The 141,541-nt window shown below is 43.5% G+C and overlaps 8 protein-coding genes, 2 long non-coding RNA genes and 1 other non-coding gene across 16 annotated transcripts; 7 read left to right on the top strand and 4 right to left on the bottom strand.

Moving 5' to 3' along the window:
- Positions 1-328: 328 nt before the first annotated feature.
- LOC109892942 (differentially expressed in FDCP 6 homolog) lies at positions 329-18,916 on the bottom strand. Of its 3 annotated transcripts, none has more exons than XM_020485878.2 (12): positions 18,757-18,916; positions 12,728-12,868; positions 12,464-12,646; positions 12,068-12,295; positions 11,782-11,928; positions 11,415-11,523; positions 11,076-11,263; positions 10,726-10,833; positions 8,980-9,146; positions 1,884-2,082; positions 1,279-1,370; positions 329-1,118 (listed from the first exon to the last, which is right to left on the bottom strand). In XM_020485878.2, the coding sequence occupies exons 1-11, from the start codon at positions 18,850-18,852 to the stop codon at positions 1,290-1,292; spliced, it is 1,647 nt and encodes a 548-aa protein (XP_020341467.2). In that variant the 5' UTR covers positions 18,853-18,916; the 3' UTR covers positions 329-1,118; positions 1,279-1,289. The 3 variants fall into 3 exon arrangements, with proteins under 3 accessions (XP_020341467.2, XP_020341450.2, XP_020341459.2); XM_020485861.2 differs by having other exon boundaries at positions 1,314-1,370; XM_020485870.2 differs by having other exon boundaries at positions 1,283-1,370; positions 18,757-18,915.
- Positions 18,917-30,962: 12,046 nt separating this feature from the next.
- Positions 30,963-35,641, top strand: LOC109899886 (achaete-scute homolog 5). Its single transcript, XM_031834701.1, has 2 exons — positions 30,963-31,450; positions 34,703-35,641. The coding sequence occupies exon 2, from the start codon at positions 34,787-34,789 to the stop codon at positions 35,543-35,545; it is 759 nt and encodes a 252-aa protein (XP_031690561.1). The 5' UTR covers positions 30,963-31,450; positions 34,703-34,786; the 3' UTR covers positions 35,546-35,641.
- A 2,398-nt stretch (positions 35,642-38,039) lies between these two features.
- LOC109899957 (dihydropyridine-sensitive L-type skeletal muscle calcium channel subunit alpha-1-like) lies at positions 38,040-69,650 on the top strand. The gene is made up of 42 exons (XM_031834047.1): positions 38,040-38,518; positions 41,110-41,215; positions 48,953-49,092; positions 49,803-49,945; positions 50,747-50,899; positions 51,008-51,213; positions 52,523-52,626; positions 52,707-52,852; positions 53,244-53,325; positions 53,461-53,621; positions 53,771-53,996; positions 54,237-54,444; positions 54,660-54,780; positions 54,992-55,206; positions 57,120-57,189; positions 57,302-57,434; positions 57,732-57,861; positions 58,149-58,208; positions 58,524-58,630; positions 58,792-58,879; positions 59,106-59,213; positions 61,539-61,591; positions 61,814-61,960; positions 62,165-62,366; positions 62,469-62,627; positions 62,920-63,030; positions 63,338-63,421; positions 64,543-64,590; positions 64,847-64,999; positions 65,151-65,216; positions 65,341-65,432; positions 65,887-66,046; positions 66,209-66,336; positions 66,492-66,588; positions 66,698-66,800; positions 66,912-67,013; positions 67,217-67,347; positions 67,514-67,639; positions 67,840-67,917; positions 68,069-68,214; positions 68,336-68,522; positions 68,660-69,650. The coding sequence occupies exons 1-42, from the start codon at positions 38,328-38,330 to the stop codon at positions 68,885-68,887; spliced, it is 5,499 nt and encodes a 1,832-aa protein (XP_031689907.1). The 5' UTR covers positions 38,040-38,327; the 3' UTR covers positions 68,888-69,650.
- A 7,855-nt stretch (positions 69,651-77,505) lies between these two features.
- Positions 77,506-84,178, top strand: kctd20 (potassium channel tetramerization domain containing 20). Its single transcript, XM_020495784.2, has 7 exons — positions 77,506-77,965; positions 79,603-79,771; positions 80,798-80,894; positions 81,041-81,161; positions 81,415-81,612; positions 81,847-81,957; positions 82,963-84,178. Exons 2-7 carry the CDS (start codon positions 79,611-79,613, stop codon positions 83,259-83,261), a joined length of 987 nt encoding a protein of 328 aa, XP_020351373.1. The 5' UTR covers positions 77,506-77,965; positions 79,603-79,610; the 3' UTR covers positions 83,262-84,178.
- A 209-nt stretch (positions 84,179-84,387) lies between these two features.
- Positions 84,388-101,925, bottom strand: LOC109892975 (serine/threonine-protein kinase 38-like). Of its 3 annotated transcripts, none has more exons than XM_020485917.2 (14): positions 101,764-101,925; positions 99,741-99,877; positions 98,690-98,741; positions 98,495-98,617; positions 97,294-97,377; positions 94,773-94,896; positions 94,541-94,695; positions 91,100-91,202; positions 90,892-90,953; positions 90,144-90,261; positions 89,921-90,044; positions 87,376-87,471; positions 87,181-87,275; positions 84,388-86,831 (listed from the first exon to the last, which is right to left on the bottom strand). In XM_020485917.2, the coding sequence occupies exons 2-14, from the start codon at positions 99,869-99,871 to the stop codon at positions 86,674-86,676; spliced, it is 1,425 nt and encodes a 474-aa protein (XP_020341506.1). In that variant the 5' UTR covers positions 99,872-99,877; positions 101,764-101,925; the 3' UTR covers positions 84,388-86,673. The 3 variants fall into 3 exon arrangements, with proteins under 3 accessions (XP_020341506.1, XP_020341515.1, XP_031681531.1); XM_020485926.2 differs by having other exon boundaries at positions 99,741-99,882; positions 101,764-101,873; XM_031825671.1 differs by having other exon boundaries at positions 98,495-98,741; positions 101,764-101,909.
- On the top strand, positions 91,275-94,450 carry LOC116374237 (uncharacterized). The gene is made up of 2 exons (XR_004210109.1): positions 91,275-91,376; positions 93,879-94,450. It is a non-coding gene; the product is annotated as an uncharacterized LOC116374237 (long non-coding RNA).
- Positions 101,926-104,564: 2,639 nt separating the features above from the next.
- On the top strand, positions 104,565-122,950 carry LOC109892986 (choline/ethanolaminephosphotransferase 1). Of its 2 annotated transcripts, XM_020485940.2 has the most exons (10): positions 104,565-104,892; positions 109,003-109,271; positions 112,265-112,439; positions 115,180-115,327; positions 115,411-115,552; positions 118,741-118,825; positions 119,137-119,268; positions 120,154-120,312; positions 120,471-120,596; positions 120,991-122,950. In XM_020485940.2, the coding sequence occupies exons 2-10, from the start codon at positions 109,078-109,080 to the stop codon at positions 121,105-121,107; spliced, it is 1,278 nt and encodes a 425-aa protein (XP_020341529.1). In that variant the 5' UTR covers positions 104,565-104,892; positions 109,003-109,077; the 3' UTR covers positions 121,108-122,950. The 2 variants fall into 2 exon arrangements, with proteins under 2 accessions (XP_020341529.1, XP_031681525.1); XM_031825665.1 differs by having other exon boundaries at positions 104,770-109,271; positions 120,991-122,942.
- trnaa-ugc (transfer RNA alanine (anticodon UGC)) lies at positions 114,208-114,280 on the top strand. The gene has a single exon. It is a non-coding gene; the product is annotated as a tRNA-Ala (tRNA).
- A 659-nt stretch (positions 122,951-123,609) lies between the features above and the next one.
- LOC109900121 (synaptonemal complex protein 3-like) lies at positions 123,610-126,705 on the bottom strand. Its single transcript, XM_020495871.2, has 8 exons — positions 126,329-126,705; positions 126,153-126,225; positions 125,986-126,020; positions 125,132-125,249; positions 124,832-124,931; positions 124,609-124,707; positions 124,415-124,519; positions 123,610-124,174 (listed from the first exon to the last, which is right to left on the bottom strand). Exons 1-8 carry the CDS (start codon positions 126,432-126,434, stop codon positions 124,121-124,123), a joined length of 690 nt encoding a protein of 229 aa, XP_020351460.1. The 5' UTR covers positions 126,435-126,705; the 3' UTR covers positions 123,610-124,120.
- Positions 126,706-127,540: 835 nt separating this feature from the next.
- On the top strand, positions 127,541-133,568 carry dram2b (DNA-damage regulated autophagy modulator 2b). The gene is made up of 8 exons (XM_020485961.2): positions 127,541-127,884; positions 128,599-128,805; positions 128,967-129,034; positions 129,155-129,297; positions 129,405-129,582; positions 129,834-129,916; positions 129,983-130,075; positions 132,005-133,568. Exons 2-8 carry the CDS (start codon positions 128,675-128,677, stop codon positions 132,125-132,127), a joined length of 819 nt encoding a protein of 272 aa, XP_020341550.1. The 5' UTR covers positions 127,541-127,884; positions 128,599-128,674; the 3' UTR covers positions 132,128-133,568.
- LOC116374234 (uncharacterized) lies at positions 129,317-134,765 on the bottom strand. The gene is made up of 2 exons (XR_004210103.1): positions 134,492-134,765; positions 129,317-129,598 (listed from the first exon to the last, which is right to left on the bottom strand). It is a non-coding gene; the product is annotated as an uncharacterized LOC116374234 (long non-coding RNA).
- Positions 134,766-141,541: the final 6,776 nt, after the last annotated feature.

Below are 141,541 nucleotides of genomic sequence, written 5' to 3'. Positions count from 1 at the left end.
ATCTATTCATCACCTGATATTTGTTATCTGATGTGATGGCTGTTTGTCTGTCTGTATGCCTGTAGCTTATTGAAAGACACATTTCCCTATGAGATATTCAAGTATTCTATTCTATTATACTGGTACTCTGTTCACCACCTTTCCATTTGGCTTTATTGCCAGTATTGTCAACCATATTGCCACTAGGTGTCTATCTTAACCATGTTTTCTGCAGAGGTTGAGGACAGATTTTGCAAAGTTTTACATGTCAGCAGCATAGTTTGGTGTAGGATGTGTATAAAAGCAGACTGCTTCAAGAGAAGTCGAAGGAAGTCGCAACCACAGGATGTAACAATCGTAAAGCGTTTATTTCCATTTCAAACTCTTCCGCCAGTTCAGGAGAAGATATAAAATAGCTTCGTCAATTATAAACATAAAACTTATCAATTGATTGACAACTGCTAAGTTTTGTCCAGTTGCAGAATTTTTGTTTATAATTACAATTAAAACAGAATAAACATATTGATGGTTTAAATTTGAAAACTCTCCTCCCATGAAGGCACCAAGCATTATTAGCATTATTTTGCTAATATTCCTACCATCATAATAATTCTCTAAGGTCAGGGAAAGAGAGAAAAGAAAGGGGGAAACACTCACAGAACATAAAGATATCCGTCACGCAAAAAAATACATCCTTTAAGTAAACAGAAAGTGAAATCAAATGATCTGATTGTACATTTTGATTTTAATCATATAGCTGACACTCTTATGCAGAGTATCTTACTCAAGGGCACATCAGCAGATTTCTTACCTAGTCAGTCTGGGGATTTGTACCAGCAACCTTTCGGTTTCTGGCCCAACGCTTTTAACTGCTAGGCTACCTGCCTCCCTAGTACAACCCCAGCGGTATGTATTTACATTAACATTCTTAGCTTGGGGGATCTTAGGCCTCAGGCACAGTCCATGTCCTCATTGGAGGCTTGATACAGACACATCTCCTCTCTTCCACTGATGTTCACTCTCTCCTCACTTCTCCTTCTCTCTTTCGTTCCTCTGATGGTACAGGCGTAGGCCATGGTCTCGTAAGGAGGGCACAGACACAACTGGGACCCCTGAGCTTCCAAGAGAGGGTCTTCTCTCTGGGAGAGGGAGGGGGAGGAAATAATTTGAGAGAGTAGAGAAAGAGAAAGAAAGAAAGAGAAACAAAATGCATGGAGGACAAGGACAAGGAGGTTCACACAGGCACCTGTTCAAACGTAGCTTTACGCACTAGAACACTTCTCTCACCACTAATCTCACCTACCGGTCCATTAAGGATGTGTCAGTCTGTTCACCTGGATGTTCCAGTGTTTGACGCTGGTGCTGGCATGTCGCAGCTTCCTTTGAGCAGCCTGAGTGAGACCATGGAGAGGGACGGGGTGAGAGATGGAGGGGAAGCGAATGAGAAAGGGAGTGAAGGAGAAGAGAATGAGAGAGGGCAGTTAGATAATACATTTCTGTAGTTTATACAGGATCCAGAGGCCACTGTGCTTCCTTTTGAGATGTTTATTACTCTCAGATAAGAAGGAGCATGATATAAAACACAGGGTCTACACTGACACACATACAGCAATTACTAAATAGACTTCATGGGACATGAGTGGGGGAAAGTACAGCATAACTATCTACACTGACCTCTAAGACCATGAACCTTGTCTTTCCGTCCTGTGGCTTGTTTCGGTACATTCAACACCCACACATATGCACGTTCACACAGATATGTGTGTGCAGCAGAGGTGGTTAAGCGGACTATGATTGCTTGATGAGTAGCTGTCGAGTAGCTGTAGTTGTCTGGACAGTGGTTCCCTGATATACTATACATTTAGCAGAAGATCTGGGTTCGATACTGATTTTGTTGCACTCACTGCAATGTCCTGGTCCATTCTGTGCCGGCTGGCCCGAACTTTCTCCAGTTGGTGTTGGGCCTCCTCCAAAGCCTGGGACTTGGTTACCATCTCTTGCCTGAGCTCCTGCTTCTCTCTCTGGGTCTTCAGGATGTACTGCTCCTGTTCCTCCTGGAGGGCCAGCAGTGCCTTCATCTTCTCCTCCTCCTCTACCAGCAGCCTTGGGATGAAGAGAGAGAAGGAGAGCCACCACCATGCAGGGTTCTAAGTCACAATAGCACACTGACCCTTGTTGGAGCTCTAAAAATAATCGGCTGGACCTATGGCAATAATGTTACAGTTACAGAATAGGAATGCCCTAACTTATTGGATATTTTAAAGCTTCTTTTTGTGACAGTTGTGACAATGTCATAATGAAGGGACAAATCAAAGAGCACACTTATGACAATGTCATAATGGAAGGCCCAATCAGAGAGCAGGGTTATGGAAAAAGTAAACATGATAAGACATTACGCCCTAAGATGTTCAGTTCCTGAGTAAGTAGACAAACCACAAGTACCACACAGAGATGACAGGAAATCGTTGGTGTCTCTCTGAGAGTAAACACGTCTACTAACAAAAAACGTTGTGATCTGTGGAGGACAACAGCATCATATGTATGTGTGTGTGTGTGTGTGTGTGTGTGTGTGTGTACTCGCTTGACTGAGGGTGCCATGCATTTGGCTAAACAGAAGTACAGCCAAATCACTTCAGGTTAATATAAGCTTTAATATTGCAGATAGGGATATGTCACGTTCACTGGAATATATATCGGACCAAGGCGCAGCAGATGTTGAGTTCCACATAATTTAATGAATAAATTGAAACTTAGCAAAGACAAAAACAAATTAACAATAAACTAACAATGAACGGTGACTACAGAGATGCTACGTGCACTAACTCAAAACAATATCCCATAAGCACAGGTGGAAAAATGCTACTTAAATATGATCCCCAATTAGAGACAACGATTACCAGCTGCCTCTAATTGGGAATCATACACGATCACCATCATAGAAAAACAAACCTACAACCCCACATAGAAATAGTAAACTAGACTAACCCCCCAGTCACGCCCTGACCTACTCTACCATAGAAAATAAGGACTCTCTATGGTCAGGACGTGACAGGTTAAGATTTAATAGTGCGGATAGGTTTTGGGTTCTATAAAATTCATTGTTTGCATAATTTCTACTCCCCCTTATTTATTTATTTTATTTGTATTGGTATTCCCCAGGACAGCTGTTTAGGCCCATATTTTTTCAATCTTTACTAATGATATGTAAGTGTGTCTATGTTTGTGGATGACTCAACACTTTACACGTCAGCTACTACATGGACTGAAACGAGTGCAACGCTTAACAAAGAGCACAGTCAGTTTAAGAATGGGTAACAAGGAATAAGTTAGTCCTAAATATAAAAACATATAAAAGCATTGTATTTGGGACAAATCATTCACTAAACCCTAAACCTCAACTACATCTTGGAAGGAATCATGTGGAAATTGAGCAAGTTGAGGTGATTAAACTGCTTGGAGCAACTCTGGATTGTAAAACTGTCATGGTCAAAACTTATTGATACAACAGTAGCTAAGATGGGGAGAAGTCTCTCCATAATAAAGGCAGGTTCTACAGGCCCTAGTTTTATCACACCTGGACTACCGTTCAGTAGTGTGGTCAGGTGCCGCAAAGAGGGACTTTGAAAATTACAAAAGGCTCAGAACAGGGCAGTATGGCTGGCCCTTAAAAGTACAGGGAGGAGCTAACATGAATGATGTCAATATCTATGTCAATCTCTCATGGCTCAAAGTGGAAGAGAGATTGATTTAATCAAAACTTGTTTTTGTAAAAAAAATTGACAAGCTGAATGTACCCAGCTGTTTGTTTAAACTACTGGCACACAGCTCAAACACCCATGCATACCCCACAAGACATGTCACCAGAGGTCTCTTCACAATTTTCAAGTGAAGAACAGACTATGGGAGGCGCACAGTACTATATAGAACCATGACTATATGGAACTCTATTCCACATCAGGTAATTGATGCAAGCAGTAGAATAAAAAATAAAAAAATGGTAAAAAAATACACCTTATGGAACAACAGGGACTGTGAAGAGACACACGCATACGCTCACAAGCGCTAGCATAAGCACTCTACACACAAGTACATTGTCATATTGTTGTATGATGGTGTTATAAATGTTGTATTGTTGATACACTGCCTTCGGAAAGCATTCAGACCACTTGGACTTTTTCCACATTTTGTTATCTTAGTCTTATTCTAAAGTTGATTAAATTGTTTTTCCACCCTCATAAATCTACACACAATACGCCATAATGACAAAGCAAAAACAGATTTTATAAAAAGGTAAATATCATATTTACGTAAGTATTCAAACCCTTTACTCAGTACTTTGTTGAAGCACCTTTGGCAGCGATTACAGCATCGAGTCTTCTTGGGTAGGACGCTACAAGCTTGGCACACCTGTATTTGGGGAGTCTCCCATTCTTCCCTGCAGATCTTCTCAAGCTCTGTCAGGTTGGATGGGGAGGGTTGCTGCACAGCTATTTTCAGGTCTCTCCAGAGATGTTTTATCGAGTTCAAGTTCAGGCTCTTGCTGGGCCACTCAAGGACATTCAGAGACTTGTCCCAAAGCCATTCCTGCATTGTCTTGGCTGTGTGCTTAGTCTGAGGGCCTGAGCGCTATGGAACAGGTTTTCATCAAGGATCTCTCTGTACTTTGTTCCGTTCATCTTTCCCTCAATCCTGACTAGTCTCCCAGTCCCTGCCACTGAAAAACATCCCCACAGCATGATGCTGCCACCACCATACTTCATCGTAGGGATGGTGCCAGGTTTCCTCCAGACGTAATGCTTGGCATTCAGGCCAATGAGTTCAATCTTGGTTTAATCAGACCAGAGAATCGTGTTTCTTATGGTCTGAGAGTCTTAAGGTGCCATTTGGCAAACTCCAAGCAACTGTCATGTACCTTTAACTGAGAAGTGGCTTCTGTCTGGCCAATCTACCATAAAGACCTGATTGGTGGAGCGCTACAGAGATGGTTGTCCTTCTCAAAGTTTCTCCCATCTCCACAGAGGAACTCTAGAGCTCTGTTAGAGTGACCATCAGGATCTTGGTCACCTCCCTGACCAAGGCCCTTCTCCCCTGATTGCTCAGTTTGGCCTGGCGGCCAGGTCTAGGAAGAGTCCTGGTGCTTCAAAATGTATTCCATTTAAGAATGATGGAGGCCACTATGTTCTTGGGGACCTTCAATGCTGCAGAATTTTTTCGGATGCCTTCCCCAGATCTGTCCCTCGACACAATCCTGTCTCAGAACTCTACGGACAATTTCTTCAACCTTATGGTTTTTAATCTGACATGCACTATCAACTGTGGGAACTTATATAGACGGGTGTGTGCCTTTCCAAATCATGTCCAATAAATTGAAATTACCACAGGTGGACTCCAATCAAGTTGTAGAAACATCTCAAGGGTGATCAATGGAAACAGGATGCACCTGAGCTCAATTTCGAGTCTCATAGCAAAGGGTCTGAATACTTATGTAAATAAGGTATTTCTGTTTTTTATTTTTTACATTTGCTAAAATTTCGAAAAAACTGTTTTCGCTTTGTGATTATGGTGTATAAGGTGTCGATTGCTGAGGATAATTTTTAAATTTTTTAGAATAAGGCTATAATGTAACAAAATGTGGAAAATGTCAAGGGGTCTGAATACTTTCTGAAGGCACAGTATGTAGTGGTGTAATAATGTTATATGATGTTCTGTTTTATCTTTTGTTTGATATGTAATGTAAGTGCCTTAATGTGTTTGGATCCCAGGAATAGTAGCTGCTACCTTGGCAGCAGCTAATGGGGATCGCTAATAAATACAAATATATACAGTATATTCCTAATTTCCTCGCTGCAAGAGCTGGATTTTCATCCAAAGCGGCCAATCCACCATTAATTCGGATTTGAACTCCAACCCTCCGATGTCAACAGATTAACCCATATTTCCCAGTATAAGGCCTTTTTGCTATTTCCTTTTGCAATACAGCCCTCCATTTTACTTCAATGTCTTGAGGTTCTTGAACCTCCCTGTTTGAAAGATTTCTACCGATATCGCCATAAAAATAAATATTTCACCCAAGAGTATTTTGACATTTCCCATTGACTGTTCGTGGTTTTTCAGATCTCCTAATAGTAGGGTCCAGCTGAACCCTGAATTTATGACATGACAACCATTCCTAGACCTGACTCCAAAAGCAAGCCACTGGTGGACAGTACCAGAAACTATGCTCTATTGATTGTTTCCTTGTGACAGAGACTGCACAGGGATGAGGGTTCACATTTTGTATTCAAGACATACATTCTTTTTCAATTTTACTTTAGTCCTTATTGCAAGGCATGGTGAAATAGTTTTATTAATTTCCCCAAATTTCTAAATATATAATTCCAGACATTATGTGGTATTGTGTGTTGGCCAGTGTCAAAAATGCTCAGTTTATTCCTTTTCAAATTCAGGCTGTAAAATAATCAAACGCTGAAAAAGTCAAGGGGTGTGAATACTTTGAAGGCACTGTATCCAGTTTGTACATTTTAGTTTGAATGATTCGGTATGAGTTGTTTGATATGATGAACGAATCAATGAGATTTGGATCATTGCAGGAATGTGACAAATGAAAGAAAAGTATTTACGTTTAAAACTGACATTTAGCATTGAAATGAAAACAAAAAATCATACAATTACGTGAATTCACAATTCAGATATGACCGCTAAGGGGCAATGCAGTCCATTCTACCGCAGTCATGACAGCGTGTTCATAGACGTCCAATAATATGTTCTTACCCCACATACTGTTGTTTGACAGCTCAAGCTTTGTGCTTGCAGGGAAATCATTGTACAATATCTCCATCCAGGCAGTCAAGGTTTTTCGACATGGCATCTTGTTTCTAGACGTTCCTTATGTTTAGGGGCCCATTGAAGTCGACATCCTCTACCATTGACGATGGCTGCATATCAACTTCAGTAATTTCTTTAATCGGTATTGGGATTTTCTCACTCTGTCCCTTGCAACTTGTTATGTGACTTTTTACTCCTGAACTTATTTATGCTTACAATAACAAAGGGGTTGACTTCTTTTTAACTCAAGACATTTCAGCTTTTCATTTTGAATTAATTTGTAAAAGTTTATAAAAACATAATTCCACTTTGACATTATGGGGTATTTTGTGTAAGCCAGTGACACAAAATTTAAATTTTAAATTCAGGCTGTAGCACAACAAAATATAGAAAAAGTAAATGGGTGTGAATACTTTCTGAAGGCACTGTATATACGTGTGTGAGTGAGTGTGTGTGTGTGTGTGTGTGTGTGTGTGTGTGTGTGTGTGTGTGTGTGTGTGTGTGTGTGTGTGTGTGTGTGTGTGTGTATATGCTGTATATACAGTGCGGCAAAAAAGTATTTAGTCAGCCACCAATTGTGCAAGTTCTCCCACTTAAAAAGATGAGAGAGGCCTGTAATTTTCATCATAGGTACACTTCAACCATGACAGACAAATGAGGGGAAAAAATCCAGAAAATCACATTGTAGGATTTTTAATGAATTTATTTGCAAATTATGGTGGAAAATAAGTATTTGGTCAATAACAAAAGTTTATCTCAATACTTTGTTATATACCCTTTGTTGGCAATGACAGAGGTCAAACGTTTTCTGTTAGTCTTCACAAGTTTTTCACACACTGTTGCTGGTATTTTGGCCCATTCCTCCATGCAGATCTCCTCTAGAGCAGAGATGTTTTGGGGCTGTTGCTGGGCAACACAGACATTCAACTCCCTCCAAAGATTTTCTATGGGGTTGAGATCTGGAGACTGGCTAGGCCACTCCAGGACCTTGAAATGCTTCTTACGAAGCCACTCCTTCATTGCCCGGGCGGTGTGTTTGGGATCATTGTCATGCTGAAAGACCCAGCCACGTTTCATCTTCAATGCCCTTGCTGATGGAAGGAGGTTTTCACTCAAAATCTCATGATACATGGCCCCATTCATTCTTTCCTTTACACGGATCAGTCGTCCTGGTCCCTTTGCAGAAAAACAGCCCCAAAGCATGATGTTTCCACCCCCATGCTTCACAGTAGGTATGGTGTTCTTTGGATGCAACTCAGCATTCTTTGTCCTCCAAACACGACGAGTTGAGTTTTTACCAAAAAGTTATATTTTGGTTTCATCTGACCATATGACATTCTTCCAATCTTCTTCTGGATCATCCAAATAGTCTCTAGCAAACTTCAGATGGGCCTGGACATGTACTGGCTTAAGCAGGGGGACACGTCTGACACTGCAGGGTTTGAGTCCCTGGCGGCATAGTGTGTTACTGATGGTAGGCTTTGTTAATTTGGTCCCAGCTTTCTGCAGGTCATTCACTAGGTCCCCCTGTGTGGTTCTGGGATTTTTGCTCACCGTTCTTGTGATCATTTTGACCCCACGGGGTGAGATCTTGCGTGGAGCCCCAGATCGAGGGAGATTATCAGTGGTCTTGTATGTCTTCCATTTCCTAATAATTGCTCCCACAGTTGATTTCTTCAAACCAAGCTGCTTACCTATTGCAGATTCAGTCTTCCCAGCCTGGTGCAGGTCTACAATTTTGTTTCTGTTGTCCTATGACAGCTCTTTGGTCTTGGACATAGTGGAGTTTGGAGTGTGACTGTTTGAGGTTGTGGACAGGTGTCTTTTATACTGATAACAAGTTCAAACAGGTGCTATTAATACAGGTAATGAGTGGAGGACAGAGGAGCCTGTTAAAGAAGAAGTTACAGGTCTGTGAGAGCCAGAAATCTTGCTTGTTTGTCGGTGACCAAATACTTATTTCCCACCATAATTTGCAAATAAATTCATAAAAAATCCTACAATGTGATTTTCTGGATTTTTTTCTCTCATTTTGTCTGTCATAGTTGAAGTGTACCTATGATGAAAATTACAGGCCTCTCTCATCTTTTTAAGTGGGAGAACTTGTACAATTGGTGGCTGACTAAATACTTTTTTGCCCCACTGTATATGTATGTGTGTGTGTTTGTGTGTTACCTGGCCTGTGCGAGGAAGTAGACCTCCTCGTCTTGTCTAGCTCTCATCTCCTGATGCAGTGCCTCCTCCTGGCGGAGCTGCATCACCTCCAGCTCCCTTATTCTCCTCCTCTGACGCTCCGTCTCTACATCCTTGAGGGCCATTTCTGCCTGAATGCTGGCCCGCGCCTGACCCACAACAAACACACCAGGACAAAGCCACAATTAGACCCGTAAAGATCTATAGAGTCTCCTCATTGTCTCACCCCTCACACTTTCCTCCTTCTCAACTTTCCTTCTTGCTATCCTTCTCCCCGCCCCCTCTCCTCTAGTGGGTGCCGTGCTGTTAGACTTTAGTGCTGCTTTTGATATAATTGATCATAAAATGTTGCTAGGTAAAGTTATGTTATGTTTTTTTTTCTGACGCTTTATCCTGGATGGAAAGCTACCTTTCCAGGGGAAGGCAAAAAGTTTTCTTTAACGGGAGCTTTTTGGACTGTAAAGATTTACACTGTGGTGTTCCTCAAGGCAGATGCCTAGGCCCACTACTCTACTCTATCTTGACTAATGATTTACCATCAGTAATGAATAAAGCAAGAGTGGTTATGTATGCTGATGACTCTACAATGTATAGCACTGCATCAGCATATAATGAACTAACAGATGTATTGAGCAAATAACTAAGAACGGTGTCTTAGGGGGTTAACAATCAGAAATTGCTGTTGAATATTTCTAAAAGAACATTTATTGTATTTGGTATTGGTGACCCTCAATTAAACTTGTCAATGGATGGGTTGTCTGTTGACCAAGTTAAAAAAGTGTCACATTGGACACAGCTCTGTCGTGGTCTGAACATATAGACAAGATTGTAATTAAAATGGGTAAAGGCATTGCTATAAAAATAAATGTTCTATGGTGCTGTCAGACCTATAGTACTGTCTAGTCATACTGTCATCTGCAGCAAAAAATATCTTAAAACTCTCCAACTCGCTCAAAAAAAGGCTGCAAGATTAGCTCTTCATTGATCTACCCGTATGAATGTCAACCGATTGCGCCATCATCTCTCATGGCTTCCCATTGAACACAAATTATTATCCAGTCTTTTGATTTTCTTTAGGAATGTGATATTTCTAAACAAACCAACGTTTATTTCTGACCAATTAGTGTATACTAGGAACAAACATAACCACCAAACCAGACAGGCTAGTTCAGGACAACTGATAACCCCCAGACCAAGGATAAATATCCTCAAATCTACAGTAATACTAGATGGAGATTCCACTACATGGAATTCGTTACCAAATCACATTTCTCAGGTAAAAACTAAATCCACCTTCAAGAAAACAATAAAATAACTAAGTTTGGTGAAGAATGACAGCACCAACAGCACAAACTGTCATTCTGTTACGAAACTATGCACATGCATTGTTCTTCAAGTACATGTATTTTTGTAAGATTTTCTGTGGACATTGATAAATATAGTCCTTGTGCATAGCGTTTTAGGGTTTGTTTAACTTAGCAATCATTGTTTTTTGTTTGGCACACATTTTAAAGGGAAAAATCTGAGTCTCAGCATCACTCTGTTACCGTGGAATTGTCTTTCTGTGTTGGACCCCAGGAAGATTAGCTGACATTATAGCATCATCTAATGGGGATCCTAGTACAAATTATAATTCTCCTTCCTCTTACATCCACCTTCTTTCCCTACCCTGATCAGCTCACCTCCTCCTCAACTCCCCGCTAAACTCTTCCTCTCTATCCCTCTCACCTCCTCAGCCTGCTGTAGCTGCTCCTGCAGGGTTCTCTGCAGCTCCACATGTTGTATCCTCTTCTGTTCCTCCTGCAGCAGAGCTGTCTGGGCCTGCTTCTGCGCATCCTGCACACAGATTATACAAATATAACAACAGTGATTGTGAGGCTATTATCACATTGCTATTCAAAGTTCAGTTTTCGTTGTAGTCATCTCTCTCTCTCCGCCTCTCTGTCTCTGTCTCTGTCTCTGTCTCTGTCTCTGTCTCTGTCTCTGTCTCTGTCGCTCTCTCTCTCTCTCTCTCTCTCTCTCTCTCTCTCTCTCTCTCTCTCTCTGTCTCTCTGTCTTTCTCTCTCAGCCACACACACCTGTAGTAGCTCCAGCTCAGCCAACTTGCTCTCCCTCTCCCACTGGAGAAGGCGCAGACTTTGGAGCTCCTCCTCCTTGGCGGTGTGTCTCCTCTCCCTCTCCTCCCTTTGCTCCCTGCGTCGCAGCTTCAGGTCCTTATGCAGGGACTTCTTCCCCTCCACACACAGACGGATGGCTGTCTGGATCGCTGCAGTGACAACATACAGTAAGTAGCCTGAAGCATCATCATAAATCAAGCCAGAGGACGCATTGTGGCTTTTGCCTTCATCAGGTTGTGAAATAGCTATTTTCTCCAGTCTTTAAAAGCCCAGTGTGTACTGTACTGTATGATCACTGACCTGTGGTCCACTCCTGTCTCTGCTTGGTGTCGGGGGCGCTCATCTCGTAGGTCTTAGTGAGCGTCTTCACACAGAACATACACCTCTTCCCCTCCTTCTCTGGCAGCACCTGTCAACGCAACCACAGTGGTGAGAACATAACCACCATAACAAACAGCATCATCCACACACAACATTTTGTATTGATAAAGAATAATGGGGTGGTTCATATTCATTCAAGTATGTTACCCTATCGAAGTCTTCTCTGAACAAATCCCTCATCCCAGCTCTGCCCACATTGGCATCCTATGCCAGAGGATTTAGTGTAGGCCTTCCCCCGGTACTACCTTCCTCCATTCTACATAACCCCTAACCCAGTGTTGTGTACCTCCACACAGCAGTTGTGGCTCAGCTCGATGCAGCCTTTACACTCCTTGCGGTCCTCACTGACATAGTAATGCAGAGTGCTGGGCTGGAGAGAGAACCAGCGCTCATTCCAGTTCCTCCGCAAGTGGCCCTTCTTCCACAAATACCCCTATAAGGACAGATACGTACGGCCACACAAAGTTACACATGCCTAATTATATAAATGCCATATTACACGTGGATTACATTTATATTACATGCATATTAACACAAACATGTCTATATATTCTCTTTATGTTTAAATGCACCTGTTTTATGATATTGCCCGCTATCTCCTGGTAGACCTCGTCTATCGCCATCGTAACGGAGTCCTTCACCATCCCTCTGGCCAGCCTCCAGGTGTTGACAAAGTCCAGGAAGGCCCACACTGTGATGCCGCTCTGCTGCACAGCCTCCTGGGAGATGAAGTCTTCCATGTCCACACAGCTCAACTCCACACTCATGGCTATGCAGATCTTCTTCAGGAGATATTCCACCTGCGAGTTACCATAGGGAATGAATAGAGCACATCATGGGACAAATCCTAACTTGAGACAGAAGTTTCACCCAAATCTCCCGTTGACATTATTGCAAGACATTTTCATGAAAAGAGGGAAGAAAGGAGGCAAATTATTTTGGAGTACCGTCCAGGGCTGAGAACTCACCTCCTCTGGGACCAGGACCAGTGGATAATTGTCTTCAGACAGGAAGTTGAAGAGGCACCAAAGATGGAAGGCATCTTTATCAGGCAGAACGTCCACGCCATTTTTAGGCCGGTAGTTCTTTTTGGCACAGAGAGTCCAGCAGAACTCATCTACGTTCTCCTTAGCAAACGTGCCCTCAACCACCTGGGGTCAGAAAGAGAGGATGCCAAGTGTGTGTGTGTGTGTGTGTGTGTGTGTGTGTGTGTCAGCATGTGTATACAGTACCTTGTCCAGTATGAATTTGTTGAGGTAGGGCATGTACCCCTGGTTGGACACCGGCCCATCATCATCATCGCTGAAGTGGTCCTCTAGAGCCACAGGGTCGTGTGGGATGTTCAGCGCAGTGTATAGGTTATGAGACAACACCTACAACTCATCAACACAGTGTATAGGTTCAGAGACAGCACCTACAACTCTTCAACACAGTGTATAGGTTATGACACAACACCTACAACTCATCAACACAGTGAATAGGTTATGAGACAACACATACAACTCATCAACACAGTGTATAGGTTATGAGACAACACCTACAACTCATCAACACAGTGTATAGGTTATGAGACAACACCTACAACTCATCAACACAGTGTATAGGTTAGGAGACAACAACCACAACTCCCGAACACAGTGTATATGTTATGAGACAACACTTACAACTCCAACACAGTGTATAGGTTACGCGACAACACCTGCAACTAATCAACACAGTGTATAGGTTAGGAGACAACACTTACAACTCATCAACACAGTGTATAGATTAGGAGACAACACCTACAACTCATCAACATAGTGTATAGGTTATGAGTGTCACGCCTTGGTCTTATTATTTTGTGTTTTCTTTATTTATTTGGTCAGGCCAGGGTGCGACATGGGTTTATTTTGTGGTGTGTTTTTGTATTGGGGTTTTAGTAGGTATTGGGATTGTAGCTGAGTAGGGTTGTCTAGGAAAGTCTATGGCTGCCTGAGGCGGTTCTCAATCAGAGTCAGGTGATTATCTTTGACTCTTCCAGATCTGCCAGTCAGCCAGACTCTTCCAGATCCGCCAGTCAGCCAGACTCTTCCAGATCCGCCAGTCAACCAGACTCTTCCAGATCCGCCAGTCAACCAGACTCTTCCAGATCCGCCAGTCAACCAGACTCTTCAGGATCCGCCAGCCAGCCAGGATCTGCCAGAGCCTACTACCTGCCTGAGCTTCCTCTCAGTACTGGGCTTCTTCTCAGTACTGGGCTTCCTCTCAGTACTGGGCTTCCTCTCAGTACTGGGCTTCCTCTCAGTACTGGGCTTCCCCTCAGTGCTGAGCTTCCCCTCAGTGCTGAGCTTCCCCTCAGTGCTGAGCTTCCCCTCAGTCCCGAGCTACCCCTCAGTCCCGAGCTACCCCTCAGTCCCGAGCTACCCCTCAGTCCCGAGCTTCCCCTCAGTCCCTAGCTTCCACCTCAGTCCCGAGCTGCCCCTCAGTCCAGTGGGGTCCTTGGTGAGGGTTGTTGGGCCAGGGTCGGCGGCGAGGGTCGCCAATCAAAGGACACGTTACAGGGGGACTAAGACTTGGTTGGAGTGGGGTCCACGTCCCGAGTCGGAGCCGCCACCGTGGACAGACGCCCACCCGGACCCTCCCCTATGGGTTTAGGTGTGCGGCCGGGAGTCCGCACCTTGTGGGGGGGGGGGGGGGGGTTCTGTCACGCCTTGGTCTTAGTATTTTGTGTTTTCTTTATTTATTTGGTCAGGCCAGGGTGTGACATGGGTTTATTTTGTGGTGTGTTTTTGTATTGGGGTTTTAGTAGGTATTGGGATTGTAGCTGAGTAGGGTTGTCTAGGAAAGTCTATGGCTGCCTGAGGCGGTTCTCAATCAGAGTCAGGTGATTATCGTTGTCTCTGATTGGGAACCATATTTAGGTAGCCCGGGTTTCACTGTGTGTTTGTGGGTGATTGTTCCTGTCTCTGTGTTTGTTGTCACAAGATAGGCTGTATAGGTTTTTATGTTCCGTTTGTTGTTTTGTATTATTCGTTTGTTCTATTTCATTAAAGAACATGAGTAACCACCACGCTGCATTTTGGTCCGCTTCTCCTTCTACAACACCTACAACTCATCAACACAGTGTATAGGTTATGAGACAACACCTACAACTCATTAACACAGTGTATAGGTTATGAGACAACATGTACAGCTCATTAACACATGTATAGGTTATGAGACAACACGTACAACTCATTAACACAGTGTATAGGTTATGAGACAACACGTACAACTCATTAACACAGTGTATAGGTTATGAGACAACACGTACAACTCATTAACACAGTGTATAGGTTAGGAGACAACATGTACAACTCATCAACACAGTGTATAGATTACGCAACAAGACCCACTAAGAATGGACCGACGATGACTTATTTTGGATGTCTTTTTTGGTGTTGTCCGGACCGGATATATTTTTTTGGTATTTGTTTTTGGTGCCTTCCATACCAGTCTTGATTTCAACGTCAACTGACTTCGATATTTGATCTGGATCAGTCCAAATCTGAACCAATCATAGATGTCTATGTTTGGTTCAGATTTGGTACAGTCTGGACTGGTCTGGATTTCAACGTCCAAGGCACATTAGCAATATGGTGTAACTGCAGACTGCAATTCGGAGCGTTTCTTGATGTGGGCGTTTGCTGATATCAGGAACCGCCCATTGGTGCCTGCCATTGGTCAGTCCATTGATGGTGTCTCGACACAGATGATTTGTTTACATAGCAGGTTAGGAAAACTAATGTGGCAGGTTAGGATAATTAACATGGCAGGTTAGGTGAATGAGGTTAAGGTTAGGAAAAGGTGTAGGGTTAGGTTTACCTACAATGACACAATTGTCAACAACTGTTGTCCCGGACGCGAAAGAAATGGCCATGGACCAATGGCGAGCATCAATGGGTGTAACTTGACATCAAGAAATGCCAATATCAGAAAACGCCACTAATTGCGGTCTGCAATTACGCTCTTCTCTATACTAGGCCTAAACATAGACGTCTTTAATTGGTTCAGATTTGGTTCAGTCCGGACCGGCTTTGATTACTGATAAAACGTGACTGTACCATACTGTACTCTACTCTACTGAATTAAAATGTACTGTACTGTACCGCAAGGCGTGAGAGAATGGCGCTGAAGTGCGAATTCAGGGTGTAGGCTATGTAAATTTGGACTGCTACAATTTTATTCATTGGCATTTCATTTTTTTCCTTCACCAAATGCCGGCAATTACCAACTAAGGGAGACCCTGGAGCATTTTCCCGTCAGAGTTGTGTTGTCCATTGCATACTGATAGTTTTGTCACAAAAATTGATGCGTAGGTATAGTGAATGTGCCCGCTCTGGTATTGTATTGGCAGGTGCGCTCTGGTATTGTATTGGCAGGTGCGCTCTGGTATTGTATTGGCAGGTGCGCTCTGGTATTGTATTGGCAGGTGCGCTCTGGTATTGTATTGGCAGGTGCGCTCTGGTATTGTATTGGCAGGTGCGCTCTGGTATTGTATTGGCAGGTGCGCTCTGGTATTGTATTGGCATGTGCGCTCTGGTATTGTATTGGCAGGTGCCCTCTGGTATTGTATTGGCAGGTGACTCTGGTATTGTATTGGCAGGTGCCCTCTGGTATTGTATTGGCAGGTGACTCTGGTATTGTATTGGCAGGTGCACTCTGGTATTGTATTGGCAGGTGACTCTGGTATTGTATTGGCAGGTGCCCTCTGGTATTGTATTGGCAGGTGACTCTGGTATTGTATTGGCAGGTGCGCTCTGGCCAACAGCTTGCAGATACAGTGCAGGTATAGCCTGCTACATAATGAGATAATTATGTACAAAAGTGCAAGATAATTTTTATTTGTCAAATGGCAGCCAAGCATTGATCATCATGTCACCAGAATAAGACCTTAGATATTTATTGAAAGGAGCATCAAGCTCATCATGTGCACTTTCACCACCCTGTATAAACTGCATGCTTTCCCATGATGTGGTGATTTTTCTTTGTATCAAACATGTAGGCTACTTTGCCGCATATAAAAGGCAAATCGTTTAAAAAGTTCAACAATAAATATTTATGCCTCATTGAAGCGGTATGTTCTAGGTGTGCGAGGTATAGTCGTTTAGATTGGAGAAGAGGCAGAGCTTGTGTTTGGCTTTCCTGAATAACTGGGCCTGCCGGGAGAGTATGTGGCCACATTATTATAATGGATGTCTTTGGAGAATGTTCTGCAATCAGTATCAGAAATGCAGCCAGACTGGCCAGCTACTGTGCCTTTCTAGACCTTCTAAACAGTAGAGAGTAGACCCACAACTGATCCAAATGGAATGAAACATTCAAATTACAGGGCTTTTGAGCTGTTATTTAAATGACGTTTTCACTGCAGACTAAACCAGGCTGGAATGTTGTACTCACTTGAAAACAGTAATGCAATTATTCATTGCAATGTGGTGTTGTAAACTAGTCTAGGTAGGATCATTTTATTGTCCCTAAACAAGATCGATAGGGGAGATTTTTGAGTTGTGTGTCTCATGTCTTCGCTGCTCTTTCTTAATGTATACAAATTTGAATGCATTTATGTGCGGTATGATCGCTAGTTAGCCTATTGCAGATCTGGACAAACGATCCACCTACAACTATTGTCACTACAAATGGTGCATTATGGGCAGGATAGACCGTTAGACTGGTAGACTATACTGACCTGTGGTATAGTATAAGTTAGCATACGGAAAAGTGTAGTGCATAAGGGAAGTACCAAAACCCCATGATATAGAGGAAGTGCATGCCAGAAGATGAGGAAATGTGGCTAGGATGGAAGAAATTATATAGTAAAACCTGCAAAAAATGTAATCTAAACCAAGGAAAACATTCACTATCCTCCCCTGTTCCCCCCCAAAATCACACAACCCTCCCCAAAGCAAAATGTTTGACAACCATGAACTATTTAAATTCTTATTTTCAATGACAGCTTAGGAAGAGTGGGTTAACTGCAGAACAACGGATTTGTACGCTGTCAGCTCAGGGGTTTGAACTTGCAACCTTCTGGTTACTAGTCCAACGCTCTAACCACTAGGCTACCCTGCCACCCCAATAGACATTGAATTGACGTCTGTGCCCAGTGGGGATACAGAAAGAGACAGGGAGACAGTAAGATAAGCGAGAGAGAGATAGACAGACAGAGGAAGAGACTGGACAGCAGAAAGATGGAAGTAGGCAGACACAGGTCCTCTTTGACAACATCGTCATAGCAACAGCTGGGATTTAGAGTCCGAGCTCCTCAGTGTGACTGGGATTAAACATGTCACAATGGCTGATCTCACACACAACGCAACACAACACAGCATCACTGACCCATAACACACGACAATTCAACAGCCACCAATACACCCAAACACCAGAGCTATAACATACCACCAGCCACCCAGATGCATGATGGGGCTCAGAGAGGGTCTGCCTCTGAACATAGAGATAGGCCTATCACCATAGCAGATTACTGATTACTGCCTCTCCATTCCAGCGGTAGTCTGGCCCATACATAATCCCAGGAATTAGCCCAGTTAGAGTCATGTTTTTGTTATTCTAGATTTGGGGAGGGAGGACAAAGGTAAAAAAAAGGGAATCAAATGTCAACACAAGGGGTTTGATCAAGCAATAACATTGTGTAAGAAATACATCAGTGCTGTGAAGCTCATGCTACAGGAAAGATCACACACAAACACACCAACCCACTGGGCACAAGTGTCAGTTCAACATCTAGTTTTAATTTACATTTGGTTTAGTTGTCAACTAACATGAATTCAATGTGAAATCAACCAAACATTCCACCATGTCATTGGATTTAGATTTTTCTTTTAAATAAATAAATACAAAATGACGTAAAAAGGTTGACTCCACATCATCACATTTAATGTTTCGGTTGAAATGAAGTTGGTTGATTCAACCAGTTTTTTCTCAGTGGGAAGTGAAAGAAAACATTTAGCTAACAGGAAAGAGATTAGACCTTGAAAATAGTGTCTCATCTAATTCGGTTGACCTAACTAGATCAATAAATAAAACATTTTTTTTGTGTTGATATCAGTGATATAAAAAACACAATTTTCCTCAAACAAGGAAAAGATAACAAACAAAAATAATTAAGGGTAAAAATGTCAATAACACACAAACCAACACATTGGAAAGGCAGCGAGACACAATCCTTGCAATCCTCCCAGCTCTTTGACCCCTATGCTGACCCCTTACTTGACCCCTCACCTCTCACCTTTAGCTGGGACTTGGACACCTTCCCGCTCTTCTCCACATCCAGAGAAGTGAAAGCATACCAGATGGACTTTAGCAGTTCAGCTCGCAACTCCATGACTGCCTCCGCTCAGCTCTGCTTATTTTACTGCATTTCTGTGTGTGTGTTTGTGTGTGTGTGTGTGTGTGTGTGTGTGTGTGTGTGTGTGTGTGTGTGGCACACAGACCTGTGTGTGTCTCAGTAAACCCCCACATCCTGCTCTTTGCTAAATGGCTGCCCTGAAGCTCACTGATACCACCTATCTGTAGCAAATGGGAAAACCTTAAGGGTCACCAATTGCCACAGTGTGGGGAATATTTGGAATTATAAATCAAGGAGTTTTGGTCATGGATTGCCTCATGGTTGTACGACGTTACTCCCTGGATGCTGATTGATTGAATTGATTGAACAGAATTTCAGCCGTGTATATATCAGACAATATACCACAGGTATGATGCAAAAACACTTGTTTACTATTCTACATTATACATATATAAAGTGTGTGGACACCCCTTCAAATGAGTGGATTCGGCTATTTCAGCTACCCCCGTTGCTGACAGTTGTATCAAATCAAGCACACAGCCATGCAATCTCCATAGACAAACATTGGCAGTAGAATGGCCATACTGAAGAGCTCAGTGACTCTCACTGTGGCACCATCATAGGATGCCAGCTTTCCGACAAGTCAGTTCGTCAAATTTATGCCCTGCTAGAGCTTCCCTGGTCAACTGTAAGTGCTGTTATTGTGAATGGAAACGTATAACAGCCAAAACGGCTCAGCCGCAAAGTGGTAGGTCACACAAGCTCACAGAATGGGACCACCGAGTGCTGAAGCATGTAAAAATCGTTGCAACACTCACTACCGAGTTCCAAAGTGCCTCTGGAAGCAACGTCAGCACAATAACTGTTTGTCGGGAGCTTCATGAAATGGGTTTCTACGTCAGCTGGAGTGGTGTAAACCTCGCCGCCATTGGACTCAGGAGCAGTGGAAACGCTTCACCATCTGGAAGTCCGACGGATTCATCTGGGTTTGGCGGATACCAGGTGAACACTACCTGCTCCAATACATAGTGCCAACTGTAAAGTTTGGTGGAAGAGGAATAATGGTCTGGGGCTGTTTTTCATGGTTCATGATAGGCCCCTTAGTTCCAGTGAAGGGAGATCTTAACGCCACAGCATCCAATGACATTCCAGACGATTCTGTGCTTCCAATTTTGTGGCAACAGTTTGGAGAAGGCCCTTTCCTGTTTTAGTATGACAATGCCCCCATGCACAAAGCGAGTTCCATACAGAGATGGTTTGTCGAGATCAGTGTGGAAGAACTTGACTGGCCTGCACAGAGCCCTGACCTCAACCCCATCGAATACCTTTGGGATGATTTGGAACGCCGACTACGAGCCAGGCCTAATTGCCCAACATCAGTGCCCGACCTCACTAATGCTCTTGTGGCTGAATGAAGCAAGTCCCCGCAGCAATGTTCTAATATCTAGTGGAAAGCCTTTCCAGAAGAGTGGAGGATGTTATAGTAGCAAAGGGAGGACCAACTCCATATTAATGCCCATGATTCTGGAATGAGATGTTCAACGAGTAGGTGTCCACATACTTTTTGTAATGTAGTGTATTTATGTTGGTAACCAGTTGGTAACCCCTGTTGCTACTGTAATAGCAACAGGGGTTTGGGGTTTGTGGTATATGGCTGTATCCAGGCACACCGCATTGCTTAATCGACCACCAGAGGACTGATGTACACCACACTGAGAGACTTAACTGCGTGAGTGTGGATTATTGGCCATTATGTGCACCTGTCCCAATACAATTAATTTGGATCTGGGTTTGAGTTACAGTTCAAAACTGTTTGTTTGCATATATAACACTCCTGGATGCAAATAATCAGATATTCTGCCTGTTAGAACCTGACCACCATCAATAAACTCACCGACGATGAAATAACTCCAGATTAACAGAATACCACAATGGATTGAGACCACTACCATCGCCTTCATTCTCTTCCTTCATGTCAACAGTTGGCTTGATTATCTCATGTTGTTACTGCAGGACTTTTCTACTATTTTGATTGTCCCCTGGTTTCTGATTCCAAGAACACAGGATGAGATGTTACTATCCTTTGTGCAAGCACTTCCAAGAGTTAATGAACAGTGAGCCTGGTGAAATTTGGGGAGCGCATCATCAGTAGTGTACCTTTGGTTCCTAGGGTGTTTCGGCCTTTCACACTATACACCCTCCCCAAAGGCGGCCAGCGACAGGGTGATCAATCCTACGCTTGCGTCCCATTCCCAATTAGTCATAGGAGTTGCCTTGTTGATGATAGCCAACATCCCATGGGACTATGCATGGCAGGGGCGTCCTCCTCCCTGAGTCAAGCATTGTTGACCGCATACCTCCTGGCCCTCTCACTTCGGGGCCCAGCTGGGGTCTTTCCTCTTCATCCAGAGCCACTGACTGCTGCCTTCTGCCGCCTCCGATACAGCTTTGATTGCCGAACGCTGGCTCTGGCCCTTAATTCCAAGGTCTCTAAGCAGTCTGGTTGTAGATGTTGCCACAAAACCTCTGCAGCCCACCTCCACTGGTCGGACTTCTGTGTTCCAGCCATGATGCCGTGCTTCGGCAGCTAGATCGGCATAGCGCAGATGTTTTCGCTCATAAGCCTCATCTACTGAGTCCTCCCAGGGTACTGTGAGCTCAATGATGAAGACCTTCTTGAGCGAACGGGACCAGAGCACCATGTCAGGTCTTAGGGTGGTGGTTGCAATCTCCGGAGGAAACACAAGTTGCCGGCCAATGTCAGCTAGCATTTTCCAGTCGCGGGCCAAGCGCAGCTGGTCTCGTTCTAATGGTGTCGAGCCGCGCTTCGGTGGTTTAGCCCCTTCGCGGACAAAGTTTGTCCGTAAGGGGTGTGATGCTGCTGGGGGTGGTAGGGAGTTGGTGGCAGCTCGCTTGTCCTCCAGGGCGGACGCAAGGTTTTTAAGGACTTGGTTGTGACGCCAAGTGTAGCGTCCTTGGGTGAGGCTTGTTTTACACCCCGTGAGAATGTGCCTGAGGTTGGCTGGCATGGAACAGAGGGCACAGTCCGGATCTTCACCATACCATTGGTGAAGATTAACTGGAGTTGGAAGGACGTCATATGTTGCTCTGATGGAAAAGCTCAACTGCCTCGCTTCCATGGCCCACAGATCCTTCCAGCTGATCTTCCTCTTCTCCACACTGTCCCATCGAGTCCACTGTCCCTGTTTGGAAAGAGAGACTGCCTTGGCCCACCTTGCAGCCTCCTCCTGATGGCGTACTTCCTGCACTACCATCTTCCGCCGCTCTGGTGCAGTGGCCTTACTCCAAGCAGCACGGCTAGTTAGCCCAAGGCCTCCTCTCCCTTGCTGAACATGACCCACAATGTCAGCATGTCTGAGGGCTGCTGTTGCCTCCTGGACTGCTTTTCCTGGCCTCCATTTGCGCCCAGTTGCCAAGGTCGGCGCGTTGTTGCTCACCACTGGGTCTCGAGATTCATTCAGTGTCATCTGGAGCCTGGTTTTTGAACACTTGAATTCCTCTGTTAGACTGGTGAGGGGAAAGCTTGAGGACACCATCTCCATAGAGGCCGATGGTGGTAAGGCATCGTGGAACTCCGAGCCACTTCTTTAAGTAGCCTGTGACTCCTCTTTCCATCTTCTCCACTGTTGAGATTGGAACCTCATACACTGCTAAGGGCCACAACACCCGGGGTAGGAGACCAAACTGCAGACACCAGGCCTTTAACTTTCCAGGTAGCTGGGTGTTGTCGATGGACTGTAGGCTACTACTGATGTCTTTACGCAGCTGTTGCACCTGGTCTTTGTCCTTCAGGCTTGCATCATACCACCTTCCAAGGCTTTTTACCGGCTGCTCAGACACTGTTGGGATTTGGTCATCTCCGATGAAGAATTTCAGGTCAGAGAGTACTCCCTTCACAATCGAGATGCTGCGTGACTTGGATGGTTTAATCTTCATACGGGCCCAGCTGATGTTCTCCTCAAGTTTTCTGAGCAGTCTCCTGGTGCATGGGACAGTGGTAGTCAATGTTGTAATGTCGTCCATGTAGGCTCTGAGTGGAGGGAGGCGGAAACCAGAGTCGACTCGCTGTCCACCAGCAACCCATTTTGAGGATCTGATGATAACCTCCATTGCCATTATGAATGCCAACGGAGAAATGGTACATCCTGCCATTATACCTACATTCAGGCACTGCCATGAGGTGGTGAACTCTGAGGTGGTGAAGCAGAACTGCAGATCCTGGAAGTACGACTTCACCAGGGTTGTGATGGTGTCCGGTATGTGGAAAAATCTGAAGGCAGACCACAGGAGTTCATGGGGCACAGAGCCAAATGCATTGGCGAGGTCGAGAAAGACTACATGGAGGTCCCTTTTCTCCACCTTGGCCATTTGGATCTGGTGCCAGATCATGCTGGAATGTTCCAAGCAGCCAGAGAACCCTGATATTCCTGCCTTCTGTACAGATGTATCGACGTACGCATTCCTTTGCAGGTACTCGGCCATCCTCTGGGCAATGACCCTAAAGAAGATTTTACCCTCGACATTCAGTAAGGAGATTGGGCGGAATTGGCTGATGTTCACTGCATCCTTCTCCTTAGGGATCAGGACCCCGCCTGCCCTACGCCACACTTTGGGTATTATCTTATTTTTCCAAGCTGTTCTCATAAGCCTCCAGAGGAACCTCAGGACGTCTGGTGGGTTCTTATACACTTTGTACGGGACTCCATTTGGCCCCGGGGCTGATGCTGTTCTTGCCCGTCGAACTGTGTTTTCCACCTCTTTCCATGTCGGAGGGCTGGTCTCAATATGATGTTCCGGGGGTTCAATGGGTGGGATATCTGATGGGATGGCCAGATGTTCATGTCGCTTTGAGTCAAAGTTTGTTGTTCTCAGGTGCTCCTCTAGGTCTTTCTTTGTTGTTTTTAGAGCTCCACTTTTTTCCTTTGTGAAGAGACTTTTAAGGAACTTGAAGGGATCTTTATAGAATCGAGTTCTAGTTTGTTCTTTCTTCCTTCTGCGTTTCCGTAGGTTCTCTGCTCTACGGAGGGATGCCAACCGGGTTTTGATATCAGCCTGAAGTGCCTCTATGCCCTCCTTCTCCACTTCCGAGGCCTTCTTCCACTGTTTCTTAAGCTGTCGCCTTTCTTGAACGAGGCGCTTGATTTCTTGTTGCCTCCTGGAAACTGGTGGGGTTGGAACCTTTCTCCCGCCTTTTGCCTCTTCCACTCCAAATCTTTCTGTCCCGTACTCATAGATAATGTCCCCCATCCTCTCCAACTTCTTCTCCACTGTGCCTCGAAGTGTCTCGAGGGTCAAGGTAAGGTCAGTATTCACTGTTTCCCACAACTTCTTGTCACTGGCGCCGGGCCACTTCACATATGGTCTGTGCCCTGGTAGTCTCCTCTCGACTGCAGGTCTGGGAGGCTTGGTGAGTTCCACTACTGTTGTTGGTTCCACCTCAGTTGTTACTTCGGTGCTTGAGTTTACGTCCTCCATGACAGTGGTACTGATGCACTGCAAACTATGGTTTGCGTCCAGTTGCTGTGCTTCATTCGACTGATTTGATCGCTTTCGCAGAAAGTAATCAATGCGAGGCCTCTGTCTCTCTTTACCCAAACACCCCTTCTTCCCCTGGTGGATGCTCAACCCATGGTGTGATGTAACTTTCCTCCAACCACAGACACATACCTGCATCTGTTTGTGGCCCGCTGTTGCAGCAGAACTTGTGACAGTTGCTGTGGTGTTCTCTTGTGCTGTGCTCTCATTACTCGTAGTCGTTTCCGGTCCAGTCGTTACCATGTTGTCAGCCGATGAGTCACTACTGTACGCTACTGTAATAGCAACAGGGGTTTGGGGTTTGTGGTATATGGCTGTATCCAGGCACACCGCATTGCTTAATCGACCACCAGAGGACTGATGTACACCACACTGAGAGACTGTCCCCTGGTTTCTGAAAAGAAGCAGAAGTCAGAACTTCTGTGTGTGTGTGTGTGTGTCTGTCGAGTCAGTGGATTAGAAAGGATTTATGAGGGGATTTCATTAATCAAAGGCATAGCCGACGTTGAGGAGCAACACCCAAATCTCTCCCCAACCAGGGATGGGTGAGGGGGAAGGTTTGGGTGAGTGAGAAGAGGAAGACAATCGAAATCCCTCATACTACCTGCCACCTCTAACGGACTAGGAAACCCATAACATTCATCTCGAGGGAAATAAAATAATCTGTTAATAGCTGAAAACAGATCTCTGAATAACAAAGGCCTCAATCATGTATGATAAAAACGCCAGTATAGCAACCTTACCCCTGTCTAACCAGGAACGGAATGACCACGCTTAAACAGCAATTATTATTAATGAATAAATATCATTATTGAATGTGCTTCTCATAATAAAAATAAAAACGTTTCCTGGTTATTTAATAAGGCAGGTCAGACTATAAGGCACCAAATGACACCAACTCCATTTGGATCAATCACGATTTTGCAGGGGTGCGCCTACACTTGAGGCGTGTTCAGTACGATAGAACAGTGTGCAATTCAATGGAAACTGTACTGTACTAAACGACCAGGAATGCATTCAGTATGATAGAACGGTGTTCAACATTAAATTCAATGGACACGGTTCTGTACCAAACTACCAATTGAACACTGACTGGTTGCCCAGAGGGTGAGTTTTGCGATGTAAAATGGTCACACCTCACCACACCCACCAAACAGGAGCAAATGTACCACAAAGGCTGGTGAAGAATGGTGTGTAGCGTTTTAGGGAAACATGTTGTTCAGTACAAACTGTCAGGAAACATAGCAAACGTTGAACCGAACTGAACACACCCCTGGCTGGCATCTTTTGAAATTCAGAAGGCCCATAGACTTGGCAGAGGCTTTCAGAGGGGGGGAATCTGCCCTAGTTCCTCAACGAGCTAGGCCAAATAACTTCTCCCACCCGAAACAAAATTGTTCACGCGAGATTCTGTTCTGGGTTGCCGAGATGAATATTTAGCTCAGCCTATAAAAGTATGTCAGTACAGTTGATTGTTTTTCCTTGAAATAAGACAAGCGGCCTGTGTTGACCTTTCTCTATATGGACTACCTTTTCACCGGAGGAGGGAACAGCCTCTAGTCATTTCCTCTGTCATCTGTGTGACTGAATGTAATTTCCTTGTGGTGACTTCTGCTGTTCTGAAGTATGTTGGTTCTGTCTCCACAGGGAGCCGTAGGCATTGTTATTGATGGAAGGTGAGGACAGACAGCTTTGAGGGGGTGGTGGTGGTGTGTGTGTGTGTGTGTGTGTGTGTGTGTGCATCTGTGTGTGTGCGTCTGTGTGTGTGTATGGTTATTGGAGAGTGGGGGTTGCAGTTTGGGAGGCCAGTCTGAGTGCTTCTGCTTGTCCACAGCATGTCAGATTGACAGTACTGGGATCGAACCCCCCCCCCCCCCCCCAAACACACGTGTGTGTGTGTGTGTGTGTGTGTGTATTGTGTGTGTGTGTATAGGTATGACCTTGAAAGAGTAACTCATCACTTCCATTCTAACACACACCTGGTCCATACCTCCAGCCAGAGTGAGACACCTGCACAGAAACAGCAGTTACAGGCAGGTTGGATCAAACAGGTCTCCAACCTCGAAACTGTCGTCCTTTCAACTGGTAGTGTGGAATATAGACTTAGATAATCTTGAACAGAAACAATAGCTTGTTGGAGGTTATTAAAGACTTTGCGTGTGTGCTTGCGTGTGTTCGTATGTGTCACTGTGGAGCTGTCAGTGGTACGTCTCCACACTGTTCAACGTAAGGTGATGACTTATCACCAAAACATCCTCTGATTTCACTGGACTGGGCACTTCTCCAGACAGATAGAAAAAGAGAGAAAAGAGATGGGGGACGTGTGTGTGTGTGCATGTGTGCATGTGTGCATGTGTGTGTGTGTGAGAGAGTGTGCATGTGCGTGTGCGTGTGTGTGCGTGTGTATGTGGCTGTGTGTTAGGCCTGTGGCGGCTGGTTGGTGTTGTATTTTGTTTAGTTTTGTTCCTCTGAGCAGATCCTTGTTTTCACATCCGTCCGATGGTGAGCGACACTCTTCATCTCCGTCACCCTTCAAAGTATTTATCCAAAACAGATGAGGTGTGCATGTTGTGGTTGGTCTGACACACACTTAGAGAGTGTGACATAGTTCTGTCCTTCTCTTAAAGGAAATTATCTGTCACATATCATCTGTCACATTCTGTACATTTCCTGTACTTGTTGACTTCCCATCTTCGCCAAGTCGCCCTTAGATTACTATGGTAAGTGCACAACATTTCCTGACATAAGTGGACACAATATCATACAGCCTATAAATGATTGCATTGGGGTTACATTGAGTCACTGAACACAGTAACCTAGGTGGCATCAGCCAGTCTTCAATTTCACACATAACCAGGAATGTGATGCACCCCAAAAACCTGAGGAGGCACAAGAGCATGGCTGGGTGTGGTCCAAAGGGGGGCTAGGCTCCCGACCACAAGTTGCAGAATTTTGCAATTTCAAGCACCTGAAGTAGCTTTTTCCTGTAATCTAGAATCATAATCTTTTTTTATGAACCTTTATTTAACTAGGCAAGAAAGTTAAGAACAAGTTCTTATTCACAATGACGGCCTACCCCGGCCAAACCCTAACCAGGACGATTTTGTGCTGCCCTATGGGACTCCCTATCGCAACCAGTTGTGATACAGCCTGGAATCGAACCAAGGTCTGTAGTGACACCTAGTAAACAAATAGCACTGAGATGCAGTGCCTTAGACCGCTGCGCCACTCGGGAGCCACATTTAATTCTATGTCAAAAAGATGTATATTTTTCATAAAGAAACTAAACGCTTCTCTGGGTAAAAGATTGAAAGGAATGTGAGTCTTATTCGGTACATTTAGTTAATCCTTGATTTTCTAAAGTCTACCAACCTTGCCAGTAGACATGCCAGCTAAGATCTCAATCAAGTTAGAGCTAGCTTCTCTAACTTGATTGATAGCCTGACATGTCTTCTTGGTAGCTGGTTACGAGGTTGGGAGATCGGGAACCTGTCTGGGCTAGCTAAAGCCAACTCCATAAAATTGCTACGTGACTAATAGCATTACAGAGAAACAACAACAGCAACAACAACAAACAACAACAAAATGTAATACGAAAATATTATATACACTGCTCAAAAAAATAAAGGGAACACTAAAATAACACATCCTAGATCTGAATGAATGAAATATTCTTATTAAATATTTTTTTCTTTACATAGTTGAATGTGCTGACAACAAAATCACACAAAAATTATCAATGGAAATCAAATTTATCAACCCATGGAGGTCTGGATTTGGAGTCACACTCAAAATTAAAGTGGAAAACCACACTACAGGCTGACCCAACTTTGATGTAATGTCCTTAAAACAAGTCAAAATGAGGCTCAGTAGTGTGTGTGGCCTTCACGTGCCTGTATGACCTCCCTACAACGCCTGGGCATGCTCCTGATGAGGTGGCGGATGGTCTCCTGAGGGATCTCCTCCCAGACCTGGACTAAAGCATCCGCCAACTCCTGGACAGTCTGTGGTGCAACGTGGCGTTGGTGGATGGAGCGAGACATGATGTCCCAGATGTGCTCAATTGGATTCAGGTCTGGGGAACGGGCGGGCCAGTCCATAGCATCAATGCCTTCCTCTTGCAGGAACTGCTGACACACTCCAGCCACATGAGGTCTAGCATGGTCTTGCATTAGGAGGAACCCAGGGCCAACCGCACCAGCATATGGTCTCACAAGGGGTCTGAGGATCTCATCTCGGTACTTAATGGCAGTCAGGCTACTTCTGGCGAGCACATGGAGGGCTGTGCGGCCCCCCAAAGAAATGCCACCCCACACCATGACTGACCCACCGCCAAACCGGTCATGCTGGAGGATGTTGCAGGCAGCAGAACGTTCTCCACGGCGTCTCCATACTCTGTCACGTCTGTCACATGTGCTCAGTGTGAACCTGCTTTCATCTGTGAAGAGCACAGGGCGCCAGTGGCGAATTTGCCAATCTTGGTGTTCTCTGGCAAATGCCAAACGTCCTGCACGGTGTTGGGCTGTAAGCACAACCCTCACCTGTGGACATCGGGCCCTCATACCACCCTCATGGAGTCTATTTCTGACCGTTTGAGCAGACACATGCACATTTGTGGCCTGCTGGAGGTCATTTTGCAGGGTTCTGGCAGTGCTCCTCCTGCTCCTCCTCGCACAAAGGTGGAGGTAGCGGTCCTGCTGCTGGGTTGTTGCCCTCCTACGGCCTCCTCCACGTCTCCTGATGTACTGGCCTGTCTCCTGGTAGCGCCTCTATGCTCTGGACACTACGCTGACAGACACAGAGTGAAAGCTAGAGTGAAAGCACCACCAGCATTCAAAAGTGACCAAAACATCAGCCAGGAAGCATAGGAACTGAGAAGTGGTATGTGGTCACCACCTGCAGAACCACTCCTTTATTGGGGGTGTCTTGCTAATTGCCTATAATTTCCACCTGTTGTCTATTGCATTTTCACAACAGCATGTGAAATTTATTCAATCAGTGTTGCTTCCTAAGTGGACAGTTTGATTTCACAGAAGTGTGATTGACTTGGAGTTACATTGTGTTGTTTAAGTGTTCCCTTTATTTTTTTGAGCAGTGTACATATATTTTTTTCAACAGGACAAATCTGAGGGGGCACATGCTCCTGTGCCCCCCACGGGCATGACGCCTCTGGACATATCTCACGATGATCTTCATCTTTTTTTTATTAACTTTTTTGTTTTGTTTACTAAGATTCATTGATAATCATAAACACGGGATGATATATGATAATCAACAATTGATGACAATAATTATTGTAAGTGAATTAAGTTGTAGAAGTTCAGTGGTAGTTATGACGATAGTGCATGAGTGGTGGTAGTGTGGAGTAGTTGTAGTGGTATAGTGGGAGTATTTCAGTGATTGTATTTTACTTTAGATTGTTAAAGAGCTCATTCCTGCTCTTCTATATTTGAAGGAGGAACACTTGAAGCGGCGACTTAAAGAGGGCATATGGATGCTGTTTTGAGGGGCTGGCCATTCAAGATCACACCAGTAGTCATGTGGCGATGATTGTTGTTTGGGGTCTTTAAAGTGTGTCGTCTGCGTTTGATGTGAGTGTGTGTGGACGTGTGTGTGTGTGTGTGTGTGTGCGCGTGCGCGTGTGTGTTTGGCATACGTGTGTGATGTGTGTAAGAGACAGACGTGGCTGCAACCCAATCCCCCTCTCTCTGACTGTCTGCAGCTCAATCCCGGGTCTCTCATGTGTAAACCCTTCGACAACGGGAGACACACTCTTCTCTAATCACAGAGAACACAGGCCCAGACCTGCCCTGGGCAGCCCTGCAAATCACATGGCGTATAGATATTTTGTCATTTTAGTCATTTCTAATCCTTTAAACTGGTAAGAAAGAAGGAAGAAAGAGTCAAGAACCTGTCCTAATTTTCAATAATAGCATGGCAGGAATGAAGCTACCTGTTCAGTGTACCACTCTCAAACAGAAACAGCTCAGTAGAATCTGTGTATTAGTCATCCCGATAATATTGTACAGTGTTGATTCAGAGAATGGTTGATAGCAGGCACAGGTAGCAGGTACGGTGCATTTACTGTAAATAATTATTAGTCCAAGATTTAGGAGAAGAGGGGAAAAGTGTGCTTCCTAGAAGGTGGTTCCACCCTTTAAATACCCTTTATTTAGTGGCCTATATCTTCATTCATTTCTATGATTCTGATGTAGACTGTTTAATCATGGTTGGAAGTGGGGGATTAGGGATAGGAAACAGCAAACAATCATTTCCAGGATGCAGCGCTTTGATTCAGCTCTGAAACAGTAACAATTGCTATTACTGCAACTGACGTTTAGAGGCAGTTTGAACAGTCCCTTCCTTTGAGTGAATGAACAACAGGTTTTTTAGACAATGCTCACTGCATTAATAATAGAAGAATGCTGTGAGGTACTTTTTAACCCAGCTTTTCCCAAACTCTGTCCACCCCTCCTTCATGTTTTTTTGTTTGTTGCCCTAGCACTACACAGCTGATTAAAATCATCAATTAATGACCAAGCTTTGATTATTTGAGTCAGCTGTCTGGGGTTAGGGCAAAAACCAAAACATGCACCCATTGGCGTCCCCAGGACTGAGTTTAGGAAACGCTGGATTAAGCTGTCTAAGAGATCAGTGAAGTCTGACTTGACACAACTTAACGCAGTAAGGTCGGGCTTCTCATTGATGTTAAACTATCATTAAACAATCTAATCGCCACTGGGAGTGGGTGTATTTATAAAATACCACACCTGCGATACTTCTTTAAGCCAAAAACAATATCTTCATCTCAGTTGATCTCCCACCCATCTCTTTGTGGGTGGGGCGTCCAGGGGTGAGAGTAGGTAATACCTGGGATCCACCTCCCACCTGACACACTGCTACAGAAGACACCATTACCAACCACACTATCACGGAACACCTGAGAGGAACCACGCCGAGGTCCTCACCCCAGACAGAGAACCCCAGGCTGGGTAGGGTCCTGCCTGTCTCCGCCCTGAACACCTGGAGGCCTGGTGCTAAATGTGGAGGACCCTGAGTATCACCTGTTCATCTGAAGGTAAGATGGAGAGAGTAGAATGAAGACATCCGCAATGGAGAAAACACATTTGACTTTCTGCAGTACGTACGATTCCATGCAAATAATGCAGGGTGAAGACGTATTTTGTGTGGCCAGTCCACACAGTAAATATCTACAGTAAATATAAATGATTTGTTCAATATTTTCTGTCATTAGGTTATACCCAATATAAAAACCTATGTAAAATTCAATGGACATCGTCTGCATTGTACATGATGCTTTAATATTTAATATGATCTCTTGTGTCTTTGATAATGTGTAGAGTATAGAGTATAGATCATAGAATATAGATAGTATAGATAGATCATCTCAAGTCCTATAGATGATATTCGTGCCATTGTACTTATGAATAGTAAGTCATTATAACTATGCATGTATTACTGTGTATATATTCTAGCTAAGTCTGAACACTTTGAATGCAAGGACAAGCTCATCATACATGATTCCTCATCTTTACTTCACTCTGGGGTAGTTTTTCCCCAAGCACTACAAGGACACAGCGTGCCGATGGTGGTGTCTGTGTCTGTGTTTGTGTCTATGGCTCTGGGTGTGTTCATTTTCACTTCAAAAGACATATACAACTGTCAAAGTTATATACAATAACTCTCGCCTTCAAATGCTTAAGTGGTTTTGGCAGACGTTCCAAACTGTCTTTGGGAAATCCAACACTGGCTTAAAGAGAGGGGAATTCCTTCTCTCTCTCTCTCTTTTCTCTCTCTTCTCTCTTCTCTCTTTCGTCTCTCTATTTCTGCCTCTCTCTTCTTCTGTGCAGCAGCCAGGGATGCAAGTCTCTGTAGAGAGAGCGAAGGAGAAGACGAAAAGGAGGGAGGAGGAGAGAGGGATTAGAAGATATTTCAAGATTATTGAGGAAAACTACAGTTCTGCCCACAACGTTAACGCTTTCGTGTTCATTGTTGCTTCTCAGATCAATTGACTTTTGATTAAAAAATAGAAGTAGAAGTAGGGGAGAGTGGGGTATTTTGAGCCATTTCTTACATTCAGCATCACTACATCAAGCTAAATATAGTATTCCTCCTAACAACGAATATCTACATATATTTCAGGATGTTGTGTATCCCTGGAAATAATCAGAATTCATGTAAACGTAACATTTTTGAAATAGCTTGTCCAAGAAAAGTGATCTCTTGGCACGACTTAGTTAGGGACAGGGTAAATTGAGCCGCCTTGGGGTAAGTGGGCTATGGTGTTCTGTGACAGTGGGGTGATGATGCTAGTAGGTCAAAGGTTAATTCATGGTATTGGGGTGTGGTATACTGTATATTTTAAATGTATGCCTACATTCAGATATAGATCTCTCTGTTCAATATCTCTTCCATTTCTTGACCAGTAATCTGGGACAGGGATGGTGTTTACATGTGCCAATTCGTAGGCAAATCCTCTGCATTTGAGGCTACTAAGCCCATGAAATTGGTCTGCGAGATTCTTGATATGATTAGCGAGCTCAGACTCCATATCTTCAGCTAAACTCTTGTGTGTCTCTGTTACTCTATCATAGCTTCTCTTTCGCACAGATACATGTTTGTTTTCTTTTTTGTCAATGTGCCTCTTCAGTTTCACTATCTAAGGTTCCATCCAATTGGCGACAGATTTTCATGCAACTATTTAAAAAATATGCATTAAAACAATATTAACATTTTCACACCAGATTGATACAGTGCCTTGTGAAAGTATTCGGCCCCCTTGAACTTTGCGAACTTTTGCCACATTTCAGGCTTCAAACATAAAGATATAAAACTGTATTTTTTTGTGAAGAATCAACAACAAGTGGGACACATTCATGAAGTGGAACGACATTTATTGGATATTTCAAACTTTTTTAACAAATCAAAAACTGAAAAATTGGGCGTGCAAAATTATTCAGCCCCCTTAAGTTAATACTTTGTGAAGAATCAACAACAAGTGGGACACATTCATGAAGTTGAACGACATTTATTGGATATTTCAAACTTTTTTAACAAATCAAAAACTGAAAGATTGGGCGTGCAAAATTATTCAGCCCCCTTAAGTTAATACTTTGTGAAGAATCAACAACAAGTGGGACACATTCATGAAGTTGAACGACATTTATTGGATATTTCAAACTTTTTTAACAAATCAAAAACTGAAAGATTGGGCGTGCAAAATTATTCAGCCCCCTTAAGTTAATACTTTGTAGCGCCACCTTTTGCTGCGATTACAGCTGTAAGTCGCTTGGGATAAAATCCCACCTTGTCTAGCGTATATTGTTTTGTCGACATTTGTAAAGTTTCCCGACAATTTTGCTGCGTCCATCAAGCCAGTCGTGGAATGTTTTATCCAACATGTACTTTACTCACATAAAAAGGTTGGATGGAAACCTGGTTATTCAGTCCATTTTCTTCACCCCTTGCTGCTGCTCAAATGGACGTCCTTTTCTCCCTTCCTTGACTGCTCTCTCAAGAATCTCGAGCAAGGCTAGACCCCGGCTTGTTTTACGTTTCTATACACGGGGCATGATGATGTTTGCTCTGTAAATGCACTCTTGAGTTCATATGCATGACACATTGCAGGCATGCTATACATATTATTATGCATAAAACGGACAAAATCAAATCATAATTTATATGGGGTATGGTGGCCATTGGCTCACCTTATCCTAAGGCAAACATTTTAACTATATTAGCCCACACAGCTACAACGATGCACTTCATGCTTGGTTTAGGACCTCATATTGTAGCTTATAGAGAACCCAGCTGATATATAAAGCAATCTACTTTGGTTTAGATGCAATCATCATGAACCCTATAACACAATGAATCATTTAAGTTAAAAAAAACTTTTAACCTAACTTTCCATTTTTGTTTTGTTCTTCCTTTACAGAATCCATGAAATGGTGACCTCACCCTAAATATTTGGTCACATGATACATTTTGTGTATGGTTTCCTCGAAACAAGGGGTGGCTCAACTTACCCCCACTCTCCCCTACAACAAAGCTAGATACTAGTCTTGGATTTGCATACTTTCAGTGTGATTGTAAATGTTCTGATTTTCAGGTAACGGTAAAGATCTTCCTTTGGTTTCTTAGCACAAAGCGCAGCTATCTAATCCCTTACTTCTGAAGTGTGTATAGCCTCATTGCTTCTTTAAATACATGCAACAGTCATTATTATCTTCAAAACCTCCTGTGTTTGACTGGGCGGCTCGTTGAACTCAGTTCTAACCTCTCATCCGGTCTTAATTCACTTCCACAGATCTACAAGAGGAGAGTGTTTGATCATGAAGCTCCACCTTGTTTCTCCTTCTACTTGAGGCGAACAAGTTCACCAGAAAACTGGATGCCACAAGTGGAGGAAACTCACAACTCGCTGCTCCGATTCCTTATTCATCCATTTGTCTTAAGAGTCTCTCTCTCTGTTCACACCATCACCATGAGTGCTGTCTTCTCCCACCCCTTCGTAGACCAGCGGCCCACCTACCTAAACCGAGGCAGCAGCCTGCCGTATGGTCTGTCTCCCTCTAGTGGCTACTCTGAAAACCGCCCAAACACCCACTCCAACCGCCTCCACTCTGGCTCTGACCCTCTGGCCCACACAGTGCCCTTCCTCCTCTACCCCACCACAATGGACCCTGGAGGCCTCTATGAAGCCTCGTTCCGGGGCCCCGGAGGCCCCAATCTCCTCCCCTACCTGTCCCCATTCCACCACGGGCACTTTGGAGTGTACGAGTGCCCCTTCGAGCCAGCGTTCATCCAGAAGCGTAACGAGCGGGAGCGTCAGAGGGTGAAGTGTGTGAACCAGGGCTATGCCAAGCTGAGGGACCACCTGCCCGGGGGTGTCAGTGAGAAGAGGCTCAGTAAAGTGGAGACACTGAGGGCAGCAATTAATTATATTAAATACCTGCAGGGGCTGGTGGAGGGGCAGGGGAAGGGCAGAGATGGGTATGAGGGGGGACAGGTGTGCCACAGCCCCAGTTCTGCCCACTGTAGGATGGAGGACTCGGACCACAGCAATGGGGGGTCACCTCACTCTCTCTCAGACTCCTCCTCTTCCTCTGCGGGGATAGACTGTGACGAGTCAGCGGGCTCTGGGACCTAGATGATTGTGGTTAGTATAGTTTGTGAGCGAGACTGTGGATAGACATTTGTGGATTGAGGTAGGACTTCCCTCTCTCCAAGGACTGCTCACGAAAACATCAAACCCTGAGCACGAAGACATATAATTTAAGACTTTTCCAGTAGATACTATGTAATGTATTGGCAATGTGTCTTGTTTTTTTGCCACTAAAATGTTTTACCAAACCACTTTCAGATGCTGATTATGTTAAAGAAGATGTCATGAACACTTTAGATTTGAAGATAAACATCTGAAACTCAGAAAGCAATCCCAGCTAGCACATAACATTCTGAGAACAGCTCTAAGTTTCTAGAGCTTGGTGAGACCGTGGATGTCCTATGGTTATTTTGCACACAGTCTTCCATCAACTCTTTGGGAATGGTGCATAGTTGTTTGGCTTTGGAATAGTCTCCACTCATTTAAGGAACCTGATTAAAACAAAATCTTACTATTTCATTACATTAAAAGAACGTTTCCGAAATGGTCAAACAGGGTTACATTTCATTTAAATGTTGGTAATTATCTTGGAATGTTCTCTAACTGGTTCGACGTTGGGAATGTTCTCTAACTGGTTCGACGTTGGGAATGTTCTCTAACTGGTTCGACGTTGGGAATGTTCTCTAACTGGTTCGGAGAATGATAAGAAACAATGTTCTACTGTGGGAATTTCAGTACTTTAGCATAATGTTTCTTACAGGTTCCCTCATGGTTCTATTTAAAGTCACGTTCTCAAATTGTTCCAAGAACGTGAAGAAAACTTTCCATAAAAAAACACACCAACATTTTTTGGGATCCTGAGAACATACACATTCCATTCTCAGCCTCAACAAAACTCTCTCTATCCACTATCCTGTTAAGTGTGTTCAGGTGTGTTGGCTGTGCCCACTAATTGGCCACACCTGATCTTATTGAGTGCTTTTTTCCTTTGAAATGGGGTCTGTTTGAACAGACTAAAATAAACAGCCTTGTATGCATAAAAAAACTAAGCATGCTAGCTCCATCCTGGTGGCGCAGTAGACTAATTCAATGAATAGAGAAGAGAAGAGTATAGGCTTGAATCTCACTAAATAAAAAAATCTATAATAAATATGTTTGCATGATTAATGCCTAAGGAAAGGAATTTCCATGTGTCCTAATTGTGCTTGGATTTCAAGAAGTAAACCCCAAATAAGCTAGCAATGTCATTAAAAGACTTTCAGTGAAAGTTTTAAGGAAGTTATTCAAAAACGTCAAAATAACCTCTAATTTCAGTTCTCAGAGCGTTAATAAAACCTCCCAGGAAAACGTTGAAGGAACCAGAGTAAAATGTTCTCAGAACCTCTCTGCAACCTAAAAATAACAGTCCCAGAACAGTCAAAATGTTCACTTCTGTTCTCAGAACGTTTAAAAAACATTCAGTTCCTACAACCAATGTGAAACTAAAAACATACGTTTCCACAACATCCAAGGATCCAAATGTGTTAATTGGGACGAATTCAAGTATGCAATGTTTATTGTGTTTCAAAATGAAAAACTGACCATTGTAGCAACACGTTACTGTTATCAAAAGAAACTGTATTTCCCAAAACAAACTGTAGTTCATTTTATTACAGCGCATGACATCTTTTGGAAATTTCAGGTGATATTAAGTCACAAAACTGGTAATAAAGTAATGTGATTCCTCTTTTCACGAATAGAGTTTTTGGAAAAGAAACAGATTCTACAATGGGACAACTGATACTTGGATTCAATTTTTTGGGGGGGGTTAGACATTATTCATAATGGTGTTAATCTAATTACTCTAATTTGTTGTAGTACTGTAGTTCACCATAATTGTGCTCATTCCTCAGACCTGGGGCCTGTCATTAATGTTTGGTTGCTGTGTTTGCGTTCTATATATACAAAGCCTTTCACAAACCCTGTTCTATAATAAAAAGCATTGGGCATGATCGAGCACAAATTGATACCATAAATAATATTTGTTTCATCATAAGAGTCATCAACTGTTGACACAGATCTCACTGGCAATAATTCACAGACACGTTTCCCACCATCGAGTCCATTCTATGATGTTAACTCTACTTCCAAAACATACATGTCAGAGGTCATGAAGGGTTAGTTCAACCAATGAGGGAACACCCCAACTCCGTTGGGCATTGTAGTAGCCATCATGTCTGTGAAGGCCAATAAAAAAAAAAAAGTCAAAGTCAAATAGCACAAACAATGTCGGGGGACTCAGTGTTACAACCAATGACAGGACATCACTCCAACCCTGTTAGCCAATGACACGATACTACTATAGGGCCGACAACAACATAGTATATGCCTTACGCTGCCTTAACCTTCACTCTTGGTAAATGTGCCCCCCCCCTTCCGACACCCCCTCCCCAGAATGACACTCATTGTCTATATTTATTCTCTCCGCTGACCAACTGTTCCTCCAACCAATACACAGGCACAGGTCTGTCATCTCAGAAAGGGAGAGAGAGAGGGGGAATGACCGAGAAAGAGTACAGGGAGATATAGACAACAGAGAGGAGAGAGGAGTGTTGTGGAAGAAACGAGTGCCTACCCAGCAGGTTATGAAGAGGACCAGTAGGACCTGGACTAGCTGAGCAGGTGAATCGCTAGCTGACCTGGTGGAATACAGCACTGAAAGCAACCATCTTCACTTGGGCTAGGATCTGGACGACCAGGTCAAGTTGGGGGTACAGTAGCTGGCTGGCTGAAGAGGCCATTTTAGCGACCATCTTCCCTTCCTCCAAATTCCCCAGGTAGAGCCAAGATGGCGGAGAGTGGCGGCGAGCCTAACCTGCAGTCCTACATTATGGACGAGGAAACTCTGAAGAGGAAGCAGAAGGAGAAGCTGAAGAAGCTCCTGGCCACGGGGGGAAACCCTCGGCCCGCACGCTCCCTCTTCTTCCTCACATTGAAGAACCCCTTCCGCAAGGCTGCCATCAACATTGTGGAATGGAAGTATCCTTTAGGGGTCAGTGGTCAAGGGTCAGGGGTTAGAGGTCAGGAGGTTGTGGGAACAGGAAACGGTTGTCACTAGATAACCATGCTCAGAGTTGTGTGTAGAAATGATGTAGCCTGGTCCCAGATCTGTTAGTGTTGCCTTGTCAACACAGCACAAACAGGCTAGATAAGAAAGGTTATTAAACCATGAAGCATGGTCAAGCTGTTAGAAATAATGGCACAGTGCGTTCACACCATAAATGTCTAACATGGCCAGATAGTGAAGCATGTCTGTGGATTGTCGGTATAGCAAATTATTGTTTATGACATGGATACATTTGGTCTTGTATTGATGGTCAATGCAACCCAGCAGTGTTTCCCACATCGTGCCCCAAGCCCAGTTTCTATTGAGGTCATGGATAGCAACTGGGTTGTTAGAGAGTTAAGGCTTTGTGTATTTGCTGGATGACAGAGAAGTATTTGAACAGCTAATCAAATGGCTACCTAGACTATTTTCATTGCCCCCCCCCCTTTTTTTTTACGCTGCTGCTGCTCTCTGTTTATTATCTATGCATAGTTACTTTAACTCAACCTACATGTACATATTACCTCAATTACCTCGACTAACTGGTGCCCCCGCACATTGACTCTGTACCGGTACCACCTGTATATAGCCTCGCTAATGTTATTTTACTGCTACTCTTTAATTCATTGTTTCTTAAATGTTTTATTTTTTACTGATCTATATTTTACTTAACACTTATTTTTCTTCAAACTGCATTGTTGGTTAAGGGCTCGTAAGCAAGCATTTCATTGTAAGGTCTACCTACAGCTGTTGTATTCAGCAAATGCAATTGGATTTGATTTGATTTGTTTTGAATGGGTGGTAGCAGCCGTGCGTCTGGGAACAACTGCTTCAGGGGTCTTAGGCATGGCTGCCATCGTGACGAGTCAACACTTTATAAAGAACCCCCCCGTTGAGTCTCGTCTTGTAGTGAATAAGGTGACAGACGGCTGGACCATATCTCTGTATAGCCGTAGAGTTAGAGCCACTCTGATACACTCACACATGAAAGGACAACACACACGTTATAACCACGGGACACAGCCCTTACATTTTCTGGTGGTCCAGTCCAGTATGCAGACATGCTGAACTATAGAGTGGCTTGAGCACCAGAGCAACAGGTTGATGACTACGGGTTTCAGAACAACATGCAGTAGCATCAGGGTAGAGCGGAGACGACCCATATTGGGTGGTGACAGGAACACAACAAAGAGTACATTTCTGTTAGAATCATCTTGTAAATGCAAATTGTCTCGAGGACAAATCCACCACAGCTCAGAATCACAATTGAACCGTGGGCGTACCATAGACTCCCACATCCAAGGTTACAGTTCTGTTTTGGCAGTGAGTAATGACTGTGGCTGCAGTAACGGTCCACTGAGATGTTATAATCCAGTGAAGCTGTTGATGGATTATTTTTTGACATGTATAATATGAGTTTGTTATAGCGACAGTGTGATGATATTCCTGGGGACAGACGGACAGCTGTCCTCCCACGTCACAGCCTAAAAACAGACGCGCTAAGCTAAGAGAATGCTGCCTCAGACACGGACTCGTGGTGGAATTGGGTACTGCAGTCAGAAAGGGGAACACCAGCATGATGACTAGAATATTTGCTTTATTTAACTAGGCAAGTCAGTTAAGAACAAATTCTTATTTACAATGACGGCCCAGGAACAGTGGGTTAACTGCTTTGTTCAGGGGCAGATCGACAGATTTGTACCTTTTCAGCTCGGGGATTCAATCTAGCATCCTTTAGGTTACTGGCCCAACACTCTAACCACTAGGCTACCTGCCACCCCCAAGTTGCAGTTGATTATCCACGGTATTACCCTTATTAAAGCTTTGCACTATTACACACCCAGGAGTGCAACATTGCACAGCATTGACCGTTTTGAATGTGCTGTACTGAAGGGACCCAGATATTTGAACTCGCCACCATCTTTACCACAGGTGCCGACATAAATAGATCCGATTATCTTCTAACTGACCCATTGTTGGCCTCAAATGTCTCCCGGTGTGTTTTCAATACCCTTGGCTATATGGGGAAGTCCCTATTGAGGGGTTGCACACACTGTACATCAGTTCAACTGAAACAGACTCACCTTATTGATATGTTTGACATTTTATGATTCAGATGCATGGCCAATATTGCTAGTTATGGTTACTCTGTCAATAGTTATCCTGTAACTAATACAAAACTAGCACGAGCACTAGTTTCCTGTAACATGAAGTCTACTGTGGCATGTTAAACCGTGCACCTTATGGTTATTTAGATTGTGAACGTCGTCTAATAGGTGGGTAAGGTTGAAAGATCTCACTGAGATGCATGTGTACTTCCTGTAGGCATTGAATGGTGGAATAGCTATCCATATCCATCCATATCGCTTGGTTAGGTAACGTCAGTTTGGATACGAAAGGAAAATATCCAGCAAAGTATCTAATGGTATATTTTTAAAGGACATTATTTCCTACACCCTGCAGTTCTGTGATCTGCTGGATGTGTATAATGTTGCTTGAACCTTTCCTGAGCGTTCCCCATCAGACCGTTTGAGATCATCATCCTGCTGACCATCTTTGCCAACTGTGTGGCCCTGGCTGTGTTCCTGCCCATGCCTGAGGAGGACAGCAATAACACCAACAGCAACCTGGTGAGTCTGGACCCAATACACACCATCCCATATGGATTGAAAGTGATGGAGATCGTAATACTGCTAGTTGGGGTTTAATTAATTTAGGTTGGGAAGCAGGGTTCTATTTCAAATACTTGTTTTGATGTCTCACTATGGGATTTGCTGTCGGAGATAGACAGGTCGAGTGGCAAATGAGGTGAGCCCCTCCCTCTTTATAAGGTGCCACTCACCCCACCCTCTGGTCATTCTCACTTTCTTCCTTGTGAAGATCCCTACACTCTCTGAAGCTCTCTTCAGCACGACTTGACCCCTGTCTCCTTGCTTAACTGTTCACAGGCGAACCGCGAGGTTATGCTGCCAGACCTCAGCTCTCGCCCTTTGTGTTGAGTACTGACCGAAAGGAACATTTTTGCTTAGAATATAATTCTAATTCTCTGGTTGTAGCTAGCGTCACACGGCTAGCTACTGATACTTGGCTAACGCAAGCCACAAGGCCTAGCTAATCCAGCTAGCTCGCTGCAAGGCCAGCTAAGCACCACTAGCTTTTCTACCTGCAAGGGTAAACATGGCTAGCTCTCCTCTCTCGTTTAGCTCAACCTGTGTTCACTCGTTTTGTGTTGACTAAACGGACCAATCCAGCCTCACAAGCGTGGCGGTCAAGAGACTGCCACGCTTGTGGTCACCGACAGACTATGCTGCAACACGCTCTTCTTCATGTTAGGTGAACGCTAGCTAGCTACAACTAGCTTCGCAGCTATACACGGCTAGCACTCTCTTAACCCGAGTTTACAAATGTTTTGTTTTCTTCTCTGAGTTATGTAACCTGCTACCTGAGCAGGGCCGCTGCCAAAGCACCGCATACCTGTGTCCATGCGGGGCCATGATTGCAGTCAAGGATACACACTTGGCCTCACGGGTGGCGCAGTGGTTAAGGGCGCTGTACTGCAGCGCCAGCTGTGCCATCAGAGTCCCTGGGTTTGCGCCCAGGCTCTGTCGTAACCGGCCGCGACCGGGAGGTCCGTGGGGCGATGCACAATTGGCCTAGCGTCGTCCGGGTTAGGGAGGGCTTGGTCGGTAGGGATGTCCTTGTCTCATCGCGCACCAGCGACTCCTGTGGCGGGCCGGGCGCAGTGAGCGCTAACCAAGGTTGCCAGGTGCACGGTGTACCCTCCGACACATTGGTGCGGCTGGCTTCCGGGTTGGATGCGCGCTGTGTTAAGAAGCAGTACGGCTGGTTGGGTTGTGTATTGGAGGACGCATGACTTTCAACCTTCGTCTCTCACGAGCCCGTACGGGAGTTGTAGCGATGAGACAAGATAGTAGCTACTACAACAATTGGATACCACGAAATTGGGGAGACTCCTTGTGTATCACCTGCTTGGTGGTTGAGCATGCCAAAGCAGCACTCACTAACCCTGAGTCCTGTGTGCATTGTAGGAAGATGCCTAAGACCTGCCTCAAACGGACTGTTCTCCCTTACAGCCTAGGTGCAATAAGCCTAACTCTCAACCCCAACCCTCCTTGGCTGAGGTTATGGATGGTTTTGAAGACCTAGCAGCTGGGAAGTGGGGAGGGGACATCTCGAGGCCCTCTAGCACCCTAAGCAATGCATCTTTTTCCAGACAAAAAATGTCTTGCTCACCTGCAGGCGGGCAGCAACCAGGCTCAATATTGAGTGGCCTGTGCCCATAGGGCGCGAAAGGGACTGGCTCAATGTGAGGAGGCTCCTTTCTGACACTGTCCCAGGGAAACAACTCCTCCCAGTAGGCCAATCCACAGGTGGAGGAGAGAGTCCTATTGTTAAAATTGTCCAGGTTGTTGGACAAGTAGAAAACAGATTTCCCCAACGCTCTGATTGAGCCTAAGGAATGGTTTTGGCCGGCTGTCACTGCCATGTGGAAACATTGAAAGAAGGAAGGCGAAACCTTCAACTTCTGCCTGCCCTGCAGATCCAGTTACCGTGGCTACCCGGTCTACCCTTCCACAAGCCATGGCTTCATGGCAAGGAGAGGGCAGCACACTGGCTCCAGCGGTAGAGAGGGGCAGCCAACAGTTCACAACATTTCCTGGTCTGTTCCCTCTCAGGTGGAGCACAGACTTTCCCCCACATCACTATGGGGAGAAGCACATCTGTGCTCCTAAAACCCTATCCCCCGTGCAGCGGATCATTCCTATGCGTCCACTCACAGGGAAGACGAAGGGAGCGCACTCAACCCCCAAGTGCCCTCCTTGCCACAGCTCTCCCCTCAATCGGTCTTGCCAAGGGCACAGAGCAAAAATACAACAAAAGGGCGCCTCGCCATGAAGCCACCAGAGGGCGCTTTGTCAACACTGGTGAGCAAGAGTCATCTAATTTGTAGGCAACTTGCTGCAAGAGCAGGGAACTGCAAAATGCACAGTCCAGCCCAGGGTCTTGTCCGCAGTTAAAAGGGTTACAGACTGCAGTTCGCTATGAAGCCACCCTTTTTCAATTGAATTCTAAATTCAGTAGCAAGTGATGACTCAGTTCGCTCAACATTCTGCCTCGCTCTAATCCTCAATGCAACTGGTTCACTTCAGTCGACCTAGTCGCTTATTTTCACACAAGTCAGCAGACAGAAGGTTTTCTCAGGTTTGCCTTTCAGTGCTTGATAACACTTTATTTGGGTAGTCCATTTGTAGATACTCTACAGACTATCTGCTACTCTTTAATTAATTAATCCTAACCTTAAACTTGACCCTTACCCTAACCCGTATTCTAAACCTAACCCTAACCCTAACCTTAAACCTTATCCTAAAGCTAAACTTAACCCTTACCCTAACCCATTTTCTAAACCTGACCCTAACCCTAACCTTAAACCTTATCCTAAACCTAAATGTAACCCTTACCCTAATCCTAAACCTAAACTTAACCCTTACCCTAACCCATTTTCTAAACCTGACCCTAACCCTAACTGTAACCTTAGTTAGCAGTTGCTTACCAACAGGTAGTTTGTTGATAGTTTGACCATCTGTACAGCATCTACATTATAGACTATCCGGACTATCCAAATAAAGTGTGACCAAGGGTAAAGCCAACAAATACCTCGTTGGCCAAATACCTCATTGGCCTTTAAAAGTAAAGATACCTTAATTTAATAGAAAATGACTCAAGTAAAAATGAAAGTCTAAAAGTATTTGATTTTAAATATACTTAAGTTTCAAAAGTAAATGGAATTGCTCAAAAGTATTTACGTATCAAAAGTAACATTTGAAACCATACAAATTCCTTATATTAAGCTAATCAGATGGCACAATTTTCATATTGTTTTATTGAAGGATAACCAGGGGCACACTCCAACACTCAGGCATAATTTACAAACGAAGCATTTGTGTTTAGTGAGTCCGCCAGATCAGAGGCAGTAGGAATGACCAGTGACGTTCTCTTGAAAAGTGTGTGAATTGGACCATTTTCCTGTCAAAATGTAACGAGTACTTTTGGGTGTCAATGAAAATGTATGGAGTAATAAGTACAATATTTTCTATAGGAATGTAGTGAAGTAAAAATTTTATTTGACAAAATATAAAAGAATAAAGTAAAACGACTTAAGTAGTACTTTAAAGTATTTTTACTTAACACCACTGGTTTTCACAAGGTGACTTTGTTAACTAACCCCACCTTTATGCCTAAAGTGAGCAATACTTATAATTGCCATAGAATAGAATCAAGTATTTGAACGTGAACTCAAAGTTAATTGCGTAACCCCGGTTCTCTGAGAATACGAGTGCGACATCTCACCTCATGTCCCTGCTCGCAAGAGTGCAAGGAAGAGAGACATGCTTGAGATTGGCCAGAGGGTGGGGAGAGTGGCACCTTATAAAGAGGGAGGGGCTCACCTCATTCGCTACTCGACCTGTCTGCCTCCGACAGACGTTGTGTGATTGGTTCTTCGATAGTGATGCGACTATCCAGCGAATCCCATAGCGAGACATCTCCCTCATATTCACAGAAAACCGGGTTACTCTAGTAACCTTGAGTTGTCCTCATGAAGCCTCCCCGTCTGTCATGAATACACAGAACATGTGTAGTACATATGTGTCTGAATGTGTAGTGAGCACTGTATTCATACCTCGATCATGGCGGTGAATGACCTGATTTATATCATGGTCCTGCTGATAACTGCTCACTGTTCTGTTGTAGGAGCACAGTTCATAAAACAAGCAGACTGGGATCTGGCGCCTAGTGTAGTCACCTTGACTTTTGATGGGCACAATGGCCTGGATGTTTGGTGTAATCCAGTTTGACATCTGATCCAGCAGCAAGTGCTAGAAAGTTGACCTGGTTTGTTTTTGTGGGCCAGATGCCAGACTGGCCACATGGAACTAACTGCTGTCCAACTCTGATAGTTCTGCTCATTTTGAGTTTTGTAACACTCTCTGGAAAGGAGCATGAAATCAACCACAAAATGCCCATATTACAAATGGGTAGACAGATATTTCTGTATCTGAGTGACCCCAATCCGGAGATAAAGATAGAGGGGTCGTTCCACCGATTCGGGGCCTTATGAGAAGTGTGTATAACATGGTAATAAAAAGGTTTGATTTCACCTAATTTTAACATTCTGTCATAAAGAGCACATGTCCAACTTAATAGAAATCACGTTTTCCCATCTCAACAGGTTAAAATAAGAAAGTACCTGTAAAGTGCCAAATAAAGTAACAGGGTTGACTGTAACAGGGTTGACTGTAACAGGGTTGAAGATTTCATCTCAAATCAGCCTTGTGACAGGGGGAATAGAAGCATGTTTTGTGCAACAGGGAGTGGCAATTGAATGCCACTCCCAAGCTTCACAAAAAAAGAAAGAAATTGCTAAAACATTTCTAGCCTGTCTATCTAGGTTTTCCACCACAAAACACCAGAAATAGCCAAAAAGAGCAGAAGCACCTCACCTGCTTTTACACTATGATTTGGCTATGTTCAATGTTCACTTTCAAAAAAACATTTAATTTCTTATGGCTGGGGGGCAGTATTGAGTAGCTTAGATGAATAAGGTGCCCAGAGGTGCCCAGAGTAAACTGCCTGCTCCTCAGTCCCAGTTGCTAATATATGCATATTATTAGTATATTTGGATAGAAAACACTCTGAAATGTCTAAAACTGTTTGAATGATGTCTGTGAGTATAACAGAACTCATATGGCAGGCAAACACCTGAGAAAAAAATCCAAACAGGAAGTGGGAAATCTGAGGTTGGTCGATTTCAACTCAGCCCCTATTGAAGTTACAGCGGGATATTGGTCATCTTGCACTTCCTAAGGCTTCCACTAGATGTCAACCGTGGTTAGAAACTTGTTTGATGCTTCTACTGTGAGGTGGGGCTGAATGAGAGTGGATTGAGTCAGAGGTCTGGCAGCAGTCACGCGCTGGTCACGCACATTTCACATGAGAGGTAACTCCCGTTCCTTTGCTTTTCTGAAGACAAAGGAATTCTCCGGTTGGAATATTTATTGAAGATTTATGTTAAAAACATCCTAAAGATTGATTCCATGCATCGTTTGACAAGCTTCTATGATCTGTAACATAACTTTTGGACATTTCGTCTGCAACTAGTGAACGCGCTTCGTGATGCAACAGCGGTTGCATTAAGGAGAAGTATATCTTTAATTCCATGTATAACACTTGTATTTCCATTAACATTTATGATGTGGCTCTCTGCATATTCACCAGATGTTTTTGGAACTACTGAACATAACGCGCCCAATGTGTACTTGTTATCAGTATAAAAAACACCTGTCCACAACCTCAAACAGTCACACTCCAAACTCCACTATGGCCAAGACCAAAGAGCTGTCAAAGGAAACCAGAAACAAAATTGTAGACCTGCACCAGACTGGGAAGACTGAATCTGCAATAGGTAAGCAGCTTGGTTTGAAGATTAATTATTAGGAAATGGAAGTCTTTTATACTGATAACAAGTTCAAACAGGTGCCATTAATACAGGTAACGAGTGGAGGACAGAGGAGCCTTTTAAAGAAGAAGTTACAGGTCTGTGAGAGCCAGAAATCTTGCTTGTTTGTAGGTGACCAAATACTTACTTTCCAGCATAATTTGCAAATAAATTCATTGAAAATCATACAATGTGATTTTCTGGATTTTCTTTCTCATTTTGTCTGTCATAGTTGAAGTGTACCTATGATAAAAATTACAGGCCTCTCTCATCTTTTTAAGTGGGAGAACTTGCACAATTGGTGGCTGACTAAACTTTTTTGCCCCACTGTACCTGTATGCTTGAGGAATTTTAATTATGAGATGTCTGTTGTTTTGAATTTGGCGCCCTGCACTTTCACTGGCTGTTCCCATTAACGGGATTTCAGCCCTAAGAAGTTCTTAAGAAGGAATAATTACCACATATTAAAATGAGAGTTTAGTTTCGCACAGCAGGTTTGACTTTAAAATGGGGGACAGACGTAAATGAATCATGAACCACATTAAATAAATAATAATCTTCAGAAATAACTTTGTCAAAGCAACAAGAAAACTAGGGCTTGACAATGATGGAGAATTGGTGTGTGTGTGTGTGTTGGAAACCTAAAGATACATACTATAAATTGCGCTATAGGAATGTCCATGACATGCCAGAATCTAACCCAATATCATTTAGGTTCACTGTGCTACAAGCAGTACAGTACAGCACTTTGAAACTTTATTAACAGCACTGTTATTGACGCTATAAAACTCCCTGCACATGCCCTTTCCCCGGGGATCTGAATAGTCCTACCCTATTAAGTAATCAAGCATCAAATATAACATATGTAACAGCTCTCCTCTTTGTCTGATGATGAGGAATAGGAGTCATCGGACCAACACGCAGCGTGGTAAGTGTTCATAGTAAATGTAATTAAATAAACTGAACACTGAATGACAAAAAACAGCAAAGCGCGTGAACGACACGAAACAGTCCTGTAATGTGAAGAAAACAGGAAACAACTACCCACAAACACAGGTGGGAACAGGCTACCTAAGTATGGTTCTCAATCAGAGACAACGACTGACAGCTGCCTCTGATTGGGAACCATACCAGACCAAACACATAGAAATACAACACACAGAACAAAACAGAATGCCCACCCCAACTCACGACCCTGACCAAACCAAAATAGAGACATAAAAAAGGAACTAAGGTCAGGATGTGACAACATAGCATTTCATGTTACCCATGGCCACTTGTTACATTATCTATCCATCATCACCGACTTATGCCTATTTGTTTTCCTATTTATCGCTTGTCCGTGCTCAAAATCAAGTTAATTTGCATTGTGGAGTACAACAGTATACAAACAGTATATTTCTTACAAGTTAAAAGACAGGGCGATTAGTGAGTGAGTGGGTGCCATCTTAGGGACCTCAGCACTGAGGTTCCCAGTTGTTAATCAGTGGGGCCATTCTCTGGATGCCTGGCCTGTAATGAGAGAGGAGGAGAGACACAAATACACAGAACACCAGGGAGCTACTGAGTTGATGGATTTACCAAGCAGGATCAACTTATTCAGTTTAACTCTTGTAAATACTCTAAATGACTCAATATTTCAAGTTCAGTTTAAAATTAATATTCTTAAAATGATTGTTGTGCCATTGACTCCTAAACTCTTATAACTAGCCATAACTTGTTTGGAAACTTTGTCACCAAGCAGAATCAATGAATTATACTCCATTGCACATATTCATTATGGGTACTGTTTTATGGGTACTGTAGTTAGTACCTCATGATACCCTAACAAGCCTTTATCGTTGTTTCACAGGAAAGTCTGGAGTACATCTTCCTCATCGTCTTCTCCATAGAGTGCTTTCTAAAAATAATAGCCTATGGATTTCTATTTCACGAGAATGCGTATCTGCGGAACTGTTGGAACATACTGGATTTTGTCTGTGTATCTGTGGGGTAAGTAGGGAAGAGATGAAAATGTTCTGTCATGCTCTGTCGTGTTCTGTCACGCTCTGTCACGCTCTGTCACGTTCTGTCACGTTCTGTCACGCTCTGTCACGCTCTGTCACATTTTGTCACGCTCTGTCACGATCTGTCACGCTCTGTCACGCTTTGTCACACTCTGTCACGTTCTATCACGCTCTGTCACGCTTTGTCACGCTCTGTCATGTTCTGTCACGCTCTGTCACGCTCTGTCACATTTTGTCACGCTCTGTCACGTTCTGTTACGCTCTGTCACGTTCTGTCACGCTCTGTCACGTTCTGTCACGCTCTGTCATGCTCTGTCACGCTCCGTCACGTTCTGTCACGTTCTGTCACGCTCTGTCACGCTCTGTCACGTTCTGTGATGCTCTGTCACGCTCTGTCATGATCTGTCATGTTCTGTCATGCTCTGTCATGCTATAACTCTTCTGTGACTGTATGATCTTGTTAATCTCTCTCTGTACTCCCTTTTGTCCTCCTCTATCTTTCAACCTCTCCCTCTCCCTCTCCCTCTCCCTCTCCCTCTCCCTCTCCCTCTCCCTCTCCTCTCTTTTCCCTCATCCCTCTCTCACTCTCTCCCTCTCCCTCTCCCTCTCCCTCTCCCTCTCCCTCTCTTTTCCCTCATCCCTCTCTCACTCTCTCCCTCTCCTCTCTCTTCCCTCTCTCCCTCTCTCCCTCTCCAGACTGTTTGCAGTCATCGGGGACTTCATCACCTATATCAGTGGTGTGGAGGCTCAACCAGGGGACAAGGGAGGAGGCTTCGACATGAAGGCCCTCAGGGCATTCAGGGTGCTCCGGCCCCTCAGGCTGGTCTCTGGAGTCCCCAGTAAGGACCACTGTACAATAGGAACCCTGTAGCAGTCATAAGGCCAGGAAATCAGCAGAAGGCAATTCAGGTTAAAGTGTAGAATGACAAAATAAATTGCCTCTGAATCAGGCTTAACATGTCCTATTTATATTAAATAAACCAAAACATATTTCTCACAAGTGTAGCATAGTTCGTATAAGCTCTACAAACAATATGTCTGTTCCCGAGGAATTTGAACAGTAAATTAATGTGATCATATATTTCATGAATGAACAGAAATGACCAATATAACCAAACGCTAACGTTTTAGATTACTGGGAAATCATTACTGGTGATATATCTATATGGGAATTGCTAAGCATTTAAAAAACAAAGGGAAAAACAGTGAATGCGCTCAAATTGGCGGGAAGCAGATAGCTCATTTGTGATAAGAGGAGCCTAGCACTCACTTCACCACAACCATATTCTGAGAACACTTACCTTAAGCAACAATGCTAGTGTCAAATACAATATCATTTGGTTCATTGCGGTTAGTCTGCAGTTTGATCTAGTTATATTGGTCAACTACTACAGTGGTTCCCCACCAGGGGTACTAGGACCCCTGGGGGAAATTGTCCTATCTACAATGGGTACTTGAGAAGACTCATGAGACCATAGACCTACTTGTAAAATGCAAGAGGGGCTACTTCAGGGGTACTCAAGGAAGGGGAAAATTCAGGAAGGGGAAGAATCAGCTGGTGGTACAGTAACTGAAAATGGTTGTCAACTACCGGACTACTAGGTCCACTGATGTTTACAATGTGTCTGCTCGTCCCCCAGGCCTGCAGGTGGTGATGAACTCCATCCTGAAATCCATGCTACCTCTGTTTCACATCTCCCTGCTGGTCTTCTTCATGGTCACCATCTACGCCATCGTGGGACTGGAGCTGTTCAAGTGCAAGATGCATAAAACCTGCTACTACACAGGCACAAGTAGGAAACACGCACACACACACGCACGCACGCACACACGCGCGTGCACACACACACGCACACACACACACACACCCTGCCTATATCTTCTCCCCCATTGTCCTGCAGATATCATAGCCACAGTGGAGAATGAGAAGGCATCTCCATGTGCCCAGGCCGGTAATGGTCGGCGCTGCACCATCAACGGGACAGTGTGTAGGGCGGGATGGGCCGGACCCAACAACGGCATCACACACTTTGACAACCTGGGCTTCGCTATGCTCACTGTCTACCAGTGCATCACTACCCAGGGCTGGACCGACGTGCTCTACTGGGTACTGTGTTACATCACCCCTATACCTTAATGTTACTGTACTGCTTCATCCTGTTGCATTATGTACTTCACCCCAGTTAATGTAGCCCGTACTCACTCTCTCAATTCAATTTAAATTCCATTTCAGGGGCTTTATTGGCATGGGAAACATATGTTTACATTGCCACAGCAAGTGAAATAGATAATAAACAAAAGTTAAATAAGCAGTAAAAAGATGAACAGTAAACATTACTGTTTACTGTAGACATTTTTCAAATGTCATATTATGTCTATAGACAGTGTTGTAATAATGTGCAAATAGTTAACGAACAAAAGGGAAAATAAATATAAATATGGGATGTATTTACAATGGTGTTTGTTCTTCACATGTTGATATTTTCTTGTGGTAACAGGTCACACATCTTGCTGCTGTGATTGCACACTGTTGTATTTCACCCAATAGATATGGAAGTTTATCAACAACATTTTAAAAAATGTTAAATTATTTGTGAGTCTGTGTAATCTGGGAGAAATATGTGTCTCTATTATGGTCATACATTTGGCAGGAGGTTAGGAAGTGCAGCTCAGTTTCCACCTCATTTTGTGGGCAGTGTGCAAATACTGTAGCCTGTCTTCTCATGAGAGCCAGGTCTGCCTACGGCGTCCTTTCTCAATAGCAAGGCTATGCTTACTGAGTCTGTACATAGTCAAAGCTTTCCTTCAATTTGGGTCAGTCACAGTGGTCAGGTATTCTGCCACTGTGTACTCTCTGTTTAAGGCCAAATAGCGATGTAGTTTGCTCAGTTGTTTTTGTTCATTCTTTCCAATGTGTCAAGTAAATCTTTTTTTGTTTTCTCATGATTTCGTTAAGTCTAATTGTGTTGCTGTCCTGGGGCTGGGTTTGTGTTTGTGAACAGAGCCCCAGGACCAGCTTGCTTAGGGGACTCTGCTCCAGGTTCATCTCTCTGTAGGTGGTGGTTTTGTTGTGGAAAGTTGGTGAATCGCTTCCTTTTAGGTGGTTGTAGAATTGATCTGTTCATTCTGGATTTTGATCATTAGTGGGTATCGGCCTATTTCTGCTCTGCATTCATTATTTGGTGTTTTACATTGTACACAGAGGATATTTTTGCAGAATTCTGCATGCAGTCTCAATTTGGTCTCTCTCTTTCTTTCTCTCTCTCGCTCTCGTTCTTCCTCTCTCTCTTTCTTTCTCCCCCTCACTTTGTCCCTGTCTCTCTCTATATCCCCCCTCTCTCGCTCTCTCTCTCTCTCTCCTCTCCTTCCACTCCTTCTCTTTCTCCCTCTCTCCCTCTCCCTCTCTCTCTCTTCAGGTGAATGATGCCATCGGTATGGAGTGGCCGTGGATGTACTTTCTGACACTCATCTTGGTTGGCTCCTTCTTCGTACTCAACCTGGTTCTGGGCGTGCTCAGTGGGTAAGAGGACAGACGCGCACACACACACACTCATCTCTCTCACTTTCATCTTTTCTCCATCTCTCTTTCCCCTCCGTCAGTGAATTCACTAAGGAGCGAGAGAAGGGTAAGGCGCGTGGAGAGTACACAGAGATGAGGGAGACCCAGCAGCTGGATGAGGATCTGAAGGGCTACATGGAGTGGATCACACAGGCCGAAGTCATGGACGCCGACGGGGAAGGACAGGGTACTTATGGCTTCCTAACCCTATCACCAACACACAATAGAATAGAGGGAGGAGTACAATAGGAGTCAGCCGTTGCAGACGTCCTCCAGGTTGGCATTTTATGTCATGAATCCTGTTCTGGTGGCAGCTCTGCAGAGCGGTCACTAGCTGGCACAGCCACAAAGTCATACATTTGTATAAAAACCTGACCCTAACCTCGCCCCTAACCTTAACCACACTGTTAACCCTAATGCCTCACCCTAACCTTAAATATTTTTATTTTAATGAATTTTTACAATATAGACAATTTTGACATTGCAGCTGAATTATCTAAGGGGAAATCTCTCAGTTCTGCTTCCAGTTCAAGATTAATGAAAGTCAACCTGCTGACACCAGGGTCTCTTGTCCCCAGGCCTGCTAATGCTGGAGGATGGAGAATCTGAGGCAGGGAGCCTAAAGGACATGGACACCATGCAAAAAATCATGTACTACTAGTAAGTACACACCTACACCGGCCTCTGACCGGGACAACACTCGGGTGTTTTGATAAAACAAAAGTCTGACAGACCTCCTCCTAACATCCCACCTCTTCCTCCTCCTCTCCCTCATCTCTCACTTGCTCTGTTCAGCAAGCTGGCTCGTAAATGGAACATTTTCTTCCGGCGTAAGTGTCTTGTGTATGTGAAGTCCCGTATGTTCTACTGGTGGGTGATCCTTCTGGTGTTCCTGAACACGCTGGCCATCGCTACTGAACACCACAAGCAGTCCCAGCAACTCACCGAGTGGCAAGGTCAGGGTCTACATATCATGTCCATAGCTTCAACCCATATACACACAATCCCAGCATCTAACAAGGCTCTTGTCTACGCCATGGCTAACACACCTCTCTCTCGCTCTACCCCATACCCCCCCCCCACACTTCTCCCTTCCCCCTCCCAGACACTGCCAACAAGGTGCTGCTGTCTCTGTTCGCCATTGAGATGTTTATGAAGATGTACGCCCTGGGTCTCCAGCAATACTTCATGTCTCTGTTCAACCGCTTTGACTGCTTCGTGGTCTCCACCGGCATTCTGGAACTCGTCCTGGTCGGCATGGACGTCATGACCGTCATGGGGATCTCTGTGCTGCGCTGCATTCGACTACTCAGGCTGCTCAAAGTAACCAAGTAAGACTTTACATTAGGCTGCATTAGGCTTTTGGGTGTGTTAGTGGTGGACTCCATTAAAAGCCTGCACACACCACAGTTCTCCAGGTCCAGGATTTGGTGTTGGTCCAATTAATTGATGGGTTTATTGATTCATTAATTGATTGTATCTTACATCCCCAACCCCTTGTAGCTTCATAGGAAGTGCATAGCACTTACCCTGTGTGTGTGTGTGTGTGTGTGTGTGTGTGTGTGCTTCAGGTACTGGACGTCTCTCAGTAATCTGGTGGTGTCCCTGCTGAACTCAACCCCCTCGATCGCCTGCCTGCTCCTCCTCCTCTTCCTCTTCATCGTCATCTTCTCTCTGCTGGGCATGCAGGTGTTCGGGGGGAAGTTCAACTTCCCCAATGCGCCCAAACCCCGCAGCACCTTTGACAGCTTCCCCCAAGCTCTCATCAGTGTCTTCCAGGTGGGCAAGGAAATACCGTTTTTCTTTCATTATTTTTAACAGATTTATCACACTAACAAGATGAAGGACGATATGGACATCTGAAGGAGAATATGTACACGTATGACAGGAAAATGTTGGACATCAGCCCTTGCTTTTTGTTTCATTCGCTGTGGAAAAGCAGGCCGATCACAGCCGATGACTGTGTTCCTTCCCTGCCTCTCGCTCTCTGTCAGATCCTGACGGGGGAGGATTGGAACTCTGTGATGTATGATGGCATCATGGCGCATGGCGGTCCCACCATGCCCGGGATCCTCGTCAGCATCTACTTCATCATCCTCTTCGTCTGCGGAAACTGTATCCTCTGTGTGTTTGTGTGTGTGTGTGTGCGTGTGTGCGTGTATGTGCGTGTATGTGCGTGCGTGTGTGTGTGTGTGCGTGCGTGTGTGTGTGTGTGTGCTGCCCAACTACTCTCCCAGACAGAAATTAGACTTAAATTCTGTCCTTGGGTACATTAATGTCTCTCTTCCATTTCCTACCGTAATTAACTTTGACCCCTAGCACTTAGACATCCTGCTGAATGTGTTCCTGGCCATCGCTGTGGACAACCTGGCGGAGGCTGAGAGTCTGACCATGGCCCAGAAGGAGAAGTCTGAGGAGAAGAAACGCAAAAAGCTGCTCAGGGCTAACATGCCTGACAAGGCCACAGAGGAGAAAGCCCTCCTGGCCAAGAAGCTTGCAGCGGAGAGAGCCAAAATAGAGGGGATCCCTACCACAGCCAAGGTCAGATATTTCCAGTAGCGGTGCAGGGGTAAAATTATAGAAGAAGCCAAGCCAGTGAAAAAAGTTATATTGTGATAATTGCGTTGTTTGCTCTATAACCCACTCGTTCATATGCCACCGTGGTATACAATAACACCATGACAACAGTCACACAGTGGCGGAATAAATTAGACTACACATACGTTTGTTTCATCACAACACTGGAGAGCAACATCTGTCCAGTGAAGTCCACAAAGCAACTATTGCATGAAACAAACAGCTATATCACCTGCAGCATGATCAAGCAAGGTAATGTTTTCAACAGTTTACTACAGTTTACTAAACAACGACTGGTTTAGAACCAATTTTTAGGGCCTTCCTCTGACACCGCCTGGTGTAGAGGTCCTGGATGGCAGGCAGCTTAGCCCCAGTGATGTACTGGGCCGTACGCACTACCCTCTGTAGTGCCTTGCGGTCAGAGGCCGAGCAATTGCCGTACCAGGCAGTGATGCAACTAGTCAGGATGCTCTCGATGTTGCAGCTGTAGAACCTTTTGAGGATCTTAGGACCCATGCCAAATCTTTTTAGTTTCCTGAGGGGGAATAGGCTTTGTCGTGCCCACGACTGTCTTGGTGTGCTTGAACCATTCTAGTTTGTTGATGTGGACACCGAGGAACTTGAAGCTCTCAACTTGCTCCACTACAGCCTCATCGATGAGAATGGGGGCATGCTCGCTCCTCCTTTTCCTGTAGTCCATAATCATCTCCTTAGTCTTGGTTACGTTGAGGGATAGGTTGTTATTCTGGCACCACACAGCCAGGTCTCTGACTTCCTCCCTGTAGGCTGCCTCGCCGTTGTCTGTGATCGGGCCTACCACTGTTGTGTTGTATGCAAACTTAATGATGGTGTTGGAGTCATGCCTGGCCATGCAGTCGTGGGTGAACAAGGAGTACAGGAGGGGACTGAGCACGCACCCCTGGGGAGCTCCAGTGTTGAGGATCAGCGTGGCAGATGTGTTGCTACCTACCCTCACCACCTGGGGGCGGCCCGTCAGGAAGTCCAGGATCCAGTTACAGAAGGAGGTGTTTAGTCCCAGGGTCCTTAGCTTAGTGATGAGCTTTGCGGGTACTAAATCAAATCAAATCAAATCAAAATTTATTTGTCACATACACATGGTTAGCAGATGTTAATGCGAGTGTAGCGAAATGCTTGTGCTTCTAGTTCCGACAATGCAGTAATAACGAACAAGTAATCTAACTAACAATTCCAAAAAACAACTGTCTTATACACAGTGTAAGGGGATAAAGAATATGTACATAAGGATATATGAATGAGTGATGGTACAGAGGAGCATAGGCAAGATACAGTAGATGATATCGAGTACAGTATAACATATGAGATGAGTATGTAAACAAAGTGGCATAGTTAAAGTGGCTAGTGATACATGTATTACATAAGGATGCAGTCGATGATATAGAGTATAGTATATACGTATGCATATGAGATGAATAATGTAGGGTAAGTAACATTATATAAGGTAGCATTGTTTAAAGTGGCTAGTGATATATTTACATCATTTCCCATCATTTCCCATCAATTCCCATACTATGGTGTTGAACGCTGAGCTGTAGTCAGCTACACATATTGAGACAGAGGGGCACTGTTTCCCTCACTCAGATGATTTCTACATGAGATTCAGCCACTTGCATATTGACCTAAAATTATGAAAACACAGAGAGAGACAAAATATAAATGATTTAATTATTTTTATTTTTATTGGTCAAATACTTGGGGAAGCCTGGCTTCCCTTGGCATCCATGAATACACACCACTGTATATTTCACGGAGAAACCCGCCCCACGTTTGGTGTCAGTATAACCGGTGGGATTTGAACCCAGGCCCCACTCTAATCAAAATGCTTGTTTATGTCACAGCTGAGAGTGGACGAGTTTGAGTCCAACGTGAACGAGATCAAGGACCCCTTCCCGCCTGCTGACTTCCCTGGTAAAACCCATTCGCTCACACACCTCTGGGCACATTCATGTCAATCTAATCTGGATCTCAGAGAACTACGAATTTAGAATGTGGCACGTTTCCTGTTCATTCTTTCATCCAGGTGACGATGAGGAGGAGGAGCCTGATATCCCTGACACCCCGAGGCCACGGCCAATGGCAGACCTGCAGCTGAAGGAGGAGGTGGTGCCTATTCCAGAGGCCAGCTCCTTCTATATCTTTAGCTCTGATAACAAGTAATGATGATTATGGTGATGATTATGGGGATGATGATGTACTTGCTAAGACTATGATATGTTGTTGTTTATCTGCCTTATAGTTGAATCCACTGACTTAGGGTCACTCTGGAAAAGACCAACTGCTAAATGACCAAAAATGTACTGATGATAGTGGTGATGATGAATGGATTACGATGAATGCATTATGATGTTGGCATTGTGTGGTTGTTTAAGCCTCCTTACTTGGCTGTCAGTCACTCTGCATAACAGTGTCTGCAGTTAAATTCCTGTGACGTAAATGGTGTCCCCCTCCAGGATCCGTAAGCTGTGCCACCGCATCATCAACGCCACCGCCTTCACCAATATCATCCTCCTCTTCATCCTCCTCAGCAGCATCTCCCTGGCTGCCGAGGACCCTATCGACCCCATGTCCTTCAGGAACCAGGTGCCCACAGACATGCGTGCTCTGCCTGCTGTATCATTCACCTCCTTATCGCAGATGGAAAAGCATTTGTTTCCGTAAAGAAAGCCGAAAGGGAATGAATTTTGACCAAAATAACTGACACAAAGGGGTTTTCTCTGCTTCATGGCATCACTGTCTGTAACCTACGCAGCATGACTGCAAGACTGTACGGAGTACCACGTTAGAGATTCTGCTAAAGAGCTCTGGCGCGCTACTAGGCTGAAATGAATCCGCCCACGTTGTCATGTTGCCCTGTTTCCCCTGTGTAGGTGCTGGCCTCCGCTGATGTGGTCTTCACCTCAGTGTTCACTGTGGAAGTTGTCCTCAAGGTAACCGGGCATTGTCGGCTCCACTACTAGTAGCTGTACTAGATTAGAAAGGCACTTTTCTAAATGGGATCATGTCTTACATGTTTACATTACCAAGTACATGCACCTTTTCTGCAGCAACGGTACATCGGTAATGTGACAAACTCTCTCGACATTATGTTACATCCACTTTAACCTGCACCGCAGCCCTATTCAACTCTATGTGTTTTCACATGAGTAGCTGTGAGTTCATGTGGGTTAATTGTTTGTTGGTTTGAGAGGGTTTATGTCTCAACCAGTCTCGTCATCTTCAGTATCCTTCCGCCTCTACTCCAGATGACCGTATACGGCGCCATCATGCACCCCGGCTCCTTCTGCCGGAACTCCTTTAATATCCTGGATCTGATTGTGGTCAGCGTATCCCTCCTCTCCATGCTCATGGAGTAAGTAGTCCCTGGGAATGTATAATGTCATTCAAATCCTGTGGCACAACTGAATCTATTCCATAATGCTTGATGTAGCTTCAGTTATGAGTGTGTGTCTCTCTCTAGAAATACAGACTATAGACAAGTCAAGTGTGAGATGTGGTGCCTGCCCTATCTAGGTCCAGTGCTATCTCTGTGGTGAAGATCCTCAGGGTGCTGAGGGTGCTGAGGCCCCTAAGGGCCATCAACAGGGCCAAGGGCCTCAAGGTGAGCTTACCTGTGCTCTCTACCCCTCACTTCTACCCCTCAACAGTACTCCTTACCTGCTCCTCTGACACGATATTCACATTCTCATTGTTGTTTTTTTACATGTTCCCATTACCTAACACACCAAATGCATCACTTTGACCAACCCAGCAGCCACATGTTTTTCTAGTTCTGGTCCTGAAGTACCCGTCTGATATGCTGGTTTCTGCTGTCTCTTGTGGTCTAGCATGTGGTCCAGTGTGTTTTTGTGGCCATCAAAACCATTGGCAACATCGTGCTGGTCACCATGCTGCTAGACTTCATGTTCGCCTGCATTGGAGTCCAGCTCTTCAAGGTGAGCTCTAGATAGGGATGTATGGTGATTTATAGGGATGTATGGTAATTTATAGGGATGTATGGTAATTTATTGGGATGTATGGTAATTTATAGGGATGTAGGGTAGTTTATAGGGATGTATGGTAATTTATAGGGATGTATGGTAGTTTATAGGGAGGGATGTATGGTAATTTATAGGGATGTATGGTAATTTATAGGGATGTATGGTTGTTTATAGTGATGTGTAGTAGTTTATAGGGATGTATGGCAGTTTATAGGGATGTATGGCAGTTTATAGGGATGTATGGCAGTTTATATGGATGTATGGTAATTTATAGGGATGTATGGTAGTTTATAGGGATATATGGTTGTTTATAGGGATCTGCGGTAGTTTATAGGGATGTGTGGTAGTTTACAGGGATGTATGGTAATTTATAGGGATGTATGGTTGTTTATAGGGATCTGCGGTAGTTTATAGGGATGTGTGGTAGTTTATAGGGATGTATGGCAGTTTATAGGGATGTGTGGTAGTTTATAGGGATGTATGGTAATTTATAGGGATTTATCGTTGTTTATTTTTATTCATTTTTTATTTCTCCTTTATTTAACCATAGGCCAGTTGAGAACAAGTTCTCATTTACAACTGCTACCTGGCCAAGATAAGGCAAAGCAGTGCGACAAAAACAACACATAGTTACACATGGGATAAACAAACGTACAGTCAATAACACAGAAAAATCTGTATACATTGTGTGCAAATTAAGTAAGGAGGTAAGGCAATAAATAGGCCAATAGTGGCAAAGTAATTACAATTTAGCAATTTACACTGGAGGGATATATGTGCAGATGAGGATGTGCAAGTAGAAATACTGTGGTGCAAAAGAGCAGAAAAACAAAAACAAATATGTGATAGGTAGTTGATTGGATGGGCTATTTGCAGATGGGCTGTGTACAGCTGCAAGCTGCTCTGACAGCTGATGCCGAAAGATAGTGATGGAGATATAAGTCTCCAATTTCAGGTATTTTTGCAATTCATTCCAGTCATTGGCAGCAGAGAACTGGAAGGAAAGGCGACCAAAGGAGGTTTTGGCTTTGGGGATGACCAGTGAAATATACCTGCTGGAGCGTGTGCTATGGGTGGGTGTTGCTATGGTGACCAGTAAGCTGAGATAAGGCGGAGCTTTACCTAGCATAGATTTATAGATGACCTGTAGATGACCTGGAGCCAGTGGGTTTGGCGATGAATATGTAGCGAGGACCAGCCAACGAGATCATACATGTTGCAGTGGTGGGTAGTATATGGGGCATTGGTGACAAAACAGTTGGCACTGTGATAGACTGCATCCAAGTAGAGTGTTGGAGGCTATTTAGTAAATGACATCGCAAAAGTCAACGATCGGTAGGATGTATGGTAATTTATAGGGATGTATGGTAATTTATAGGGATGTATGGTTTTTTATTGGGATTAAAGGCTGTTTATAATGATATATGGTAATTTATAGGGAAGTATCGTTGTTTATAAGGACTATAAGGGATTTATAGTAGTTTATAGAGATTTATGGTTGTTTATAGGGATTTATGGTAGTTTATATGGATGCACGGTAGTTTATAGGGAGGGATATACGGTAATTTATAGGGAAGTATCGTTGTTTATAAGGATTGATGGTAGTTTATATGGATGTATGGTAATTTATAGGGATGTATGGTAATTTATATGGACGCATGGTAGTTTATAAGGATGTACTGTAATTTATATGGATGTATGGTAATTTAAATGAATGCATGGTAGTTTATAGGGATGTATGGTAATTTATAGGGAAGTATGGAAGTTTATAGGGATGTATGGTAATTTATAGGGATGTATGGTCATTTATCTGGATTTATAGTAGTTTTTGGGATGTATGGTAGTTTATAGGAATTTATGGTAGTTTATAGCGATGTATGGTAATTTGCATGGTAATTTATAAGGATGTATGCCACTTTTTTGGAATGTATGGTAATTTATAGGGATGTATGGTAAATTATAGGGATGCATGGTAATTTATATGGATGCATGGTAATTTATATGGATGCATGGTAGTTTATAAGGATGTATGGTAGTTAATAGGGATGCATGGTAATTTAGATGGATGCATGATAGTTTATAGGGATGTATGGTAATTTATAGGGAAGTATGGTAGTTTATAGGGATGTAATTTATAAGGATGTATGGTAATTTATAGGGATGTATGGTAATTTTTAGGGATGTTTATACACCTGATGATCAAAACAGAAGTCCACACACAGTCAAAGCTAATATTCTCGCTCATGTTCTGTATGTATGTGTTCATGTTCATCCCTGCAGGGCAAATTCTATGCCTGCACAGATCCTGACAAAATGACAGAGGAGGAGTGCAAGTAAGAGAGTGCAGTGATATTGTTTATTCCCTCGCACACAACATTGCATGAAAGTACAGAATGGAGCATTACATTAGTCCTGCTTTCTCTGCCACACTCTCCTCTCCCATGTACTCTCTTTCACTCATTTATCTCTTTATTTCTTTCATTTTTTTTATCTTCATTTTTTTTTTCTTTATCTCTTTCTCTTTCTCTCTCCCTCCCTTGCTCTCTCCTTCTCAGGGGCAACTACATTAGGTACCAGGAAGGTGCCATCCATCCGATGACCATCCATAAGAGAGAATGGATCAATGCAGAGCTCAACTTTGACAACATCCTCGAAGGCATGCTGGCTCTCTTCACTGTCTCCACCTTCGAGGGCTGGCCAAAGTGAGACATACATAGACGCTTGGGATTTTGTATTTATCACATGGCATGCCTAGTAAAGTACTATGGAACACATAACAATGTATGTCATGCTTGCTCAAATGTGTGTGTGTGTGTGTGTGTGTGTGTGTGTGTGTGTGTGTGTGTGTGTGTGTGTGTGTGTGTGTGTGTGTGTGTGTGTGTGTGTGTGTGTGTGCGCGCGCGCAGGTTGCTCTACAAGGCCATAGACTCTAACATGGAGGATGTGGGTCCGGTGTACAACAACCGCATCGCCATCTCCATCTTCTTCATCGTCTACCTCATCCTCATCGCTTTCTTCATGATGAACATTTTCGTGGGTTTCGTCATCGTTACGTTTCAGGAGCAGGGAGAGCAGGAGTACAAGAACTGTGAGCTGGATAAGAACCAGGTGTGTGTATCTGGGTGTGTGTCTCTCTCTCTCTCTGTTTTGTTTGTTGTTCTAACACACAGCCGTGTGTAACCCCTCTGTGTCCTGTCTTCCCTCTGACAGCGTGCGTGTGTCGAGTACGCCCTGAAAGCCCGGCCGCTGCGCTGCTACATTCCTAAGAACCCGTACCAGTACAACGTGTGGTACATCGTCACCTCCTGCTACTTTGAGTACCTGATGTTCCTGCTCATCATGCTGAACACCATGTGTCTGGGGATGCAGGTAACGCTATTGGAGGTGGTTCTCATTTCAAATACTAAAATGGGATTATTTGAAAGGACTTCTCCTGCGTCACATCAATACGGTGGCCTCTGTGAGGTGTTCCTACTACATATGTCCATCCCTTCTCCATACCTAGGAGGTCTGTTTTTGGGGGGGGGGGGGCACCCTTGAAAACAAGATGGGCATCTCAAGGGATTTCATCCTGGAGAATGACAAATCAAATAATATTAATGAATAAATATCTTCCCTTTTTCATTTCCTTCTTCTCTCCCCCCTCTCTCTTCTCCCACAGCACTGTAACCAGTCAACCCATGTGACCGACCTGTCAGACATGCTGAACGTGATCTTCACTGTGCTCTTCACTGTGGAGATGGTCCTCAAACTCATGGCCTTCAAAGCTAAGGTCAGTGGTCCATAACCATGTCCTGAATGCACTACACTTTCCAAGATGCCTTGCAAATCAATGTGGGATCACAATGAATAATAGCACAGTGGTAATAGCACAGAGGTTATGTAGCAACTTCGTACTTCTTCATTGTGTGTTGCCCTCTTCTCAAACTCATGACCATCAAGGTTCAGAGCTGGAGTGTCTGTAGGTTAAGATACCTTTTATACACACGCACGCACGCACGCACGCACGCACTCTCACACACACACACACACACACACACGCACACACACACGTTATGAATATCTTTCCTTCCCCCTAGGGTTACTTTGGAGACCCTTGGAACGTCTTTGACTTTGTCATCGTCATCGGCAGTGTCGTTGACGTCATCCTGAGTGAAGTCGATGTGAGTATTGCCATTGCGTAATGTTATTCTGAAATATGTAAGTATTGTTATGTACTGTAATATGTTATGTACTGTAATACTCACAATCCCCACTGTTCCTAAAATGTTTAGGTTTACTAAACAGTTCAGGTGGACCCACTGTGCATTTTTGTCTTCACATTTTGAATTTCTTCGGTTATTATTTATAAGGCTGAGGAAAATCTACAGATATTTCACAATAAAAGCTCTGTCCTGTCATCTGACTTTCTGGACTGTGTTTACACCCCTGTCTGACACCCCACCCACTTAGAGAAACTCAGGACAGGCTCCCCTGTCAGAACTCGGCCCCAATAATAGCACTGAGGATGCGGTCATTATTCGCCAAGGGGTAACCCTCGCACTACCACCCACCTCTGCCCCGGCTGCACCCTCAACCCCCCGAACACACCATCCTCCTGAAGCCCTGCAGCACGTGGCTGGAGCTTGCCTCACCCACCTGCCACGCCTTGAACACCACACCCTGTCTGCTTGGTTACTTTATGCCCCTAACATAATAACTGTTTGGTCATTTCCCTCATTGCTTTTACTGTTTGAGACTGAGAGGGCTGATTCCAGATCAGTTGTTAAGGGCAGAAAACAACCACTGTCACCTTGTTTCACCTCCCACCACCATGTGTCCGGCGAACTGTCAATCATTCCTACTAGTAAGTAAGAGATTGACATCCTTCTGTGGTTTTTACTGTGATTCCTGTACGAGGGACTGAGTCAACAGGTTTGGCGTCAGGCTCTAGATTTAAAGCAGCATTTCACATGTTTCGCTTCGGAAAAGTAAATGTAATTTTAGAAAACATAATGTTAACTCAAGTTGCCATTACAGTAAACCTTCAGAAGACCCCCTCAACCATTTTCACATCTTCACCCCTCAGCCGTCATCCAGTCGTATATTACAACGTTGTCCTTTTTTTGTGCTCAAATGCATTCTCTCCCTCTCTCTCCCCCTTACTGCAGTCTTTCATCCTCCATTTTCTCCTCCACCTTTGCCCCACGCAAAGCTGGCCCTGTCCCCTTTCGCCACTTCCTGGGTCTGATGTCACTTCATGTCTGACTTCACTTCCTGTGTCTCCCGTCTCTCCCCCTCACAGGCAGCCCTGGCCTCCTCTGGAGGACTATACTGTCTCCACGGCTGCGCTGTAATTATTTGCCCGTAGACACTGCAAGAGCATTGCATGAAATCGCATGAAACACTGCATTAGCATTGTTTATTCATTGTACCAGACATTGCGTTGCAAATTGTTAGACTTTGGAGGTAGGAACACAAGCATTTCGCTACACCCACAAATAACATCGGCTAAATGTGTGCATGTGACTAATAGAATTTGATTTGATTTGATCTTCAGTCTCAGGACAAGAAGCATTTTCAGCTGTTTATTTCTTTGGTGCCTTCAGGAGGTGAACCCAATGCAAGCGATAGCAGATTCTGAAAATGCCCGTGTGTCAATCACCTTCTTCCGACTGTTCCGTGTGATGCGTCTGGTGAAACTGCTGAACCGTTCTGAAGGGATCCGGAACCTTCTGTGGACCTTCATCAAGTCCTTACAGGTCAGAGTTCACTCCGTTTCTTTGCCTTTCATTCTGTAAGATTCACAAGTCTCATTCTGTAAGATTCACATTTCTTTGCCTTTCACAAGTCTCAGGATTTGATTGGACAGTGTGCACCAGTCTGACTATGTAATTGGTTGTTGTGCTGCAGGCCCTGCCCTACGTCGCCCTGCTCATCCTCATGCTGTTCTTCATCTATGCTGTGGTTGGGATGCAGGTATTGGACACACACACACACACACACACACACACACACACACACACACACACACACACACACACACACACACACACACACGTACAGCACTCTCAGATGAGATGTATGTGTGTGTCTCCTGCAGATATTTGGTAAGATAGCGCTAATAGACGGGACGTACATCAACAGGAACAACAACTTCCAGACGTTCCCCCATGCTGTGCTGCTGCTCTTCAGGTGGGTGATCTGATCCATCAGTCCACTAACTCCGTTTCCATTTTCTTCCATTGCCTTTGCAAGTTGTACCGTCTCTCTATCCCCTATCCCCCTCTCTCCCTCTTCATACCCCTCTCTCTCCCACTTCCTCCCTCTCTCTATCCCTCTCTCTCTCTCACTCCCTCTCTCTCTCTCCCCCTTCCCCTCTCTCTCTCCCCCTTCCCCTCTCTCCTGCTTCCTCCCTCTCACTATCTCTCTCTCTTTCTCTCTCTCACTCCCTCTCTCTCTCCCCCTTCCCCCCTCTCTCTCTCCCCCTTCCCCTCTCTCTCTCTCCCCCTTCCCCTCTCTCTCTCTCCCCCTTCCCCTCTCTCTCTCCTCCTTCCCCTCTCTCTCCCCCTTCCCCTCTCTCCTGCTTCCTCCCTCTCACTATCTCTCTCTCTTTCTATCCCTCACCCCTCTCTCTCTCTCCCTCCAGGTGTGCGACAGGTGAGGCGTGGCAGGAAGTAATGTTGGCGTGTCTGTATGGGAAGAGGTGTGACCCTAAGTCAGACTACCTGCCTGGGGAGGAGATGACCTGTGGAGCCAGCTTCGCCATCATCTACTTCATGAGCTTCTACATGCTCTGTGCCTTCCTGGTGAATGACACACACACATGCATACACATATACACACATTTGCATGCTGAGACAATACATTCACACACACACACACACACACACACACACACACACACACACACACACACACACACACACACACACACACACACACACATATGATGCTGTTGTCCTCCACAGATCATCAACCTGTTTGTGGCGGTCATCATGGACAACTTTGACTACCTTACACGTGATTGGTCCATACTGGGTCCTCATCACCTGGACGAGTTCAGGAAGATCTGGGCAGAGTACGACCCAGAGGCCACGTAAGTGTGTGTGTTTGTTGCCCCTTAATTTACTATATATGGACGGTATAAATGGGGCTTACAGGTTTATCTTATGACTCGTCTTTTTATCCTATTATCAGTGTACTGCAGTTAGATTATTTACAGTAGCTGTTGTTTCCCCTCCTGTTCTGCAGGGGGCGTATTAAGCACCTGGACGTGGTGACTCTGCTGCGTAGGATCCAGCCTCCTCTGGGTTTTGGAAAGTTCTGCCCCCATAGAGTAGCCTGCAAGGTGAGAGATACAGGAGGGAATCTGTTCAATTATTGTATGTGGTAATTTAACATATCTATTAAGGCAGCAGACACCTTTTTTAAAATGTCTTTATTGATTCTGCCTGCAGAGACTGGTGTCCATGAACATGCCACTCAACAGTGACGGAACGGTCACCTTTAACGCTACGCTGTTCGCACTGGTCAGGACCGCGCTGAAGATCAAGACTGAAGGTGTTTGTGTGTGTGTGTCAGTCAATTACAGAGTACTGTAGTCAGTGACTGGTCCAATTGAAAGTGGTGTATTAATATCCCCGGCCTCACTGTTGCTATCTCATTGGTCAGGCAACTTTGAGAAGGCCAATGAGGAGCTGAGGGCCATCATCAAGAAGATCTGGAAACGCACCAGCATGAAGCTGCTGGACCAGGTCATCCCACCAATCGGAGGTGAGTTCAAACATCCTAATCCTCAACTTTATGGTCCAATAACAAGACGTTCATTCTAATTTGCTGCCATGTTTTTATGGGTGTGGGTGTGGGTGTGTGTGTGTGTGTGTGTGTGTGTGTGTGTGTGTGTGTGTGTGTGTGTGTGTGTGTGTGTGTGTGTGTGTGTGTGTGTGTGTGTGTGTGTGTGTGTGTGTGTGTGTCAGATGATGAGGTGACCGTGGGGAAGTTCTACGCCACCTTCCTGATCCAGGACTACTTCAGGAAGTTGAAGAAGAGACAGGAGGAGTACTATGGCTTCCGCCCCACCAAGAAGAACGCCAAGAATGAGATACAGGTGAGACCTTAGCCACGTCAGAATTGGATAATTCTAGTTTTCTTAATGACGTGGAATATAAATGTCATCTAAACTTTTTATGAATGAATTCTTAATTGGTATCCCCTCACCATCTCTCTCTCTCTCGCTCTCTCGCGTTCTCTCGCACTCTCTATCTATCTTCCAGGCAGGTCTGAGGAGCATTGAGGAGGAGGAGGCTCCAGAGCTGCAGAGAGCCATCTCCGGAGACCTGATGAACGAGGATGAGATGGACAGAGCCATGGAGGACGCAGCGGAGGAGGGTATCTTCAGGGTAAGATGAGAGAGGGAGTGGGGGGGAAAGAGAGGAGCGTGGGGAGAAAGGGAGGGAGGCGGAAAGAGAGGAGGGTATCTTCAGGGTAAGAGGAGAGAGGGAGTGGGGGGGAAAGAGAGGAGGGAGGACAAGTTGAGGGTGAGAAGAAAGAGAATAAAACTCCTCTCTATTGTGAAATGTTGTTCCTTTCATCCTCCCAGCGGGCGGGCGGTCTGTTTGGGAACCACGTTGATTCCTTCACCATGGAGGAAGGAACCCGTGACCCTAATGCTACACAGGTCATCATTTCATCATTTCAACCATTTCAGTATTAACACTTACAGTATGTAACCTTCTTCGGACTCAAAGTGCTTTACACGGTATGGACAATGACTTTAAAAAAACTCCTGTCCCGATGGAGGTAACTCACCTGTCTGTGTCTCCATGCAGGTGACCAGCCAGCGGCCCCTGCAGATGAGCAGATCAGACGACGGGGAGGCTACCAGTTCACCTGCCTACCATGCAAACGAGGACTTCTTCCCCTCAACACCTAACAAAACCAACAACAACAATGTCAACAACAATGCTGGGGAGAGGTGAGTGTGTGTGAGTGGTCATTTTTTGTGTGTTTTGTGTGTTTGTTTTCCTTAGCTGAGAGGTCACACTGCATAGTAATAAAGCAAGGGGTTAACAAGCTGATTCTTTGTCCTTCTGTAGCTTTTCATGTGGGACATATGACCGGGTTCAGGTCTATACCATCTCAACCAGCAGAAGTCCCCCAGACAGAGACTGGCAGCTGCAGATAGTAGCTGGACCCAGGCAGGACGCTGAGCCCCACAGAGAGCCGCTCAGCCTCCAGCAGGCCCAGGGCCCAGACAGCGCCTTCGATACACTTATACAGGAGGTGAGTGGAGAGACCAGACACTGCATTTCGTACATACTGAATTCATATTGTATTAATGACATTGACATGGAACACTGGTCAAAACTCATTTTGAATCAGACAGAGTCATTCTCTCTCTTCTCTTTCACTTCTGTTAGGTCTTGATAAACGGTGGGTTGGAGAGCTTGGCCAGGGACCCTCGTTTTGTGTCGGTGACGAAACGGGAAATGGCTGAAGCGTTGAACTTTGACCCTCTGGAACTGGAAAGTTCCGCCACTGAGCTTATGAATGATCGCAGAGGGAGCGTTGTCACATGTCCAATCAGGCCCCCTCGCAGATCACAGAGAAAGGCCAACCAATCAACAACACCCAGGGATGTTGTGTAGGCCAATAGGTCTGTCTTCCGTAGCAGCATAATAAAGAGACACGTGAATGTATTCAAATGTAAGCAAGGTTTGAAATTATTATGCTTTAGTCAAATATGATATCTGTTTTGGCTTCTTGCAGTCAAATTGCAGTCTACAAATGATTTGTAATTATGTTCCGTTCCCCCGACCATCACTCAAGAAAAATCATCATGAGGCCGAATCAAGCTGCCTCATTGGGTGCCTTCATAGCGAGTGATATCATCTGATTGGTTAAGCAGGCTTTATGAATCCAGTGTTGTCGTGATATTCTGACTTTGGATGATTTCTCTCTTGGTTGATTTAAAGACTTTCCCTGGGAGAGAGCAGACTTACGATATGTGAACATTTCTTTACCATGTTATGTTCACAGAACAGACTCCTGTTCGGACATACGTTGAGTTCAGGTGAACATCCCGTCGTCCCGATTTAAACATGTTCTCAAGTCTCAACTTAAGGAAGTTTTGCTGGCATAAAATGTCGGCCCTGTTTAAAAACTAGTGTATTTCCCTCCATCCTTGAAGTAATCACTAATGCACCTGTAGTTGGGTAGGTACTGAATACGGTTGTGTGAGTGATTAGCTCAAAGAGGAAGGGAAGTGTTTTCTAAGTATTCTTGCAGGGTCCGGACGTTACATTTCAGGGGACATTCTTTGAATTCTGTCATGACGACAAGGCAAGATATAGCTGGGTCAGGAAGTCTCTGGGCTGGATCATGTACAGTGGGGCAAAAATGTATTTAGTCAGCCACCAATTGTGCAAGTTCTCCCACTTAAAAAGATGAGAGAGGTCTGTAATTTTCATCATAGGCACACTTCAACTATGACAGACAAAATGAGAAAAAAAAAAAATCCAGAAAATCACATTGTAGGATTTTTTATGAATTTATTTGCAAATTATGGTGGAAAATAAGTATTTGGTCAATAACAAAAGTTTATCTAAATACTTTGTTATATACCCTTTGTTGGCAATGACAGAGGTCAAATGTTTTCTGTAAGTCTTCACAAGGTTTTTGCACACTGTTGCTGGTATTTTGGCCCATTCCTCCATGCAGATCTCCTCTAGAGCAGTGATGTTTTGGGGCTGTTGCTGGGCAACACAGACTTTCAACTCCCTCCAAAGATTTTCTATGGGGTTGAGATTTGGAGACTGGCTAGGCCACTCCAGGACCTTGAAATGCTTCTTACGAAGCCACTCCTTCGTTGCCCGGGCAGTGTGTTTGGGATCATTGTCATGCTGAAAGACCCAGCCACGTTTCATCCTCAATGCCCTTGCTGATGGAAGGAGGTTTTCACTCAAAATCTCACGATACATGGCCCCATTCATTCTTTCCTTTACACGGATCAGTCGTCCTGGTTCCTTTGCAGAAAAACAGCCCCAAAGCATGATGTTTCCACCCCCATGCTTCACAGTAGGTATGGTTTTCTTTGGATGCAACTCAGCATTCTTTGTCCTCCAAACACGACGAGTTGAGTTTTCACCAAAAAGTTCTATTTTGGTTTCATCTGACCATATGACATCTCCCAATCTTCTTCTGGATCATCCAAACGCTCTCTAGCAAACTTCAGATGGGCCTGGACATGTACTGGCTTAAGCAGGGGGACACATCTGGCACTGCAGGATTTGAGTTCCTGGCGGCGTAGTGTGTTACTGATGGTAGGCTTTGTTACTTTGGTCCCAGCTCTCTGCAGGTCATTCACTAGGTCCTCCCCGTGTGGTTCTGGGATTTTTGCTCACCGTTCTTATGATCATTATGACCCCACGGGGTGAGATCTTGCTTGGAGCCCCAGATCGAGGGAGATTATCAGTGGTCTTGTATGTCTTCCATTTCCTAATAATTGCTCCCACAGTTGATTTCTTCAAACCAAGCTGCTTACCTATTGCAGATTCAGTCTTCCCAGCCTGGTGCAGGTCTACAATTTTGTTTCTGGTGTTCTTTGACAGCTCTTTGGTCTTGGCCATAGTGGAGTTTGGAGTGTGACTGTTTGAGGTTGTGGACAGGTGTCTTTTATACTGATAACAAGTTCAAACAGGTGCCATTAATACAGGTAACGAGTGGAGGACAGAGGAGCCTCTTAAAGACGAAGTTACAGGTCTGTGAGAGCCAGAAATCGTGCTTGTTTGTAGGTGACCAAATACTTATTTTCCACCATAATTTGCAAATATATTCATTAAAAATCCTACAATGTGATTTTCTGGAATTTTTTTCTCATTTTGTCTGTCATAGTTGAAGTGTACCTATGATGAAAATTACAGGCCTCTCTCATCTTTTTAAGTGGGAGAACTTGCACAATTGGTGGCTGACTAAATACTTTTTTTGCCCCACTGTATACGGTGTCCATATTAGGACCATCTCAGGATGTAAGCTGTGTTGACAAAGCTAACGGGCATGTTCAAGATACACACATTCTGTACAGATCTCCAATTATCAACACGGATTCACAATGCCTGTACTTTTTTTGCTATAAAATCCCATATCTGAAACATGTACATCATCTCCAGCACGGAGTGTAACATGGGAGAAAAGCCTTGTGGTGTAGGGTAGTCACCAGCTGGCCATGCTACTGTAGAATGGACTAAAGTGCAGATAAGAGGATGTGGTTAAAGATGAGGTTAGGATGAAGAATAAGGTTAGGATCAATGGTTGGGATTGTATTTGTGGTTAGCGAGCTGTGTGTATGAGATATGGACAACTTATGGTATAGTATACTAAGGGTTTAAAGTCCTCCCTGTAGATGGCATTTTGTCTGTTCGTCTATTTTCTTTTTGAGGTAGGGCGATTTGGTTGAAACCTACAGCCTTTATTATGAAAATTAAATGTTAGATTACTTATAAAGAATGATAATTGTCGTACCTGCCCCCCCCCCCCCCCCCCCAACTAAATAAATACGAAATAAAACAATTTGGTACAACATTTTTGAATTCAGTGTTGTTTAAGTATTTAAAGTGACTATCTTCAGCTCAAACAATAACAGAGCAGCTACCTCACCCCTGTTTTGGTAAACGGCTGAGGGATGGGGCTGGAGAAATGTAACCACTCTCAAATTCATAGACAGAACTATGGATGAGAGGGGATACCTAGTAAATTGCGCAACTAAATGCATTCAACCCGAAATGTGTCTTTGGCATTTAACCCAACCACTCTGAATCAGAGAGGTGTGTGGGCTGCCTCAATCAACATTGTTGGGGGTTAAATGCCTTGCTCAAGGGCAGAATTGCAGATTTATTTCACCTTGCTCCCTTTGGGATTCGAAACAGCAACCTTTCGGTTACTGGCCCAACGCTCTCAAACGCTAGGCTACCCGCCAGACTGACCATCAAATCAAATCATATCAAAAGTGTTTATAAAGCACTTCTTACATCAGCTGATATCTCAAAGTGCTGTACAGAAACCCAGCCTAAAACCTCAAACAGCAAGCAATACAGGTGTAGAAGTACGGTGGCTAGGGAAAACTCCCTAGAAAGGCCAGATCCTAGGAAGAAACCTAGAGAGGAACCAGGCTATGAGGGGTGGCCAGTCCTCTTCTGGCTGTGCCGGGTGGAGATTATAACAGAACATGGCCAAGATGTTCAAAGATGACCAGCAGGGTCAAATAATAATAATCACGGTGGATGTCGAGGGTGCAACAGGTCAGGTTCATAGCTGATCATTCAGAGTATCTCTACCTCTCCTCCTGTCTCTAGAGAGTTGAAAACAGCAGGTCTGGGACAGGTAGCATGTCCGGTGAACAGGTCTGGGTTCCATAGCCGCAGGCAGAACAGTTGAAACTGGAGCAGCAGCACGGCCAGGTGGACTGGGGACAGCAAGGAGTCATCAGGCCAGGTAGTCCTGAGGCATGGTCCTAGGGCTCAGGTCCTCCGAGAGAGAGAAAGAGAGAAAGAAAGAGAGAAAGAGAGAATTTGAAAGAGCATACTTAAATTCACACAGGACACCAGATAAGACAGGAGAAATACTCCAGATATATCAGACTGATCCTAGCCCCCCGACACGTAAACTACTGCAGCATAAATACTGGAGGCTGAGACAGGAGGGGTCGGGAGACACTATGGCCCCATCGAAACCCCCGGACAGTGCCAAACAGGCAGGATATAACCTCACCCACTTTGCCAAAGCACAGCCACCACACCACTAGAAGGATCACTTCAACCACCAACTTACCATCCTGAGACAAGGCCGAGTATAGCCCACAAAGATCTCCGCCACGGCACAACCCAAGGGGAGGCGCCAACCCAGACAGGAAGATCATGTCAGTGACTCAACCCACTCAAGTGACGCACCTCTCCTAGGGACGGCATGGAAGAGCACCAGTAAGCCAGTGACTCAGCCTCTGTAATAGGGTTAGAGGCAGAGAATCCCAGTGGAGAGAGGGGAACCGGCCAGGCAAAGACAGCAAGGTGCCTTTTCGTTCACCTTCACACTCCTGGGCCAGACTACACTCAATTATAGGACCTACTGAAGAGATGAGTCTTCAATAGAGACTTAAAGGTTGAGACCGAGTCTGCGTCTCACACATGGGTAGGCAGACCATTCCATAAAAAATGGAGCTCTATAAAATAGCTGTAGTGTGATGAAGGCAAAAAAGAAGATAAAATAACATTTGCATCTCAATAAGTTTTGAATGATAAAATCTGGTGTTCCCACAGGCCTTTTAAACAAAGTAAAGGTGTGTAATGTGTATAATGTGTAGCCTCTACTCAGTGGTGATTTTAGCATGTAACTCTTGATGGGGCAAAAAACAATACAAGTAGGATATATGCTAGCAAATCCACAAGACTAAACAATACATTCATTGCACTATAACAGTAACAAACGGTGCCCACAAACGGCCTACATAAAGCTGTCCCAACAAGCAGTCCCAACATTTTACCACTGCTACACCTGGCTATCAGCGGAGCCTTGTCTGGCAGCAAAACAGTTAATTCAGCCTCATTTAGCTGATGTGGCTGACTTGCTTAAACAAATGTGGTTTCTAATGACAATTGAGATGTACAAACTATGGCAAAGGGGAAGACAAGCAGATTAAAAAACAACAACCTTTATTTAACTAGGCAAGTCAGTTAAGAACAAATTCTTATTTTCAATGACGGCCTAGGAACAGTGGGTTAACTGCCTTGTTCAGGGGCAGAACGGCAGATTTGTACCTGGTCAGCTCGGGATTTGAACTTGCAACCTTTCGGTTACTAGCCCAATGCTCTATAAGAGGCAATCCGTCATTTTGATTAAGACATTAATGAGCGAGTTAGGAAGGGCGTAGTCAATATAACTATTTGTTTAGCACTTTTGAAATGTACAGCGACAGAATTCAGAACATCTGCCGTTCTTACAGTGTTCTCCCTGTACACCATGTCAGAACAGTTGGCGAAATTAAAAGGGGTAAATAGACCAAATTATTAGGGTGAGGTACATGGGCTACTAACACCTTACTACACAACATTCACTTAGTATTACTTTCTTAGCTACAGTATACTTATCTCCCTGGTATTTTACATAATTTATGCAGCAGTGTAACGGATGTGAAACGGCTAGCTAGTTAGCGGTGATGCACGCTAAATAGCGTTTCAATTGGTGATGTCACTTGCTCTGAGACCTTGAAGTAGTGGTTCCCCTTGCTCTGCAAGGGCTGCGGCTTTTGTGGAGCGATGGGCAACGATGCTTCGTGGGTGACTGTTGTTGATGTGTGCAGAGGGTCCCTGGTTCGCGCCCGGGTATGGGCGAGGGGACGGTCTAAAGTTATACTGTTACATTGGTGCCGTGACCCGGATCACTGGTTGCTGCGGAAAAAGGAGGAGGTCAAAAAGGGGTGAGTGTAACGGATGTGAACGGCTAGCTAGTTAGCGGTGATGCACGCTAAAATAGCGTTTCAATCGGTGACGTCACTTGCTCTGAGACCTTGAAGTAGTGGTTCCCCTTGCTCTGCAAGGGCCGCGGCTTTTGTGGAGCGATGTGTAACGATGCTTCGTGGGTGACTGTTGTTGATGTGTGCAGAGGGTCCCTGGTTCGCACCCGGGTATGGGCGAGGGGACGGTCTAAAGTTATACTGTTACAGCAGCATACAGCAGGACTCACCTTGTTGTGCTGTGCTCACTTGAACATGGTGCGGTGGTCCTTTGTGGGCAAATTTTGTCATCAAAGTCTGGCATTCTTTGGATTTATGGTGCTTTCAAAACAACTGGGAACTCTGAAAAAAACAAGGTTGAATCATGATTATGTCATTGATCTTTAGGTCGTAGCTCTAGAAAGAGGCTGGATTTACAGCGCAGCGCTCCATATTTTCTGCTGGCTTGCCCCACCACCACAGAAAGCACTGAATTAGGCTGAAACACCTGTATTTTGGAACTGCATTACTCAAGAAAACAAAAAAGAGATCATGTTTGTATACGGCTTTATTAACTCAATTATATATATATTTTTTTACATTGTTTGCAAACTGATATGTGACACGTATTAATGCCAAAATAACATGCAAAACAGGCAATCCCCCCCCTTTTTTTGTGCAAAAATTAGCTGCCCTGAATGACTGGTCGCCACTCCCTATACTTGATTTTACTAAAAGGTGGGTCATGACTGTACTGCCATCATGTTTTTACCATAACGAGGCTATATACAGTGCCTTGCGAAAGTATTCGGCCCCCTTGAACTTTGCGACCTTTTGCCACATTTCAGGCTTCAAACATAAAGATATAAAACTGTATTTTTTTTGTGAAGAATCAACAACAAGTGGGACACAATCATGAAGTGGAACGACATTTATTGGATATTTCAAACATTTTTAACAAATCAAAAACTGAAAAATTGGGCGTGCAAAATTATTCAGCCCCCTTAAGTTAATACTTTGTAGCGCCACCTTTTGCTGCGATTACAGCTGTAAGTTGCTTGGGGTATGTCTATCAGTTTTGCACATCGAGAGACTGAAATTTTTTCCCATTCCTCCTTGCAAAACAGCTCGAGCTCAGTGAGGTTGGATGGAGAGCATTTGTGAACAGCAGTTTTCAGTTCTTTCCACAGATTCTCGATTGGATTCAGGTCTGGACTTTGACTTGGCAATTCTAACACCTGGATATGTTTATTTTTGAACCATTCCATTGTAGATTTTGCTTTATGTTTTGGATCATTGTGTTGTTGGAAGACAAACCTTCGTCCCAGTCTCAGGTCTTTTGCAGACTCCATCAGGTTTTCTTCCAGAATGGTCCTGTATTTGGCTCCATCCATCTTCCCATCAATTTTAACCATCATCCCTGTCCCTGCTGAAGAAAAGCAGGCCCAAACCATGATGCTGCCACCACCATGTTTGACAGTGGGGATGGTGTGTTCAGGGTGATGAGCTGTGTTGCTTTTACGCCAAACATAACGTTTTGCATTGTTGCCAAAAAGTTCAATTTTGGTTTCATCTGACCAGAGCACCTTCTTCCACATGTTTGGTGTGTCTCCCAGGTGGCTTGTGGCAAACTTTAAACAACACTTTTTATGGATATCTTTAAGAAATGGCTTTCTTCTTGCCACTCTTCCATAAAGGCCAGATGTGTGCAATATACGACTGATTGTTGTCCTATGGACAGAGTCTCCCACCTCAGCTGTAGATCTCTGCAGTTCATCCAGAGTGATCATGGGCCTCTTGGCTGCATCTCTGAACAGTCTTCTCCTTGTATGAGCTGAAAGTTTAGAGGGACGGCCAGGTATTGGTAGATTTGCAGTGGTCTGATACTCCTTCCATTTCAATATTATCGCCTGCACAGTGCTCCTTGGGATGTTTAAAGCTTGGGAAATCTTTTTGTATCCAAATCTGGCTTTAAACTTCTTCACAACAGTGTCTCCGACCTGCATGGTATGTTCCTTGTTCTTCATGATGCTCTCTGCGCTTTTAACGGACCTCTGAGACTATCACAGTGCAGGTGCATTTATACGGAGACTTGATTACACACAGGTGGATTGTATTTATCATCATTAGTCATTTAGGTCAACATTGGATCATTCAGAGATCCTCACTGAACTTCTGGAGAGAGTTTGCTGCACTGAAAGTAAGGGGCTGAATAATTTTGCACGCCCAATTTTTCAGTTTTTGATTTGTTAAAAAAGTTTGAAATATCCAATAAATGTCGTTCCACTTCATGATTGTGTCCCACTTGTTGTTGATTCTTCACAAAAAAATACAGTTTTATATCTTTATGTTTGAAGCCTGAAATGTGGCAAAAGGTCGCAAAGTTCAAGGGGGCCGAATACTTTCGCAAGGCACTGTATAGGGGGTACCGATACCGAGTCAGTGTGGGGGGGTTCAGGTTAGTTGAGGTAATTTTTTGTAGGTAGAGGTGAAGTGACTTTGCATAGCTAATAAACAGCGAGTAGCAGCAGTGTTCAAAATATATGGAGGGGGGTAAATGTAATAGTCAGGTGGCCATTTGATTAATTGTTCAGCAGTTTTATGGCTTGGGGGTAGAAGCTGTTAAGGAGTATTTTGGTCCTAGACTTAGTGCTCCGGTACCGCTTGTCGTGCAGTAGCAGAGAAAAGAGTCTATTACATGGGTGACTGGAGACTCTGACACTTTTATGGGCCTTCCTCTGTCTGACACCGCCTATTATATAGGTCCTGGATGGCAGGAAGCTTGGCCCCAGTCATGTGCTGGGCCGTAGGCACCACCCTCTGTAGCGCCTTACGGTCAGATAACATTATTTGGGACATTTTATTATTTTCTCTCTGTTTATTTGTTTCAATAATGTTTCTCTAAACCATACCAATAAATATGACTTTATGAAGTGAAAATAGTTCACACCCCCCTGTCAAATTATTGGAGATATATGGTAGGGGTCAGTTAAGGAAAGGGAGATACACAGTACCAATTCTGCGCGTTGAAACAAACGGATTGGGAATTCTCTTACGAGAGTCTCTGGATCTCTACACCGGGAGTAATTGGATTTGAGAGCACTGATCCGCTGTCACCGTATGGGCTGGGGCGCTTTCGGTAAACCCATATTCCTGCACCCCGCGCTCTGGCACTTGGCATCGGGTCCATCGTTCGCGTGACATACCGGTTACAGAGAACAGCCGTTTTCACTCAGACGTTCTGGTAAGGCTGTGGTGGGTAGTCGTTGTCTGGTGGTCTCCGTCGCCTATAGCTTATGTTTTGGTAATATGTCTGCAACTGTATCTGAATGTTATTATGGCATTTTATAATTACAGCTCTGTATTTCTGTTATGACGTATGCAGACCGTGATACGGGCACGTAAGCTCCAGACTTGTGGCGCAGCGTAATTCGTAGCGCTGTCAAATCTCAAATCAGCAGGGACGGATACGGTGAAAATTGTCTACACCCTGGACGCAGACTGAATAAAATAGTCAGTGCTGTTTATTAGCTAGACAAATACTGAATTGCTGATGGGGTTGGGGCTATACGGTATGGGTTGGGATAGCCTACCATATATCTTGATTTTGGGCTTAGGCTACCAGTTATGTTACAGTGCAGTGTTAATATTATCAGCTCTCCTCAACAGTTGTTAGAATTCGCATCCCATCAAACCCTTTTCCTCATTGTGTTACATTAGAACCTGTCTGTCTTCCACCTGTTGGCTACAATGGAATGCTGTGCACTGCACACCGTTGAAGACCATTGTTACAACTCAGGTGTTATACCAGTAGAATAACCCACGCATTAATTATCCTTTAACTAATTGCCCTTTTACTAAATCTATTTTACTTTGAAAAGCTAAATTAACATAGCTTACGACCTGTCTAATGGTCATTCTCATTAGACAGGTTCTAATTGGGCGGCAGGTGGTTAGAGCGTTGGGCCAGCAACCGGAAAGGTTGCTGGATCGAATCCCTGAGCTAAGGAGGTGAAAATCGGTCTTTCTGCCCATGAACAAGGCAGTTAACCCACTGTTCCCCGGTAGGCCGTCATTAAATAAGAATGTCTTCTTAACTGACTTGCCTAGTTAAATAAAGGTTAAATAAAAATAATAAGTTCTCTCCTTCCACTGGAATAATACCTACTCTTTGTCCTCTCACATTACACTTCTGTATATAATTCTTTATTTCTGTTGTCTCAGCTGAATACCAAGTTTAAGTGCAGGAGGGATGTCACTGCCCTATTGGTGGGAGATGAATCCCAGGTTTGTTAGTAGCAAAACAATCTTCAATGTCAGAGACCCAAGCAGATACTGTATGTAAGACAGCGAGTATTGTGGCCACTGTTGTCGACTTCATCACTCTACAGTTATTCCCATGACCCCTCCTGCTGCTGTCTGTCTCAATCCCAGTCCAGATAACTGGGAGAAGTGGTGAGGCTGGAAAAGCTTGCATGTTACTGTGCAGCTACGGTACACTACTGCAGTAATCTCCTCCTCCTCTCGGGGCTTAGTGAGGAGGCTGACAGTAGCAGATGGGTCCAGGGCACCAGGCTAATAGACTCACTGACTCAGTGGGACGGCCGGTTTATGAAGGCCTGTATACTACTAGTTGTCTGACCCCTTACCGTCAACTAGACCGATAGTACAGTAGGGCAGGTCTTTGCTCCAGCCCACCTTTGTTTCCGTCTAACCCTGATATGGCCGTGTTGGAGTAATGGGGGATAAAGCCATGTCAGGGCCAGTGTCCTCACTGCCTGATGGTTTTGGCCACATTTGTCAGTTGGCATATTTGTTGGATATCTCTGGCACAAATGTAAATCTATGAGGTCAACTGTGATGGCACTTGTTCTCCCCCAGACATTGACATGGCAGCACGTCCAGACTTCCAACGTGAGGGGAGGGGTGAGAAGAACCTGTCTCCCCTGTCTCGCCTCCCCCATGAGCGGGTGACCCTGATGGTGGACGGGACTCACTTTGTGGTGGACCCCGCCCTATTCACCGCCCACCCTGACACCATGCTGGGGAGGTAAGGTCCAGACCCCTAAGCATCACAATCTGTGTGTCAGATTTAGACTCTTTTATTATAGTGTAACAGACTCTCACAAGATTGTGCTAGCCCACTGACCTAAATCAGCCAAAGTCTCAGGCCAGGTTAATCATCAGGCAAGCGTGGATCACCACCGTGTCCAATACAGTAGTACAGCCTATTATTAGACCAGGGAAAGATAAAGAAGAAACACTAACAAAACCCTAATCCCTCAGGAATCATTTCAGAGTGGTTTGTTTCTAGTCTCAGAGAGTGATGTTTACTCTGACCCATTGGCCATTTGGGTTAATCTGGCTAATAATCTGAGATTAGTCAAATATTACCCAGGAATATTCCTCTCATTAACACCTTCTCTCGCATACACTTATCAGGCATTGTTATGATTCTGACAAGTTACACTTATCATGTTTCAGGTGTGACCCAGATGCAGACAGTGTTGAAGAAACAAACATTTATTGATAGTACAGGGGCAGGCAAACGACAGGTCAAAGATAGGCAGAGGTCAGTAATCCAGAGAGGCTGCAAAAGGTCCAGAACAGCAGGCAGTCTCAGGGTCAGCGCAGGCAGGGGTCAATAATCCAGTGAAATGGGGCAAGGTCCAGAACGACAGGCATGCTCAGGTTCAGGGAAGGCAGAACGGTCAAAACCCGGAAGGACTAGAAAACAGGAGCAAGAACAGACAGGAGCAGAGGAACAAACACTGGTAGGTTTCACGAAACAAAACTAACTGGCAACAGACAAACAGAGAACACAGGTATAAATACACTGGGGATAATGAGGAAGATGGGCGAAACCTGGAGGGGGGTTGGGGGGGTGGAGACAAGCACAAAGACAGGTGAAACAGATCAGGGTGTGACAACACTGTACTAAGGAAAGGAAATAAGACTTGAATGGTAACTGGACATCTACACAGACAAGGCTTTCAAGATGCACTAAACTCAGAAATGCATATTGTGAGGACATTTAGTATAATTAAATAAATAAATAACACATTTGAATTCTCAGGATGTTTGGTCCTGCCCGTCACTTCACCCGGCCAAACGCCAAGGGAGAGTATGAGATCGCTGAGGGAATCGGAGCCAGCATATTCAAAGTCGTCCTGGTGTGTTTCACTCAAAATAGTTCCCCTGAATTATGAAATTGCTTATATCTTCCCTTACCTAAACTAACCTACTGTGTTTCTCTCTCCCCCCTCTTCTTCTCTGTCCCTTGACTCTCTCTCTCTCATTCACTCTCCCTCTCTCGCAGGACTTTTACAAAGGGGGTATCCTGCAGTGTCCAGAGGGGGTGTCAGTGTCTGAGCTCAGAGAAGCGTGTGACTACCTCTGTATTAACTTTGACTACAGTACCGTCAGGTGCCGAGACCTCAGTGAGTAGCACAGTCACACCGGGTCTGACCAGGGGCCTGTTCAAAACCGAAACGTTGACTATTGTTTTGCAATTGTTGCATGCACAGTTTTCAGAATGAAGTTAAACCACTTTTCAAAACCTCTTCCTAATTGCTGAGTCTTCTTCATCTTGAATTTGTACTATTGAAATATACATGTTGCCATGTACAAGAGACTATGATGTCAAATCAGAGGTCATTGTTCAAATGGTGTGACCATTCGTTCCTGTCCCAGGTGCATTGCTGCATGAGCTGTCCAACGACGGTGCAAAGCGTCAGTTTGATGTCTTCCTAGAGGAGCTAGTTGTCCCGGTGATGGTGTCCAGTGCTCAGGAGGGGGAGAGGGAGTGTCACATCGTAGTTCTCACAGATGATGACATAGTGGATTGGGACCATGACAACCCTCCACCCATGGGAGAGGAGTACTCACAGAGTAAGTGACCTAGTGACCTAGACCTAGTCCTGAATTATAATGAATCAGACATTATTAATAAAATAAATCATGGACATGTATCTTTCGGACAGTGCTGTTTGTTTCATTTTCTATACTTGAGATTTATTTTAGAATCTAGTGCCCCAACCTTTTTTGGAAAATAACTATGAATCATTTGGAGTGAGCACTTTGTTCGATATTAATTCCTGTTCTCTCTCTCTTCAATGTGCCCAGTTCTGTACAGCACCAAGCTCTACCGCTTCTTCAAGTACATAGAGAACAGAGATGTGGCCAAAGCACTGTTAAAGGAGAGAGGACTGAAAAACATTCGCATCGGCATTGAGGGTGAGTTCGTTACCATGTCCCAAATCAACCCGCTAGCCCTCAGCCTCTTCTCCCAGCCTCTTCTGCTTAGGTGTCTGAATATCTGAAAGAAACAAATAGGTATAATAAATCTAAGGCATAGATTCAATCCGTATCGCGGAAGATCCATGCTATATATGGGTTAGCAGATGAAAATGATGCACGTGTTTTAATGGGGACGGAGTCCATGTTTTGTTGGGATTCTGGATGGCATGATAGCTAGTAACATTGAGGGGAATCTTAAGTGGCACGTTTCATCTTGTTATTGATATCATGTCTTGTTTTGAGGTGTTTTGTCTGATTTTATGTCAATGCTAATATGGCAAAACATTTGCTAGCTAGCTAACCAACGACTGTAACGATGTATTTGAGAAGCAACAAGTGCTCATTGTGAAAATGTATTTTCAATACACATTGGAGACCAGATATAGTTTGCATGTTGTCAACAATCTAAGCAACCAAACCGTCTATAGCTAGATTGAAATTTAAAGACTATGTTCCGCCTTTGTATTACAAGCTGCATCCCACTGGGAAAAAAACTGGTTGAATCAAAGCTGTTTCCACGTTATTTCAATAAAACAATATATGTTACGTGATAATGTTGAATCAGTGTGGAAAACTGATTGGGTTTGCAAAAAGTCATCAACGTCAGGACATTTCTACTTTTTTTCACCCAGCTTTTAACCTAAATCCAATGACATAGTGAAATTGTTTGTTGATTTCACGTTGAATTCACGTTAGTTGACAACTCAACCGTATTTAAATCAAAACTAGACGTTGAACTGACGTCTGTGCCCAGTGGGATATGTCGTCTCAATCGAAAATTACATTTACATTTAAATTGCGCTATAACACAAATCTTCCGGAATACTTATTGAATCTAGCCCCAAGTCTTCCAATGCCATAGGCTACATTTTGCTTCTCTCAAATCCGCAAACCCTACAGAGATACTGAACATGATGTGTGTCTGGTCCTCATGTATCCCAGGGTACCCTACCTGTAAGGAGAAGGTGAAGCGCCGTCCCGGTGGGAGGTCAGAGGTCATCTATAACTATGTGCAGCGGCCCTTCATCCAGCTGTCCTGGGAGAAGGAGGAAGGGAAGAGTCGACACGTGGACTTCCAGTGCGTCCGGAGCAAGAGTGTCCCCAACCTCATCACCTCTCTGGGGGAGTCAACACGACCCGCAGCCATACCCAACCCGCAGGTCGATGAGCTGGATAGGCTGATCAGCCCTGATCCCCGCCCCCAGTCTCAGGCCCCACCCCCACCCATCAATGACAGTTGAGGAGAGGGTAGAAGTTGACCTTGGGTATAGGTTTTTTGTTTGTTCCCCTATTGGTTAAGGTCAGGGTTTGGCAAGGTTAAGGTTGCACTGATACTAGGGCCGAGATTCAATCAGATCAAGCATTAACCAGCGATAGACGACACCCGCGTAGCTGATGTTTTGGAGTGTCGGAGATGTAACTGGGTTGGAGCTGTCAAATCAGTGAGCAGCTGCTCTGGTGATCTCATGAAGCCACACCGTCCCACTTGTGTTAGAAGTTCAGACCGAGAATGTGTAGGCTATATAGAAATAATGACGCTGAAATTCATTAAACAAAATAATGTGGATTTCTATCAGCCTAATCGAGGTGTAGATTACATCTCACATTCCAGTATTCTAACTTGTAAACAGGGCTGCATGAGATTTCTGTTAATGCGACTCCATGCAGCCAATGGCAATGTCCGCTTTAGGTATAACGCCAGGAGTGCCTGTTGATTTGACACCTCTAATGCAGTTCCTCCTCTGACCTCAATGCTGGTATCAGCAAGCGCTGATCTGAAAGAATCTAGCCCTAGATCTGTGTTTTGGGGCAACTTCTACCCGAGGCCGTCATCAGTTACCACGTCAGCCTGTCTTCCACTCAGGATGTGTGAGTTTACAGACACACTCAAACAAACCTCCATGACCATACAGTCCAACCCATGTATGCATACAGAAACAGATGCGCATGAAACACAGACATGTACACACACACATACACACATGGATTTGGACAAGGAGGATGTTTACAGTAGATAACTAGACCCTACCAGAGTATATCTAGTGTTTCCTCATTTAGAATGTGTGTGTGTGTGTGTGTGTGTGTGTGCTCTTTTTTTTAATTTTATGACGGATTACATTTTATATGCTTTGTACATTTATATAAAGGTTTCAGTTAATATTATTGTTTAAAGTATTTCCATCGTTTTTGTTCAAAGAATTGGTTCAAGTAATTGTTGCAGCTGCACGGGAAACCGAAATAAAATGATTGATGGCATAGCTAACTTCAGGATTTTGTGTTCTGATAAATCAAACCTCAGGTCGACATCTCATCGAAAAGATGGCCATGCTGACAAAGGCATAAAAAAGAAACGACAGTATGCCCCAGAATTGTACAAATGTTTTATTGAAAGATGAAATAATTCTCAGCATTTAAAGCTTTTTTTTTCTCATCGTGAACATGTGTTCTCCTTTGCTGAGAAATATAGTTGAGCTGAAAACATTCAAACCTCATACAGAAGGATTCAATAAGATACACACACATGGACACACACACACACACACACACACACACACACACACACACACACACACAGATCTATACATAGTATATGTGTCACCCAGCAGTGAAAAGACTGCGGTTTATACATGTTCTCATTTGCATATCAATATTTTTCCTTGTTCAAAAGGAACAGCTTGGTGTGAGCATTGATACAAAATATAGGCTATATTAAAAAACATAAGCAGACGTAATGGGAATTATTGTACCGCCTATTTGGCATGTGCACCTTTTCAAACAGCATTACACTAGTAAGAATCTATCATGCTAAGCAGCTGCTCAGAGTTTACTTCTCCAGCGGGTACAAAGACCTTAAAGCACTCGAGTGAAAATCAGAACGAGAGGAGAACTAACCGTCAACGTCATTCAGTCGTCTATCTGGGGGAGAAAAATACAAATGTTGCATCACTTTACACAGGTATTACTACTGGGTTACTATGTGGGATTAATCTATGTAATTACATTTAAGTGCAAGTAGTTACATAGCACATACCATTTTAGTCTCTTGAAAAATAAAAGAGCGAGAACAAATGGTTAGTGTTAGGCCTACTACTACCTGACTGCAGTAGTTCATCTAGTAAAAAGTATCCTGTAGTTACTCATGTAAGGTGTAAAGTGAGGCCAAGTTTGTTTTCCTTTTTTTATACATAATACGCACATACACACACTAACAGTGCCGAAAGTGTTTAAACACAGATATATGTGAAAGTTCAAGCTCTATATTTCATATTTGCTGACGTTTTAAATGTACGTGAAATCCATAAATCCCCAGCATTGTGCATAAAACAGTGGTTCCTTTGTGAGTTAAAACTACTATATGGAAGAAGAAAAAAAACTGTAACATGAGAAGCCTTTCATTAAATACCAGCTTTACAAAGAGCAGCTGTAAAAAAAATGTTTTTTAAATCAAGCACTGTCGGGTGAGCAAAGGTCTAGATCTTTCCATCCTGCATACAAACAATTTAACATGAAACAAAAAAAGGGGGATTCCAATTTCAAACTTAATGTACAGCTCTTGGAATTCTTTGGGTAAGGCATATAAAATGGACATGACGTCTCAAGGTAGTGTCATTCAGACAGTTCAACATACACTCACAACCAGCATTAGTTATATCCCTGAAGACTAGTACTACTTCAATCCAACACAGCATCTGAATGAACCTTTTTGAAAACGTCTGTATTATGAAAATGATACATTACAAAATGACAAAAGAAATAACAGGGCACATTAAAAGTTGAGACAACCAACAAAGGCAGTGAAGGAGAAGTGCTTCCTCAATAAACTCCTTATTGAGGAGTAAGCTAGACTACCATGGAATTTTCCGTCCTTTGTTGAACATTCTCACTCACTCTGGCTGATGACATCACAGGAATCACAGAAATAGAATGCTAAAAATAGCATTGTTAGAACTCCTCTCTCCAAGGCAAGCGGTGATCTAATCTAATGACATCACAGGGGTATTGAGACAGCCTGCTGTGAACCTGTCAGCTTCCTAGAGAACAGTAGAGACGTTTTCCTATTAACCATATGACAGGTTGAGGAGAGGAGTGGGGAGAAGGTTCTGGAGGGACACAAGGGGACAGCTATAAGGCTGTACATCAGAGTTCAGTGCTGGTGGGAAAGTTAGAGCCAGGCTTCAGCTCTGAGACATTGGGCCCTATTCAATCAAAACTGCTATCCTGCTTTCGAAGATAAAAATTGACATTCTTCCTACACAGCGAGAAAGCATATTTGAGATGAGTAATTGTTACACGCTGTAAAAATTTTACTGAGATAATTCATCCAAACATGCATTGATAGTGAAAGAATAATGGTGGTTTTCACATCCTGGAAACCCGGTTACTGGGCCCCAAGTCACATAAGGCCAAACTGTGGTTACAACCATGTATCCACAGGGTATAATGAACTGGTTAGGGTTGGTTCAACCAGATTTCTCAGAATCCTGTTTCAGAAGGCCTGCAGGAAATAGAACACTTAACAGTTGAATTTTGTACAAAAAAACAAAAAAAAACATATTTGTATAATGAAACTGAACCGTTGTGTGAAGGTATCTGGGTGCTGCGGGGGATATGGGAATCAGTGGGTCACTGCAGCACAGGTTATAGGGTCAGAGTTCATCTCTTGCTTCCCTTCATATAGGAAGGGATGGCTCCCCTGGCTGTCAGGCCCTCGAATCGCTTGTAGGTGTAGTTGATGAAGACCCAGTCCTTATTTTTATAGTCAGCCTCCGCTGCTGCTGCTGCTGCTGGAGACTTGGTGGGTGCTGCTGCAGCTGGGGGGAGAGAGAGAAAGGGGGAGAGAAAGGAGAGTGACAAAAGAGGGAGAGGAATGTGGGAGCGGAAATAGACAAGGTGAAAGGGAGATATTTAGAGTTGATAGCCACAAGGTCAAATCAAATCAAATGTATTTATATAGCCCTTCGTACATCAGCTGATATCTCAAAGTGCTGTACAGAAACCCAGCCTAAAACCCCAAACAGCAAGCAATGCAGGTGTAGAAGCACGGTATACTGTAAAACCACACACACACACACACACACACACACACGAGTCAAGAATAACACACAAACTTTGAAAGACACAGGAAAATAGTTTCTGCCAAAACTCTTGTCTTTCTCTCACCTGTGGGTGAGAGGATGTCCGACTCGGGGAACTCGTCGAAGTTTGACGTGTCGTCTATGCTTTTGATCTCCACGGGAATCGCTGCAGGTCTCTCCCTGGGTTGGGCGACAAACACAGTAAGACTGTAGTAAGACCTGGACTTCTTGGAAAATTGTTTTGCCTATAAACTGTTCCCGGAAAGAAGTCCCTGTGTACCTGATGTGGTCGTAATCGACTCCCTCAAAGAATGGGTTTCTCTTGATCTCCTCCACCCCTGTCGCCCCGATCCGATGATCTCCCTCACAGCAGAACCTAAGTAGGAATAAACCAAAATGTTGATCCTGAGAACAACCACATAAAGGGACATAGAAGTGTACCTGCCAGAGATACAGTATTTTGCTCGAGATGACATTCACGTTTTACAATTGAACCATTTAGTTGACGTTCATTCTTATCAAGAATAACATACTGTACAATGGCCTCTATGGACTGTTTATCCATCTCTCTCTCTCTTTTTGACCATGTTATATGTAGTGCACTCTTAGAAAAAAAGGTGCTAAGTAGAACCATATAGGGTCTTTCGGTTTGTCCCCATAGGAGACAACAACCTGCTATAGAGCATGCTAGGAAATATGTTAACGATGGGTGTGGATTTGAGTGTTTTACTCTACACAGAGTACAAAATGACACAATCACACATTCGCCTTTGGTTATTAACGCCAACAATTGGGTCCGTTTAAACCCCTGAGTGTTAATTTGGCTCTTTATAGAGTTAATTTAACTCCTGAATCAACCTTAGAAATGTTACACTGAAAAATCAACACTAGGTAACACTGGCCAATTTGCTATGTACAAATATTCCCATACACACTACCGTTCAAAAGTTTGGGGTCACTTAGAAATGTCCTTGTTTTTGAAAGAAAAGCCACTATTTTGTTCATTAAAATAACATCAAATTGATCAGAAATACAGTGTAGACATTGTTAATGTTGTAAATGACTATTGAAGCTGGAAACGGCAGATGTTTTATGGAATATCTACATAGCCGTACAGAGGCCCATTAACAGCAACCATCACCCCTGTGTTCCAATGGCATGTTGTGTTAACTAATCCAAGTTTCTCATTTTAAAAGGCTAATACATCATTAGAAAACCCTTTTGCAATTATGTTAGCACAGCTGAAAACTGTTGTTCTGATTAAAGAAGCAATAAAACGGGCCTTCTTTAGACTAGTTGAGTATCTGGAGCATCAACATTTGTTGGTTTGATTACAGGCTCAAAATGGCCAGAAACAAAGAACTTTCTTCTGAATCTCGTCAGTCTATTCTTGTTCTGAGAAATGAAGGCTATTGAATGTAAGAAATTGCCAAGAAACTGAAGATCTCGTACAGCGCTCTGTACTACTCCCTTCAGAGAACAGCGCAAACTGGCTCTAACCAGAATAGAAAGAGGAGTGGGAGGCCCCCGTGCACAACTCAGCAAGAGGACAAGTACATTAGAGTGTCTAGTTTGAGAAACAGACACATCACAAGTCCTCAACTGGCAGCTTCATTAAATAGTACTCGCAAAACACCAGTCTCAACGTCAACAGTGAGGAGGCGACTCTGGGATGCTGGCCTTAAAGGCAGAGTAGCAAAGAAAAAGCCATATCTCAGACTGGCCAATAAAAACAAAAGACAAATGTTAGTTTGAGGTGTTCGGATCCCAAAGAAGAACATTCATGAGACGCAGAATTAAAAAAAATATGCTGGAAGAATGCTTGACGCCATCTGTCAAGCATGGTGGAGGCAACGTGATGGTCTGGGGGTGCTTTGGTGTTGGTAAAGTGGGAGATTTGTACAGGTTAAATGGGATCTTGAAGAAGGAAGGCTATCACACCATTTTGCAATGCCATGCCATACCCTGTGGATGGCGCTTAATTGGAGCCAATTTTCTCCTACAACAGGACAATGACCCAAAGCACAGCTCCAAACTATGCAAGAACTATTTAGGGAAGAAGCAGTCAGCTGGTATTCTGTCTGTAATGGAGTGGCCAATACAGTCACCGGATCGCAACCCCATTGAGCTGTTGTGGGAGCAGCTTGACCATATGGTATGTAAGAAGTGCCCATCAAGCCAATCCAACTTGTGGGAGGTGCTTCAGGAAGCATGGGGTGAAATCCATTCAGATTACCTCAACAAATTGACAACTAGAATGCCAATGGTCTGCAAGGCTGTAATTGCTGCAAATGGAGGATTCTTTGGTGAAAGCAAAGTGTGAAGGACTCAATTACTATTTCAATTAAAAGTAATTATTTATAACCTTGTCAACATCTTGACTATATTTCCTATTCATTTTGCAACTCATTTCATGTATGTTTTCATGGAAAACAAGGAGATTTAAACAAGGAGTTTAAAACATTCTTACACCTATCCTTTTAAGCTCAAGAGGGTTCAACTTTAAACACAGAGATAAACAGGAATGCTCAGGTACTATTTAAAATAAAATTAAAATACAATAAAAAAAGCTTATTTAGATTCACACGGGTTCTATGTAGAACCCTTCTTGTCTTTCAAAGAATCCTTATTGCCATCCAAAGAACCCTTTCTTCCAAAAACGGTTCTTAGGATGAGAAAGATTCCAGTTTGAACCCTTTGCCTTAAAAAGAACCCTCATCTTCCAAAAAGGATTCTTCAAATGAAAATGGTTATTGGTAGAACTCCATCCCTCTGCAAAGAACCATTTTGGAACCCTTTTTTCCCAAGAGTGTACTGGTGCTCACCTGAGGATGAGTTCCTTGGCCCTCTCTGAGATGGGGACTTCCGGAGGGAAAACCAGAGTCTCCTTCCAGTTCATCACCTTCTTATATGTCTCCTGGGGTGTCTCCGAACAGAACGGGGGGTAGCCTGGAGAGAAACAAAGAAACTTAGACAGCAATCCTAATTCAATCCTAACTTACTTCTTGCAAGTTAGTGCCTGTGTTCCAATCAAACGATCACTCTTACCAATCAGCATCTCGTACATGATGACCCCCAGGCTCCACCAATCACAGAGCTTGTTGTATCCGGTCTGCATGAACACTTCCGGGGCGATGTAGTCTGGAGTTCCCACAGTGGAGAAAGCCTGAGAGAGGGAGATAGGAAAGGAGAGAGAGAGAAGAAAGGAGAGAGGGAGAGGAGAGTTGACAGAGTAAGAGGTACGCCCGGCTTTAGACACAGCCCAGTCAGTAAAACAACCTCTAGCCCCTGAAATGAATAACCATTTCAAGTAATGTTCTGAATTGACCTAATTCAAATGCAGTCAACCCTAGCCTTTTTCTCTTACCATGCCACACAGTACATTCGCTGTGGAAACCAAGTTGACGTAACTGTAACCGTGCTGTAAATGTCAGCCCATAAAAAGGGACAGAAATCCAACCATCTGCACACCAGATGTGTACTGTATCTCTGCTACTACACTGGCCTTCTTCATTTCATCTAGAGAAATCTGGTCTATACAGAACGACAGGCTCTCTCGCACGAAGAGATCATGTGGATTTGGAGATGCTCTACTCTTTACAGGAGAGAATACTTTTTCCTAGGAGTGAATGAACACGGATAACCAACACATTTCAAAAGCAGAGGCCATTGGTGAACCGTCTTATACGCTAATTAACTACTGTCGTCTTTGCTGCGTTTATGAGGAAGTTTGGGCTTAAGTCCGATCCTCCTGTGGAGTAGTGACTAAAGGTAGCCAGAGCTCCATGACACTCACCAGCTGTCGTCTGTTCCTCTTCCAGGTCTCTGCTTTCCTCTTGGAGTTCATGTACTGAGATGCTGTGGAGAAGAAATGATTGGTCTTAGGCACAACTCAGTTACAGCTACGCACCCAGGAGGAAGATCCATGACAAATATATAGTTGTATTAGCTTTCTAATTGTATCTACTTAAATTTATTGAGTATAGCTTTATTGTTGTACTCACTGAAGTCGTTGGAGACGCTGTGGTTGAGGTTCCTGTAGAACTCTGTCCGATGGGCCTTCTTCAACCCTGTGCACAAGCCGAAGTCTGATAGCTTCACATGGCCCTAAACACAAACACACACACACACACACACACATGGTTATTTGTGTTACACCACTTCCTGGGGATGTTTCAGTAATAACGCATGACAACATCAGACTGTTCTGAAATCACACTTCCTGTGGTGACTTGTGGTGAAACTGTGTTGTGGATTTATAATTTCAGACTCGACACTCAGGTAGATCACCACATTCTAATGCTGATGTAATCCTCCTGTGTGTGTGTGTGTGTGTGTTGATGTCATTTCAAATAGATTTCAACCTGCTTGCTTTTTTTATAACCGAATCAAAAAATCGAAATGTAAATGGCATGTTATAGAAGGGTCCAGAGCACTTTTTTAAATATTTTTATATTTCACTTGTTTTTGAGAAACCTACCCTAACCAACGATTCACTTCCTCATCCTCGTTGTGCAGTACAGGGGGCTCTGAAAACACATGAACAAGTGCTCCAGAAACAACCAAATACATTGTTTTAGAAACGCAAAAATAGGGTGGCGCAGTTTTTTAGACGTTGTACACATAAAATTGTCATTCTGAACTTTATCCACAACGTTACATTGCATTTTGTGCGACTCAAGCTGTTTCCTTTATCCAGCTGTTCCATTCTCCTTGTAGCTTGCTGATAGAATGAACAGAGCGGTATCCCTCCAGTTGCAACTAATTGAAATATAACGTTCCAGATAAGGTTCTGAACGACACAATTTTGTGTACAACATCTAAAGACCTGCATCACTATACTGAGAGATTTTCAGTTTCTAAAAGAACATATTTGTATGTTTTTTGAGAATTTGTTCATATTTTTCGGATCCTCCCGTACAGCACAACAAGGATGAGGAAGTGAATCACTGGTTGCGGTAAATTTCTCAAAAACAAGTGAAATCTTGTGAAAAAAGTGTCTGGACCCTACTAAAACATGACATTTAGAGATTTGGTCGTAAAAAAGCCCCCAAAAAAGTAAAGATGTTATTTTAACCAGATTTCAACCTGTTTTAATGACGTTATTTCAACCAGATTTCAACCTGTTTTAATTATGTTATTTCAACCAGATTTCAACCTGTTTTAATGATGTTATTTTAACCAGATTTCAACCTGTTTGTAATTACGTAATTTCAACCAGATGTCAACCTGTTTTAATGACGTTATTTCAACCAGATTTCAACCTGTTTGTATTCATGGGTTCATATGAGAGGTTCATGGCTCTGTTAAGGGCGGTCTTCGACCATCCACTGGAGGGCAGAGAAGGAGGTGAGCGACTATTCCAAATCCGGCAGGATGCCCAGACCATTGCGGAGTACGCCCTCACCTTCCCGGACCGTGGCAGCCTCCGGCGGATGGAATGAACCGGTGCTCTGCACCCTATTCCGTAGAGGTCTGCGCGAGGCGGTTCAGACGGCGCTGGCGTGCCCGGACGACAACCTTTCTTTGGACGCACTCATCGCGATGCCCATCTGTCTGGACAACTGTAGTATCTTGGGATGCTTCTTAGATTGATGACACCGGACACATGAGTACGTTTTATTATTTAATTGTTACTTAGAATAACATTACCGGAATGCACCTGGCATAAGCTCCCTGAGGCGTTTCCGAGCACGGTTTAATGGCAGACTAAACGGTTACGGATAACTAAAAGCAAATCACGTATTAAGTCAATACTGCCATCAATTGGTAAACATAATAATTAACATAAATATACCAGGTTACTACAGCAACCTTCTTTGGGAGTGCCGGAACCTTCCTCACCCCTCGCCCTCCTCCTTTGGCCGTTCTGAGGCAGTGTCTGAACCCATGGAGGTAGGGGCCAAACGTCTGTCCTTGGCAGAGGGACGTCGTGTTCCTATTGCGGCCAGGAGAGGTACCAGCTTCAGTGTTGTCCGGTGCATCCCAACCCGGGGTCCACTAGGGCAGAGAGGTGGCTGTCCCTCAGGTGTTGTCTCTACAACTCTAGTGGACTCCGGTGCAGCGGGGAATTTCATTGACCAGGCCCTCGCCTCCTCCCTTAACATCACCTCATACCCGCTCTCCTCTCCTTTTCCTGTCCAAGCTGACCATTGGGATCCGGCACTATCACGCACATCACAGCACCACTCAACCTCACAGTGGGAGCCATGCACCAAGAAAGCCTTCCTCATCATCACTACACCCGTACACAAAGTCATCCTCGGCCTGCCGTGGCTCCAACGTCATAACCCCACTTTATCCTGGTCGAAGGATGAGAATCACAACCTCGGCTCCGCCTCTGCACCAGGATGCCACGTCCACCAGGCTCTGGAGAGGAAGCCCGCACCTGTTACCTGCCCCCCTGAGCGCATCTACGTTCCCACGGGTGTAAGAGATAGGCTGCTGACCTGGGCGCACACATCCCTCGCCGCTGGACACCCAGGTATCACCTGCACCATTCAATCCATCTCCGCTAAGTACTGGTGGTCCACCTTGGCGCAGGACGTTGCCCACTCTGTCAACTCCTGCTCCGTATGTGGCCAAACTAAATCTCCCTGGCATGCTCCAGCAGGGAAACTCCTTCCCCTTCCTGTGCCTCAGCAGCCTTAGACCCATCTGTCCATAGACATTGTCACTGATCTCCCCCCGTCTGATGGTTTCACCACTATTACGGTTCTTGTGGACAGATTCTCTAAATCCTGCCATTTTATCCCTCTCTTTGGTCTCCCTGCCGCTCTCCAGGTTTCTGAGGCACTGTTTCAGCAGATGTTCCGGGTGGATATTGTCTCCGACCATGGCCCCAAATTCACATCGTGAGTATGGAGAGCCTTCACGGAGAAGCTGGGGGCCACGGCCAGCCTCACATCCACGTACCTCAGTCCAACGGGCAGGTGGAAAGGACTAACCAGAAGCTGGGGAGGTTCCTTAGGACCGGCAGGGGGAGTAGGCCCGGTTCCTTCCCAGGGCGGAGTACGCACAGAACTCACTTCATCACTCCTCCACCGGGCTGACTCCCTTCCAGTGCGTCCTGGGATATCAGCCAGCCTGGGCCCCGTGGACCCCAAGCCAGACCGAGTGTCACGCCTACTCCAGCTGCCGCTCTCCGGCGCTCGACGTCGCCGGTCTACTAACCACAGGTCCTGGCACCATCATTGCGCACACCTGGACCTCATCATCACCTTGAATGGTCTCCCTTTATTTAGTCCTCAGTAGCCTCAGTCATTATGCAGTATTGGTTCTGTTCTCGTTCAGTACGCTTCTCATGTTTTGTTGATCTGCCGTCTCTTACCATTAAACGTACCTTCTGCACCTGCTTCCTGACTCCAAGCGCGTACGTTACAGAGTGTGTGTGTGTGTGTTTGCTTGCATGTATGTATTACATAGCATGTTCTGTGTATATGTACCTTGGAGTCCAGCAGTACATTGTCAGGTTTGATGTCTCTGTGTATGAAGCCCATCTGGTGTATCGAGTCTATGGCCAGGACCGTCTCAGCCACATAGAACTGAGTCTCCTCCTCTGACAGAGTATCCTTCTTCATCAGCAACGTCATCATGTCACCTGCAGGGAGTGCCACAAAGAGCATCAGCGTCGCACACACAATTGCAAACATGCACGTGCACACTTCACACACACACCTCCAGGTAGGAACTCCATGAGTAGGTAGAGGTTCATCTTGTCCTGGAAGCTGTAGAACATCTTGACCACCCACAGACTGTCTGCCTGCACCAGGATGTCCCTTTCAGCCCGGATATGGCCCACCTAACATAGAAAAACAACACATACTGTAGATCACATAAAATGAACACACAGACATTCTCTCTACACTAACGCCAACCCACCCAACATCGAAACACAACACATAGAAGGAACACACACACACACAATCTCTCAACACTAATGCTAACCCACCTAACATAGAAATATAACACATAGATCACAAAGAACGAACACACACACACACACATTTTCTCTACACTAATGCTAACCCACCTAACATCGAAACACAACACATAGAATGTATACATCAATAAGCCTACAGGTCCAGTCCCATCCTCTAGCACCAAGACCTTTGATATTCACAGATTTGGAGAGGGCAGTGGAGGGGGGAGGTACATTCAGAAATAGCCATTGCTGTTGCTACATAAACAAAGTTAAATATCCATAATACGTTGGGAAAATAAGGAATATGTTTCAACACGACACAAGGCTTAAGGAGGAGGAATGTGAAGTAATCCTGTGGCCTTAGATACAGTACATGTCCTTAGATACAGTACATGGCCTTAGATACAGTACATGTCCTTAGATACAGTACATGTCCTTAGATACAGTACATGTCCTTAGATACAGTACATGCCTTAGATACAGTACATGTCCTTAGATACAGTACATGGCCTTAGATACAGTACATGGCCTTAGATACAGTACATGGCCTTAGATACAGTACATGTCCTTAGATACAGTACATGTCTGAGCTGAGCGAATAAAAGGGACACAGGGCTCTATTATCAGCAGGCGCTAAGGAGACTCAAGTGTCGAACACACAATAGTTTGCAATTTCATCCTTGTAAAAACGGACTGGCATTACACCAGGTTCAGCAATTTACATCAGCTCGCTTGCGCTGAGGTGGGAGGAGTGGCAATATTTGAGGTATGTCCTTAAAAACAAGCGCATAGTGACAATTTCATGCAGTGCTAAAGGGAAGTTAAGACCCACCAAAAGCAGGTTTTAACGGTAACACAGTTGATAACGGCATGGAATCTGAGTGTGGAAGCGCAGCCTATGCAGCAATGGCTCACAGTGCCAACGGAAAGAGAGATGTGTCTTTTGGGCCTTTGAATCATGTATTTAGAAACATTTAAAAAACTATTTGTTCCCCTCCCACTTCGTTTAATTTGATTAAAAACCAAGCATAGTCTTGTTTAGCAGCTTCGTATAGGGGCATATTTTTTTAAATCCTGGCCATGCATTAGCTAAGTAGCCTATGAATGAAGGGGTTTTAAATGGTCTACTGAGAGTGACTTGAAACATTTTGGAGTCACTCTCAGTAGGCAACGAAACAATTGACAGGACCCTCGTATTTTAAATAGACGTGCAAATGTCATGTTAAGACATTGACGTGAGATGCGATTTATGAAATCCCGCTTCTGACCCCATCCTATTTAGAAATATTGTTGTTGTTTTTAAAAACAGATTGCTTGTTTTTCCATTTCATTTTTAAGAAAAACCAAGCATGCCCCCCCCACCCTCCACTCCCAATGCATTGGCCAAATAGCAGCCTATCAATAAAGGGTTTGGCTCGTGAGACTGCTTTGAAATAAATCTTAAATCGCCAAAGCTTTATTAAAAGATCAAGTTTGGGAGCAGAATTTAAAAAAAAAATTGCCTGCTCACGTTCTTATTTTGGATGTGAGTAAAAGCAACAACTTGTTTTAAACAATGTCTACCTTAATATTATACGCCCAAAGAGAGCAATTATGGTGCCTGTAACAGTATTTAGACAGCCTAGTAGTTTTTTCCTTTCGATAAGAATTTGATCAGAATGATTCACTCTCTTTCGGAATTTAATCTTGCTTATTGACATCATTTGGCAGGTCCATGGCTCAGACAAGGCAGACATATAATGCAATTTACAGTAGGCGTAGCCCCTATATCAGTGTGAATGCTATGTATTTCCATATTGAAGCCATGCAATAAGGCTTCTTACAATGTGGACTGCAAACATGTTCAACGTATTTAGCAAAGATGGGATAGGCCTACATACTTTCTTTTCTTATGCTGTTTCTGGAGGCTTTTTAACAAACTAAGCTATAATGGACTCACATTTGAATTTGAGTTGATGACAACGCAATACATAAAAGACCGTACACAACATGAAGAAATCCATATTTAGCCATGGAGCACGTTCTGATTGAGCAATGAGGGGTCAAGCCTGGACACACCTTCAACTTGTTTGGTAATCAAAACTCAAGTCTTTTCGTGCCACCGCCAGGTACTGCACCCATTATTCCAGTTGTCAAATAACTAAAATATTTCTGACGCCCCGAACCTATTGCGCTACCGTCAGCGCTATGATTTACCATTGTGTTAGGTTTGTTAAAATAGAGCCCAGAGAGAGAGAGAGAGAGAGAGAGACAGAGAAAAAGAGAAACACACACCTGTTCCTTCTCTAGCATGTCAGCCTTGCGCAGGATCTTCATGGCATAGACATGACCTGTGTCCTTCTTCTGGACCAGACGCACCTGTTGATCAGAGGGCAAAGGTGATCCAACATGAGTTCATGAGGTCATGGCAAATGGGAAGGGATTTACATCATCGCCATCAAATTATTTTCTGAAACCAGTGGATTAGGCAGTTCAGATTAAAAAACACAGGACTGTAGGTGAGAGTGGGATAATTATAAACTATACAAAATGTATAATTTGACCAAATATTTAGAAAGAGGTCATCATTTTATAAGCTACAATGGGAGGTCCTAAACCGATCATGAAAGTACATCCTTGTAGCTTTGTGGCCTAATATAGTCAAAATGTTAAGTTGAGCCAATAGCCATGGGGTAAAGTGAACCAATCATTAAGCCAATGTCAAGTTGAGCAAATATAAGTGTTTTCTTCCCAGGAGTAATGCAAGGCATTATCGCTGGGATATTTAAAAAAAGAGAAGTTTTTATTTAACTAGGCAAGTCAGTTAAGAACAAATTCTTATTTGCAATGACGGCCTACCCCGGCCAAATCCGGACCAATTGTGCCGCCCTACGGGACTCCCAATCACGGCCGGATGTGAAATAGCCTGGAATCAAACCAGGGACTGTAGAGACACCTCTTGCACTGAGATGCAGTGCCTTAGGCCGCTGTGCCACTCGGGAGCCCAAGGATATGAAGTAACAACAGGAGCTGGACTATGTTAAAAGTGTTAGTTAGGTGTTAAGTCTGTGTTAAAATATGCTTAAAATTATTAAAAGACAAAAAGTGAATGTGATTAACCCATACCCGGGTTAAATTGTGCCAAGAGACCACTTTTTTTGGACAAGCTATGTTATCAAAACTGTAACGTTTACATGAATTCTTATTATTTCCAGGGATCCACAACATCTTGAAATAAATGCAGATATCAGTGATGCTGAATGTAAAAAATGACTCAACTTACCCCACTCTCCTCTATTGCTACTGAGTGATAAATAACTTACAGCAGGGAGTAGAGAAAATGGGAGGATCCACCAGAGCGTGATAACAAACATAACTCAGCTACACTTTATTGACAAACCCACTTTTTACCTCGCAAAGCTATTATATTGTGAAATGATAACTAATTACATAGTAATAACCTAATTAGGACTGCAATAGCTCTATGTAGGCTTACCTCTCCAAAAGCTCCTCGACCAATCACCTTGAGGGACTCAAAGTCTTCCAATCCCAGCCGGGTTCTCTTCAGCCTCAGGAACTCTGTCTCCTTACGTGCATGCTGGGAACGCCGCATACACTTCTGCAACACAGGGTGTGTGTAAGTGTTTGTGTGTGTGTGCGTGTGTGTGTGTGTGTGTGTTACTACACTCACCTCCTCATCAGGCAGTCCCTCCTCATCCATCACCCTCTCCAGCTTCTGTTGCCTAGCAACACGATAGTGGTTGGGGGTCAAGAATCAAAGGTTAGGGTCAAATATGTTGATTCAGGAAGTCCCCTCCCAGCCTGCAGCTCCATACTGAGCACTACACTACCGGTTCTTTAATTTATTTGGGGCAGTTATGGAGGAATGGTGACAGAAAAGGAATGACCCATTCATATGTTCTCAAAGAGAAATAAACCATAAATGTTTTTCTTGAAAAAATGAGGGCGCTTAGCCAAACCAGCCCCTATAATTATTGTATATTCTCCTTTCTAAGCCGGTCTGTGACACCATGAACAATATTCTTGTGTGGACTTCCTCTTTTGGCACGGCTCGTTGGTGGGTAGGATGAGCTGTGACTGGGTGCTTGCTTTGTGCATAACTTTATTTTTCAGACGCCTCTAACGACTTCTGACACTCAACCGTCCCGCGGGGGGGTACACAGATCCTGTAGAGGTTTTAAAGGTATAAAACTATTGAATTTAACCTTATCCCTGGCATTTCTGGATTCAGGTTGATTGAATGGGGTTGCATTTTAATTCAACAACTGAATATGGATTTCCCAGGACCCTGGTAGGACTGCTGATGGTCAACAGTGGGTAAATTAAGATATTATCAAACTAAAAGTACTTCCAGGTGCATTGTGAAAAGCACTAGTCTTGGGAAAAGCATATTTCACAGACACACTGAAACATCGTTCAGACTTATTTTACTACTGCATTTATTGTATTGCCTACACGCATTGGCAGGGTGCGGTTACACCCATTTCTCCCCCAGGCAGGGTGAGGCTCTAAGCAGAGAGAGAGGTCGAGTTGAGGTCAGTGATGTGTAACACCTCTATTCTCTCTTCCTCTTGTTGGTGGCACTGTGCTGCCTTCTCAGCTTCGGACATGTTTTGAGGAACAACCTTTGCTTTTCAGAACCCTGTCAATGTCACTGATCTTCCTAGTTCCAGCATGTGGGAGCATGGTGCGTGTGTGTGTGTCAATGCCATAGCACGCACCTCATCTCTCTCTCCTCATGCTGGGATATCAGGTTACTGTAGAAGTTCTCCAGGGTCACCTTAGCCATGGTCACTCTCTCCTTGGTGTGGTTACTCATCGAGGAGCAAGAGGAATGACCCCTCGTCGCCATGGTTACCTACCCTCCACACACACACACAAATTGGAGCACACGGTGTAAAGTATCCTATGCCCTACCATCTACAGATGTCCCCTATTCTATGGGCTCTGTTGAAGACAATGAATTGCCAGGTGGAGTTGGCTGCATGTTTGTGCAAGAGTGTGTGTGTGTGTGTGTATACAATTGCATCAGAACAGACACATTACGAGAGATGCCTGTTGTAAACATAGCCATAGACTCTCACTTCAAACACAGCTTTGAATCGGCATGAGTCACACATGCCCTCTCCACTCTGGTGTCTGTCTGCCACAAGTCCACACACAGCCCCTCAAGTTAACACCAGAGGCTCTGGACAGCCATGGCAGAGACAATGAGACAGTCTCTACTAGGGATTTATACTTTCCATCAGCTAACACTCAAAAAAGAAATGAAAGCTTGAGTTGTGCGAGGAGAGAGACTATATGAAACAGACTCCTCTGGCAATAACTTTTCTTAGACTCGTGATTTGTGGTCTGTAACGCTAGGCCGAGGACATTAAATGATCCCTATTTAGAAACAGCAGAAGAACAGTATCTCAGAGAATGTGGAGCAACCAAGGTAAAAATGTGTTTTATTTTGGATATTGTGTGGATATTTGGTTTTTCTCTCATCAATAACTATGGAACCAAGCATGCCATGAGTATGACAATTGTATATTCTGTATCTGGGTGGATGGAGAACAATCCATTTTTTTTTGTACAAAATAAGATTTAGGACTTCAATCTTCATGTTCATAGTCATGACAAGCTTTGTTTATTCGTTTAAGAGCTATTGATGATTAAAATCCGAAATATGTTTTGTATTTTTTTTTTTACACAAAAAAAGGTGTGAATGTCATGCTTGGTTCAATAGCTATTGGAGAGAGAAAACCGAATATGCACCGAATATGCACCGAATATCACATCTCCCAGGCTCCATCACATCTCCCAGGCTCCAAAAGGGATAAAGGAAAAAAGTATAAAAATAAACAGTTCTTTAATTAACTGTGTTTACTCTTATCAGTGGTCTGCACTGACGGTCTGCACTGCTTATATTATTAACACATTGTGAACTAAACAGCAAGTTGTCTTCAGGTGTGACAGAAGACTAGCCTAGGTCAGCTTCAGACTCATAAAATTTGAATAGAAAGTATGATTTTTTAAAAATGTTTTTGAACTACATTTAGTTTGTACAAAGAATTGCCATCTTTACCTTGAGAAAGGGTGTCCAAATAGCCGCGTTTATTATACAAGTATATAAAGGCCAGGATATAGTCTACAGCCGATACAATGAGAATAAGGTGTTGGCATCTAGATACAATTAGAGGTAATTGTAGGCTACAATCGACCTTTAAATAAAAAACTAAACTACAGTACCTACCTATAATACTATAATCAAATGCTGGTGTTACACTTTTAATAGCCTACAGATAGTCCTACAATAAAACGGAACACACTCAGGAATGCGAAATGTTTGACCGTCCTGCATTAATGGTATGGTTGGTTGGACTTTTTGTGTGTAAACTAGCCTACTCAAAATAGCTACCAAGGCTGGAGAGAGGAGCCTTTGTTTTACCCGTGCGGATTTACGTTCTCAACTTCCTAAAGTAAATCCCCATATCTACCAAATGCTTTTAGGTGGCCTATCTAAATCTGAACTCTTTAATAAAAGGTTACGATCTCATATTGTTATATTAAAGTAGCTGAGCGAGAAACTAGTAGGCTCGTTTTGACTGGTTGCTTTGTTCAGAAAAGCGTCAACATCTGCCAAGCGAGAGATCGCTTTTTACCCCAACTACCTTCAGAAGGTTCACGAGATAAATTGTTATTCCACATCTACAACGTCTCCGTGGTCATTGTCAAATTAAATATTACTCTCAGTCTCACCTCTGTTATGGCGTCAATCGGTAAAAATTCAAGTCGGATCTGCTCCCCTCGCTCGAGTCTGCTGATGTTCACGGTCGGTATCCATTCGAATTAAAGGAAGTGAAGTGCCCCTCCCCGCAGAGCTCCAAATTACCCCGGGCCTCTTACCGGGGCCATGGTCGTGTGGGCTGCTAGGATCAGTTTCAGGCTTGATCGAGGTAATGATGGGGATGGTGATTATGTTGTTCATGATGATAATAATAATGATTGATGACAGGCTTAGTGATGATGATAGCCTGCCCTGACCCTTAGTATTATTCAAAGAGGCATGGCAGAATTATTTAGGTTACTTTCAACTATCACCTCCATCCCTCATACCCTTCTATGTTAAAAGCAACCCATAAAATCCCTCTAAATATAGTCTAATATTCATAGCTTTAGAAAAGTGGCCTATTTGTCACCCTTTGACATTCACCTACAGATCTGTTATCAACATATGATCATTTGTTTTATGAGTGTAGGTCACAGGTGAATTGTGTGCCACTGTTCCATCCATACTTAATCCTGCATTAAAGTAACTGTCCAGTGAAAATCTCACTTTTAAAAGTGAATATTCTGTTAACTCATACCCAAATAATGTTGTTGACTCAACCTATACTCATATTTGTGGCCAAAGCATAATTTGGAGGGGGGGGGGGGGGGGGGGGGGGGACACTTCAAAAGCCCCACCTCAAACTTGGATCTATTACCTCATTGAGGATGATGTGAGCTGGCCAATCAGCGGTCTACTCACATTATTATTTTTTTAACGATCGATTATTTTCAGTCCTCAGCTGAATCTGGTAATGAATGGTGTGGCTGTTGAACAAGTTGAGGAGACAAGTCCTGTGTAGCCCAGTTAGGGTTGCGAGTTCAATTCCCATGGGGAACCAGTATGAGAGAAAGAAAAGGTATGAAAATGTATGTACTCTTATCCAGAGCGATTTACAGCTCCGGATAAGAGCGTCTGCTAAACGTAAAAACGAGACCAAATTACTTGGTGTTACCTTAGATCGTAAACTATCATATGCTCTGCTTTTTTGACACCACACCCCACATAGCATGTTCTGCAAGCTCTAGTTGTGTCTTATCCTGATTATTGTTCAGTCATTTGGCCAAGTGCTGCAAAGAAAGACCCAGTTAAGCTGCAGTTGGCCCAGAACCGAGCCGCACGTCTTGCTCTTCATTGTAAGCAGAGGGCTAATATTAATACAATGCATGCCAGTCTCTCTTGGCTAAGAGTTGAAGAAAGACTGACTGCGTCACTTCATGTTTCTACAAGAAACGTTAGTGTGGGAAATTCCAAATGGTTTGCTGAGACAACTTACATACAAGACTGACACACACACACCTACCCCACCAGACATGCTACAAGGGGTCTTATCACAGCCCCCAGGTACAGAACAAATTCAAGGTAACGTACAGTATTATACAGAGCCATGAGTGCCTGGAACACCCTTCCATCTCATATAGCGCAAGTGAACAGCAAAACTGGTTAAAAAAAATAAAGCAACACCTCACGGCACAATGCCTCTCCCCCATGTGACCTGCTTGTTGCGTGTATGTACTGACATGTATGTATAACTGATAGATGCACAAACACTACATGTAAATGTTTTTAAATGTGTGTCAATTGTAAAGTGTTTTGTCTGTAATGTCTTTTTCGTTGTGTCGGACCAGAGTAAGTCTAGCTGTTTCCATTGGCGTCGGCTAAAGGGGATCAAAAAATAAAAATACACCCACACCAAATAAAAAATTGTAAGGAAAACCATTTATCTCATATTGTAATGAATTATAGACCGTACTTCATAAACATCTGGAAACACTGGATAGTTACTTTAACGTAGATGTACACTAGGTGGCAGCGATGTCCTATACTTCTGCGCTCAGCAACCTTGAAAGACAATTTTGTTTGGACGCAAATTAGTAGCTGTTAAATCAAGCACATTTCTCAGCAGATATATGAGACACGCCCCTATTCCATCTCGAACAAAATTTTGACATTATTTGTAAATGCTGTCTTTTCATACAAGTTCAAAAATACGGGTTTGAATTTACGCACCTCGCGCTTGAACGCACCTCGCGCTGGGGTCCTCGACTGCAACGGAAGTGACCGGTGTTTTTCTGACGGTTATTGCTATCAGATATCATTTGGGATGTCCATAATCCTAAACCCTAACCTTAACCCATTTTAAATGTCAATGTAAATGGGGATCCCAAGGATCCCAGATTGCATTTTCTGACAGCAGCTAATTTTAGCATCAGCTAGCCAGTCCCGGCTAGTGCTATCTGGACGTCCCTACGCTAACCCAACCCTTACCTAACCCATTTCACATTTAAATTTCAATGGGAGATAGGGACGTCCCAAGCATTCCAGTTTGCTCCCAAATGGCTTTGTTCAAAATGCTTAAAAGTCGATATTGAACCAAGGAAAAATTGCAAATCTCCAATGCAAAGCCACAAAGTAGGGTACCATATCTGCCAGATCGTGAAAAGAGCATACTAATACTTATTTACCTGGACAAATGATTAGATCACCCGTAAAAAAGGAAAAAAATACGTTTCTTTTTAATGCACTGCAAAAAGGAGTTTAGACCAGAATGAAGCACTCTCCTAACTATTTATTGTTCATGCAGTGAATCCTGCAAGAGGATTCACCCTCATTTGTATAATTATTTTGTAATATATCTGCAGGTAATCGTTGTTTTGAGCACAAAAAAAAAAAAAAAAATCAGTAGAAGCTGTATGTAAATCAGGGAGCCAAATAAACGTCGCTTTCTGGTTTCACCGATGCTATTCGGGTTCCGACCAAAAAGATCCGTTCAAAAAGAACGACCCATCACTAGCTAATGTTAGGATCAGCTTTCCAGTGGGACGGTCAGTGGTATCCGGAATCCTTGGGATATCCCCACCCTTAACCAAAACCCTCTTTCCATTTCAACTTTATGGGGTAGGGACTTCCCAAGGATCCCGGATAGCACGGACCCCATTCGGACATTGGAGTGGAACCCGACGTGTTGTGAATCCTGGCTGTCGTAACGTTCGCTGAGGACTTTCCCACCCTTTATACGCCGTAAACTGTAAGACTGCTGCTACGATCCTTACCAACGGGTAAGTCATTCAACGCACGGGGAAGTGCCTCGACACCCTGCTGTCCTGTTTACTCGCTAGGTCAGTGGCTCCTTGGCAAACTGCTAGCCCGCTGCTAACTACTGCTGTCATTGTGATGGTGGGGGAAGGGTGCTTTTTTTTGTACAGCAGTGGCAAATGAACGGATGGATTTCTAGAGATCGGCTGGGGAAACATTGACAGTTACATTGTAAATTAACCGAGGGAAATCATGTGAAATAGCTTTGTGTCATGTTGTCATTTGCTAGTGGTGTAGTTAGCTAGCTAGCCAGTTTTATATATATATATATATATATATATATATATATATATATATATATACTTTTTTGTTGTTGTAAGTGCCTGTCATTTAGTGGGACAGCAGAGAAACAACTAGCAGCTTCTAGACTGGTTTAAGAGTTGTAACACAGTTGTATTGCATATGATTGCTCTTCATTCCCATCAATCTTCCCTTTTATATTAATTGATGTATCAAACTCAGTTTCTTTGCATTACTTTTTGACTGATATACTGTACCAGTCAAAAGTTTGGATGCCTACTCATTCAAGAGTTTCTTTATTTTGTACTATTTTCTACATTGTAGAATAATAGATAAGACATCTAAACTATGAAATAACACATATGGAATCATGTAGTCATCAAAAAAGTGTTAAACAAATCCAAATATATTTGATATTCTTCAAAGTAGTCATGCTTTGCACACTATTGGCATTCTCTCAACCAGCTTCACCTGGAATGCTTTTCCAACAGTCTTGAAAGAGTACCCACATATGCTGAGCACTTGTTGGCTGCTTTTCCTTCACTCTGTGGTTCAACTCATCCCAAACCATCTCAATTGGGTTGAGGTCAGGTGATTGTGGAGTCCAGGTCATCTGATGCAGCACTCCATCACTCTCCTTCTTGGTCAAATAGCCCTTACACAGCCTGGAGGTGTGTTGGGTCATTGTCCTGTTGAAAACAAATGATAGTCCCAATAAGCGCAAACCAGATGGGATGGCGTATTGCTGCAGAATGCTGTGGTAGCCATGCTGGTTAAGTGTGACTTGAATTCTAAGTAAATCATGACAGCGTCACCAGCAGAGCACCATCACACCTCCTCCATGCTTCACGGTGGGAATCACGCATGCAAAGATAATTCGTTCACTTACTCTGCGTCTCACAAAGACATTGGAACCAAAAATCTTAATTTTGGACTCATCAGACCAAAGGATGGATTTCCACCGGTCTAATGTCCATTGCTCGTGTTTCTTGTTCCAAGCAAGTCCCTTCTTATTATTGGTGTCCTTTAGTAGTGGTTTCTTTGCAGCAATTTGACCATGAAGCCCTGATTCACCCATTCTCCTCTGAACAGTCGATGTTGAGATGTGTCTGTAACTTGAACTCTGTGAAGCATTTATTTGGGCTGCAATTTCTGAGGCTGGTAACTCTAATGAACTTATCCTCATGAGTGCCAGTTTCATCATAGCGCTTGATGGTTTTTGCGACTGCACTTAAAGAAACTTTCAAAGTTCTTGAAATGTTCCTGATTGACTGACCGTGTCTTAAAGTAATGATGGACTGTTGTTTCTCTTTGCTTATTTGAGCTGGTCTTGCCATAATATGGACTTGGTCTTTTACCAAATAGGGCTATCTTCTGTATACCACCTCTACCTTGTCACAACACAACTGATTGGCTCCAACACATTAAGAAGGAAAGAAATTCCACAAATTAACTTTGAACAAGGCACACCTGTTAATTGAAATGCTTTCCAGGTGACTACCTCACATGAAGCTGGTTGAGAGAATGCCAAGAGTGTGCAAAGCTGTCATCAAGGCAAAGGGTGTTGATTTTGAAGATTCTCAAATATAAAATATATTTTGATAGTTCAAAACTTTTTTGGGTTACTAGATTATTCCATTAGTTTTTTCATAGTTTTGATGTCTTCTCTATCATTCTATAATGTAGAAAAATAAAATAAAAACCCTTGAATGAGTAGTTGTGTCCAAACTTTTGCCTGGTACTGTAGGTGCTAATGTTGCAAGTGGAAGCTAGCCTGTTGAGAATGACCTGGGGTCTGACCTGCTGTTTCTGCATCAGATAACGTTACATTTGCTGCTTTGCTTTAAACAACAAGTTGTCTAATGGAGAAACTGACTGATGCATGCCTGGTCTGCAAAATTGCACATTGGCCCACGTTGTTTTAGAAATCTTTGGTCAGTGGGTCATAAGAAAAGAAATGGGTCTGACCACTTTCCAAAACTTTAGGGTCCACTGTTGTCGAGGATTTCTGTGGGTTACTTTGTGCAAGTTGTGACTCTCCAATGATATGGGCCGGCATTCTCAGTGGCTAAGACACAGAATAAGAATACTAGAATGGAAATTAACCTTCTTATGATGGGATAAAGGTCAGCCATTTTATTCAGGGAGTTAGTCAACCATAGTTTGCCAGTGCTGTGATAAGATATTGTGTCAAATAATATATTTTAAAGGGTGATTTATACTGAAAATGTGCATAAAACCTGTATAAACTGTATTTATAACTATATGACTATTTTAGCTTGACAATAATTATATTACGTAATTTATGTTATAAACTGGGTGGTTTGAGCCCTGAATGCTGATTGCCTGACAGCCATGGTAAATCAGACCTTATTTCACGAGTACGACAAAACATTTATTTTAGCTGCTCTAATTACATTGGTAACCAGTTTATAATAGTAATAAGACACCTCGGGGGGTTTGTGATTTATAGCCAATATACCACGGCTAAGGTCTGTGTCAAGGCACTCCGCGTTGAGCCATATACCACACCCCGTTGGGCTTTATTGCTTTACACCATGCCCAGAATGGACGTGCGCCATCGTGCAGAAATGTATTTTGCCCCCCCCCCCACCAAACGCGATCACGACACGTAGGTTGAAATATCAAAACAAACTCTGAACCTATTATATAAATTTGGTGACAGGTCGAAAGCATTAAACATTTTATGGCAAATTAGCTTGCTAGATTACAGTTGCTAGCTAATTTGCCCTGGGATATAAATGTTGAGTTGTTATTTTACCTGAAATGCACAAGGTCCTCTACTCGGACAATTATTCCACACATAAAATGGTCAAACGAATTGTTTCTAGTCATCTCTCCTCCTTCCAGGCTTTTTCTTCTTTGGACTTTATATGGCGATTGGCATCTAAATTTCATAGTATTTCCATGACCGACCTAAGTTCATCTTTCAATCACCCACGTGGGTATAACCAATGAGGAGATGGCATGTGGGTGTCTGCTTCTATAAACCAATGAGGAGATGGGAGAGGCAGGACTTGCACCGTGTTCAGCATCACAAATAGAACTGACTTCTATTTTAGCACTTGGCAATGCAGACACTCGTTGGCGTGGCGAGCAGTGTGGGTGCAATGATTGAATAACGTATGTATACATTTATTTTGCAAAGCTCGCGCACACGACTCAAGCGGAGTGATCAGCATGTAAGTATAACATATGTCTTACTTTTATTTTCCTGCATAAGTAAAATCGGGATTATGTCTTTACTGCCATTCATTCCAATTAGACTGGTTTGGAATTCTCCCTGGCCAATATGGGTCAATTTTTACCCCCATTCTGGCCATTCTGGAACATTGACGGTTAATGACATAGCCCCTCTTGTAATTTAATAGGATCTCTATGGGCTAAGATTTGTTTGAGAAGCTTCATATTTAGTGGAGTGTGACGGCAGGACCTGCCATATCCTGCCCCATCACGTCTTTAAGACTGTGGCTGCACAGTGTTTTGTAACTCAGAACTGGTGAAGAGGAACGTACTCGTGCACTTGTGTGCGTATGGCAATAGATAACACGGCGGGGTCCTAGGGTTCATTTCTTATTCTCACTTTCATTCTCAACCCTTTTTCTAGCTATTCCACCACATCCTTCCTTCCTTTCGCTCACTTTCACTCAAATGAGAACTTACGTGAAATGAAATTAGTTCAGTAAAACAGTTAAGAAGCAACTGGCAAGAGAGGGCTACTAGCAAACTGAACTCCCAAGTCCCATTTCAGCACCTAGCCTACATGTAAAGCCAACCTCACATGACCTGTTCTCTCCTCTTCCACCCCTCAGTGTGCGGCCCCATTGTGGATCCCCAGCCCCAGAGAGCGGCGGGGAGGAGGCAGAGGGCACAGCGCTAGCAGGGCCATGAACGTCACCGGGTACCAGCAGCAGCAGGGGGGTTTTCGGACATGCCGAGGCACACTCAGGGAGAGGGATCCTAGGCAGGGTGTGGGCATGGAGACAGCCTGCTGCCTGGCCCCTGGAGCCCTGCGCAGACTGATTGAGCTGCCGTCTCCCCCGCTCAACCGCCACCAGCTGAAGAGACTGGAGGAACACAGGTACTGTGATAGAAAAATCTAATATTTACCTTTGATCCGATGATCATGTGTGTTTTATACATGTTTTATACATTTACATATGTCCCCATTACCAGTAAAACATAATCAAAACCTATTTCTTTCACTTACTTGCTGTGCTGTTTCGTTGTACATTTGTTCAGTCATTTCATTCTCAACCAGGATTTCATCAAACATGTCAAGTTTCAGCTCTGTCTGTCCGTGGCCTCTTCCTCGGTGCGCACTGTCACTGTGTCCGTTTCCATCTTGTCCAGCTGTGTATGTAACATATCACGTAAACCCTGTTTCTTGTCTGCATCGAAGTAGCGGTCCTTGTACCTAGCATCGAGCATGGTGGCGACACAGTAAAGAGGCTTAGAGAGAATGCCACCGAATCGCTTGTTCACAGCCTCTAGTAGAGTACTCCTCCAACTTAACCCCACAGTCTGTCTGCAGTTTTGTTGAGCAGGCGTTTCAATGCCATGACAGAGGGTTTTACGTCCGCTGCAGACGCAGTTGATGAGCTTATTTCTCCAGTCAGTTGTTCGAATGGAGCTAGGGGTGTCTTCATGTTGCCAAGTTTCAAACATGTTCGCAAATGCCATTGAAATGGCAGCAGCGGTATGAGAACCAGCACATTCTTGAGTATGTATTACGGCTTTCCTCAGTAGGAAATCCTCGTCGACCCACTGTGCTGTCAGACTCGACATACTCATGGGGCTGACATCGCTGGTCCGAATGGTCGGGATGGCGGGAAGCTAATAGCAGTGATGCCCATAGCAAGTAGCTCATGGATGTGCGTTTTCAACAATACTGTGTAACTCTGGTAGGGCAACATCTGAAAAATAGCGCCTACTTGGTAGTGTGTACCGGGGGCTCGAGGTGCTCGACCAGTCGGCGAAAGCCAACATCATCCACGACAGAGAACGGTTGATTGTCAAGGGCAATGAATTCCATTATCTTGGCGTTAATGGATTTTGCCTTTGAGTTGTCTCGCTGAAATCTTACTCTTTCAAGGACTGCTCCACTTGTTAACTGCTTGATCCACACAGCAGACATTGTGGGCTAGATTAGGGATGCTGTGTTGCACGTGTATGGCCTGTCCCTTTGCGGAAAATCCAATTTACATCGGAGCCTGCATTGTTTGCCGAGCATTACAAAGGGAACAAATGATTGGATCTCGAATACATCCTTTAGATCATTCAGAAGATATTATTTTGGAATGTTATTGTTTTTCCGCACAATCAATCATACACTGAGTGTACAAAACGTTAGGAACATCTTCCTAATATTGAGTTGCACCCCCTTTTGCCCTCAGAACAGCCTCAATTTGTCGGTGTCAAGCGTTCCACAGGGATGCTAGATATTGTTAGATACTCAAACCGGTGCTCCCTGGCACTTACTACCATACCCCGTTCAAAGGCACTTAAATATTTAGTCTTTCCCATTCACCCTCTGAATGGTACACACACACAATCCATGTTTCAATTGTCTCAAGGCTTAAAAATCCTTTAAGTGGTCTCCTCCCCTTCAGCTACACTGATTGAAGAGAATTTAACAAGTGACCTCAATAAGGGATCATAGCTTTCACCTGGATTAGGCTGATCCGTCTATGTCATGAAAAGAGCAGGTGTTCCTAATGTTTTGTCCACTCAGTGTATATCTGGCCAACATACTCAACCCACTGTAAGTTTCCTATACAATGTGGGGAATTCTGAACAATTTGCCAAGGCAAATGTGTGTAGAGCCATAAGAAGAATCTGCTTCGCATTGAATATATATATATTTTTTTAAGTCTTTGCTGCGTTCCCTGGCCATCAAGCTGTCCATATAGTCAAGTAGGACTTTTACAGGATTGCAGGAAGAGTAGGTTGCAGCCAGTTGACTGCCAGCGATACTTTGCTAATCTCAAATGAATCAGTCTAGGCAACATGATAAAAAGTAGAAAATTGACTAATTCATCTCGCAGATTTTCCAAACGTGATTGACGCTATAGATGAGACACATATCCCCCTTTCAAAGACCCTCTGGACCAAATGACGGAGACTACGTGAATATACAATCTTAAGTATAAACACGCAGGTAGCTATTGAATACTGTCGCCTGCACTTTCACCAAACCAAATCCTTTCCCGAAACAGTCATTCAATTCAATGATCTTTCTTACTTCTTTGGTCAGATGATCTGGGACTCCCATGGTCGTTACAACTAAACTAATGTCACACCCCTCACTATTGTCATTGGTTGCACTAATTGCACTGTGTGTCTACATAACCTGGTTCAAGTATTCATGACATTACCCTGAGGAATGCACAGTGATGCCGAAACGTTGGTAAATACCCATTAAATCGCTGGGAGATTATACATGTAGTGTGCGACTTTCTTTATTTTGATAGTTTATAGTTACAACTAAACAGAACACATTGTTGCCCGTGTTGTCATGACAAGCACTCTGTAGTCAATCAATTATTATTCCTCCAACAGGATATGGAATGGGCCTACCACTGCCATTGTGACACAGGCTACCACAACTTACATGTTAGGTTATAGCCTTAACATGTAATATCACCCGCGGTGCCATAAAAGTGCTCTGTAAAGTGAAAGCGTTATTACTATTCACCCGTGTGTATAAGCTCGGCCTATTACATATTGGAATTGTGCCATTTCACTTACGCATTGAATCGGTCTGCAATTTTCTGCCAGGCTCACTCTGGCTTTTGCGGCGGTCGGTGTATTACTTTTTGGGTAAATATGGGAACGTATTCGTTGTGTGTTACAGTTGTTTCTCGTACGAGAACAATATTTCACAAGTCTAGGCCTTTTGACTCAACCAATCTGTGCTTCGCTTCGCCTAGTAACTTCAACGAGAAGCAGCCGTTCCCGGAACCAAGAAATCCCAGACTCCCTTATCTGGTTAAAAGAAGACGAATATGTTCAGGGAATCTTGAATTTGTTAAACCTTCTTTCCGGGATACTCCACTCGTTCCCCCTCTACAGGTACAGCAGTGCAGGTCGCTCCCTGCTGGAGCCTCTGATGCAGCGCTACTGGGAGTGGCTGGTGGGCCGCGTGCCAGCCTGGATCGCCCCCAACCTCATCACCATCGTGGGCCTGGCCACCAACGTATTCACCACCCTGGTGCTGGTCTACTACTGCCCCACCGCCACTGAGCAGGTAACAATGGCAACAATATGGCACCTGTCCAGGTAGTGTGTACGCACTACTGTACTTCCCCACAGCCACTGAGCAGGTAACAATGGCAACAATATGGCACCTGTCCAGGTAGTGTGTACATACTACTGTACTGCCCCACAGCCACTGAACTGGTTGGTTATACACTGCCTGGCTTAGTCCCCTGGACAGGTACAGTTTGAGGGTTCAAGTAAAATGCTACCGTATGGTATTTACCTGTACAGACAGACAGACAGTTAGTTGTTTCGTCTCAAGGTTTCTTTCTCTATTAGCAACAGTTTTCATGGTCTCTTTGTTTCCCCTCTCTGCTGTCGAGGAGAGTTTTGGTATAGCTCAGGCTTTCTGTTCTGGATGAACACCCCGTGCCCATAGCTCATACAGCTAGTCTGCACCTGATTCCACGTCCCCCAGCCCCCTTCCCGGCCCACACGCCACACCAGCACCACAGCAGAGATGAGTGCATGCTAAGGACAGGGAATAGAGAGGACACAGCAAAACATGCAAACTGTTAAGCTTAGTAGTTCCCCTCTAGAACAGAAAGCCTACAGTAACTTCCCACAAGGGAATATAATTGGTGATATCAGACTTCAAAGTACATGGAATTAGATTACATTCAAACAAATATTTTGTATACAAGAGCCATTACCAAACAGCCCAATGCAGTATAATGCATTTTGTTCGTCCATAGACCACCATGTGCTTTGTGGGTTTAGCTCTGGCTGTTTTCCTACAAGTTCAGTCAACAACACTAGTGTGGACTGGACTTACAGTCTCTACTTATTCCATCATAGAAAGGCCAGTCTAACCATGGAAGAAAACATGTATTAAGCCTATAATATTGATAAGAATTCCAGCTTTCCCAGCTAGAATCCACTAATAACTTCCAAAAGTAGGCCGAGCGTTATCTGCAAGGCACAACATGGCCTCATCTTAGGGGTCTCTTTAAATGCCGGTGTTATTCTACCCTGGTCCTGGAAGCCCATAGGCTGTGCCGGTTTCTGTTCCTGCCCAGCTGTAACACACCTGATTCAAATGATCAAGGGTTTGATAATTTGTCGATTAGTTGAATACAGTGCTGTGATGGAACAAAAGCCTGCACACCCTGTGAGTCTCCAGGAGGCAGGATTGAAGAGCTTTAGTGTCAGCTGACTTCCCCTGTGCTGCTAAACCAGACTACGGCCTTAACAGGCAGCAGCTAAAATGTGGGTTAGAGTAGTTAGTCAGGGGTGTAAATTAGGAGGATCTGCAGGGCGTAACTTTGTTTTCCCTTTCTATAAATAGTGCTCTGTCTCTAGTTCTCCTCCTCTTCCTGTTTCTTTTTTTAGGACAAAGGTTGAGAAATGGCTCTGCGCGCATGTACTGTATGCTCACAGTGTGGAGAAACTGGGGAGAGTGAGACCAAGAGAAGAGGGACTTCAGTTGAGTTTAGTACAGAGAAGACAGGCTTGGTAGGGTACTAGCTCTAGAGGGAGAGGTGACTATCTACAGACGTCCTAATTATATTGCCTTTACAATGTCCATACTCATTGTTGTAAGCATGATTCGACACATGACATCACAGGTCTTAGTTATGTTAACAGGATGCTAAAACATTAGTGGCAGCACTGTTTCACAGCCCAGAGAAAATTGTATTTACCCAACATGCTGCAGTAGTCAGTGTCCTGTTTTCTGATGGCCCAGGTCAGGATGGTTAAGGACAGACTGCCCCGTGGCTGTGGGTGTATTAGTGCTCTATAGGAGTCTATGTGGGTCCCGTGTGGCTCAGTTGGTAGAGCATGGCGCTTGCAACGCCAGGGTTGTGGGTTCTATTCCCACCGGGGGACCAGTATGAAAATCGATGCACTCATTGCTTTCTGTAAGTCGCTCTGGATAAGAGCGTTTTCTAAATGACTGAAAATGCCAGGCGTAATGAGTAAACTGTAAAGCTGACACAGGGTGTCGTGTTCTCTTTTGCTGAGTTTCTCAACAAGTATACTTGCTCTAGGGGCTCTTAGTTTCACAGCCCTTGTTAGATTTCTCACTCCATTTTTAATTCCTAATCACATGTTTCATGAGAACAAAGAGGCAGTCGGTAGATCTTTCCACCCTGCTCTACTTTTCAACATCCCCCATGCCCCACGAACAAACTTTCCTTTCACAAACCCCCTCCCACTCCCCATATCCCTGTTTTTGGTGAGAGGGCCTGAATTAATTTTTTAAAAAGCGTAATTTATCGGGGTATGAGCCAGATTGTGACACTCTGCAATAACAGGGTTATTTATATGAATGCCAGATTGGCAAGCCTGTAAATTGTAGGCCGTGTCATATTCCAGTTGGTTTTAGTCCGTGTATAAGCTGCTGTCAGCTCATCATAGACCGACTGAGTACAGAACAGGAAATGAAGACAGACAACATTGATGATGCTGTCAAACTCTCTCCATGCTGATTGGCTAATGAAGGACCAAGTTCTGCAGCGTTCCAAAGCTGTTGAGAGGGAAACAAACTATACAAGTTCACAAACATCTCTCCTTTGTGTAGCTGTAGCCTACATCTGCCAGAAGATCATATTTTATGTCAGATGATGCACTATTGACGATAATACCCACTGGTTCTCAAAGAGCACAACTTCTAAATGTCTTGTGGAAATTACCCTACCATAACCAAACATGTTATATTTTTCCATTGGGAGAAAGGAAGTCAGAAGTAATCACCAAGTCCCCCATTTTTGTGCCTTTTTCTTCAGGCACCTCTGTGGGCATACCTTCTGTGTGCTGTGGGCCTGTTTGTGTACCAGTCATTGGATGCCATTGACGGGAAGCAGGCCAGACGAACCAATAGTAGCTCTCCACTGGGCGAACTGTTTGACCACGGCTGTGACTCCCTCTCCACAGGTACAGCTGCCCCTCTGTGTGTCTGTGGGTTTGCCCTATTAGGATTTAATTGAATCTGTGCTTCTATTTCCTCTCTCTCTCAGTGTTTGTGGTCCTGGGCACCAGTATAGCAGTGCAGCTGGGCACCAACCCTGACTGGATGTTCTTCTGCTGTTTCGCTGGCATGTTCATGTTCTACTGTGCCCACTGGCAGACCTACGTCTCTGGCACTCTGCGCTTTGGCATGTGAGTGTGTCTGCACTCCAAGGAGAGGAAGTTGGGAGACAACTAGGTTAATAGTAATAATAGATTTATACTGAACAAAAAAATAAACGCAACATGCAACAATTTCAAAGATTTTACTGAGTTACAGTTCATATAAGGAAATCAGTCAATTGAAATAAATGAATTCCCTACTTTATGGATTTCACATGACGTGGTCACAGATGCCTTTAAAAAAAGGTATGTCGTGGATCAGAAAACCAGTCGGTATCTGGTGTGACCACCATTTGCTTCATGCAGCACAACACATCGCCTTTGCATTGAGTTGATCAGGCTGTTGATTGTGGCCTTAGGAATGTTGTACCACTCCTCTTCAATGGCTGTGTGAAGTTGCTGGATATTGGCGGGAACTGGAACGCGCTGTCTATCCAGAGCATCCCAAACATGCTCAATGGTGACATGTCTGGTGAGTATGCAGGCCATGGAAGAACTGTGACAATTGTGTACAGATCCTTGCGACATGGGACCGTGCATTATCATGCTGAAACATGATGTGATGGAGGCGGATGAATGGCACGACAATGGGCCTCAGGATCTCGTCATGGTAACTCTGTGCATTCAAATTGCCCTCGATAAAATGCAATTGTGTTCGTTGTCCGTAGCTTAAGCCTGCTCATACCATAACCCCACCTGTGGTTGTGAGGCCGGTTGGACTTAGTGCCAGATTCTCTAAAACAACATTGGAGTTGGCTTATGGTAGAGAAATTAACATTAAATTATCTTGTAACAGCTCTGGTGGACATTCCTGCAGTCAGAATGCCAATTGCACGCTCCCTCAAAACTTAAGACATCTGTGGCATTGTGTTGTGTGACAAAACTGCACATTTTAGAGTGGCCTTTTATTGTCCCCAGCACAAGGTGCACCTGTGTAAGGAGCATAATCAGCTTCTTGATATGCTACACCTGTCAGGTGGATGGATTACCTTGGTAAAGGAGAAATGCTTATTAACAGGGATGCACCAAATTTGAGAGAAATCTTTTTGTGCGAATGGAACATTTCTGGGATGTTTTTTTTTTTTCAGCTCATGAAACCAACACTATACATGTGTCGTTTTATATTTTGTTCAGTATAGTTTGTCTGGGTAGCTATTTGGTTAAATATTTACCTATCTGCAGTGACTCGGTACAGGTGTCCTTGTATAAAGCCAAGTTATCGTTACTCATTGTGTAGCTATTACTTTTATTATTACGGGTTTTACTTTTCTATTATTTCTCTATTTTCTTTCTGCATGGTTGGGAAGGGCCCGTAAACAAGCATTTCACTGTTAGTCCACACCTGTTGTTTACGGAGCATGTGACGAGGAGTGCTGCTGAAGGAATATTGAAACATACACTACCGTTCAAAGGTTTGGGATTAGAAATGTTTTCCATGAAAACATACATGAAATTAGTTGCAAAATGAATAGGAAATATAGTCAAGATGTTGACAAGGTTATAAATAATGATTTAAAAAAAATTGAAATAATAATTGTGTCCTTCAAACTTTGCTTTCGTCAAAGAATCCTCCATTTGCAGCAATTACAGCCTTGCAGACCTTTGGCAGTCTAGTTGTCAATTTGTTGAGGTAATCTGAAGAGATTTCACCCCATGCTTCCTGAAGCACCTCCCACAAGTTGGATTGGCTTGATGGGCACTTATATATATATATATATATATATATATATATATATATATATTTATTTATTTTAAATAAAATTTACCCCCTTTTTCTCCCCAATTTCATGGTATCCAATTGTTAGTAAATACTATCTTGTCTCATCGCTACAACTCCTATACCGGCTCGGGAGAGACTAAGGTCGAAAGCACTTCTTACATACCATATGGTCAAGCTGCTCCCACAACAGCTCAATAGGGTTGAGATCCGGTGACTGTGTTGGCCACTCCATTATAGACAGAATACCAGCTGACTGCTTCTTTCCTAAATAGTTCTTGCATAGTTTGGAGCTGTGCTTTGCGTCATTGTCCTGTTGTAGGAGGAAATTGGCTCCAATTAAGCGCCGTCCACAGGGTATGGCATGGCTTTGCAAAATGGAGTGATAGCCTTTTCTTCTTCAATATCCCTTTTACCCTGTACAAATCTCCCACTTTACCACCACCAAAGCACACCCAGACCATCACATTGCCTTCACCATGCTTGACACCATGCACTCCTCCATAATGTTCTTCTTTGTGATCCGAACACCTCAAACTTAGATTTGTCTGTCCATAACACTTTTTTCCAATCTTCCTCTGTCCAGTGTCTGTTTTCTTTTTTCCATCTTAATCTTTTCTTTGTATTGGCCAGTCTGAGATATGGCTTTTTCTTTGCAACTCTGCCTTGAAGGCCAGCATCCCAGAGTCGCCTCTTCACTGTTGACGTTGAGACTGGTGTTTTTGCGGGTACTATTTAATGAAGCTGCCAGTTGAGGACTTGTGAGGCGTCTGTTTCTCAAACTAGACACTCTAATGTACTTGTCCTCTCGCTCAGTTGAGAGCTTCGGTTTCTTGGCAAGTTCTCACATGGAATAGCATTAATTTCTCAGAACAAGAATAGACTGACGAGTTTCAGAAGAAAGTTCTTTGTTTCTGGACATTTTGAGCCTGTAATCGAACCTACAAATGCTGATGCTCCAGTCCAGATACTCAACTAGTCCAAAGAAGGCCAGTTTTATTGCTTCTTTTAATCAGAACAACAGTTTTCAGCTGTGCTAACATAATTGCAAAAGGGTTTTCTAATGATCAATTAGCCTTTTAAAATGATAAACTTGGATTAGCTAACACAACGTGCCATTGGAACACAGGAGTGATGGTTGCTGTTAATGGGCCTCTGTACGCCTATGTAGATATTCCATAAAAAATCTGCCGTTTCCAGCTCCAATAGTCCTTTACAACATTAACAATGTCTACACTGTATTTCTGATCAATTTGATGTTATTTTAATGGACAAAAAATGAGCTTTTCTTTCAAAAGCAAGGACATTTCTAAGTGACCCCAAACTTTTGAACGGTAGGATACATGTATGCTATTAGTGCATCGTGATTGGTTGGGAGACCTGTGGTCAGTTGGACAGTGTTTGGGGTGAGGACGGTCCATAGGGCAGCTGTGTGGCGCTGTGCTTATGGACAGAGTTGATGACTTCTGACTAACCTCTGCTCTCTGCCTGCTCCTCTCAGCATTGATGTGACTGAGGTGCAAATCTTCATTATAATCATGTATTTGCTGGCCGCTGTGGGAGGATCCGCTTTCTGGCAGTCACTGGTAATTCTGATTGGCTCAAACTTCCACTGATTGTCTGTTGGTAACTGAAATGAATGGCATAACTGAATGTTGAAACTGAAACAGTAACTACTATTATAACGGTGGAGTTTCCTGCATTGGTTTGTTCTAATTCTTTGTGCAGTATGATTCCATAGTAAATGCAATTTCACTTTGAGTAATGAAACAGTTTTACTGACAAGTACCCATCTTACTAACAATGTTCAGAGCTGTTTTCATGTACTTAACACTCAAGTGGTGGTGACTGGTTGTTGATTTGTAATGAATAATATCTTGCTCTGTCACCTCCACAGATCCCAGTCATTAACATCCAGATGAAAATAGTTCCAGCCATCTGCACTTTCCTAGGCGCCATCTTTTCCTGTACTAATTACTTCCGGGTTATATTTACCGGAGGTAAGGGCAAAAATGGATCCACAATAGCAGTAAGTCGACACTCGCGCTCAATTCCAAATCGACCTGTAGCCTAGTCCCTGACCTTCATGTAGATGGGCATATCAACTTAATGGTAGTCACTCCTTGCCCTGATAGACTCAGATTTTTTTCTCTCTGTATTGTTCACATATTTCCAGTCCTTTAAGATCTACAGAAATGCCTATTGGGAAGGGGGAATCTGACAGTCCTTCTCCCAAATTCCTTCACCAACACTGACACAAGGTAGTTCTCAATCACTGTGTAGGCTTTGCCATGTACCTTCTAGAGATGGTGAAGCTAGCTTGATACCTAAGTGCTTGTGTACTGGTTTCATCCATTTTACAGAGCTATCTATTAGCTTCATAGGAAATGAAGGATGTGTGTTAAGACTGTTGGACCTGATCTCAGTTCAGTTGGCGGAGCGATATCAGTGTTTGTCACAAGGAAGTTATTACTTTATATGTTTTCCTTCGGGAGGTACTGTATGTTATGACCCCTAGTTGTACACAAATGATATGAGGCCATCTGTGTTCTTTTAAGGTCCTTACTACTGAATAGTGTCTGTTCCAGGTGTGTAGAATTCTAAATAAGAATACTGGAAGAGATGGAGACCGGCACTGTCAAAAAAAAGGAATAAATCCAAAACTGAGGCTTGAATGCAAAATAAAGATGTTTGTTTCGGGAACCATGATGTTTTAATAATCATAGTGCATAAATGAAAGGTGAAAACAAAACGGCCTAAGGTGATGGTGGATTATACACACCAGCATTCATTACTGTGTGTTTTCTTTCACACTAACTGCACTCTCATGTCATTCACATACTATACCATTGTGGCCTATTAATGTCGTTGATTATACAGTCTCTCTCTCTTTTTTTCTCCCTCTCTTCTCCAGGGAACCAGTGTCCTATCTCCTGTGTTACATATAGGCTCAGTAATAATACTGGCCATGATGATCTATAAGAAGTCAGCTATCCAGTTGTTTGAGAAGCACCCCTGTGTTTATATCCTGGCCTTTGGCTTCGTGTCGGCCAAGATCACCAACAAATTAGTTGTAAGTGTGGCGCGCTGCTAATTGGTGTAATGCAATACCTGTGCATCCTGTGTAAATGTGCTTGGATGTAAGAACGTTTATGACGTAAATGAATGTCATCAATGAAAATGTGCTTGCTGATTGGAGCATGACTGTTGCCTGTGTCTTGTTTGTTTTAGGTTGCACATATGACAAAGAGTGAGATGCATCTCCATGATATAGCATTCCTGGGGCCAGGCCTGCTGTTCCTGGACCAGTATTTCAACAGTTTTATTGATGAATACCTGGTGCTGTGGATTGCGCTGGTGAGTACACACACACTCGCACGATTCCATGACGTAGAGGTCTATAGTATCTGAGCAAGTCCAGGGTGAAGTTATGCAACAACAATGCATGAGGGCATGCAATCTGCAGCATGTGTTTTAATGACAACATGTATCTTTGAAATGAACCATCAGTCTGATCTTATCCAACACTAATTGTATTTCACTCTGAAAGGTATAAAGACTTACTTTATAGAGGCACGTGTTTTCAGTCTACTGCCACGTTTATTTGGAACTAGTCGCAAAACCCTTTTCTACTTTTATCTTCGGCATCATCTAGCCATCTACACACTGGATCCATTGTGTACAGTTGTGTTGATCAAGTTATCTTGTTTCCTGACTCTTCATTTTCTCCTCTTCTGCTTTCCGTCTGCAGATCCTGTCTTTCGTTGACTTGGTGCGTTACTGTGTCAGTGTTTGCAACCAGATCGCCTCCCATCTTCACATCTTTGTCTTCCGAATCAAGCCACTGACCCCCTCCACCCTTCAGTGAGGGCACGGACGCCATTACTGTCTATCGCTCTTTCTTTCTCTCTCTCTTCATGTTAGTTAGTAAGTTGTTGCTCTTTCACCATTTTTTTGTATTTGTTGAGGCAGGATTGGGGTGGATGTGTGTGGAGCTATTACCAGTAGAGGTGGTGAATGTGGGCATAAATGAAATATAATGATTTAATAATAATGATGATGATAATAATAAGTTATTGTCCATTGCTGCTTTCTGCAATTTGTTTTGATTTCATCTTGTTACAGTAATCAGATTCCTGGACAAAAATAATGCTTTCTCTTTTTCTGAAATGAATAGTCACATTGGACATGTACTGAATGCTCTTCTCTGTGTCACAGAGAGGGTAAGTAAGTGCAAGAAGACGGCAAGGGGCTTGAAAAAGTGCTACCTTATTCATTTAATAATGATCATTATTATTTTCTTATTGAACTTTAAAACAAACATTTCATGTGTTGACAGTGTGTTTGTTGGTTAGTTGTTCTCTACAAGGAAATGTATAGCATCGAAAGAGATTTACACAGGTTGTCAGTCTGCTTTCAGTTTTGTTTCGTAAGAGTGTCGTCTCTTTATTAAATGTATATATCATTTTGCAATATTTGCATAACCTCACTTTTTGCTTTCACAAATATCAAACTATTCGGGTGTTGGTATTTAGTAGTGTTCTTTAAAAAAAAAAAGTTTTTCCTGACAATACGGTATCTTATCAAACCTACAAAAATGGTACATTACCTTGCAATTACATTCAAATGATGGGATGATTTCTGTAATATATTACAGATATAAACTACTTGACTAAAAACAAATTCTTGTAAAGATACAAATTGTATTGCACATTTGAAAAGATAAGTGTCTCAAGCCTTGCTTCCCTGAAATGGCTCAAGCATACATTGTCTCCAATGCCACCAAAATGACAGTGCTTATGGCACTACATGCAGGTTTGCTAGCGCTTGTCTGGAGATTCTGTATATCCAGTTTAATATTGCTTTTAAATAGTTGAATGTATAACATATAATTAACATTTTTAGCAGCAAAGTTTATTGCTTTTGAATTGTGTGCCTGTTTATTATTGTATTTTCCTGTCGCACCTCTGCCCCCAGATACTGTCGTGTTGCATTTGTCTCGGGAATGCTCAACGAAAACTAAATGCCAAGTGTTATTGAAGAAAAGTATTGTGATTTTTGTCCCCCCAAAAAGTAGTGTCATTCTCATTGGAAGCTAAAGATGTTGTCTGCGCTTGCTCATATCTAGAATCTAAGGACATATTTTAATTTTCATAAAATTATTTTGCAATTTATTTTTAAATGACCTTGTAACACCTCTACGAACAACTTTCTTTGTGTAGAGCATTCTGCCCTGTGCCAGGTCCACTTACAGCAATTGATAGTGTTTTGGGAGAATTGGGGAGTTTCAATGTGACAGAAATTATATTCTGCTTATAATTCACCATCAGAATCAATAGAAACTCTGTCATATCAATGAAAAACAGACGTTATTTCTGTGTATTGTTATTGAGCTCATTTGACAATGTGTACTAGTAATTTTCAGACAAGTAAAAGGTTGCCTTAAACACAATATTCTTTTTTTCTTCTTTTGGAAGACAAAGGTCAAGCCTCTTAAACAAATTAGGGGCATGTTGTCTCTGTGTGTTTACTGGCAAAGGCTTGTGTTTTCTTCCTTGTTACTGTTTTCTTTTAGCCAGACCGTCAAGCTCAGGTATATTAGTGTGCAGAATAGTATGTTCATAGGCTATGAGAAAATAACTTCAAGATCATTTCGACAATCTCTCCCTCACCTACCAATGCAAATAAAATGTCATTCACACATGTAAGAAGCTACTTGTTGCCTGTGTTATTTGTAATAAAGGTTTCTACACCGAGTGTACAAAACATTAGGAACATCAGCTCTTTCCATGACATACTATAGATTCAGTGCTCGACTTGGGCAGGAGCTCACCGAAGCTGAGAACTGACACCTCAAATGTTCTACTGATTGAACTTCTGTAACTCTTATATTAGCTCAAAAGTATTGTGGAGCTCCTACACCTAAATATAAACCGTACCGGCACCAAAAATGAGTACCGGCACCTATTTCAGTCTAAGTCTAGCACTGCATAGACTGACCAGGTGAAAGCCAAATCCACTTCAGTGAAGATGAAGGGGAGAAGACAGGTTAGAAGGATTTTTAAGCCTTGAGATTGTGTATATCTGCCATTCAGAGGGTGAATGCCTTTAAATGGGGTATGGTAGTAGGTGCCAGGAACACTGGTTTGAGTGTGTCAAGAACTGCAACACTGCTGGGTTTTTCACGCTCAACAGTTTCCTGTGTGTATGAAAAATGGACAGCCAGCCAACTTGACAACTGTGGGAAGCATTGGAGTCAACATGGGCCAGCATCCCTGTGGAACGCTTTCAACACCTTGTAGAGTCCATTCCCCGACGAATTGAGGCTGTTCTGAGGGCAAAAGGGAGTGCAACTCAATATTAGGAAGGTGTCCCTAATGTTTTGTACACTCCGTGTATATTTACAATAACAGATGGTCTTAATTCCTGACAACATTTTAGTAACGAGAAGTCTTATGTTCTCCATAACCCCCCTCTCAATCAGGGATCAATTAAGTAGATTAAACATATGAAACCAGAACTCCAAAATATGAAGACAGAAATAAGAATTTCTAAGTGAATGACATCCCTCTTTGACTTCAACACTTTCAGTCTGGAACCCTCAGCTGACACAATGTCGATCTTTTGAATGAAGCAGTTCACAACAGAAATACAATGTTACATGTACACAACACACAAGATTTCAAAACAGTTATTTGCAGATTACTGGATCAGGTAGATGTGGTTCCTGAGATGTTTAACACTTATCTGGAAATTGTAAAGTTCTATCTGAAACACATCCATAAACTAAAGTAGAACAGGCAACCCAGCTTAGAGATATGTACACACAACAAGCATTTCGATGGAGTTGATTCTTCTCAGCTCCCTGCATTCTGAAGATCCTACATCAGCATCGTCTGCAGAGACTTGCGCACTGTAGCCATCTCTTGCTGTTGCTGTTATTAGAAAATGTATTGTTTGTTCAACTAAATGAAATGTTCTAAATAGAACAGTTAAATAAGTATTTTCTAAATAGCTCAGTTCATGCTCATAGTGCTCATACCCATAGTACGCTAATATTTAAAAATGGCACATATCAATTTGTATTCTTAGCAACGCTTCAGCTAAGCAAAGGGGTCAACCATCGTAAGGCACGTGAACAATGAGTTAGTAAATTGATCTGTCCTTTTACTTACCGTGTCACTGAGAATCTTTTTCTGAAACAGTGCCATCTCCTGGCGCAGCTCGCCCTGTGCAGCACCCTGCTGGCTGACATGGGTCTTCTCCATCGTATCAAGGCTCTACCAGCCCAGCAAAACAAGGTGGCATGAGAAAACCTGAGACATAGATTTAAAATCACCATGTTAAAGAATACTATGAGATAATATACTTGGATGTACTTTTCCAGCAGCTGCTTGAGAGTCTTCAGTCTCTGGCTCTGGGAGGCCCTCTTGTGCTGAAACATCTTCTGCTGGTGCTGGAACATACTCTATGGGAACACATACAGCACCTACAGTTAGTTCTAAAAGATGCCTTAGTTACTCCAGTGTTACTCTGTAAGTAGCTATAGAATAGAAATAGGTACAATATTTTCTGTCCTGACAGGGCATTACCAGTAGTTTCTCCTCATTATCCTTGGACTTCTGCACATCTGTGTCCCACTGACTGAAGACTGCATTGAACTGGGTGCAGTAATCTTCTGTCACTTTACTCCTGCGGAATTGATATCATACAAATCAGGTTACACACACACACACACACACACACACACACACACACACACACACACACACACACACACACACACACACACACACACACACACACACACACACACACACACACACACACACACACACACACACACACAGACAGACACTTTCACCCTCCTTTCACTCTACACATCTCATTACCTGTCACTTTGTTGGACCCTCCATAACTGCTCAATCTTCTGATGGCTAGTCTTCACAGAGGACTTAGTGAGCGTTTCCAAACGTTTGCGTTTTGCCAGGAAGGCTTTGTTGATGTCCGCTGGCAGTAAAGAGAAAAAGAGGCTCACAGATGTAATGCATAGTTCATTGATGAGAAACAATCGCTGTACCAATCAGTGTGCAAGGCCCAGTGGTGGAAAAAGTAACAAATTGTCATATTTGATTAAAAGTAAAGATACCTTAATAAAAAACGACTCAAGTAAAAGTGAGTCAACCTGTAAAATACTCCTTGAGTTTTAAATATACTTAAGTATCAAAAGTAAATGTAATTAATAAAATATACTTAAGTATCAAAAGTATAAATCATTTCAAATACCTTACATCAAGCAAACCAGATGGCACCATGTTCTTGTTTTTAAAATTTACAGATAGCCATAGACACATTCCAACACTCACACACCATTTACAAACTAAGCATTTGTTTTTAGTGAGTCCGCCAGATCAGAGGCATTAGGGATGACCAGGGATGTTCTCTTGATAAGTGTGTGAATTTGACAATTTTCCTGTCCTGCTAAGCATTCAAAATGTAACGAAGTACTTTTGGGTGTCAGGGAAAATGTATGGAGTAGAAAGTACATTATTTTCTTCAGGAATATAGTGTAAAAGTTGTCAAAAATATAAATAGTAAAGTAAAGTACAGATACCCACAAAAACTACTTAAGAAGTACTTTAAAGTATTTTTACTTAAGTACTTTACACCACTGGCAAGGCCAGAGTATGAAATATAAGGATAGAAAGAGAGAGATTAGAGACAAATCTAGTGGAACACACAATACCTCCAAATCTGTCCAACATGGTCATCATATCCCCTCTGTGGAAGAGGAAGACATTATATAGTTATTGAATGACAGCAATATCAACCCATGAATTAAATCACACAGGATAATACTGTATGTTCACCTCTGATAAATAAATGTCACTTTGTGACAAATGCTTGGCCTACCCTTTGGTGATGTCAATATCATCATCTGGCTCTGACATATGTTTCCTTCCTCTCAAAGCTTCTGCCTCAACTACTGTAAAGAAACAATAAAGAAAGTAGACTATTAGATATTATGTCATGTATAAAAACATGCACATTATTTTAGGCTACCAGTTTCCAGGACTAACAAATGTTACCTGGCAGGTTTTCATTGTTGAAACTCTCATTGAAGTCCTCCATATAGGGTTTGGTTATAGTGCCTTTTGCTTTGCCTTTCTGAGCATGTCCCTTGTGCATTGCCATTTCTTGCTGGTTGTCAATAAAGAAAATAAATGTGCCAAAGAACTGGTTCAAATGACAACTTTTGCCTACTGTATATGCTTGCTACCGTTAGCTAGCTAACAGCTAACCACTGTTAGACTGACCTATTTTCAAACAGAATAGGCTATCCAAGTAAAAATCCTTCTTTTGCTTCAAAATTTTGGTTTCAAACATTTTGAAATATGTGTAAATATAGTCATGAAAGCTAGTTTAGCTTCGTCTGAAATAGCTAAACTTGGAGTAAAGTCACCAGTTGAAAATCTGGCGCGGGAAAAACGTTGGCACGCGGATTGAGTGCGGGGACAAATGACATCACTTTGTTGGTGGATACAATGTTTGATTGGTAGAAACATCGATACAATTGTGTTAAGAGAACCCTCTCTGGTGTTACTTTGTGTCAGCATTGATATTCCCATTGTTTATGGCTTTTCAGTTGATTCATTTGCCCACACTAATTGAATTGCACAAGCTAATGCTATGACCGGTATTAATACAGGATTTTCGATTTATCATAAATATGCAATATGTATACCCTATATGAAAAACGGATTGGATTTAGGCTGATAGACCACTCCAAAGGCTGCAGAATGAGCAGTGACGCTCCTCTGGATGTAAACTCTGTGGATTTTGAAACTAGAAGTGCTCCTGGGTAGAATAGACCAACCTTTTACTGAGACACAATGTACAGAAAATGGTGTACGGTGCAATATATATATATATATTTATCCAATATGGAAAACGTACTGAACGTAGTGCAAAAGGAATGGACTAATTAACAATGGGATTTAAAAGTATTTTCAAAATATTTTTAAGTAGATTATTACAATTATTATTAATATTGTTATTACTATTATTAATAATAGTAGTATTATAAATACGGTTTAGTTATTTGTATTACTGTTGTTACCATGATAACTATCTAGTCATCATTACTTTTTGCTGTTAACAATAATGGCAGCGCTATAATATTATTTGTGCTATAAAGTCGATTAAATGTTTTCATATTGTTAAACAACAAAAATATTTCAGCATAAAATGTTATGAATTTCGTCATATTGTTTTTTCTACCATCGTCAAGGGGGGACTTTTATTTTGAAGGGAAATCGCCGAGGGTACAGCCTTTTTCTTGATACGTCTTGCGTATTGTTGCTGATGGAACGGAGGTCTCTTTGTTGACGTTCGCTACAGATCTGGGTATTTTAATGCCACGCCTCTTCTGGAACACTAACAGGAAGTAATGAGCTTGTGATTTTAGTTGAGAAAGCGTGACCTAATTCCTCATCTGGGTCATGTAGCCTTCATTTAATCAGAGCGATCTAAAGAGTAGACTACATATATTAGCTTTTTCTGCTTTCCCGCTGTTCATTGTTGGTCTTTTGTGAGACCGAATTTCGTGTGATGAGGTGACAACAAAGGAACCACTTTTTTCAAGGTACAGTTTATTGCCGCGTTCAAAACAACTGGGAACTCGGAAAAATAATAGGTCAAATAATGACGTCAGATTTTCAGGTCGGAAAGTCAGGGCTCTGGAAATAGGCCCGAGTGTCCGTGTTTAAATTTCGAGTGGACTGACCGTTCGAATCAAGTTTTTCCATTCGCAGCTCGTTTTTCTGCGTTCCCAGTCGTTTTAAATGCACTTAAGTCGGAGATTTCCGGGCTCTCAATTGTTATGAACGCAGCATCAAGCCTTTAAACTCAACTCTGGACCTGGAAGCCAGTTAAACTGCATTTATTCATTGTTCCCCTCTAATCAGGGACTTGTTTAGATCTGGGACACCAGGTGTGTGCAATTAATTATCAGGTAGAACAGAACCTGCATCTTGTTCACTCTACTTATTTTATTAAACAGTAGCATCATTTCAAATAAGAATTTGTTCTTAACTGACTTGCCTAGTTAAATAAAGGTTATTTAAAAAATAAATACATTGTAGCCTACCAAATGTAACTAGCTCGCTCTGTATCTCAAGTCACTTGACTACATCAAGCCACACAACTAGTAGAGGAACTGAGAAATGCGATCACGTGGCAGGGATACATTGTAGTCTCTTGATACTGAGCTTTTATCCAGAATGAGGAAACGAGTGTGCAGCAGCTTCAGCTATTTTTCTCTGTGTGTGTGGTGCCTCACATAATCCAATATCTACAGGTGAAGGCAATATACCAGCATCTGTGGTCTAACTTGGATAGGCTACTGGTGGTTTGACACACACACAGCAGAGGATATGTGGTGGTTCCAGCAGGGTCTTTGTATTCTACCGGTGGCTTTGGTATTATGGACGGCGGCCACGTTCATCTTTGCTTACATCACTGCTGTGCTGCTGAAACATGTGGACCCACTGGTGCCATACATCAGGTCAGACACAGGCTCAACACCATCCTCTGTGCCTTTTTACCATTATACTTGCAATCACTTCACTTTATAAGTAGTAGACACAATTTTACATGTATTACAATTGTACATTACATTGTGATAGTGGGAGATTACATTTTTGATGGTCATGTTTCTGTTCACAGCGACACGGGGACGGTTGCCCCAGAGAGATGTGTGTTTGGAATCATGCTGGACATCTCAGCATACTTAGGTAACACCACCATTACCTCTCGGATTCCTCTTTGGAATCTAGCAATACATTTGAAACCAGCTATAAACCTGACCGAATTTGTGACTATGTTTTGATTTGTGATCGTGTTTGTCGTGGCAGGCATAGCCACCATGTACGTACGCTACAAGCAGGTCCAAGCCTTGACAGTTGAAGAAGAGTCGAAGCTGCATAAACTCAACCTCGTGGGTTTGGTGCTGGGATGGACCAGCTCCTTTGGCATGTGCATTGTTGCTAACTTTCAGGTACCCATTGACACGTGTGTGTGAGAGAGTCTTGTTCCTGTTTATTTTGATGACAGTGTATGTAAATGTGGTACTACAAAATCATTCTCTCTCTCAACAACAACCAGAAAACGACTCTGTTCTCCATGCACCTCGTGGGGGCAATATTGACGTTTGGCGTGGGGGCACTGTACATCCTGGTGCAGACCTTGGTGTCTCTGTGCATGCAGCCTCACGTCCACGGGAAGAGCATCTTCTGGGTCCGACTCAGCATCGGAGTCTGGACCTTCGCCAGCATCATCAGCAGTATCCTCCACTATTTCTACAACAAGAAAATATGAAATCATGATTCACTGTTGCTGATAATAGAATGTTGTTGCTATAAGACAATGCCACTCAATTACAGTGAATGGAAGCTGTGAACTCGTGCAACAAATTGCAAGGACCTCTGACAGCTTGTTCAAGATCCAAACGTTCTGAAATATTGCAAGAGTTGCCCTCTGTAAACACAGCTCTAGCCCCTGCCTGTTGTGCTCCTTAACCTCCTCACCTCTCAGTGTTTGTGTCATCTGTCATCATGTACAGTAGTCTACCTGGAGTGGACGTGGCCCATAAACTGCACTGGATACCTGGAGAGACGGTCAGTAGACTTTGTGATAGCGCATATACGCACGCCAACACAAACTAACAGCTCTGTCTGTTGCAGGGCTACATCCCTCACATCATCAGCACCATCTCTGAGTGGTCTCTGGCTCTCTCCTTCGTCAGTTTCTTCCTCACCTACATCAGAGACTTCCAGGTACCTAAGCTCTCCTCCTCACTTCACTCACTCCATCACTTGGACCAGACAGAATATATGTTCAAATCAGACTTTATTTGTCACATGCGCCAAATACACACCTTACTGTGAAATGCTTACTTACAAGCCCTTAACTAACAGTTTAGTTCAAGAAAGAGTTAAGAAAATATTTACCAAATAAGTAATAAATAAATAAAAATAACACAATACAATAACGGGGCTATATACAGGGGGTACCGGTACCGAGTCAATGTGCGGGGGTACAGGTCAGTTGAGGTAATTTCTACATGTAGGTAGGGGTGAAGTGACTATGTATAGATAATAAACAGTGAGTAGCAGCAGTGTACTAAACAAATGGAGGGGGGGGGGGGTCAATGTAATAGTCCGGTGGCCATTTGATTAATTGTTCAGCAGTCTGATGGCTTGGGGGTAGAAGCTGTTAAGGTCCTAGACTTAGTGCTCCAGTACCGCTTCTCGTATGGTAGCATAGAAAATCAAATCAAATCAAATGTATTTATATAGCCCTTCGTACATCAGCTGATATCTCAAAGTGCTGTACAGAAACCCAGCCTAAAACCCCAAACAGCAAGCAATGCAGGTGTAGAAGCACGGTGGCTAGGAAAAACTCCCTAGAAAGGCCAAAACCTAGGAAGAAACCTAGAGAGGAACCAGGCTATGTGGGGTGGCCAGTCCTCTTCTGGCTGTGCCGGGTGGAGATTATAACAGAACATGGCCAAGATGTTCAAATGTTCATAAATGACCAGCATGGTCGAATAATAATAAGGCAGAACAGTTGAAACTGGAGCAGCAGCATGGCCAGGTGGACTGGGGACAGCAAGGAGTCATCATGTCAGGTAGTCCTGGGGCATGATCCTAGGGCTCAGGTCAGTTGAAACTGGAACAGCAGCATGGCCAGGTGGACTGGGGACAGCAAGGAGTCATCATGTCAGGTAGTCCTGGGGCATGGTCCTAGGGCTCAGGTCCTCCGAGAGAGAGAAGGAGAGAATTAGAGAACGCACACTTAGATTCACACAGGACACCGAATAGGACAGGAGAAGTACTCCAGATTTAACAAACTGACCCCAGTCCCCCGACACATAAACTACTGCAGCATAAATACTGGAGGCTGAGACAGTCTATGTCTTGGGTGACTGGAGTCTCTGCCAATTTTTGGGGGCTTTTCCTCTGACACTGCCCATTATATAGGTCCTGGAAGGCAGGAAGCTTGATGTACTGGGCCGTGCGCACTACCCTCAGTAGTGCCTTACTGTCAGATGCCGAGCAATTGCCATACCAGGCAGTGATGCAACCAGTCAGCAGGATGCTCTCGATGGGAACTTGAAACTCAACGTTGTTAATGGGGGCCTGTTCGGCCCGCATTTTCCTGTAGTCCACGATCAGCTCCTTTGTCTTGCTCACATTGAGGGAGAGGTTGCAGTCCTGGCACCACACTGCCAGTTCTCTGACCTCCTCCCTATAGGCCCTCATCGTTGTCGATGATCTGTTCACCACCCAAGGCTGTGTCGTCAGCAAACTTAATGATGGTGTTGGAGTCGTGTTTGGCCACGCAGTCATGGGTGAACAGGAAGTACAGGAGGGGACTAAGTACACACCCCTGAGGGGCCCCAGTGTTGAGGATCAGTGTGGCAGATGTGTTGTTGCCTACCCTTACCACCTGGGGGAGGCTCGTCAAGAAGTCCAGGATCCAGTTGCAGAGGGAGGTGTTTAGTCCTAGGGTCCTTAGCTTAGTGATGAGCTTTGTAGGCACTAAGGTGTTGAACGCTGAGCAGTATTCAATGAACAGCATTCTGACATAGGTGTTCCTTTTGTCCAGGTGAGCTGCAGCAAAATCCTGCGTACCCCATAGCTCTCCAGGGCAGAAGTTGGAGACCATGATTCTAACAACTGTTCTCCGTTTCCCATCTGTAGAAAGTAACGCTGCGGGCAGAGGTGGACCTACAGAGCAATCACCTCTACGATTCTCCACACTACAGCATCACTGCACAGGTCAACCAATCTGAGACCTCCCCACTGATGGCGGGGGGCATCTGAACAGAATAACTCCTAGTGGTGTGGTTGAGTCTAGCTGTAATTATGAACATATTGAATGGAATCAATGAGATAGAATGTTGAGGGTGTAATCAACGAGCACTATTATAAACAGGGTGGGTCGAGCCCTGAAAACTGATTGCCTGAAAGTAGTGGTATATCGGACCGTATACCACAGGTATGACAAAACATGTGTTTTTAGTGCTCAAATTACGTTGGTAAACAGTTTATAATAGCAATATGGCACCTCGGGGGTTTGTGGTATATTGACAATGTACCACGACTAAGGGCTGTATCTAGGCACTCTGCATTTGCCGTGGTATATTGGCTATATACAGCGAACCCCTCGGGCCTTATTGCTTAAATATACCGCTGAAAGACCTAATTCTCAGTGTATATTCCACATGCCCTTTTAAACTGACATTTTGGTTCTTATTAGAAAGTAATTCTATTTTTTATTAAACCTAAAGGGGATCGATCCACTGACAAGACATGTATTTTTTTTCAGTAGTCAGAACACAACTAACCAGTATACTATTCTCTACCAGCCACTCGATGGTGCCAAAGAATCGTCAAGATGTTTGTTTTGACTTTCTTAAATCTAACAATGAGCATTTGTTGCGCTATCTTACGTTTGTCTTTCATGAGAATTGATATCATTAGGTGGTTTACAGCAAGGCACTAATTAACTAGAATATGATTTATTTGCTCTACTTTGCTTTGGGATGCTAAGTTTAGGTTTGGTCATTAGTGAATTATGGATTTTCTTGGGATGCTTTTCTATTAGTTTTTATGTTTCTATTTTCCCCAATGATCATTTCTATTACCCATAAAAAGTCATGTGAATTTCTCTTTCCTGTAGAATGGATACAATATTGGTGAGATGTAAGGAGGTGCTTAGTACAAGATTTTTGGTTATTTGAAGATGTTTGTTTCTACTGAAAGTTTATTTTGTTACAGTATATAAAACATTTCAGCTGGCCACTTTTTGCCACCAGTTTCTATAACCGCCGGGAGGTGTGTGGAGGAGGTATTGCCATCATTGCTGTAAACTGGCCTGAATAATTCCATCAATCGGTTTCATGTTAACCTAATCACCTATGCAGTAACTACATAGAAGCTTTGTTTGTTTCATTCTCATAAGAATGGAAAGCATCACATTCACTGTTGTATATGAAGGCTTTATAACAGAATAAAACCTTTTACTTCTAACGCCGTTATAGATTAAAGCAATAACAAACAAGATAGTTATGACATTTATTGGTATATTGAGTCATTTACATCGTACCATACTATTATACAGTATATATTTAGTCATATTTGATGAGAATGATACACACATCTAATTGTACTTAAACTGAATTGAACAAAAACATTAACACAATGTGTTGTGTTGGTACCATGTTTCATGAGCTCAAATAAAAGATACCAAAATTTTTCCATATGCACAATTATATATTTCTTTACATCCCTGTTAGTGAGTATTTTTATCCTTTGTGAAGATCCAGTTATGACAGAATTCGTACTCGAGCAATGAAGAGCTCTGCAGCAGGGTCTTCAAATTCCTTGGCGTCCATGTTACCCACAGCTGGCTCCGCTCCAGCCATAGCCTGGGCCAGCTTAACGGGTGATATTTTAGTGCTTGCCTCCAGCTAGCGGCTAATCTTTGCATTAACCTCCATATAGGGATTTTTGTTAGTGTAGTGCAGGGTTTCTTCAACTTTTTCAGCCTGGGACCCAAATGACAAATTCTGTATTTTCCTGGGACCCAAGCTTATGAAAACATGCAACAATACATGGAGGTCTATTCTGTGCTCAGTTTTTGACAATACAACCCTAAGGTCATGCTCAGCATGGAGTGTTTCTGTACTTGTTTTTTAAGTATGCCAGAGTTGAGAACCCTGACTCATAGATATGTGGTGACAAACTGGATCAGAATATCTACCGCTTTCTCAGTCAGGCAGGATACCACTTCCTGCTGTAGATGAACAACCCAGAATTGTGTTTTCCTCAAAAAGCATCTTGCTTCACATCAGTTTATTCCCGTTCAGAATAAAAAAAATAAGTGTATTTTAACAGCAATCGTTCCAACCTAGACTTGTTTTCACTAATAAGTTCTACATTAAGATGTTCAGTAGGCCTGATAATGTTTCATCTTCATATGTACTGTTGCTTAGGGTTGCACTAGTTAGCTAGCATGCTTTGGCTAACTTTAGCTAGCTAGCTATTAGCTGTGTACAAGGGGATTGTTTGAAAGAGAAACTCACATCTACTACTATGAGAGTAGTAGATACTAGTACTACAAGTACTCCCTTATTTCTGCTGATCATCACCTGTTATAAAATTACGTCTTGCTAGCTGACTTACCTTTCCACTGTCAAAGCACTGTTTGCTGAAGCATTCTGCCATTTTCTGAAAGAACTCCCTGGGTTTAACTGTCATGCTCAGTGTTGCCAGGGCCACCTCAAATTTCTAGCCCTATGACCCCTGAAAACTCGCACACAAGGCCTGAAAACTAGCCAAAAATATGTTTTCGCAGCAAGAGAGGAGTTGCCACATTTATCCATGAAATCCTTTTTCTATAACGTTATCGAGCGTTAAGGAATACGTCTGGCAACAGAGACAGAAAACGCAAGTATAAATACACAGGGGATAATGGGGAAGATGGGCGACACCTGGTGGGGGGTGGAGACGAGCACAAGGACAGGTGAAACAGATCAGGGCGTGACATGGGCACCTCAGGGGTTTGTGATATTTGGCCAATATACCACACCTCCTCTGGCTTCATTGCTTAAATACCCCCCCCCCCCCCCCCACCCCACCCAGCTGCAGAGACGCTATAGGAATAGAGAATAGAGCAGAACAGGAATATTACTTAGATTTCCATCAACATAAATTGATATTTTACTCTGCTCAAAAACCCCTCAGACAAAACAACACACAAACACAGCACTTGAGAGGAGCAGGGTCAGCTTCAGTGCCTTGCTCAACAGCACAAAGGTAATGAATGGTTTCTGAAGTCAGGGATCTTAAAAACCATCAGTGTATATTATACAGTATGAATGATCAATTGTATATGCTACCTAGAGGGTGTGTGTGTGAGTATAGAGGTGCCCCCCACCTCCACCTGGGCTGTTAGAGCTGCAGGGACCAGCATGGCCACTGGGTCCCCCCCTCCTCCACCAAGGCTGTTAGAGCTGCAGGGACCAGCATGGCCACTGAGCCTCCCACCTCCACCTGGGCTGTTAGAGCTGCAGGGACCAGCATAGGCACTGGGTCCCCCTCCACCTGCACCTGGGCTGTTAGAGCTGCAGGGACCAGCATGGCCATTGTGTCCCCCTCCTCCACCTGGGCTGTTAGAGCTGCAGGGACCAGCATGGCCACTGGGTCCCCCCTCCTCCACCTGGGCTGTTAGAGCTGCAGGGACCAGCATGGCCACTGGGTCCCCCCTCCTCCATGCTGCTGGGGCCCTGTCTGGGTTAGGAGGTCATAGGCCACGAGCACGTTGCTGCTGAAGGCAGATCTGGATACAGACACACGTGTATGTAGACATGCACAGGGACACATGGAAGCACACAAACACAGGACAAGAGCATTGTGTGTTTTCATTGTGAGATAAAATGAGAACATAGAGCTGATGCATTATATGAGTTCCACATCCGTCATTGTCCTAGTTCCATAGCAACTGGCCTGCCTCATCAGGAACTGAAAGTAGACTACTACCCTTTGCCTCATTCTTTTGAAATATTAATATTAAGCAATAATATGTTTGAATATAAATAAAATAAAAATGTGTATTTGTTTAACCTTTATTTAACTAGGCAAGTCAGTTAAGAACACATTCTTATTTACAATGACGGCCTACCAAAAGGCAAAAGGCCTCCTGCGGGGATGGGGGCTGGGATTAAAAATAAAATAAATAAAATAAAAATATAGGACAGAACACACATCACAACAAGACAGATCACACCACATAAAGTGAGACCTAAGATCACAACATGGTAGCAACACAAAAGGACAACAACATGGTAGCAATACAACATGGCAGCAGCACAACATGGTAGCAGCACAAAACAGGGTACAAACATTGTTGGGCACAGACAACAGCACAAAGGGCAAGAATATGAACTTGCTGCTGCACTTCCCCTGGTCTCACTCAGTAACTTTCCATGTACAAAGTTCCTATTCACCTTTCATTGACCCCTAACATAAACTCAGCAAAAAAAGAAATGTCCTCCCACTGTCAACTGTGTTTATTTTCAGCAAGCTTAACATGTGTAAATATTTGTATGAACATAAGATTCAACAACTGAGACATAAACTGAACAAGTTCCACAGACACGTGACTAACATAAATTGAATAATGTGTCCCTGAACAAAGGGGAGGTCAAAATCAAAAGTAACAGTCAGTATCTGGTGTGGCCACTAGCTGCATTAAGTACTGCAGTTCATCTCCTCCTCGTGGACTGCACCAGATTTGCCAGTTCTTGCTGTGAGATGTTACCCCACTATTTCACCAAGGCACCTGCAAGTTCCCAGACATTTCTGGGGGGAATGGCCATAGCCCTCACCCTCCGATCCAACAGGTCCCAGACGTGCTCCATGGAATTGAGATCCGGGCTCTTAGCTGGCCATGGTAGAACACTGACATTCCTCACGAATTCGACCATCACCCCTGGTGAGACAAAACCGCGACTCGTCAGTGAAGAGCACTTTTTCCTGTCTGGTCCAGCAACGGTGGGTTTGTGCCCATAGGCGACGTTGTTGCCGGTGATGTCCGGTGAAGACCTGCCTTACAACAGGCCTACAAGCCCTCAGTCCAGCCTCTCTCAGCCTATTGTGGACAGTCTGAGCACTGATGGAGGAATTGTGCGTTCCTGGTGTAACTCGGGCAGTTGTTGTTGCCATCCTGTACCTGTCCCGCAGGTGTGATGTTCGGATGTACTGATCCTGTGCAGGTGTTGTTACACGTGGTCTGCCACTGCGAGGACAATCAGCTGTCCGGCCTGTCTCCTTGTAGTGCTGTCTTAGGCGTCTCACAGTACAGACATTGCAATTTATTGCCCTGGCCACATCTGCAGTCCTCAAGGTTCCTTGCAGCATCCCTAAGGCACGTTCACTTAGATGAGCTGTGACCCTGGGCTTGTTTCTTTTGGTGTTTTTCAGAGTCAGTAGAAAGGCCTCTTTAGTGTCCTAAGTTTTCATAACTGTGACCATAATTGCCTACCGTCTGTAAGCTGTTAGTGTCTTAACGACCGTTCCACAGGTGTATGTTCATTAATCTTTTATGGTTCATTGAACAAGCATGGGAAACAGTGTTTAAACCCTTTACAATGAAGATCTGTGAAGTTATTTGGATTTTTACAAATTATCTTTGAAAGACAGGGTCCTGAAAAAGGGATGTTTCTTTTTTTGCTGAGTTTACATTTCTTATACATTTAAAGTCATCTATATGTTCTAATATGATGACAGGAATAAGTGTACGTCAAGCCAGAATCCAACAGGTAGAAAAGTGGATGTTTCTCATCTTCATAATTGCATTGATGTCAGTGGAGTCATGTTTGTAACTTACACTATGTTTGACAGCCACAACTCAGGATAGTCAGACAGGGCAGACTACCTCTGTCATTCAACAGGTAAGGCCCAACAACAATATGACCTCAACCACCTTATTAATGAAGCAGTACAACTGATTTGTGAAAGAAAATGCATTAGTCGTACACATCAGACCATGTTTATGGTAGCAATGTAGCAATTACCTATGTTATTAATTGATCTAATGTAAAACAATTCATTAAACTGAGAAATGACATGACCATAATCAGCAGAGTACCTTGTGAGCCACAACTCTGCATGCCTTGTATAATGTTATAACTGCATTACAACAAATGCTTTAGAAATGAGTTGATTGCTTTGTACTCTCTTTGATTGAGCCTCTATAGTAGCTCTATAACTAATATATCTGAATCTACAGTCCGTCTAATCACCCCTTTTTATTCAGACGGCAACAAGAGGAGGTATCAGATTAAGAGAAAAATAGTTGAGGACAAAGCAGCCTTGACAGCTGCTATTGTTCAACTTCACGAGCAGCAGGCAGAGTTTAGGCTCCCCACAGTGGATGAGCTGCTCAACACTGACAACTTTGTGTGGCCATGGGAGAGACTTGGCACCAGTATATGATTGCAGAAGGTATCTATTGTGAATATTTACCTTCAGCGTAGGCTGCAATCATTGCTGTTGTTCTGTTATATATCTCTGTGAGTTTACATCTCACAGGCAACAGCCATCTCAAAAAGGCGATCTTCGACAGACTGATGATGGTGAACAGACTGCAGGAGGAAGAGAGGATCCTGGTGCAGGAGATGAAAAGTTACTGGGGTAGCCTACAAAGACCAACGGAACCCTAGAGGCACTCTCCCTACAGCTGCAAGATCAGAGTAAGTTGAGGTTTATACAATTTTTGGACTGAACTTTTGGTCTTGCTTTACAAATACCCTCCATACTCTTTTGTGTAGTGGAATTGTAAATAATTTACTGCTATACATATGACTTTTAGGCAATGCAGTGGAGTTGTCAGAGGGAGTGAGGAATGGCCTTCTCTGCCACCTGACGAGAAGATTGAGTGAACTGACACAATACCAAGACAACACCTACCACAAGCTGATTTTGATGACTGATGTAGATGAAAACTCAGATGAAGATAGAAGTCCTATTGCTGAGAGCTCAGATGACGACTGCTATGCTTTCTGAAATCATACACCGCCCCTGCCTCTTTCTCTCGGTCTCGCTCTCTCCCGCAGGAGAGGGAGAAAACCACCAACATCTCCCTCGGGAGCAGCCTGCCACCATCTCCCTCGGGAGCAGCCGAGAAATGTAATTTGCCTGTTGATGCACTAGTAGAGAAGGAATGTCTAATTTCAGCACATTTGTTGCCATGTTTCCTCACCTCCTCCGTTTCTTCCGGTCTTAGAATATGGCGACATCATCAGCAACTCAGAATGTTGGTTGAGGACCTTTTTACTGAGGAATGTGGATGTTCTTCATTATATTTTTTTTGTATTTTCTATGCTGCCATGATTGTGATTTTTGTGTAATTGTAAGTTGCAAAAGAGTCCTTGTTCTCAATGGAACTGTTAAAATTAATAAATACATGCATTAAGCACTAACAGCTCTGTGTGATATTCAATTATGATCTTATCTCATCGCTGCAACTCCCCAACTGGCTCGGGAGAGGTGAAGGTCGAGTCATGTGTCCTCCAAAACATGACCCGCCAGACTGCGCTTCTTAACACCCGCTCGCTTAACCCGAAAGCCAGCCGCACCAATGTGTCGGAGGAAACACTGTTCAACTGATGACCGAAGTCAGCCTGCAGGTGCCCGGCCCACCACAAGGAGTCACCCTCCCCTAACCCGGACGTTGCTGGGCCAATTGTGCGCCGCCCAATGGGACTCCCGGTCACGGCTGGTTATGACACAGCCCGCGATCGAACCCGGGTCGACGCCTCAAGCACTGCGATGCAGTGCCTTAGACCACTGCACCACTCGGGAGGGCACAACATCACCTTTCTAATATGTCACTTGCCAAATCTAACAGTAGCCTATCACTCGTTTTTATGTTTGTCTTAAAAATCAGTTAACGGTTGCCCAACCCATATAATTCAGCAGTGCACTGTACACTACACCATAATTTCAAATGGTAGGACATAGAGGCTCTTTCCACGTGTCCTATTGAAGCTTAATGGTTGATGAAGGACAATGATGTTTTATGCCTATTTACAGCAGCATATGAATTAACAGTTGTTTTACCAGAGTTCATTGATGTCAATTGATAGATTCATGGCATTAAAAGAATATAGAATTTTACAGTATAGGTCAAACGTTAGCCTACTATGATAGGCACCTGGCACAACGCTGATTGATATCGGTTAAATGTTATGAGCAGTGAGCCTATCTATTAGTTATGAGCAGTGGATTGGTCTGAACTGTTGCCTAGGTTTTAACTTAGACGATTTGTGTATATAATCCTTTATGACCATATGCACCTCTGATTAATTATGATTGACTATGCGCAAAAGTAAATGGAATTGTTTTCGCACCCACCATGCATCATGTGGATAATGTTCATGTGAGGTCAAATGTGTATATTTTGGGATGTGAGCACTCAAGTCTGTTTGACCAGGCGAGTTTCAGATCAAAACATTGTCAAAAAGCAGTGAAGTGGGAGCATAAACAGTGTGTGGGCCTTCCTGTTTCTTTTCAAGTATTTTTTATTAGCCTAGCACCTACGTTTAAGGACCACAACATTTCCTATAGACGGTATATGCCCACGCCATTGTTGTTGGGGTACGCCCACACCATAACAAACACAGAAACGCTGCTTTTAACATGGTTCATTTAAAAAAATGGGAAGAAAATCTATTTCACTCATATTGTTAATAATTATAGAACATATTTCAAAGAATTCTGAGAACACTGGATAAGTTACTTTAAGTGTCTCTTTGTCTTTAGCACACATTCATTCAACAAGTTGGCATTTGCACAATCAAAATAACAGGAAGCATGGGCGACATAAGATTCTAATTATACGGACAGACAAAGTAGGCCTACTAAACAACACCAAGTAGACAGACAAAAACAACCATACGGCCACTGTAAAGTCTACAAAACATAACTATAGTAGGTCGAACAAAAATGACCAGCTACAGATTCTGATTCATACATGATGTTTGGAGACGTGGAGACTTGTGCCCTGAAACGAGTTTAACAGCCGCTCGTGTCTGTGTCAATCGTATTCTGAAAATTGTCAATATCGGTTAAGATACTTGTTTTGTCCCGAGTACTCGGCACACCCCTAATGTTGACTGAAGAAACTTGACAAAAATCATGTGATCAAAGGTCATGCCGTTTTTGATAAAGTCGCTGCGGTTGCTTCTCACAAACTGCATTATGGGAGGCACAATTTGTCAACCAATCATTAGGGTGTTTTTGATTGGCCACATTCGCGTGGATCTAACTTTTCTGTGATTTCTAAAGCTACAGGGGATACAAATGAAAGTGATGTTTGAGACCTCTCTCTAACCAATTCATTGTACACATGTTATGTTTTCAGTTTGTCAGTGTATGACATGGGGGTATATAGTTCATTTCAACATTTTTATAGAAAAACCTTTAAACAATAGCAGCTATGTTGATCTGAGCTGTGCGGTTGGAAAACCACTACAGTGTACAACATTCGGCTGTCAAATTGGCACCTCCCCCGACATCAAATTCAATTTGCAGATTGGCATTGTTAGGTTTAACACTCGAACACACAACGAGTATCTCAAGTTGAAGGCCGATCGGGGTATTGCAGGCTGCTGGTAGAAACTAAATTATTTGTATAATTCTGTGTGTGATTTTAAAATAAAATTGGTTCAA

Source organism: Oncorhynchus kisutch, linkage group LG1, assembly GCF_002021735.2.
Source record: "Oncorhynchus kisutch isolate 150728-3 linkage group LG1, Okis_V2, whole genome shotgun sequence".
NCBI classification, from domain to species: domain Eukaryota; kingdom Metazoa; phylum Chordata; class Actinopteri; order Salmoniformes; family Salmonidae; genus Oncorhynchus; species Oncorhynchus kisutch.
Note: the sequence above shows the minus strand (reverse complement) of the source record. Positions and strands in the feature narration are given on the sequence as shown.

Coding starts and splice junctions, on each gene's coding strand:
- LOC109892942 (XM_020485861.2), bottom strand. CDS start 18,852: ATGGAGTTGCGAGCTGAACTGCTAAAGTCCATCTGGTATGCTTTCACT. Junction 12,869..18,756: donor TGTCCAAGTCCCAGCTAAAG/GTGAGAGGTGAG, acceptor GATGAGTTGTAG/GTGTTGTCTCATAACCTATA. Junction 12,647..12,727: donor ACAAATTCATACTGGACAAG/GTACTGTATACA, acceptor TTCTGACCCCAG/GTGGTTGAGGGCACGTTTGC.
- LOC109899886 (XM_031834701.1), top strand. CDS start 34,787: ATGCCACAAGTGGAGGAAACTCACAACTCGCTGCTCCGATTCCTTATT.
- LOC109899957 (XM_031834047.1), top strand. CDS start 38,328: ATGGCGGAGAGTGGCGGCGAGCCTAACCTGCAGTCCTACATTATGGAC. Junction 53,622..53,770: donor GCAACTCACCGAGTGGCAAG/GTCAGGGTCTAC, acceptor TCCCCCTCCCAG/ACACTGCCAACAAGGTGCTG. Junction 58,209..58,523: donor CTGTGGAAGTTGTCCTCAAG/GTAACCGGGCAT, acceptor CCTCTACTCCAG/ATGACCGTATACGGCGCCAT.
- kctd20 (XM_020495784.2), top strand. CDS start 79,611: ATGGCAGCACGTCCAGACTTCCAACGTGAGGGGAGGGGTGAGAAGAAC. Junction 79,772..80,797: donor CCTGACACCATGCTGGGGAG/GTAAGGTCCAGA, acceptor TTGAATTCTCAG/GATGTTTGGTCCTGCCCGTC. Junction 80,895..81,040: donor GCATATTCAAAGTCGTCCTG/GTGTGTTTCACT, acceptor CCTCTCTCGCAG/GACTTTTACAAAGGGGGTAT.
- LOC109892975 (XM_031825671.1), bottom strand. CDS start 99,871: ATGGCGACGAGGGGTCATTCCTCTTGCTCCTCGATGAGTAACCACACC. Junction 97,378..98,494: donor GTCGAGGAGCTTTTGGAGAG/GTAAGCCTACAT, acceptor TCTGATCAACAG/GTGCGTCTGGTCCAGAAGAA. Junction 91,203..94,540: donor ATGTACTGCTGGACTCCAAG/GTACATATACAC, acceptor GTTTGTGTTTAG/GGCCATGTGAAGCTATCAGA.
- LOC109892986 (XM_020485940.2), top strand. CDS start 109,078: ATGAACGTCACCGGGTACCAGCAGCAGCAGGGGGGTTTTCGGACATGC. Junction 109,272..112,264: donor AAGAGACTGGAGGAACACAG/GTACTGTGATAG, acceptor CCCCCTCTACAG/GTACAGCAGTGCAGGTCGCT. Junction 118,826..119,136: donor CCGCTTTCTGGCAGTCACTG/GTAATTCTGATT, acceptor TCACCTCCACAG/ATCCCAGTCATTAACATCCA.
- LOC109900121 (XM_020495871.2), bottom strand. CDS start 126,434: ATGGCAATGCACAAGGGACATGCTCAGAAAGGCAAAGCAAAAGGCACT. Junction 125,250..125,985: donor CATGTTGGACAGATTTGGAG/GTATTGTGTGTT, acceptor CTTTACTGCCAG/CGGACATCAACAAAGCCTTC. Junction 124,520..124,608: donor TGCTGGAAAAGTACATCCAA/GTATATTATCTC, acceptor CTGGGCTGGTAG/AGCCTTGATACGATGGAGAA.
- dram2b (XM_020485961.2), top strand. CDS start 128,675: ATGTGGTGGTTCCAGCAGGGTCTTTGTATTCTACCGGTGGCTTTGGTA. Junction 128,806..128,966: donor CCACTGGTGCCATACATCAG/GTCAGACACAGG, acceptor TTCTGTTCACAG/CGACACGGGGACGGTTGCCC. Junction 129,035..129,154: donor GGACATCTCAGCATACTTAG/GTAACACCACCA, acceptor TTGTCGTGGCAG/GCATAGCCACCATGTACGTA.